A 101,391-nucleotide genomic window follows, 5' to 3' on the forward strand; every position below is an offset into this window, starting at 1 on the left:
TAAGAATTGGGAGCCTTTCGCACTGTGGGGTCCCACAACTGCTCCAGGGGCTTGGTCTGGCACCGGGGAGCCCACAAGGGCTTCAGTGCAGATGGAGTCTAAGGGCCTGAGCTGACACTGAAGTCAGTGGGCTTTGAAGCGAGCCAGAATGCCTGGGCGACATGTGCCAACCCCCCTTCCCCCTCCACCATTGTATCCCTTGATACCGGACACTCCAGGCAGCTGATCTGTCACAGCACCACCTGTGGCATCATATCCTTCCTGCAGGAGCAGTCCCTCTCTTCCTGTTTCTCCCCCCAGGCTCTCAGCACACTGGAGAGACACCCACGGAGCTCAGGGCTCCAGTTTGGTCTCCTTTGTGTTGCTGTTGTGCGTGCCTGTGCTGCAGCTGTTTACAGCACGGCAGGACCTTGGCAGCACCCATCAAAACATTTTCCATCACGGCCCCTCTTCCCCTGATTTTCACCAGGTGTCAGACTGGAAAAATAACTCTCAGCATTGCCCAAGCTCCACCCACATCCCAAGCTCCGCCCACTCACCACACCAAAAGAAGATGGTATCTTTCCATCTGTGTTCCCCTCGCTTTCCTTCCATGCTCAGTATGCAGTGATACCCGCTGACCGTTGCCTGTTTCTTTGTGGTGAGCTTTGACCAACAGTGCAATATTTCACAATGCTGATATTTAAAATACTACCATTAGGTATCATAGAATCATAGAATATCAGGGTTGGAAGGGACCTCAGGAGGTCATCTAGTCCAACCCCCTGCTCAAAGCAGGTCCAATCCCCAACTAAATCATCCCAGCCAGGGCTTTGTCAAGCCTGACCTTAAAAACCTCTAAGGAAGGAGATTCCACCATCTCCCTAGGTAACCCATTCCACTGCTTCACCACCCTCCTAGTGAAAAAGTTTTTCCTAATATCCAACCTAAACCTCCCCCACTGCAACTTGAGACCATTACTCCTTGTTCTGTCATCAGGTACCACTGAGAACAGTCTAGATCCATCCTCTTTGGAACCCCCTTTCAGGTAGTTGAAAGCAACTATCAAATCCCTCCTCATTCTTCTCTTCTGCAGACTAAACAAACCCAGTTCCCTCAGCCTCTCCTCATAAGTCATGTGCTCCAGCCCCCTAATCATTTTTGTTGCCCTCCGCTGGACTCTTTCCAATTTTTCCACATCCTTCTTGTGGTGTGGGGCCCAAAACTGGACACAGTACTCCAGATGAGGCCTCACCAATGTCGAATAGAGGGGAATGATCACGTCCCTTGATCTGCTGGCAATGCCCCTACTTATACAGCCCAAAATACCGTTAGCTTCTTGGCAACAAGGGCACACTGTTGACTCATATCCAGCTTCTCGTCCACTGTAACCCCTAGGTCCTTTTCTTCAGAACTGCTTCCTAGCCATTCGGTCCCTAGTCTGTAACAGTGCATGGGATTCTTCTGTCCTAAGTGCAGGACTCTGCACTTATCCTTGTTGAACCTCATCAGGTTTCTTTTGGCCCAGTCCTCTAATTTGTCTAGGTCCCTCTGTATCCTGTCCCTACCCTCCAGCGTATCTACCACTCCTCCCAGGTACCAGGCTAAGCACCCCGTTGAGATGAATAGGGCAGTTCACACTGCTCAGAGCTCTTGCTTCAGGCTCTCTGCAGACTCAGGCATGTGTCACTACATTAATTGGACTTGCTTCCAATTTTTGAAGGTTTTCTGCAATCATAAAGGCTAGAAGCTTCAGATTTTTAAAACTGAAGTGTAGGTTCTGAAGTACGAGATGCATTGTCTTGCCATGCTGCCATGACCCAGCCCAATGTTTTTTTCACACTCATTAGCCCCTGAAATCTTTGAGTCTGAAATTTCCCACCATGGGTCTTTGACAGAAAGGGCATTTTGTCTGGAAGCTCTGACTCAGCCCCTCCTGTTATTTTTCTGTTCAGTGGATGGACAAAATACACCCTCTGCATGTGAGGAAGTCTATAGCTAGCTGCACACACTGGCAGAGGTCAGAAAGCGGCCCCTTGACCTGGACAGAGAAGCAGGCCTTTGCTTGGTTTGAAGGGAATGAGGTTCTTCTTAGCAAGTGAAAGGGGTGCACTACGCATGTGCAAGGTATATTTGGTCATGTCAGGAGAGCGGTTAGGACCCAGAAGTGCAGAACACCCTCCAGCCTCATTGGCTCAGTGGGAACTGCTGGTACAAAGCACTTCTGAAAATCAGGCCCTTCAAGGCAGAGGCACTCCATATGCATGCACCCTAGCAAAGGCTGGATCCAAGTCCCACTGGAGTCAGACTGACTTCTGCTGACCTCCATGTGAGCCCTTTGATAAGGAGCAGTTAGTGCTGCATCCAGCAGGGTTTCTAAGCTGTCACAAAAGCATGTGACTGGGGCACCACTGCATACTAGCAACTGCCAGATGCCAGGACAGTCCCTGGGGCCATGCCTAGGTTAGAGCTGGCTTTACGCTATCTGGGAGGGAAGGATCAGCTGAGACCCCTGCCACTCTCTTGTCCTGGGCTGGGAGCAGCTTGACTGGACCAGAGAGTCCGGTTCTGTGTTACATGGAGAGCAGGGATCATATGCTAAAGGCTTCTTTAGCCTAGCGCAGCAGTTCTCAAACCATGGGTTGGGACCCCATTTTAATGGGGTCACCAGGGCTGGCTAGCTGGCTGGCTTAGACCTGCTGGGGCCTGGGGCTGAAGCCTGAGTCCTACTGCCTTGGGCAAAGCCGAAGCCCAGTGGTTTCAGCCCTGGGTGGTGGGCCTCAGGTTACAGGCCTCCTGCCTGGGGCTAAAGCCTTTGGCATTTGGCTTTGGCATCCCAGCCTGGGGCGCTGGAGCTTGGACTTTAGCTTTGGCCCCCCACCCAGGGTGGCGGAACTCAGGCGGGCTCAGGCTTCAGTCCTCCCCTCCTGGGGTTGTGTAGTAATTTTTGTTGTCAGAAGGGGGTCGCAGTGCAATGAAGTTTGAGAACCCCTCCTCTAGCAGTTAAAGGCACAACAAGATCCAATGGCTGGAAGCTGGAGCTAGGCAAATTCAGACTAGAAATAAGGTGCACGTTTTTAATGGTGCGGGGGATTAACCCTTGGAACAACTTACGTAGGGATGACCGAACCCCCAAGCCAGGTAAAGAAGGGGGAAACTCGCACACTTGAAGTCTTTAAATCAAGATGGCATGCCTTCCTGAAAGACAGGCTCTAGCTCAACTATAAGCTATGGGCTTGATGCAGAAACCACCAGGTGATTCTCCAGCCTGGGTGATTCAGGAGGTCCAACTAGAGGACCTTAGAGCTGCGTTCTGCCTTCATGCCCAGAACACCATGAATCCAGGTCAAGGCAGATTGCGCTTTTCCCCAGCTCTCTGTTCTGGCTTCAGAAATAATGGCTCTTTAAAATCCATCCTCTTTGGCCCAGGACACCAGATTTCTGTCACTTGAGCCCTCATGATTTTCTCGTGCTGGTCTGACTGCATGCAGAGTGTTTGTGATTTCCAAAGGGGAGGGAATAAGATGGTGGAATTCCTGGATTATTCTGTCTTCATTCCATTCACTAGTAGCCACAGCTGCCTTGGCTTTAGAATACAGTGGCCAAACTGGGTTTCCCTCACCAGCAAGTGGGCTGTCCCAGACATCCCTTGGCACTCGTCTCTTCTCCAAGCCCTAGAGGCTAGGACGAGTCGAAAGGAGATTTGTTCTGCCCTAGAGTTTTTGCATTAGAAAAGAGAAAAGATGCATCCAAATGTGGAGGACAATAGACATGTGACTCTAGGGTGAGCGTTCCCATTGCACAGCCAGCTGCTGGAGAGCATCGCCAAGTGCGGTGATGCTCGGGGTGAGGGGCTGACTGGGACAATGCTGGGCCTTCTTCACGAGACATGACACTTGAGGATACCCCCTCTTCAACTGAGCAAAGTCGGTAGCCTCTCTCGGTCATGACCACCTAGCTCGTCCCCTTTTATTCACAGCTTAATAGCAATGTTTAGGGTAAAGGATCACATCCCAGAGGCCGCATGAGATGCAGCCGAACATATTCCCAGGTCCTGTCAGAGCAGCCAGGCCCCCAGACAGAGACGTGCCTCACAAAGCTGGATTTGGCTCTGGAGGTATTTCAGTCTTGCTGCAGCTACTACTCACCACGGACCTGTGGTCTGTGACTCACAGGAAACGTGTGCCCTTCTGCACTTCACTGTGTGCTGCCTTTCCTGGGAAGTGAGTGGTAAGTGTGTCTGATCTTCCTGGCTAAAGGAAGGTGGAAATGGTGGAGTGCTCACTGGACCCCGGCAGGGCAGCACCACTGCACCTTCAAACCAGGCCGTGGGTTAGCAGCACTGCTCCAAGCTGGGGGGGGTGTCATGGGCAACACCAAACCCCCAAACCTGTAGAGAAGGAGAAAACTCTCCCTCAGCTTTCAACAGAGGAAGGGGAGCTTCACTCCTCCCCCCTACTCCCCTGCCCTTTATTCACTGCTGATGATAATGTCACAGGCCTTGGTGCTCATGGGAGGGTTTCGTCTCCAAACACAGCAAGAACCAACCAAGTACATTCTTGAACTGTGCTTAAAATTACAGTAACTCCTTGTCTTTGCATCTAGCACCAGCACTTACAGATAAAAGGGAATCAGGAAGCAAGGGGCCATGAAATGACTGAGGCCACATGCCAAGGAGCCCTGACACTAGCCAGAGGGAGCCTGGACGCTAGCCAGAGGGAGTGCTGATTAGCAGGTAGCTACCCCAGAGGTTTTGGCTTCATGAAAGTAACTTTTGAGGAATGAAGCAAGGAGCCATCTCCTGGGAAGCAGCGCTGCTGACAGCATTACTGATAGGCCAGGTGCCTGGGAAGGATGGAAGCTCCCTGGGGAACATTAAGGAAATGCAGGAGACGTTGAACATGGAAGAAAAACAGGGGGAACAAAAGCCCAGAGTGGTTAGCAGAGAGGACTTGAAAGGCAAGAGGGAACTCCAGGGAAGCAGAGTAGGAGTGCAGCAGGGGAGATCAATGGAAAGCTAGGGAGGCAGAATGAAATCTTGTCAGCTGAGTGCCCCAGGAAATACACCCACTGTACAAAGGCTTGAGTGGTGGGAGGAATTGCAGGGCTGAAGCAGTGTCACCACAGAGAGAGGAAGATGGCGAGGGAGCAGAGCTGCTCAGCATTTACCCTGCCTCAGTGTTTCACACACTCAGTGCTTGAGCTTGAAAGCTCAAGAGGTCCTGGGCGGGACAGGAGAAGTCTGGGGAAGAGGCAGGTGAAAGACTAGTTACCAAAGACCACAGTCTGGGGCCAGAATGGGATTGCTACCGGAGCACTCTGTGCAGGATTTGGCCAAGATCTACAGAGATTAGCAGGGCCAGGTGAGATGCACCTCAGGATAGCAAGGGAACTGTGCTCTCCTGGAGGTCCCAGACAGCTGGGAATTGGACTCACTAACTGCAATGGGAACAGCATGAGGATGGAAGCCTGCGTGTTGATCTGGGACCCATAGGAATCTGAGGAAGGGGTTCAGAGCTGCCAAGCGCATGACACTAATGCTTCTCACTGCCCGGCCCCCCATGCTCATGCCCAGCTGTGCCACACAAGCCTAGCAGGAGGCAGAACGGTGCAGTTCTTCCCACTATACATGCTAGATTTAACAAAAAACAGGAGTACTTGTGGCATCTTAGAGACTAACAAATTTATTTGAGCATAAGCTTTCATGGGCTATAGCCCACTTCATCAGATGCATAGAATGGAACATATAGTAAGAAGATATATATACATACAGAGAACATGAAAAAGTGGAAGTAGCCATACTAACTGTAATAAGCTAATTAATTAAGCTGAGCTATTATCAGCAGGAGAAAAAAAACTAGATTTCAGGTGACCACTGGTCCGTCCCTCTCTGCTCCCTCTGCTGGGGATGGGGCTACTGAAGTGGGGATGGAGGAGGGTAAGGTACAATCAACAGGGAGCACTGGGATCCCTGCTGTGCCCCAACAGCGTTGGGTGCTGTGCTAGGCTCTTTACCTCCCACCCAGCTCCATGGTTCCCTTCCCCCAACACTCCCCTTTCCAGACCCACATCCCCAGCAGCCCCACCCCAGCTCCTCTCGCTACTCCAGGACCTCAGTATCAAAAAGCGTCACACATGGAGCTGCCCAGCAGGAGGCAGACTGGCCCAGTGCCACACAGGCTGGGTCATGGGAAAGCAGGGACACTGTTTCAATATGGTCCCTGTGAGAACCTGCTGCACTGCAACCACAGGTGGCAACTTTTTTCTGCGCCAGTGGGTGCTTGCGCCCCTGACCCCGCCCCGACTCCACCCCTGCCCCAAAGTCCCCACCCTAACTCTGCCCCTCTGTGCCCCTATTGGACCCCTCCCCAAATCCCCGCCCCAGCCCCGCCTCCTCCCCCAAGCGTGCCGCATTCCCTCTCCTCCCACCTCCCTCCCAGGCTTGCCACGCGAAACAGCTGTTTCACGGTGCAAGCGCTGGGAGGGAGGGGGGGAGAAGCAGGACGCGGCAGTGTGCTCAGGGGAGGAGGGGGAGCGAAGGCAGAGGGGAGCTGGAGCGAGGGGGGTGGGGCGGGGTGGGGAGTTGCCGGTGGGTGTAGAGCACCCACCAATTTTTCCCCGTGGGTGCTCCAGTCCTGGAGCACCCATGGAGTTGGCGCCTATGACTGCAACAGTGACCTACTTACTCCTGGGGGAATGCTGCGCCACTGCACATGCACAGAATTTATGTCCCCTGAAGATTTCTTTGTTCCCTGCCGAAAAATAACTTTCCGACCGGGAAGCAAAGGGAAGCCCCAAGAGCAGTCATGGGGCCCTCTCCAGCAGTATGTTTCTGGTGCCCAGGGCAGCTGGCAGAGAGGTAAATCACTGTGAGGCAGTGAATGGGACTGGGGAAGACCCAGCTGGTGGCTCCTACCCTGTGCTGGGCTCAGCTGTTAGTTCCAGTGGGACTTCCTCTTCCCCTGCACGGCATCCGGGGCCATGTCAGACACCCCCCCAGATTTCTCCCCTGGCTGTAGGAAGCTCTGCAAACTCCACCCCACAGACACACACTTCCTGCACCCATTTCTCCTCATCTGCAGTGGGAGGGATCCCTGTACAGGGAGCTGCTCCCCCATCCGCCCAACCCCAATGCAGCCAGTGGCCTGTGCTCCCCAATGCCATGCTTGAGCCTCCACATTTATTTGACAAATAAAATTTGCAGAATTTTAAAGAATTTTAAAATATTGTGTGCAGAATTTTTAATTGTTTGGTGCAGAATGCCCTCAGCACAGGCGAGTCCTTTACAAAGGGTACAACCCTCGCAGGGAGGAGAGGCATCGCTGCATGGGCACCTCTGGCCAGCCGCTCCCTGGGCATAGTGCAGAGAGGGATTGGAAAGAGAGACAATGTCTGCCTACAGTCCAGTCCCAGAAAGGGGCAGTGTGTAGCTGCTGGGCTTTGGGCAGAGCCAGAACCAGAATCTGATTCTGAGTCAGAGTTGGGTTCCTGCTTGCTCCAAGGGCAGAATCATGGGTCCCAATCCATTTGCTGGCAGAGATTACTTCTCCCTCTGCCCTGGCTCTGGTGCACTCCCTGGCTCTCTGAGCTTGAAGCCAGGGCTCCAGCCCTTTCCCATCCCTGCTCACCCAATTGGGCAGAATATAGCAGCCTGGCAGATGCTACTCTCCCAGCATATAGGTTCAGCAAGGTGGGTAGCCTATGCAAGGGAACATTCCTGCTCCTCTGCAGGCACCCAGCAGGGCTCACGATTGAGGCTGTCGCTGAAAGAGGGGCACAAGTGACTAGGCTGAGATTTAATGCAGCTGACTGCAGACACCATGCTGAACAGGGAGGACAGGGAAAGCGCTGACCACAAAGCGCTGCTGAGGAGCCGCTGGGCAAGAAATGTAAGGCTGTTGAAATACAGGGATGTTCTGTATCTACAGAATCATCACAATCCGAACTAGAATAGACATTACTGCTGGGCATTGACCCCACCCGTTTCCAAAGCAAGACGGGTTCCTGCTGTGAATTAGCTAGCAGTGGGGCTGGGTGAACTATTCATTAGGAATAGTATTTATTATGAATTTAGTCCTGGTTTTGATTAGCAAATCATTTGTGACTTCTGCAAATGTAACTGTTATTTGTAAGGGTTGGCCTGATAGTGTATTTGACACATTTCAGCCTGCAGATTGTTTGCAAACAGTTCACTTTGAAGAGTCAATATTTGATATTCATTATTCGTGCTGTGATTGGTCTCCTAAGCCACAGGACATTGTTTCTGCTTCATGATTGGATGACTGAAAGTTTTTAAACAATAGTGAACGACCAATGACAAATGAAAAGTGCTCATGCTAAAATTTGTGGCCTTTTGGGGATTTGCTCACTGGAATGCTTGCCAATAACGAACGGCATGCATGGCTCTTTGAAAAGGGCTGGGCTCCTGGCTAAAGCGCAGAATTGGGTCTCAAGACATCTGGGTTCAATTGCTGGCTCTGAATCAGACTTCAAGTGTGCCATTGGACAGGTCACATGGTCTCTCTATGCCTCAGGGGCTAACAACACTTCCCAGCCGTGCTGTGAAGATAAATTCATCAATGTTTGTGAGTTTCTCAGATTCTAGGGTGATGGGGGCTTAGAAATAGCTAGATAGAGGGAGAGAAACACATTGACTTGATGCTTCTGATTCCACCAATTCTGTCACCGAATGATTTGTTCAATTTAGTTCTCTACATCCCAAGTGACGAGAATCTACCCAGAGTAGAGTCACATTCAGGCCTACATTTACACGGCTGTAACTCTGTTGGCCCTGATCCTCACTAAAGACATGTGCCACGAAGATGTGAAATGCTCCCAAATCAGAATGCTTTCTGCACCCCGACCCCAGCTCTGCATTCCTTTTGCACACATGAGGTGTTGCGGTGTACACAGTGCCAGACAGTGGAGGATCTGGCTCATTGTGTTTAATGTTATTTCTCCTGATTTGTAGCAATGGAATGGTGCTCAGAACCGGGCCCATAGCATATACAGCACTATGCTATCATATAGGTGCTGCCTCAGTAAGGCCACTGGAGCAAGCATTCAAGTATCAGGGGTTAGCCGTGTTAGTCTGTATCCACAAAAACAACGAGGAGTCCGGTGGCACCTTAAAGACTAACAGATTTATTTGGGCATAAGCTTTCATGGGTAAAAAAAACACTTCTGAAAAGTGCATCTGAAGAAGTGGGTTTTTTTACCCATGAAAGCTTATGCCCAAATAAATCTGTTCGTCTTTAAGGTGCCACTGGACTCCTTGTTGTTTTTGTGGAGCAAGCGCTGAAAACAGACACAGAAAACTGGGAAGTGTCTGTCTGCTGCATTCCCCATTCCCGTGGACAAGCCTAGGATCAGGGCCCTACCCTGCACTACAAGCTGGTGACCCTCCAGCAACTGAAGGGGCTCTCTGTGGACCTGGAGAACCAAGGTCAACACAAAACAGAACAGTCATTCAGGGAGAAGTATATTCCGTTGAGCCACTTCCCTGCAACCCAGGGAGTTGTTTTTCTCTGGGGGAGGGGGAGGGAATGGTATTTGTTGCCCCATTTTCTACCCTTCCTTTTGGGGAGGCCAGAAGGGTTGCTCTGCTGGGCCACTTCTGGGGAATGACTGAGCTCTTGCACAGGAGCCTGCAGCCCACCCCTTGCCCCATCTTCCCCAGGTGCGCTATCTCTCCTGCTCCCAGGGCTATGGGGGTAGTGGAGCATCACCTACTTCTCACATGCTGATCTCACACCCACCAGACTGGGGTGCAGAGTGAGGCACTCTCACAGGGATGCTCACATACCATTGCCTGAGATTCCCCTGCCTTCCCACGTGCTGAGCATAAACCAATCTCATTTTAGGGGCTGCCTCTCCCGGCCCTTGAACCATGTCTCATCATTCCCACTCCTTCACTGCAGGTGTGAAACACCCACTGAAGGGAACTACTGCTTAATTTGTGCCAGGGCTTGCCAGGACTGAACCGTGGCACCTCTGGGCCTGGCAGTTCAGAGCCCTGGCACCTCTGGTCTTGGTGATCAGTTATGAAAATAAAAAAATTGCTTGAGCCCCAGCACCTGTTTCATTACCAATTAAACACTGCAGGGAGCCCTGCTTGGGGAGCGCTGTACCCCCAGCCTGCTCAGGAGGGGAGGATCAGGTCTTCTCTGTATGTATGTGGGTGGGGGACAGAATTTGACACCTATAGAGAACACAGGGGAATGTTGATTTGGGAGCCCTGTGGGCTCGGGGTGGGGCAGGGGGCACACACCGAAGGGAGAAGGAGTTCGAAAAACTGAGGCCTAGATCAGGGGTCCCCCAGGGGGTCGGGCTCGTCTCGCCCGGGTCGCTCGAAGTCCTTGCGCAGGGAGGTGGCAGGCGCGCAGCGGGCCGCGCTCGGGCTCTCCAGTGCCCCAGGGCGGGCGGGGCCGGGCTGGCCGCGCCCCCCTCCGTGCGGTGGGTGCTGGAGCGAGCAGGGGAGGCCCCTCGCCAGCCTCCGCGGCCACATGACCGGGCGGGCCGGGAGCCAGGCGCACGGCTCGGCTACAAATGCAGCCCCCGGCGCGAGCGGGTGCATTCGTCGCCGCCGCCGCTTGGCAGAGCCCGGCTCCTCCCCGCCGAGCGACGCGCCCGGCTGCAGCCCCGGTCCTACCATGAGCGTGCGGCGCTGGCTGCTGGCGCTGCTGCTGCTCTGGCTCGCCCTGAGCGCGGGCTCCGGAGGTGAGTGCGCCGGGCCGGCCGCAGCCCCCGCCCGGCTCGGCTCGGCACTTGTTGCACAGGCCGGACTCGGGAAGCGGCTGGCGCTGGGCTGCGGGAAGCGGCCCCTCTCCTGGGCGCCGGGACACCTGTGGCAAGCAGCGAATCGTACCAGCCCTGGCCGCGCTCAGCGCCCGGCCTCGGGGCCCGGGGCTCTCTGTCCTGCTTCTCCTTGGGGCCGAGGGCTGTGATGGGCACCGATCTGCCCAGCCTCTCCCCCAGGCCCACAGTACCGACTGCTCCTGCCAGCTCTCATATCCAGCTGGATCTGCTCAGTTAACGGGCATGACCGTGTGTCTTCCTAACCAGCAGCAAAGCAGCCCCCTGCTTGGTCTGATAGCAGCTCCCCTGCCAGGGTTCCTGAAGGGCGATGGGGCGCAAGGACGTGCTGTTGCTGGTGTGCAGCCAGAAGGGGACATAGCAGGGCAGGGGGGATGAACGGGGTTGTCTGTGCAGGGATGGGAGTGTGGGATGAGGGCACTGGGCTTCCCCACCAGGCTGCCCTGACCTTGGCACTACCTGCTCCCTAAGTGGCACGCCTGACCTGGGCCCTTGCCTCAGGCCCATGCCCTCTGGCGATCCTGCAGGGCAGGAGGGGACCTGTTGCAAGAACAGACTTGCCATAGGAGTTAACTTTCTGTGCAGGAACCAGAACCAGTGACAGACGCTGACTCCCCCTACAAGGGGAAGGCAGGAGCAGATGAGTGGTTTGGCTTCAACAGCTCTATTTAATTGGTGAATGTGTCTGGTCAGGAAAGTGAGGAGATAATAGCTGTGGCTTGAGGTTGGACTAGCATGGGGCTTGGTGTGCATGCTTCCTGCACAAAGCTGCAGGGATGGCTCTGTCGTGACCACAGCACCCCCCCAGCAGTCTGGCCTTTGGCCCCCAGCCCTTCCCCACAGCTCCCCAGGCATTCCATTCCCTGCAGCAGTGACTGCTAATTATCTGGCAATGTGATGTGGCTACACTGCACTGCTAGGGACTAGCCAGGGCCCACAAACGCAGGTCGTTTGGGACTTAATACATCTCTTTGGAGTCACAGGCTCATGCTTTAAACATAGCAGCACAAAGGCTAAACTTACAAGGCAGCGATAGGGTGTGTGTTTATCGGAGTGTCATGGGAAAGGGAAAGAGCTTCCAGATGACATGGGGTTAAGTATCAGGGGGTAGCCGTATTAGTCTGTATCTACAAAAACAACAAGGAGTCTGGTGGCACCTTAAAGACTAACAGATTTATTTGGGCATAAGCTTTCGTGAGGTTTTTACTCACGGAAGTTTATGCCCAAATAAATCTGTTAGTCTTTAAGGTGCCACCAGACTCCTTGTTGTTTTTATGGGGTTAAGTGGCATTGCAGATAGCTGTGGGGTCTCAGGCTGATCTAGATTAACTCTGCTTAGTGTGCCCTTGAGCCAGCTGAGGCAGAAGGGGAGAGAACACCTGATGCTGAGTGTCAACGGATCCCAGGAGAGCTGCCCACAGTGACTCCCAGCCAAGATCAGCTCAGTACGTCTCCTGTTGGCACAGCTAGAGAGCTGGCTCTCTTGGCCTTGGCTAGTGTAATCTCTGCCTGTAGCCCACAGGTGCCAGTTTGAGCTTTGGTGGCTGTAATGGGCAGGATGCCCATATGGCAATACCAGCTGCCAGACTGGCACCCGCCCAGCTGCATCTGCTGTAGTGGCTGCCACTTACCAGGTGCCACTGGGCTTGTTCAGGTAGGCAGGAAGCTCGTTCCCAGATCCCTGGCATCAGAGTGGAGGTGGGATTTCAGTGTGCAGAGGGCATCTGATGCCCGTTTTTGTATCCTTCCTGTTTACAGTTGCTCCCCGGGCTTTCTGCCATTGTTCTGGTGCTGTCTGAAATTCTCTCCCAGTTCTTACTTCCTTCCCTACTGGAGCAGTGAAGGATGCATCCGGGGAATGCATGGAGCAGAAGCCTGCTGTGCTCCAAACGCTGGCGCTGTCAGGCTGTGGCAGATTTTGTATGCAGCTAATGAGATGCTTAAAAGAAAAATAGATGCTTATAAGCAGTGCTGGTGCTGGTGGAAGGTGTCTGTGTCACAGCCCTGGAGGCTGAAAGCTTCTGTGTGCACAGAACAAGTGGACAGACAGCAGCAGTACCAGCATCTGAGAGCGGCAGGAGGAGGCATGGAAAAAGGTGGGGCAGGTGCAAGGGGTTCTTGTGTGAGGCGCCCACTACGGAGCAGCCTGGGAATTGGTAGGCAGGTGGAGAACTGTGGTCATAGTCTGGCCCAACGCCTCGGAACCCCAACCAGGAGGGGATTTCCAGCCCCACACATGCTGTAGACCAGCGCCCTGTGAGTGGGATGAAAGGGTTATTTCCCCACCATGAGCTCTGCTGTAGGGCTGGGACAGCTGCTGCAGACTGTGCATCCATGAGGGGAAAACACCTCAGCTGCGCCCGAGGTTTCTGTGCCAGTGCAATGGCCCTGCCCTTGCAGGTGCCGCCTCAGGGAGGGGTTCCAGACTGTGCAGCGCATTGGGGGGGCTGCAGGAGCAGCAGGGCTGTGCTGAACAGCACAATGGCCACAGCCACAAGGTCTCTGCTCTTTCCGGCCCTGGGCCTCAAGCTGCAGCCAGGAAAAGCTCCAGGACCCCCTCCATCCATGAAGGCAAAGGAGGGGGGTCGGGCCAGGGAGTCATGCTGTGCCCACAAGTAGTGAGTGTCTGGCTAAGGGGGGTTGGGGTCCCATGGTCCAGTTACTGTGGACTGGCCCTGTGGCTCTGGAGGTGGTGAGCCCCCCCCCCCCGCCAGCCGAGCAGACCTGCTGCCGGGCGGGGGAGAGCCTGCCCAATGATGCTAAGCCAGAGCACCTCAGATGGTCTAGCAGGGCAGGGTCTGGCCCTGGCAGTGGAGATGCAGGCAGTGCCAGCCTGACCCTGGCTGGCATGTGGGGCAGAACACGCAAAGTTAGCCTGGGAGCTAATCAACACCTCACTGATGGAGACTTGTTGACAGGAATTGGCGGCTCTTCCTTCCCCCTCTGTCCAGCACAGACAAAGCGCTCTTCATGGTGATAACAAACCACATCCTGTCAGAACCGCTGGCTGGAGAGCCCAGCAAAACAACGCCACATGGACAGGGCAGAGCACGTCTCAGCTGCGGGAGCCTGTGTGCCATCCGGCAACCAGAGGGGGCTGGAGCCTGGGACCAGGCCAGGGCTTGGGAGGGCCACTTGCCGCCCCGCCCCCATCCTCCTTTTCTCTGCCTCAGGCACAGAACCATGGCACCAGCGGCCTTCTGGAGATGTGGCTGTGGGGAGCCCTGGCCTCCATCTCCCCTTTCTGGCTAAGGTTGCCCAGGCTGCCTTCATATGACTGTAATGGGGAGGGGTCTCCCTGGCACAGGGGAGGGCAGCTTACCCCACCTTCTCCCTGCCTCAGATCAAGCTCCAAGCTGAGCTGTCTAGGGGGTGGGGGTCAGCGTTGTAACGGGATCATCCCAGGGCCCAGCCTAGCCTGCATGGGGCTGCATCACAACCCAGGACCTCTTGCAGACTAGCTGCTGTGTGACTCCCCAGGGGATTAGGGGCAGCCTAGAGCCCTGGTGCCTGGGAGGGGACAGACTGCTTGAATTCAGGGCATTTCTCACTGGATTAATCGGAGTTTCCCAGCGTGGTGGAATGGTACAGAGGAATAATGGGGGTGTGTGTGCCCCCATCCCAGCTCCAACACCAGGTGTCATTAGTATAGATGCAGACTCCACCCCACAGGGTCTGCTGAGACCCTGGGATCAAAGAGTGCAGGGAATTGCAAAGTGTGTGAGGTGGGTCTAGGCAGGGCAGGGAAGCCTGGGGTGGGGAATGGTGGGGTGCAGGGACAGCCCATGCGAGTGGCCTGAAGGGAGGGCAGTATGTGGTGCATGTACATGGAGGCTGCATGTTTGTACTCCACACTATGAGCGAGTGGTTGTGCAGTGGTGCAAGCAGGCACAGCTGCTCTGTGGGGCTGTGTGTGCAGTTAGATATGCGGGGTTCTCAGGCAGGCTGCCCCAAAGCCCCAAGGTGAGAGAGGGAGGGAGACTGGTACTGGTGTCTGCGTGGGGAGGAGTGGCGGCTCATGGTTACTGGTTGGGGGCGGCTGTGTGCAGGGCAGGGGAGTGGAATGCAGAGCCTGTGAGTGTGAGCATGGGCTGAGGCTGCTATCTGATCCAGGGATACCAGGAGCCCTGGCTGCTGGCATGAACTGTCCCCACTTGCCAGAGAATTCCCCATGGCACCATGCCAAGGGCTGTAAGTGACCTGGCCAAGTCACTCCAGGAAGCACTCCACAGCCTAATGGCTCCTGCTGGGGGTAATCCAGGAAACGGGCTGCACACTCTGGGCCCATTTCCATCACCACTCTGTGCACCTTGCCTTGGGCGATGGGCAGGTCTGGCTGGGATGCTGACACCCAGCAGGGATGTGCCACCTGTCGGTGACCCTGGAACCACAGCCTGGGCTGAGAAGGCCCAAGGGGCTAGTCTGGAAGCGAGAGCCAATATCCCAGGAGGCTTCCAGCCAGAGGCAGCAAATCCAGCCACTGAATCCAGAGAGAGAGTGAAGAGTGCAAAGTAACCAATTCCTGGCAATGGCTCTGAGAGCATTGGACTAGTTACTAGCCACTGGTGTTCCCGGGCTTATCCTGTACCCGAACCCAGAGCAGTGACTAGACTGCCCTGGGGGTAGAAGTCTGTTGATGGGATTCCCTAGAGGGGGTTCCCTCCCTCCCAGGATACTCTGCAGAAGACTGGGAGGCTGCTCTCTGCAGCTGGGTGCCCTGGGCTCTGCCCCTGCTTAGAGTGAGCTGACTGGGGGAGTGGGCTGAGATGCAGCACTTGGTTTTCTGCTATAGCCCAATGTGGTGGGGGCTGAATTCCAACCCTGGCTGGAGAGGGACCATGCCTGGGGTAGCCATTGGCTCTTCCCATAGGAATCTCCCCTCCTTTGTGGCACTGGGCAGGATTCAAAGGCCAGGAAGAGAGGAGGAAATGCAGCAGGTCCCTCTCCCTGCGGGTTGGAGAAGCAGCAGGAAATGGTGACCTGCTCTGCTGTGCTTGGGCCAGGTTTGATGTGCAGCCAGTAATGGTGGGGGGAGGAGGGGCTCTGCTGGGGTTAACTGTCCCAAGGAAGGCTGGAGTCCTAGGAGGGAATTTCCAAGAATATCTCCCCAGCCCTGCCGCAAGATACATCCTCAGGAGGAAGGAAATGAATTGGCCTCAGTGAGGGGCTTCAGCTGATCCCAGCCCACCCCTGAGCAAGGGAGCTGAGCTCACTTTCCTTCTCCAGAGGAGAGTCCTTCTGGCAGGCAGCTGGGGAAGCAAGCCCAGCAGGGCGTGACAGAGCCAACTCTGGGAGGGGCCAGCCCTGCCCAGCCCCCATAGAAACAACCCCTGGCTTTGCCCATCTCACCTTGAGTGGGATGGGAGGAAGAGGAGGCCTCTTCACACAGACATGTGGACCGTCTGTGTTGGGATGGCTCCGGGCAGGTCCTTCCATGATAAATGCACCAGGAAAAGGTTCAGAAGAGGGCAACAAAAATTAGGGGTTTGAAACAGCTTCTATCTGAGGAGAGATTAATAAGATTGGGACTGTTCAGCTTGGAAAAGAGATGACTAAGGGGGGATATGATTTGAGGTCTATAAAATCATGACTAGTAAATAAGGAAGTGTTATTTACTCCTTCTCATAACACATGAACTAGGGGCCACCAAATGAAATTAACAGGCAGCAAATTTAAAACAAACAAAAGGAAGTATTTCTTCACACAATGCACAGTCAACCTGTGGAACTCTTTGCCAGAGGATGTTGTGAAGGCCAAGACTATAACAGGGTTCAAAAAGGAACTAGATACATGCATGGAGGCTAGGTCCATCAGTGGCTATTAGCCAGGATGGGCAGGAATGGTGTTCCTACCCTCTGTTTGCCAGAAGCTGGGAGTGGACGACAGGGGATGGATCACTTGGTGATGACCTGTTCTGTTCATTCCCTCTGGGGCACCTGGCATTGGCCACTGTCGGAAGACAGGATACTGGTGTAGATCGACCTTTGGTCTGACCCAGTATGGGTCTTATGTTCAGCAAGACAGAATGTAGGATCTGAAAGCCAAGAGTTGGGGCAGGATTGGCGGGGGCTCTGAATATAGGGTTCAGGAACCACTGAGCTCTGGGAGGCTGGAGCCCTGGAACATGCCAGGCCTGCTGTGTGTGACTTGAGGGGTTTTGTGGGCAGGGGTCTCTGGCACTAACCTGCTTCCTCTGTGTGCAGCACCATTGTCCGAGGTGGACAGAGATGGCAGAGACCTGGAGAAAGGGAACATCCAGAACCTGGTACACCCCAAGGGGATGCGGAATGGAGCAGGACACCGGCAGAATGGCTGGCGAAAGTCCCGGCGTCCAAGACCCCGTCTCTCCCACAAGGGCCCCATGCCTTTCTAGCGCAGGTAATGGGTCTTTCCATGGGACGGTGGGGGAGCCAAGTGGGACCAGCCCAGCACAGTGTGGCAGGGCATGTCTGGGGAGGTGCAGGCATGTGGGGGAAGCACCACAGCTGGGAGAGCAATCACAACAGAGTACAAGTGCTCCAGCTACAGGCCTCATCCTAGCCCTCTGACTCTGAACACCTGTCTTGGGCTGGGGACAGTGCTCAGAGCTGCTGTCCATAGAGCAGATGTGAATAGAATCCATCCCCAGTGGATGCAGTGCTTCAGTCCAGCTACTCATAGCTACCAGGGTTTGCGCTAGAGGGAGTGGGGTCCCCTGAGATTATCCTAGAGGTCATAGCTGCTGGAGTATCTGCAGTTGGGGGCTGGGGGGGGCTCCCCCAGGACCATTCGCTTGGTTATAGAATAGAAAGCCAGATGTGATTTTTCTGCACTCCTCAGAATGGGCTCTGGGGGCAGCCTCTTAAGCAGGAGGAGAGCTTGGGTTTGTGTCCCTATCACAAAGGTGCAGGAGGGAGCTGCGTGGGGCTGGATTGGGTGCTGGGGGGAGGGGTCAGTCTCCCAGTGGGGGCTGTTGCCTCCCCTGACTTGTCTCCTTGCCTCTGTTGACTTGCAGGGTTGCTGTTGGCCCCCTGAAGGCCCATTCCCATTGTCCTCTCTGCTTTATAGACTGGTTTGCTTGTCATGGAGCCCTGAGTGCGGTGCTCCTGCCTGCTGAGGTGGGCAGGCTCCTCCTGTCCACCAGCCTGTCATGCAGCCGCCCCGATGGAGCTGTCAGCACCTCGACCCCCGCCCCCCTCCCCACATACAGAGACACAGATCCGCACACGCCCAGTAGGCATCTCCTCGCCTTGTCTCTGCAGACCCGGCACCCAAACTGGGTGCAGACGCTGGCATCTTTCCCCTTTCCCTGCTGATGGCTGGGGCGGATCCCTGCCTCTTTCCAGCCCTTGGCAGAGGGGACACTGCCCAGGGCTCACTTTGACCTAGCCAGCCCCATAATCCTGAGTGGGCCCCTAATACCGCTCAGGACTGGAAGGGTGCCTGGCTGCCAGCTCCCTCTGTCCTCTTGGCTGTCTCTCTCTCACAAAAACAGCAGGACCGCAGACTCCTGTGCGTGGGGATCTCTGGGCTGAGGGGATTGGGCTGGGTTGCGCTTGCTCCCTTGGTGTTTCCATGGGGCGGGGAGGAAGAGCACTACTGTAATGAGCCTGCCTGGTCTCATTGCTGTCTTGGCTTCTTGTTAGCCTGCCCAGAGGCTGGGCAAGGAGCATGTAGCTCCAGTGCAGCTGTGTGTGTGGGGGGGGGAGGGGAGGAGGGGAGGGAGTGTCATGTTAGGGGTTGGGAGCCGTGTCTGGCATGAGAAGGGAGAAACTATTCTTCTGGGCTCCCTAGGCAATCCCCCATTAGTCCCATCCCCTCCACTCGCTAGAGAGCTGAGCACCTCATCTGCATGCGTATAAGGTGGTGTTTGGCTTGGTGGGTCTATTTATTCTTGTGGTGCTAAACCTGCACAGGGCCCCTTCAATGTCTTTGAACACCCCCCACCTTCCCCCATGGGAGATGAACCGGTCTGGTGCATGGTGCTGCAGAGATGGCCTGGTGCCCTGGCCCTTGCTCTGCAATGACTCTCCCAACTGCCCCTTGGCAGGGGGTGGGGGGGAGGGGGCTGCTGGGCCCAGAGGATCTCGTACAGCTCAACCTCGCCCAATCTCTCGCCACATGACTGTCTCTCCATGCCCATCCTGCAGTCTGTTTTGCTGTGCATGTGGCGAGGACAGCGAGAGCTGGAGGAGGGAGTGAAGGAGCAGCCCTTGGAAGAGGGGCTTTCCCAGGCATGGGTGCTAGGATCTGAGCCTGGGAGGCCTGCTGCTTTGGAGTGCCCCTGGTACTGCAGTGGCGCTATGACACAGGCCCTGGGAGCGCCATCTCCTGGCAGGGTGCAGGGAGGTGGGGGATCTAGCATCTGCACTGGCTAGTCTGGCAGGGAGCTCCCTTCCCTGAAGCTTCTGCACCAGGGGTTTCCCCTTGTGGATCTCTGCTCCAATCACACTGAAGTCAATGGAGGGCCAGCTGTGGGGGGCATACCCCTCCCCAGCACTGAGCCATGGTGCCAGCATGGCTCCATGCGGTGAGGGGTGCCGAGTGGGTAGGCAGAGCTGGCTCTTGTGTAATGTTTCAGGTGTCTGTCAGTGATTCTTGTATAAAATACTAATTTATACCAAATGGGGATGCCTTATTCCAGACAAACCTGTTCCCTGTTGGTCACTGTTTTCTGCGTCTGTAAAGATTGGTCTGTGTAAATGTCTTTCTAATAAAGTTATGATGACAATAAACCCTTCTTTTAGGAGGTCCAGGCACTGTTTGTTCCCTTCTCCCTTGGGATGGGGGTATGTGCGATGCTGGGTGTCACAGCCCCCGGCTTAGCCTGGACACTGCAGAGCGCCCTCAGGGCTTCCCATCTGTAGCTTGCAAAGGGCTTTCCCCAAGTCGGTCAGGACCATCCCCATCGCACAGTGGGAAGCTGTGTGGGACGAGGCCTGGAGGGAATGGAGTAGTAAGGGGCAGTTAGGTTCTGATCAGTGGGCAGTCATGATCAGCTCCAGGGTGGTGGAACGTAACTGGGGCCCTGCCCAGTGCAGGAGACAGTCTGTCCCATCACCTTAGTCCCCTCCCAGGATTTACTATTGCTGAGCTCACTGGCGAGTGCAGGGGCACCAAGGGTCTGGATCCTGAGTGGAGGCAGTTGGTTCAAGCCCTGTTGTCCGTGCTTGCCTGCCTGCCTCAACCATGCTGCAGCCCCCTTTGAAGTCAGGGCAGTTATGTGAATTAACCCTCTGCCTCCCCTTTGTCCTGTGGAGGCTTATGCCTGCCTTGCCAGGAAGCCCTTAGCTGAATTAGGAGGGCTGTGATGCTGGTTTAGATCCCCATGCAGACACTTGAGCCCAGAGAGAGCTCTTTTAACCAGGTCTCTGGGCTAGCTGTGTAGTGGGTCATTGCTCCTTGCTCTGAGCCAGGAGCTTTCCTGTTTCCCCAGTAAGTCATAAAACGTTTTCTCACAAAACTTTACAGCTGCAAGTGCCACTGCAGCCCAACCAGCGGGGCTGCTTTGTTCTTCCCTGAAATGCAGCTGCTGGGGCTGGGCAGTTCTTTTGAACAAGAAGGGCATATCTCACTCAAAGTGGGTGGTGGAGGATTTAAGGAGGCAGAATGGAACTACCGGCACTGGAGGTGGCTGGATCTGCATGACCCAATGCATCATCCCAACCGTGTTCTAACTGCAGGAAGCCACCTTGAGGCTGGTTATGCTTAAGGAGTATGCGGGTGTTTATGACAGCGTATGTATTTCTGGGGGGGGGCTATCCATAGGCTGCCTTATCAGAACTAAAGTGACACTCCAGTGTAAAGAAACTCATGGACTTTAATCATAGAATATCAGGGTTGGAAGGGACCTCAGGAGGTCATCTAGTCCAACCCCCTGCTCAAAGCAGGACCAATTCCCAACTAATCATCCCAGCCAGAGCTTTGTCAAGCCTGACCTTAAAAACCTCTAAGGAAGGAGATTCCACCACCTCCCTAGTAACCCATTCCAGTGCTTCACCACAGTCCTTGTGAAAAAGTTTTTCCTAATATCCAACCTAAACCTCCCCAACTGCAACTTGAGACCATTACTCCTTGTTCTGTCATAGAGCCATCCTCTTTGGAACCCCCTTTCAGGTAGTTGAAAGCAGCTATCAAATCCCCCCTCATTCTTCTCTTCTGCAGACTAAACAATCCCAGTTCCCTCAGCCTCTCCTCATAAGTCATGTGCTCCAGCCCCCTAATCATTAGTCCTCACTCCCCATTCACCTATGCAGGATGTTATTTCCAAGCCCCTACTGCCCTATCCCAGGCAGAAGAGGCAGGATATGTGTGCAGAGGCACATACCGGAGGGTACTCCCAGGGGCTGAATGTCTGAACCTGCCCATTGGCTGGGGTGGTGGTAAAGAGAAAACAGGAGCATCACAGACTGCTGTAGAGAGAGTTACTCTCCTGTTAGGCCAGCAGAGGTGTGGCAAGGGCACAAGGAAAAGGAGTGGGCTCCAAGAGGGACAACAGAGGGATGAGACTGTGGGACCGAGAGCTGGGTGGAGTGACAGATGTAGACCCATAGGACTGGAAGGGACATCTAGTCCAGTCCCCTGCACTCATGGCAGGACTAAAGATTAGACCATCCCTGACAGGTGTTTGTCTAACCTACTTTTAAAAATCTCCAGTGATGGAGATTCCACAACCTCCCTAAGCAATTTATTCTGGAGCTTAAACACCCCAACAGTTGGCAAGTTTTTCCTAATATCCACCCTAAACCTCCTTTGCTGCAATAAACCCATTGCTTCTCGTCCTATCCGCAGGGGTTAAGAAGAACAATTTTTCTCCCTCCTCCTTGTAACAAACTTTTATGTACTTGAAAACTATTATCATGTCCCCTCTCAGTCTTCTCTTTTCCAGACTAAACAAACCCAATTTTTTAAATCTTCTCTCATAGGTCATGTTGTCTAGACCTTTAATCATTTTGGTTGCTCTTCTCTGGACTTTCTCCAATTTGTCCATATCCTTCCTGAAATGTGGCACCCAGAACTGGACACAATACCCTAGTTGAGGCCTGAGTAGAGTGGAAAAATGACTTCTCGTGTCTTGCTCACAACACTCCTGCTAATACATCCCAGAATGATGTTCACTTTTTTTTTTCAACTGTTACACTGTTGACTCATATTTAGCTCTGACCACCCAGATCCCTTTCCGCAGTACTCCTTCCTAGGCATACACTTCCATTTTGTATGTGTGCAACTGAGTGTTCCTTCCTAAGTGGGGTACTTTGCATGTGTCCTTCTTGAATTTCACCCTATTTACTTCAGACCATTTCTCTAGTTTGTCCAGATCATTTTGAATTTTAATCCTATCCTCCAAAGCACTTTCAACCCCTCCCAGCTTGGTATTGTCCACAAACTTTATAAGTGTACTCTCTATGCCATTAGCTAAATCATTGATGAAGATATTGAACAGAACCGGACCCAGAACTGATCCCTGCGGGACCCTACTCATTATGCCCTTCCAGCATGACTGTGAACCACTGATAACTACTCTCTGGGAATGGTTTTCTAACCACCTTATAGAAGCTTCATCTAGGTTACATGCAGGGTGGCTCAGGGAGTGCTAGGGTTGCCACCTCTGAGCAGGACAACCACCTGCCCCTGCCCTACCGCATACCCCCTGGAAACCACCTGCCCCCCCCCCTCCAAGACCCCATCTCCCATCCTGTCTCCTGCTCCCAGGGCTGCCCTGGGAACTGACCTCACCAAACAGAATGCAGCACGAGCCAGATCCACCCAATTCCTGCCCAGGGTGACCCTTGCAGCTGGTATGTACGTGGCAGCCACTGGGTGCTGCTGCTCCTAAGCTCTCCCTGTCCTGCTTGCTGCTCCCAAGCCACCCCCTCCCCGACACTCTGAACCCAAGCACCCTCTGCACAGGCACTGCCACCCACGGTGTAGACAGTAGGGCTGGGGGAGCCATTGAGGGTGACTGACAACAACCAGGGCTGGGCTGGGAGGATTTACAGGTTTCCTGGGACAGCTACCTAAAAAAGGGAAACTCCTGGGAAAATGGGGACAGGTGGCAGCCCCAGCGAGCGCCAGAAACAGGAACCACTCAGGGCAGCAGGGACAGGTGGCAGCTGAGCTCGCTGGCGGGGGCAGTTGGTTCAAGCCCTGCTGTCCTTGCCTGCCTGCCTCAGCCATGCTGCATTCCCCCTTTGAAGTCAGGGCAGTTCAGTGAATCAACCCTCTGCCACCTAGTAGTGGATTTACCATGTCGCCACTTGCACCATGGCACCGGGCCCACACTCTAGGGGGGCCCCACCCAGGCCAATTCTTCTCCGCCCCCCGCTCTCTCCTGCAGGGGGCAGAAGCTTGGTGCTGCTGGCAGTGCCACCCCTCCGTCCCATGCAGGCCCATACCTGCCTTGCCAGAGCTGAATTAGGAGGGCTGTAATGCTGGCTTAGATGTCAATGCAAACACTTGAACCCAGAGTGAGCTCTTTGAACCAGGCAGCTGGTCTAGTCATGCTCCTCCCACTTCTGCCTGTAGCATTTCATTTTAGAGAGACAAGTGGAGAAAGGTAATATATTTTATTGAATAGGGTTACCATATTTCAGCGAGCAAAAAAGAGGACGGGAGGAGCCCCGCCCTAGCCCCGCCCCTGCCCCTCCCACTTCCCGCCCCCCCTGACCTCCCAACCCTCCCCCCGTTCCTTGTCCCCTGACTACCCCCTCCTGGGACCCCTGCCCCTAACTGCCCCCCAGGACTATCTAAGCCTCCCTGCCTCTTGTCCCCTGACTGCCCCAACCTTTATCCACACCCCCACCCCCAGACAGACCCCTGGGACTCCCACGCCCCATCCAACCACTCCCCACCCCCTGACAGCCCCCCCCCAGAACTCCCAACCCATCTAAACCCCTCTGCTCCCTGTCCCCTGACTGCTCCGATCCCTCTCCGCACTCCTGCCCCCTGACAGCCCCCCCCCAGAACTCCCAACCCATCTAAACCCCTCTGCTCCCTGTCCCCTGACTGCTCCGATCCCTCTCCGCACTCCTGCCCCCTGACAGCCCCCCCCAGAACTCCCAACCCATCTAAACCCCTCTGCTCCCTGTCCCCTGACTGCTCCGATCCCTCTCCCCACTCCTGCCCCCTGACAGCTCCCCCCCAGAACTCCCAGCCCCCTACCCCCCCCGCTCCTTGTCCCCTGACTGCCCCCTCCTGGGACCCCTGCTCCTAACTGCCCTCCAGAACCCCACCCCCTACCTAAGACTCCCTGTTCCTAGTCCCCTAACTGCCCCCTCCTAAGACCCCCCCCCAACTGCCCACCAGGACCCTACCCCCTACCTGTACCCTGACTGCCCAAAACTTTCTCCACTCCCCCCCAAAAGCCCCCCCCCGTTTCTTGACTGCCCCCTCCAGAACCTCCCTGCCCCTTCTCCTGCCCCCCTTACCCTGCTGCTCAGAACAGGGTGTTGGGCTCTATGCGAGCCGGACACGTGGCTGAGCTCCCCAGCACAACAAAACCCGGTCCCTGGCCCTGCACAACAAAACCCGGTCCCAGATCCGGACCGGGTTGCAGGGGAGAGCTGCCCTTGTATCAGCACAAAGTGCTCTCGCTCCCGTTTTGCTACGCTGCATGGCAGAAACCGCTCCCAGTTGCAAAAGGGGAGGGCTGCACTTTGTGCTGAGACACTTGCTCAGAATGCAGGGCGGAGCTCCTCTCCAGCTGCTCCGGAGTCCAGCCCGGGACTTTCCTGCAGCCCTCCCAGCCGCTCACTCTGCTGTGCCGGGGGAGGGGGAAATCCCGGACATTGTGAGTGCTTTACAAATTCCCCCCGGACGCTATTTTTAGCACAAAAAGGAGGACATGTCCGGGTAAATCCGGACGAATGGTAACCCTATTATTGAACCAACTTCTGTTGGTGAGAGTGTAAGGACTGAGGCCTTTTTCTTTAGTAAGTAGCAGCAGCCGCCACATATGGACAGCAGCAGCCATGAGCTAAGAAGCAGAAAGTCACACCCTCACATTCCATCTAAATTACATCAAAACAGTGTAACATCGGCCTGGTAAGAAGACTCCCGTCCAACAGTACCCACCACCATCAGATAAAGAAACAGATCTTAAGATCTTTAAAGGAAACTTTGCTTGATAGCGTTCTGTCTGGCAAGAAATCACTTAGCAACCGTTGTGATTGTGAAATCTCTACTTCTATTGTTTTGCCTTTGTGGTCCCCACTTCCCTATTGTTTATCTGTAGGGTCTCTGTCTGATTCTTTCATTGTTTCTGTATGTTGCATAACTCATTTTGCAAGATTTAAATCAACTAAGGTGGTGGGGTCTGACTGGGTAAAGAATTGTTTAGTAGTAGGCTAGGGTGGGTGAAAAATACTATTTTATAGGACTTCAGTTTTAAATGTTTGGTTAAGATATAGCTAAGCAGGACACAAGTTTCACTATATAAACAGGGTCCAAAGGGAAGTTCTTTGGAATCTAACTCCAGGACACAGCCCAAAATCAGAGCTGACAGACCTCAACACCCTGCCAACCATGTGGTGCAGAAGCTGGAGTCCCCAGATGACCTGACTCTGACTGGCCACCAGGAAAAGTTTGTCTGCCTTATTGGGACTGGTGAGCATTGTATGCTTAGCATGTGCATTCTGTTTTGGTAACTGTTAATAAATAGAGGATAAGGATTGTAATGAAGCAGCCTCTAGTGAGACACAACTCAGAGTATCAATTCAGGGCAAATTGCTTACAGCAGGGTAGTTACAGCCCAAAGCTGGAGTTCCTAGGCACGCCGAACCAGCCAAGCAGAGAGGACTTTGGTTTTACCCCAATGGCTAACCAGAAGTCATACAAGCAAGTCTCTCAGATACTCCAGTTCCCTTGTATCACCACCACCACCACCACTCCTTATGGGGATGAATGGTTATGAAAACCAATATCCCAGTAAAAGAAAAAAGGTTCTCCTGACCCCAAAGAACCAAGCCCCAGACCAGGTCAATACACCAGTTAGATCTTACCCACAAATCACGCTGTTGCCAATCCTTTAGAATCTAAAATCTAAAGGTTTAGTCATAAAAAGAAAGAAATATAGATGAGAGTTAAAAAATTGGCTAAATGGAATCAATTACATACAGTAACGGCAAAGTTCTTGGTTCAGGCTTGTAGCAGTGATGGAATAAACTGCAGGCTCAAATTGAGTCTCTGGAGTACATCCACAGCTTGGATGGGTCATTCAGAGCTTCAGTTTCGAGCACGGTTCCTCCAGAAGTTAGAAGCAGAATTGAAGACAAAATGGAGGGGTTTCCAGGGCCTTTTATATCCTCTGCCATGTGGAAGGACCCTTTGTTCTTACTGTGGAAAATCACAGCAGCAAGGTGGAGTTTGGAGTCACATGGGCAAGTCACATGTCCATGCATGACTCAGTTCTTTACAGGTAGAGCAGCCATTGCTCCCATACTACCTTGAACATTCCCAGGAAGACTCCTCATATGTGGATTGGAGTCTCCCAAGGTCCATTGTCAGTTAAGTGTTTCTTGATTGGGCACTTAATCTGAAGAGTCCCTTCTCAATAAACTGGCCAAATGCTTCACTGGTGCTACTGAGGCCTGGTCCCCACTAAGTCCCCACTTCGGACTAAGGTACGCAAATTCAGCTACGTTAATAACGTAGCTGAATTCGAAGTACCTTAGTCCGAACTTACCGCGGGTCCAGACGCGGCAGGCAGGCTCCCCCGTCGATGCCGCGTACTCCTCTCGCCGAGCTGGAGTACCGGCGTCAACGGCGAGCACTTCCGGGATCGATCCCAGAACATCGATTGCCTGCCACCGGACCCTCCAGTAAGTGAAGACGTACCCTTAGAATCAAACACATTGAGATACAAGTACTTAGCCAATATTCATAACTTCAAATACAAAAATGATACATGCATACAGATAGCATAATCATAACCAGCAAATCATAACCTTTTCATAGACATCTTACTTGACCTTCTTTGTACAAGATTTGGTGGCACTATAGGACCTTGATTGCAACAATGATCTACACGGTCACAGTTCGTGTCAATAATGTCACACCCCCAACACAAAACTGATGCAGGAAGGGATGACACAAACATCACTGACTGCATCCCAAGAGCCCCCCCATCCTTGATTCTGTCTTACTACAGCTAGTATTGGGTTAGAAGCCGTATCAGTGTACAACAGGAATGATTTCTCAAAGTCACATTAAATAACATGATTGAATCTTTTTACAAACTCAAAGTAAAACTTGGTTAGAATAATAGTGGATTGGATCTGCTCTTGCAGCACGGCTCCTGTATGCATAGGCACCGACTCCGGGGAAAAATTAGCGGGTGCTCTGCACCCACCAGCAGCCAAGCTCCACCGCCCCCACCTTGCCTCTTTCTCCTCCCCCCGAGCGCACTGTGTCCTCCCCCTCCCTCCCAGCGTTTCCTGCCCACTGCCTAACAGCTGTTTGGTGGCATTTAGGACTTTTCGGGAGGGTGGAGGAGGAGTAGGGATGCGGCGTGCTCAGGGGAGGAGGCAGAGAAGAGGCATGGCAGGGGCAGGGACTTGGAGAAAGGGGGTGGAATGGGGGTAGGAAGGGGGCAAGGCTGGGGTGGAAAAGGCGGGGTGGGTGGAGACTTTGGGGAAGGGGTGGAATGGGGGTGGGGTGAGGGTGCAGGGACGGGAAGAGGCGGTGCAGGGGCAGGGTGAGTGGCAGGGTCGAGCACCCACCGGGCAGAGGGAAAGTCAGCGCCTTGGGGTATGTCTACACTACGGGATTAATCCAAATTTACAGAATTCGAATTTTGGAAACAGATTGTATGAAGTCGAATGTATGCGGCCACACTAAGCACATTAATTCGGCGGTGTGCGTCCATGTACCGGGGCTACTGTCGATTTCCGGAGCGTTGCACTGTGGGTAGTTATCCCATAGCTATCCCATAGTTCCCACAGTCTCCCCCGCCCATTGGAATTCTGGGTTGAGATCCCAGTGCCTGATGGGGCAAAAAACATTGTCGCAGGTGGTTCTGGGTACAGCCTCACTCCTCCCTCCATGAAAGCAACATCAGACAACCGTTTCACGCCTTTTTTTCTGGGTGAACACTGCAGACGCCATACCACAGCAAGCATGGAGCCCGCTCAGCTCAAGACAGCAGTCATGAACATTGTAAACACCTCGCGCATTCTCGTGCAGTTTATGCTGAACCAGGACCAGAAAAACGAGGCGAGGAGGAGGCGGCGACGGCAGCGCAGCGACAAGAGTGATGAGGACATGGACATGGACACAGAATTCTCTCAAACTGCGGGCCCCGGTGCTTTGGAGATCATGTTGTTAATGGGGCAGATTCTATCCGTGGAACGCCGATTCTGGGCCCGGGAAACAAGCACAGACTGGTGGGACCGCATAGTGTTGCAGGTGTGGGACGATTCCCAGTGGCTGCAAAACTTTCGCATGCGTAAGGTTACTTTCATGGAACTTTGTGACTTGCTGTCCCCTGCCCTGAAGCGCCAGAATACCAAGATGAGAGCAGCCCTCACAGTTGAGAAGCGAGTGGTGATAGCCCTGTGGAAGCTTGCAATGCCAGACAGCTACCGGTCAGTCAGGAATCAATTTGGAGTGGGTAAATCTACTGTGGGGGCTGCTGTGATGCAAGTAGCCAAAGCAATCACTGAGCTGCTGCTACAAAAGGTAGTGACTTTGGGAAATGTGGATGGCTTTACTGCAATGGGATTCCCTAACTGTGGTGGGGCGATAGATGGAACCCATATCCCTATCTTGGCACCGGAGCACCAGGGTACCCAGTACATAAACCGCAAGGGGTACTTTTCAGTGGTGCTGGAAGCATTGGTGGATCACAAGGGACGTTTCACCAACATCAACATGGGCTGGCCGAGAAGGGTTCATGATGCTCGCATCTTCAGGCACACCTACTCTGTTTAAACGGCTGCAGCAAGGGACTTACTTCCCGGACCAGAAAATAACCGTTGGGGATGTTGAAATGCCAATAGTTATCCTTGGGGACCCAGCCTACCCCTTAATGCCATGGCTCATGAAGCCATACACAGGCAGCCTGGACAGGAGTCAGGAGCTGTTCAACTACAGGCTGAGCAAGTGCAGAATGTGGTAGAATGTGCATTTGAACATTTAAAAGGTCGCTGGCAATCGTTACTGACTCGGTCAGACCTCAGCCAAACCAATATCCCCATTGTTATTGCTTCTTGCTGTGTGCTCCACAATCTCTGTGAAAGTAAGGGGGAGACCTTTATGGTGGGGTGGGAGGCTGAGGCAAATCGCCTGGCTGCTGATTATGCTCAGCCAGACACCAGGGCAATTAGAAAAGCACACCAGGAAGTGCTGCGCATCAGAGAAGCTTTGGAAACCAGTTTCATGACTGGCCAGGCTACAATGTGAAATTTCTGTTTGTTTCTCCTTGATGAAAACCCGCCCCCTTTATTGACTCATTCTCTGTAAGGAACCCACCTTCCCCCTTCGATCACAGCTTGCTTTCAAGGGAAATAAAGTCACTATTGTTTAAAAATAATTTATTCTTTATTAATTGATTATAAAAAGAGGGAGAGAACCTGGGTGGGGTTTGGGAGGAGGATCGGCGGGAAGGAAAAGGCCACTAAAAAAAGGTTAAAAAAAAGACAGCCTTTTGCTTGGGCTGTCCACTGGGGTGGAATGGGAAGGTGCACGGAGCCCTCCCCCCCCCCCCGCGTTCTTACACGTCTGGGTCAGGAGGCTATGGAACATGGTGAGGGGGAAGGGGGGAGGGGAGTTATACAGGGGCTGTAGCGCCAGTCTGTGATCCTGCTGCCGTTCCTGAAGCTCCACCAGACGCCGGAGCGTGTCTGTTTGCTCACGCAGCAGCCCCAGCGTTGCATCCTGCCTCCTCTGATCTTCCTGCCGCCACCTCTCATCTCCTCTCCTCACGTTGGTCCCTCCTGTCCTCACATTCACTGGCATCTTTCCTGACTTTGAAACTGTGTCCTTCCACTCATTCAGGTGAGCTCTTTCACTGCAGGTGGATTCCATGATTTCCGCGAACATCTTGTCTCGCGTCCTCTTTTTCCGACACCTTATCTGAGATAGCCTTCGGGACGGAGGAGGGAGGCTTGAAAAATTTGCAGCTGCTGGAGGGAGGGAAAAAAAAGGAGAGAAGTTTTTAAAAAGATACGTTTTACAGAACAATGCTTATACTCTTTCACGGTGAACAACACTATTCACATTACATAGCACATGTGATTTCTGTGCAAGGTCTCATTTTGCCTCTTAATATTGAGTGCCTATGGCTTTGCTGCTAGAGATCACAGACACAGGTCCGGGCAACAGAATTCGGCTTGCATGCGGCCACGGTAAGCCATTGTCTTTCGGCTTCTGCGCCCTCCTTTCCCACATACCAAGCAAAGCCCGTTGAGTGCTGCAGTTTTCCTGTTAACCTTCAGCAGCAGAAAACAAACTAACCCCCACCCAATTCTCTGGATGATCGCTTTACCCCTCCCCCCACCACGTGGCTGGTATCAGGGAAGATCCCTGCTAGCCAAACGCGAAAAGCTCAGGGCCAATTCCCTCCCCCCCACCACCTGCGCTTGGCTAACTTCAGGGAAGGATTTCTTTTCAGCCACAGGCAAACAGCCCAGTAGGAACGGCCACCTCTGTCCCCTTAATTAACTTCCCGTATTTCAACCAGGTTACCATGAGCGATATCACTCTCCTGAGGATTACACAGCGAGATAAAGAATGGATGTTGCTTGAATGCCAGCAAACCATACGCTGCCAGGCTTTGTCATGCAATGATACCAAATTACTTGTTACTAGCATGGCATGGTCAAGTGTCCTACCATGGAGGACGGAATAAGGCTGCACTGCCCAGAAACCTTGTGGAAAGGCTTTTGGAGTACCTCCAGGAGAGCTTCATGGAGATGTCCCTGGAGGATTTCTGCACCATCCCCAGACACGTTAACAGACTTTTCCAGTAGCTGTACTGGCCACGAATGTGTCCCAAGTCCTCAGGGCAAAGTAATCATTAAAAAACGCTTGCTTTTAAAACAAGTTTTATATTTTAAAAGGTAAACTTACCTGAGGTCCCTTCCGTGGGGTCATGGTCTTGGATACTGGCTTGGGAGGGTACTTCAGTCAGGCTGAGAAAAAGATCCTGGCTGTTGGGGAGAACAGAGCGGTGTGTGCTCTCCGGAAGCTCGTCCTCCTCCTCCTCCTCCTCTTCCCCGTCCGCAGAATGCTCAGGTGTGGCTTATGAGATTCCCCCTGCCTCGGAATCCACGGTCAGAGGTGGGGTAGTGGTGGCGGCCCCCCCTAGAATTGCATGCAGCTTGGCGTAGAAGCGGCATGTCCGCGGCTCTGACCCGGAGCGACCGTTTGCCTCCTTTGTTTTTTGATAGGCTTATCAGAGCTTCTTGACTTTCACGCAGCACTGATCTGAGTCCCTATTGTGGACTCTCTCCATCATGCCCTTGGAGATTTTTTCAAAAGTTTTGGCATTTCGTCTTTTCAAACGAAGTTCTGCTAGCACTGAATCCTCTCCCCATATAGCGATCAGATCCAGTACCTCCCGTACGGTCCATGCTGGTGCTCTTTTTCGATTATTGGCCTGCATGGTTACCTGTGCTGATGAGCTCTCTATGGTCACCTGTGCTCTCCACGCTGGGCAAACAGGAAATAAAATTCAAATGTTCGCGGGGCTTTTCCTGTCTACCTGGCCAGTGCATCCAAGTTCAGATTGCTGTCCAGAGCGGTCACAATGGTGCACTGTGGGATAGCTCCCGGAGGTCAATACCATCAAATTGCTGCCACACTAACCCTAATTCGAAATGGCAATATCGATTTCGGCGCTACTCCACTCATCGGGGAGGAGTACAGAAATCGATTTTAAGAGCCCTTTATTTCAAAATAAATGGCTTCGTTGTGTGCAGGTTTAATTCGATTTAACGCTGCTAAATTCGAATTAAACTCATAGTGTAAACCAGGCCTATGCCTGTATGTCTCATGTGATCTTGCCAAGAGCTAAAGAACTTAGCTACTTTATCCATACGAGCTCTGGCAAATGTTTGGAACCCAATTAAGTCACTGTAGATATTAATGTTGTTCATAGTATAGGAATCTTGGCATTTTGCCATGAAAACAATATGGTAGTGTGCCTCAGTTTCCCTTTGCATGCAGCACATCAGGTCTGCAATGTCTTTTCTCCTGTGAAAAGTTCCAAAACTTTACAGGCACTAACTGTGCAACATCAGCATTACAAGGCCTTTTAACATAAAGTGTGTTCTTATGTATCACTCCTAACATGTTCAAGGGATTTTCCAAAAGATTAGGCACATTGTACATTTTTACAGCTCTTGGTGATAGCAACACAATAGTTACAAAAATTACCATTAGTAATAACAATAAATTCATTGCAAGTGTCCATTTACAATCATTTTTGTCATGCCACACCTTTGGCTCAATACCATTGGGGTTTTGGCATTTTAGGGTTTCCTTGTGGCTTCCCTTTGCAAAATATTAAGTTCTCTTCTTCTTCCTTGTCCTGTAGGATCAAACCCTGATTTTTTTTTTTGCTTAACATAATCCACTGGCTGATTGGGTGTGCCCTCTTTGTTAACAGCTATTAGAAAGTCTTTCTTCTCCCTGTCAGCCAGGCAATTTGGATCCAAACAGACAGGAGCCGGTTTACCAATTTTCGTATCCTTAACTGTTACCAATTCCAAGGTTGGACTCTGTCTTAAAGAGATACCATCCATTTTTACTAGCAAGTTAGACTCAAAGTTCTGTGGTCCTTCCATTACCAACCTCTGCTTCCACATGGAATTAGATGTTAATTCCACTGAGAGACTACAAGTCATATCCAAAGTGTCTAGAGATGAGTATATCTGCCATCCCCTGCATTCTCGAGAGATTAACTACACAGCTGTTCTGCTCTGCAGACTCAGCTACCCAGTCTTCTCTCTGAACCTGAGACACAGACTGTTCACACACAGAATCTACATGAAGACATTTCTGTTCCAACAGCATTGTTTTCCCAACAAACTGGTTAAGCACAACCACTTGGTTAAAGGGCTGTTTAACTTTCTTAACAATTTTCATTCCATCTTTTCAAGCAATCCACACTGGATCTTTCAAAGGGAAAGTCAGTGGATCCATTTACAACAGAAAATTTCTGGCTGTTAGGAACTGAAATTTTCTTGATCAAATCACTTCCACACCCTTCAGTTGCAGCAAACTGCTTGCAAAGACTACCCTGAAAATTTTTCTCTTCAGGAATCTTTCTAAGCACCAGTTCATCTTTACCTTGCTCCACAGAAGCATTGCTCTGCTGAGCCACTACCAACTCCTGAGTTTCACTTACATTCCGAATCATCTTTGGCTCATCAGGCGGATTCCTACGCAATCCCCTTTCAGGCAAACTGCTAGATTTCATAGTCAAAAGGTCAGAAGCATTCTCCTTCCCTTTGCCACACCCAAGCTCAGGAAGAATCTTTTCCTTCTTGCTACAAGTTTCCAAACTGTCAGTAGGTAACACAATCAAGTCACCTTTATGCTCTCCTTGACCCGGGCTAGGAAATTATCCTGATTGGACAGAGTTGCTACACCTTTATCAGGAACACATTAGCAACAGGCAAAATACAAGCACCAGAATTGTCTGGTCTCTGGGCTTTTGCCATGACACTAACTGGTGCAACCAAGTTATAATGTCATTCTCCCTAGCAGACACAAACTTAGGACCATTCCCTTCCTGGGCTTTATTTGAATCCAGAACTAACTCTGAGACAACTGCACTACCCTCAACCATCACAGGCTGAAAGGCACCTTCTGTCTGCTTCAGACAAAGAACTGGAGACACATTCTCCTTTACCAGACACACAGCTTGGGATCTTCTTTCCCTTATCCCAGCACACAGGGCTGTTCTCAGACAACTGCTTGGAGACTGGGGTAGCTTCTCCCTCCATGGGCAAGTCAATACCCCTAACAGACACATGAACATTCCCTTCACTGTCACAATTCTCCACACAGATAACAGATAAGGTATAGGGACACTCATCTTCCACTATCCTTGCCTTCCCAAACAGCTGCCTAGACAAAGCCATCAGCTCACAAGGCTGCCTAGGCTCATCCAGACTTCCCTTGCCTTCCTCTCCCTTGTCCCAGCACCCAGGGCTGGTTACAGACAAATACTGGGAGAATAGGGCAGCTTCCTTACCAGGCACATTGCCACTCCCAACAGATAAACTGCTGCTCTTCTCACTACACTGAAACAACAAGGAGTCCGGTGACATCTTAGACTAACACTAACTAAGATTTATTTGGACATAAGCTTTCGTGGATAAAACACCTCACTTCTTCAGATGCATGGAGTGAAAATTACAGATGCAGGCATTATATAGTGACACATGAAGAGAAGGGAGTTACCTCACAAATGATTCTACATTTGTGAGATAACTCCCTTCTCTTCATGTGTCACTATATAATGCCTGCATCTGTAATTTTCACTCCATGCATCTGAAGAAGTGGGTTTTTTTACCCACGAAAGCTTATGCCCAAATAAATCTGTTAGTCTTTAAGGTGCCACCAGACTCCTCATTGTTTTTGTGGATACAGACTAACACGGCTACCTCCTGATACTTCACTACACTGTGACTGAGCTACTTCCAGCAAATCACAGTTACTCTTTTCAGGTTCACTTTTACAAGCTGTACTAGCCGACAATCCATCACCCATCAAAAATCTACCCTTTCCTTCCCCAGTCAGGTCTTTAACCTGACCATCCACTTTAATCTGCTCCTGAGAACCATTTTCCTGACCAATGGGCTCTTTCTGTGCTTGATCTAATTCCAGGTTCACTTCTGAGACATTAGACAGACATTCTGAAACTTCCTTCACAAACAGTTATTTGCCACCTTTTCCAGGTTAGAGTCACCCTCTCCCTGGCCATAGCAAAAATGGTTAAATACAGACAACTGCTCAGAGTAATACAACATACCAACATTGTTATTAACTGGACTTTCAAGATGATACAGTTTCTGCTGTTCTTCCATTGCTTTTTTGACTTGGAGCTTAAGTCTGGCAGTTTCTTGTTGTATCTGGCGAACCCTCTCCTCAGCAGCCAGCAGTTCAATATGCCCCCTATGAGCCCTTTCCTCTCTTTCAGCATCTTCCTTCTGTCTTTCAGCAGCTTCTTTTTCCATCTGGGCCAAGACTTGCTTTTCTCTTATTTGAATTTCTGCCATTTTTTGATTATGTTCAAATTGCAGGCTGTCTCTCCGGGCAGTTTCATTACTTCTGCCGATTTTTTCTGGCTCATGATCTTTAACCCAACCAAACTCTTAATCCCAAAATTCAAATTTGGATAGTGTGGGGTTCTGATTCAAAGCTTAATTGATCTGGTTCTGTGAATCCTAGCATGACAATGCCACTGTAATGATGCTGCCTCTGGCGGGACCCAACTGAGAGTATCCATTCAGGACAAATTGCTTACAGCAGGGCAGTTACAGCCCAAAGCTGGAGAGAGGACTTTGGTTTTACCCCACTAGCTAACCAGAAGTCATACAAGCAATTCCGTCAGATACTCCAGTCCCCTTGTATCACCACCAGCACTGCTTCTTATGGGGACGAATGGTTATGAAAACCACTACCCCAATAAAAGAAAAAAGGTTCTCCTGATCCCAAAGGACCAAACCCCAGACCCAGGTCAATATACCAGTTAGATCTTACCCACAAATCACGCTGTTGCCAATCCTTTAGAATCTAAAATCTAAAGGTTTATTCATAAAAAGAAAGAAATATAGATGAGAGTTAAAATTGGTTAAATGGAATCTATTACATACAGTAATGGCAAAGTTCTTGGTTCTAGGGTTACCATTCGTCCGGATTTACCCGGACATGTCCTCCTTTTTGTGCTAAAAATAGCGTCCGGGGGGAATTTGTAAAGCACTCACAATGTCCGGGATTTCCCCCTCCCCCGGCACAGCAGAGTGAGCGGCTGGGAGGGCTGCAGGAAAGTCCCGGGCTGGACTCCGGAGCAGCTGGAGAGGAGCTCCGCCCTGCATTCTGAGCAAGTGTCTCAGCACAAAGTGCAGCCCTCCCCTTTTGCAACTGGGAGCGGTTTCTGCCATGCAACGTAGCAAAACGGGAGCGAGAGCACTTTGTGCTGATACAAGGGCAGCTCTCCCCTGCAACCCGGTCCGGATCTGGGACCGGGTTTTGTTGTGCAGGGCCAGGGACCGGGTTTTGTTATGCTGGGGAGCTCAGCCACGTGTCCGGCTCGCACAGAGCCCAACACCCTGTTCTGAGCAGCAGGGTAAGGGGGGCAGGAGAAGGGGCAGGGAGGTTCTGGAGGGGGCAGTCAAGAAACGGGGGGGGGCTTTTTGGGGGGAGTGGAGAAAGTTTTGGGCAGTCAGGGTACAGGTAGGGGGTAGGGTCCTGGTGGGCAGTTGGGGGGGGTCTTAGGAGGGGGCAGTTAGGGGACAAGGAACAGGGAGTCTTAGGTAGGGGGTGGGGTTCTGGAGGGCAGTTAGGAGCAGGGGTCCCAGGAGGGGGCAGTCAGGGGACAAGGAGCGGGGGGGGTAGGGGGCTGGGAGTTCTGGGGGGGAGCTGTCAGGGGGCAGGAGTGGGGAGAGGGATCGGAGCAGTCAGGGGACAGGGAGCAGAGGGGTTTAGATGGGTTGGGAGTTCTGGGGGGGGGCTGTCAGGGGGCAGGAGTGCGGAGAGGGATCGGAGCAGTCAGGGGACAGGGAGCAGAGGGGTTTAGATGGGTTGGGAGTTCTGGGGGGGGGCTGTCAGGGGGTGGGGAGTGGTTGGATGGGGCGTGGGAGTCCCAGGGGTCTGTCTGGGGGTGGGGGTGTGGATAAAGGTTGGGGCAGTCAGGGGACAAGAGGCAGGGAGGCTTAGATAGTCCTGGGGGGCAGTTAGGGGCAGGGGTCCCAGGAGGGGGTAGTCAGGGGACAAGGAACGGGGGGAGGGTTGGGAGGTCAGGGGGGGCGGGAAGTGGGAGGGGCAGGGGCGGGGCTAGGGCGGGGCTCCTCCCGTCCTCTTTTTTGCTCGCTGAAATATGGTAACCCTATTGGTTCAGGCTTGTAGCAGTGATGGAATAAACTGCAGGCTCAAATCAAGTCTCTGGGGAGTACATCCACAGCTTGGATAGGTCATTCAGTCCTTTGTTCAGAGCTTCAGTTTGCAGCAAGGCTCCTCCCGAGGTTAGAAGCAGGATTGAAGACAAAATGGAGGGGTTTCCAGGACCTGTTATATCCTCTGCCATGTGGAAGGACCCCTTTGTTCTTTCTGTGGAAAATCACAGCAGCAAGGTGGAGTTCGGAGTCACATGGGCAAGTCACATGTCCATGCATGATTCAGTTCTTTACAGGTAGAGCAGCCATTGCTCCCATACTACCTTGAATGTTCCCCAGAAGACTCCTCATATGTGGATTGGAGTCTCCCAAGGTTCATTGTCAGTTAAGTGTTTCTTGATTGGGCACTTAAACCGAAGAGTCCCTTCTCAATAAACTGGCCAAATGCTTCACTGGTGCTACTAGAATCAAACACATTGAGATACAAGTACATAGCCAATATTCATAACTTCAAAAACAAAAATGATACATGCATACAGATAGCATAATCATAACCTGCAAATCATAACTTTTTCATAGACATCTTACTTGACCTCCTTTGTACAAGATTTGGTGGCACTATAGGAGCTTGGTTGCAACAATGATCTATACAGTCACAGTTCATGTCAATAATGTCACAAGGATATTACTGTGTAAGAGTACGCCTTGAGTCCTAGGAATTGAGTAAGGATGGCCCTGAACCCTAGGAACTGGGTAAAGATGGGGGTGCCTAAATTAACTGGGTTATGCCTTGAGCCCACGGAAGGGTAAACATGAGGTGCCCTAGAGTGTGCATGTAACAAGAGAAACTAGCTTTTGAGCTTACACTAAGCTGTTCCTCAGCTCTGGGAAAGGTCCCAGAGTGTAACAAGGTGGAGCAGATTTGTAAGCGTAAGGATCATTTTTCTATGTCAGTTCATTCAAAAGTGTAGTGATTGTTGGTGTGGCATTTAGTTCACAGGATGAGTACACCACATGTTGTGTCAGGCATGTGCAGGGCCCATGGATTTTGAAAGGTGTGTTGTGGGGAGTGTTGATCAGCACATCAGGGGCACTACATCTGCGGGTTTTGCATCCTCCACCTCCCTAGGTAAGCCATTCCGGTGCTTCACCCCCTTCCTAGTGAAATAGTTTTACCTAATATCCAACCTAGACCTCCCCCACTGCAACTTGAGACCATTGCTCCTTGTTCTGTCATATGCCACCACTGAGAACAGTCTAGATCCATCCTCTTTTGAACACCCTTTCAGGTAGTTGAAAGCAGCTATCAAATCCCCCCTCATTCTTCTCTTCTGCAGACTAAACAATCCCAGTTCCCTCAGCCTCTCCTCATAAGTCATGTGCTCCAGCCCTCTAATCATTTTTGTTGCCCTCCACTGGACTCTTTCCAATTTTTCCACATTCTTCTTGTAGTGTGGGGCCCAAAACTGGACACAGTACTCCAGATGAGGCCTCACCAATGCCAAATAGAGGGGAATGATCACGTCCCTCGATCTGCTGGCAATGGGCCTACTTATACAGCCCAAAATGCCGTTAGCCTTCTTGGCAACAAGGGCACAGTGTTGACTCATATCCAGTTTCTTGTCCACCATAACCCGTAGGTCCTTTTCTGCAGAACTGCTGCCTAGCCACTCGGTCCCTAGTCTGTAGCAGTGCATGGGATTCTTCCATCCTAAGTGCAGGACTCTGCACTTCTCCTTGTTGATCCTCATCAGATTTTTTTTGGCCCAATCCTCTAATTTGTCTAGGTCCCTCTGTATCCTATCCCTACCCTCCAGCGCATCTACCACTCCTCCCAGTTTAGTGTCATCTGCAAACTTGCTGAGGATGCAATCCACACCATCCTCCAGATCATTAATGAAGATATTCAACAAAACCGGCCCCAGGACCGACCCTTGGGGCACTCTGCTTGATACTGGCTGCCAACTAGACATGGAGCCATTGATCACTACACCCTTGAGCCCGATGATCTAGCCAGCTTTCTATCCACCCATACTTCTTTAACTTGCCAGCAAGAATACTGTGGGAGACCTTATCAAAAGCTTTGCTAAAGTCAAGGAATAACACATCCACTGCTTTCCCCTCATCCACAGAGCCAGTTATCTCATCATAGAAGACAATGAGATTAGTCAGGCATGACTTGCCCTTGGTGAAGCCATGCTGACTGTTCCTGATCACTTTCCTGGCCTTGATGTGCTTCAAAATTGATTCCTTGAGGATCTGCTCCATGATTTTTACAGGGACTGAGGTGAGGCTGACTGGCCTGAAGTTCCCCAGATCCTCCTCCTTCCTTTTTTTTAAAAGATGGGTGGTAGGTGACAAGAAGTGGTGTGTGGTCAGTGGGGTTTGTTTCTGCATGGGAATTAGTTCTCTGGGGTTTGGTAAAGGCAGTTTTAAGTGTGTTCAGATGTGTACCCTGGACTTTCTCTAAGGAACATATTCTGTGGTATCTGAGTGCCCGGCTGTAGCTAACAGATTTCCTCCTATGTTTGGGGTGGTTACTGGATCTGTGGAGGTAGGTGTGGTGACCCATGTGTTTCTTGTATATAGTTATGTGTAGGGTTCCATTGCTGAAGCTGATCAGGGTGCCTAGGTGTGGGAGTTCTCTAGAGAGAGTCTGATGGATGGTGGTGGTTGAAGTTGTGGTGGAAAGCTCTGAGGGAGTTTAAGTTGTCTGTCCAGAGGATATAAATATCATTGCTGTATCTCAGGCATATCATTAGTTTTGTGGTGCATTTGTCCAGAAATTCTTCCTCAAGGTGGCCCATGAAGAAGTTGCAATATTGGGGAGCCATCCTAGTACCCACGGCTCTGCCCAAGGTTTGGACAAAGTATTTGTTGTTGAATGTAAAATGGTTATGGGTGAGGATGAAATGGATGAGTCTGGCGCTGTGTTTGGGGGTGGTATCTGAGTGTTGTCTTGTAGATAGTTGAGGCAGGCAGCAATGATGTCATTGTGAGGGCTGTTGGTGGATAGGGAGGTGACATGCATGATAGCGAGGATGGTGTTCTGAGGAAGGTTATTAATGTTGCAGAGTTTCTGGAGGAAGTCAGTTGTGTCCTGGAGGAAGCCAGCCCTTTGTGTGGTGAGTGGTCCAAGGATGGTTCTATGAGTCCCCATATCCCTTCAGCAAGGGTTCCATGGCCAGATATGATGGGTCTGCCTGGGGTCCCTTGTCTGTAGAAGGTCCCTGGGGTAGGTTCATGGGGATGAGGTTGTTGAGTTCCTCTTGGAGTGGTTTGGAGAAGGATTCAATGATATCCCTTAAATTCCTGGGTGGACTATGGTGTAGGGTCTCTGAGTTCTTTATAGTAGGCAGTGTCGGAGAGTTGTCAGTTGGCCTCATTTGATGTAGTCTTCATGGTTGAGGACTACGATAAAGACAATCACTATGCTCTCAAATGAACTCAAACAGAAAAATTATAAAAGACAAAAACACCCTATCACCTGTGGGCCAACACTTTTCACAGAACGATCATTCCGTATCTGACCTCTCAGTCTTTCTCCTCAAAGGAAACCTGCACAACACCTGCCAAACATGAGCCTGGAAGTTTAAATTCATAACTCTGATAGACACTACAAATCATGGACTGAATAGAGAGACATTGGATTTATGGCTTATTACAAGAACCTATAACCCACTAACCTCCTCTGTGCTATGACTGCAGAGGTGCTAACTTCACCATGAATGGTCTCTTGCAACATGTGTTAACTCCTTATGCTTAATAATCTGTTCCACCTTGTGTTTAGCTGTGACACTCGTACCTCTCCCAAACCTGAAGAGCGCCATGTAAGCTTGAATGAATGCTTGTCTCCCTCACCAGCAGAAGTTGGTTCAATAAAAAATATCACCTCACACACTTTGTCTCGCTAATATCCTGGGACTGACACAGCTACAACACTGCAAACATTTCATTTTGTCACAAAACAACTTGTATTTGCTGAGTCAGTGACTCTTGGCTACAGTCCGGAAGCTGCTGTTCACTGACATTCCTACCTACCATCCTGTGGGGCTTAAGTGCTCACAAACAGCGTGTGAAGAAAGGACAGGCTCGACGGCCAGGTTCTAAGTCAGGGTCTGTCTACACTTAAAGCATTACAGTAGCACAGTGGGAGTGCTGTGTCTGCGCTGCTGGAGCACTTCAGCATAGACACTCATAGCAACGGTGGGAGTGGGTCTCCCATCGCCGTGGTTAATCCAGCTCCCCAAAAGGTGGAGTTGATGGAAGAATTCTTCTGTTGATTTAGCGCGGTCCACACCGGGGGTTAGGTCAGCATAGCAACATATTCACACCCCAGAGAGCTGTAATTATGCCAATGTCAGTTTGTAGTGTAGACCAGCCCTCAATGAGCTATACACAAAGATGGCTGCTCAAAGCAGAGAGTCTGGGCAGGAGCCTGGGACTAAGGAGGAGACCTGGAGTCCATTCCCTTCTCTACCATAGACTTTCTGTGTGGCCTTGAGCAAGTCCCTTAGCCTCTCTGGGCCTCAGTTCTTGAATCTTGGCCCTGCCCTGACGCCCAGGGGATGTGAGGGTAAATGCATTAGGTTGTGACGCACCCAGATCCCATGGTAAAGGGGGCTGACTAAGTATTGTTGCTCCTTGGCCCAAGAAGTGAGGGGCTTTGCTAGGTTGTTTCCGTCAGGGGGAGAAGCTGACGATGAGTCAGGTATTTCTTTGGCACAATCCCATTTATTCACCAAGCACGTCCTCAAATGTTGCTCTCCCTGAGCACAGAGGAACAAACAGCTGCAGGCAGTTTCCTGGCTCATACTTCCCAACCCTGCCTTTCCAGCCAGTCCTGTGCCCCCAGGAAGCTCTGTCTGTGCTCCCTCTCAGAGCCATGCTCATGGCTATCTCTCTCACACATACACGCCCCGACAAGCAATCCCCTAGCCACCGTATTTGCAACCAGGCTCATGGAAACCCTTAGACCATATGACTTAATTCTGCTCAGGCTTCATCCTGGGGCTGACTGCCTTGGGTGGTAGCATCTATTGTCTCCAGCTATCTCACTTCCTCAGGAGGCTTAACTGCTCCTTCCAGTTATCTTGAAGCAGGGTGGTTAGCCCACTCCTCAGCTTTAACCAGGTCTTTGGGGCTGGGGGCTGAATTTATTTGGACGTCACAGTTAAATAAATAATGTCCTGGTTGCTAACTTTGCTGCCTTCTGTGTGCAGATTATTGTTTTTATGACAAGTTTTTTTAAATCGTGCCTTACATGTGTGTAGTTATGTATGCCTGGTGTTTTAAAATACCGCTGTTGCCTTAGTTACCAGCATCTATGGCTCTCTAGTGAAACTTGCACTGAAGATTCACCAGACAGGCTTGGCTGTCCCTAGCAGGGTTGGTGTTGATTAAAGGGGATTCCACAGTGTGCGACTGAAAAAGTCACCCAGCCATCCTAAAACCTGACTGTACTGATGGGGTTGTCACCACGGATGTCAGTGTGTTCCCAGGCACCTCTGGCCAAGAGGAATGCAGCTTAGCCTGCGATCCTGGCCTAGCAGCCATCTGGCAATGAACATACTGGGGAAAAGTATCAGGGGGTAGCCGTGTTAGTCTGTATCTACAAAAACAACAAGGAGTCTGGTGGCACCTTAAGTGGGTCTCAACCTGACTCGGAGTCGGCCATTTGCCCAGCCCCCTTATCTTTGCCGTCAGAGTCAAACACGTGTGACTGATTCCAAAGCTACCCCTATAAAATGGAGAGGGCATGTGGGTGGGTGTCCGCTGGGAGGCTGGCAGAGAACGCTCAGCCCTGAAGAGGCAGGGAGTGCGGGGAATGAGATTTGCTTTTTTCTAGGCTATAATAAGATTTTTAACACCTCCTCCCACCCCGACTGCCTTTTGTGACATCCTGAAAACTACAGAACTTTCTCCTCAAGGGACACCGCTCTTTTCCTGTTCTGAGCACGGACTTAAGGGTCAGCACACATTCCTGCAGCCGCACCTGACACAGTGGCTCACTTCAGCCCACTCCAGGCCACTGGCTCTTCACTTCATAGAGGCACAAAGTTTGAGCCCACACAGGACCATGAGACCTTAAGCTAGCGCAGCTAGCGCAGCCTCCTATATAGCACAGGCCATTCATTTTCAGCCTTCCAGCTCTAGTGAACCCACTAACGTGTGTTTGACTATTGCTCAGTGTCACAGGCACACTCAGGCAGGTATAGCACCTCTGTGTTGGCCCATCTTCTCAATATTTCACCCAAGGGGCTGTGTGGGTCTCCACCAAAAGCTAACAGTTTGCTGGTACTCAAGGCTATTTGGGGCTGTTTGTCCGGGAAACATTTTTAGAGTTCTGTACCATGTAGAACCATGGCTTCTAAAACTGGTGGGGGGTGAAACTTGTCCCCTGCCGCAGGCTGGGTCTCAAAACTGAGAACAATCAACAGCCCTTGATTCAGCCCAGCCCTGTCTGTACAGCCTGGGGCAGACGCAGACTTGATTTCACAGACAAAGGTCTGGGACTGTAGCAGAGAGGGAAAGAGGGGAACAAACATTATCCATTACAAAGGCAACATTCTGCCAGCAGAGGCGTCTCATGAAAAGTGGATCCCAGCTCTCTGGACCAGACAAGGACTGTACAAGCTGACTATTGGATGACAAATACCTTATTAGACTGGAAAATAACTTAATAACTCTAGGTTAACCATTCTCTTTTACCTGTAACCTTACTTTCAAATCCTTTTATTTGTCTTTAGTTTGAATCTATCTCAAGCTCTGTTAAATAAACTGCCCTTTTGTTACTATTGACATCTACATGCCTTGTGCTAAGTGGGGTGTTGAATTGAGGTGAAACCAGGGTGCATTGCTTCACTGGGGGCAAAGGTGTCCAGAAGACAAGGGACTGGACACTCAAGTGTAACAAAGGGTGTGTGTAAACTGCTAGTCTGAGCGAGACAGAGCAGGGCGAGCAGAGCCCTTGTGCTGCCAGCGGCTGGCAGAGTTGGGAGGCATCAGTTGTGGGCACAGATAAGGCTGGAAGCTGGAGGCAGTGATGTACCCCAGACACCTCCAGGAACCCTGAAAAGTGTCACACCCACCTTTCCAAAAGGCAGCCAGTTTGGATCTGAAGACCTCAAGAAATGGAGAAGTCCATCACGTCTCTTGGAAGCTTGTTCCAATGGTGCCTTATTTCTAACCTGAACTGGTCTGGTTTCAGCTTCCAACCATCGGTTCTTCTTTTGCCTTTCTCCGCTAGATTAATGAGCCCATTAGTACCCAGTATTTTCTCCCTGTGAAGATACTGATGCAGCATAGTCAAGCCACCTCTCTACCCTTGTTTAGATACACTGACTAGATTAAGCTCTTTAAGTCTTTCACTGTCAGGGCAATTTTTCCAACCCTTGAAAAATTTTTGTGACTCATCTCTGCATCCTCTCAAATTTGTCAATATTCTTTTTAAAACTCGCACACGAGATCTGGACACCGTGTTCAGTATCAGTCTCACCAATACCATACAGAAAGGTCACATCTCTTCTCTGCTCCTCCACACTGCTCCTCTGATTATACACCCAAGGATCGTATTAACCCCTTTTCCGACAGCATCGCTCGGGGAACTTACGTTGGCCTGCTTGTCCACTAGGACCCCTGGATCCTTTTCAGAGTCACTGCTGCCCAGGATACAGCCCCCCAGTCTCTAAGAATAGCCTTCATTCCTTGTTACTAGATGTATAACTTTGCTTTTGGCTGTACTCATAGGATCCAAGGCCAGAAAGGATCATTGTGATCATTTAGTCTGACCTCCTGTGTGACACAGGCCAGAGAGCTGCCCCGCAGTAATTCCTAGACCAGAGCTTTTACAAAAAAATCCAATCTTGACTTTAAAATTGTCAGTGATGATGAATCCACCTCAGTCCTGGGTAAGTTGTTCCAGTGGTTAATTACCCTCCTTGTTAAAAATGTATGCTTATTTCCAGCCTGAATTGGTCTAGCTTCAACTTCCAGCCATTGGATTGCATTACACCTTTCTCTGCTAGACTGAAGAGCTCATTACTAAATATTTTGTTCCCCATGTAGGCAGAGGCAGATTAGGAGTTTGTGGGACCCTGGGCCAGAGCAAGTGGAGGCCCTTCCCCACCCCTTCCACCTGCAGTCCCCCCTGCCCTCCCCCAGTGCTCCTGCTGGGGAGCTGGGTCAGGGTGCAGGGGTGCCCATTTTTCCAGGGGCCTGCCCCTTTTGGCCTATCTGCCACTGCATGTAGGTATTATAGACTGATCAAGTCATCCCTTAACTATCTCTTTGTTAAAATAAAGAGACAGAGCTCCTTGAGTCTATCACTATAAGGCAGGTTTTCTAATCCTTTAATTCAGTGGTTCTCAAACTTTTGTACTGGTGACCCCTTTCACACAGCAAGCCTCTGAGTATAAATATATTAAAACATTTTTTTAATTTAACACAATTATAAATTCTGGATGCAAAGTGGGGTTTGGGGTGGAGGCTGACAGCTCACGACCCCCCATGTAATAACCTTGCAACCCCCAGTTCAACAGGGGAGAGGGGGTTCACCCACACACCCAGCATGGCCACACCTGCCCAGAGGCCTGGGTCACACACACCAGCCCACACCCCAATCACTGCCCCTCGGTGCCCCAGGGACACGTTTCCCCCCCATGTAGCCTCCACCCCTGCCCACCCTGGTCCTCGCATACCACCAGGGCCAGCCTGAGAGCAGGCTCTGGCTCCTGTGCCACCCCACCCTGAGCCACTACACCCCTCTAACACACTCCATAGTCGGTGTGCTAATCCCACGTTGGTGGGGCCAGAGGCAGCAGGACCACAGCAGCCTGGCCCAGGCCAGCTCAGTGCCAGGATGGAACACTCAGCACTGCAGATCCACCAGACTCAGCTGCAGCACTTGTCCTGCCCTGGGGAGTGACAGCTGGGCGTGTAGGGGGCTAGCATCCCCGGGAAAGCAGAAAATGGAGCCAGGCAGCAAAGGACGAATGACAAAGAGGTCAGGCCAAAGCCGCCCCAGCAGCTGCACAAAACTCCCCCAGGACAGAGAGTCCATGGTCCCACGTACCTGGGGCCCCTCTCACTGCTACATCCCTTTAGGACAGGCCTGCACAACTCATAAAGCGGCGAGGGCCATATTACTCCAAAGAAAACAACTGAGGGCCGAAACCCCCCAAGCGCCGCCAAACCCCCCCCCCCCAGCGCCACCCAGCCCCTCCGAAACACAACACCCCCCCCAGCACCGCCTGCCCCACGGAAACAACCTCTCCAGCGCCGCCGAACCCCCCGCCCCCCGCGCGCCATCTGCCCCACGTAATTAAACCCTCTTCCCCAGCGCCGCCCCACCGAAACAGCAGTATTGAACCTCGGTAATATGTTATAGCGGGCCCCTAAGGTAGTATAATTAAGGTAAAAGAAAAATTTCTTTTTGCTAGAAGTAGAATAAGATCTTCCCCCCTACTTTGTAATCGATTGCCCTGTTGAATGAATGAGGTGTGAATGAGAAAGGCGTGGAAGGCAGGCACCTCTGGACAGCTGCAATGCTTGGAGAGGGCAGGGCCAGCTCTAGGATTTTTGCTGCCCTAAGCAAAAAAATTTTTGGCCGCCTTCCCTTTCTTTTTCATGCCCCCGGCCCCACCCCAACTCCACCCCTTCCCCAAATCCCCAGCACCGCCTCCTCCCCTGGCGTGCCGCATTTCTCCCCCCAGTTGCTTCCTACGGGCCCCCTGTGACGTCCCGCCCTAGCTCACCTCCACTACGCCTGCTCCCCCGGGCATGCCGCCGCTCCGCTTCTCCCCCGTCCCTCACAGGCGAGGGAGGGCGGAGAAGCGGAGCAGCAGCGCGTTCAGGGGAGCAGGCGGAGCAGAGGTGAGCTAGGGTGGGGGGGCGCAGGAAGTAATGGGGGGGTTAGAGGAATCGCTCCCCACTCCAGCTCACCTCCGCTCCACCACCACCGCCTCCCCCGAGCGCCCGCCGCTCGGCTTCTCCTCCCTCCCAGCCTTGCTGCGTGAAATAGCGGTTTCGCACGTGGCAAACCTAGGAGGGAGGGGGGAGAAGCGGAGCAGCGGCGCATTCAGAGGAGCAGGTGGAGCGGAGGTGAGCTAAGGTGGGGGGGTGCAGGAAGTAACGGGGGGGTAGAGGAACCACTCCCCGCTCCAGCCGCCTCCCTCGAGCGCCCCGCCGCTTGGCTTCTCCTCCCTCCCAGCCTTGCTGCGCGAAACAGCTGTTTCGCATGCAGCAAGCCTGGTAGGGAGGGAGAAGAAGCGGAGCGGTGGCGGCGTGCTCAGGGGAGCAGGCGGAGGCGGAGTGGAGGTGAGCTGGGGCAGCGAGGGCACTTTTTTCCCCATGCCCCGGAGTCGGCACCTATGATGGCCGGCGCCAGAATGCCGCCCCTAGAAATGTGCCGCCCCGAGCACCTGCTTTTTTTGCTGATGCCTGGAGCCAGCCCTGGGAGAGGGGATGGGAGCAAGACCAGATCAGTAGAACAGGTCAGCCACCGAGTCACCACTCGCCTCCTCAGCCCCCTTGCCCCGGCTCGCCTACTCAACCCCCGCCACTGTCCGCCCACTCGCCTCCTCAGCCCTCCACCCTCCACCCTCCTGGCTCGCCTACTCATTCCCTGCCACTGCCCGCTCGCTCACCTACTCAGCCCCCCTCCCTCACCCGCCGCTTGTCTACTCACCCCCCCCTCCGCCCGCGGGCCGCACAGTGAGCCCATCTACTCAACCCCCGCGGGCCGCACAATGAGCCCACGCGGGCCGCATGTTGTGCAGGCCTGCTTTAGGAAGTGGTAGAGGCATCTGGACGCTGAGCACTGGTCCCTCTGGTGGCATCAGCCGGGCACTGCTGGGAGACACTGACTGTTCCCTCCATGGGGATGGGTGAGATCCTTCACCCCCCACTCCAGACCTGCTCCCCTCCCCATCGCTGCACCAGTCACTCTCCCACTCCCTCCCCCCATACTGGCTGTCGCCCAGCACAGCCTGTGCGCCTGGCCCCGGGGGCAGTGACAAGGGTCAGAGGGGCCCAGCCAAGCAGAGGGCAAGGGACTCTGTGCAGACACACCCAGGCAGGGTGGGCCCCAGCAGGGCCCGGGGAGCAGCTCCCCAGCATTTGGGCTGGAGCTGGTGGGGCAGGGTGTCTCTGTAGAGGTGGGGCTTAGCCACTGCCCAGCCTCTCCAGATGCAGCAGGAATGCTGTGGGCACCCAGCTCCCCTCAGCAGGCCCCAGACCTTCCTGGCGGCCATGCAGGGACTAACCTTCCACGAGCAGGAGCACCCAGAAAGCAGGGGTGTGCCTTGCCCTCTGGCTCCCTCCTGGCGGGATGTTGCCTTGCCATGCTCATAGCTGGGAATGAACCCTGACCCTGCAGCTGGGAGTCTGGCTCCATAGCTCAGCTTGGGCATAGCTCAGGCACAGCCCCCTCTCCTCCCCACAGGCAGTACACTCCCAGCCGCAGCAGCCCCAGCCACCACCTTCCCCAGCGTTCCCTCGGCCCCACTGTGCTCTGTTTGCTTGACATGGGCTTTCTCACCCTCTCAGCTGCAGGGGGCTGGTGACTCTGCCAGGATTCATGTGCCAGGCCTGTGTTGGTGGCAGGTCCTGTGACGGGGCGCAGAGGCCACGCGTGAGGTCAGCAGGAAGAGGGTTAACACTGCCCCTGGGAGAAGTGGATAGGCCACATCTGTAGGGTTCAGTGCAGTGACTGGGGGCTGGCCACAGGGGAGTCAGCTGGGCCCAGCCGGGTGCATATCATCTCCCAGGCCCTAGGAGAAGGCTGTGCTAGGAGTCCATGCCCCCATGCACCAATGCGTCCCACAACTGGTGCTTGCTGGCCCTGAGCATGCCCCGGGCAGCCTGCAGGGAGCATGGCGGGTCATGCCAATCATGCAGGTCAGGTTAATCTTCTCTCAGGTGCATGGCATCTCGGGGGCCTCTCAGCAAAGCAGTCCAGTCTGGGCGCTGGCCGAGTCCCTGCCTACCCCTCCCCCATGGCCTGCAGGCATCTCTCCTCTTGCATCCCAACCCCCAGGTGTTTGTCTAGGGGCTGGGGGTGGGCAGCCTGGTGCTGGGGTTAGACTGGAGCTTGCTCTGGCCCTGTGGCAAGGATTTCTGCAGCCCCTTGGGACCCAGCTCAATCTTGGTACTGACAGGCCCAGCACACCACATGCTTCATGGGAGAGCTAGACCAGGGTGGGGAGTGGTGGGGGCTTGGTATGGTGCATGGCAGCAGTCCAGCCCTCACGGGGATCCTCTACCCTATGGCACCCCCCAGACTCCCCCAGGGTCTGCTCCTCTGTCCCATGGCTCCTGCCAGGCCCTCCAGGATCTGCCCCTCTGCCCCACGGTTCCCCCCAGACCCTCCAGGGCCTGCCCCTCAGCTCCCACCAGGCCCTCCCGCCCAGGGCCTGCCCCTCTGCCAGTGAGAGGGATGGAAATAGCAGCTCCAAGTCTGGCCGAGAGTCGGAGGCCAGGCCCAGGGTTTTCCCTTTGCGGGGCCTCCTGGGCTCTGCCTCTCTGCTGAGCAGGATCAGCCTGTAGGATGACCAGACAGCAAATGTGAAAAAACAGGACAGAGGGTGGGGGGTAATAGGAGCCTGTACAAGAAAAAGCCCCAAATATCGGGACTGTCCCTATAAAATCGGGACATCTAGTCACCCTAAGCCTGATCCCCATTCAACCCACCCCTCTCTCTGCACTCCCAGTTGCAGCTGGTCTGCCCCAAGCACCATGCAGCCGAGAGCCAGCCAGCCAGCAAGGGGACATTTGCTGCATTTACCAGTCTAGCTCCCTGTCGCTCTACAACCCGGCCATCCCGGGGTCCTGAAGCAATGTGCACAGTGCACCTGTGTAAGAGGTGCAGACTCACCCCTGCGGCACCTCCTGCTGGTCATGCAGGGAATTAGTTCTCCGCCTCTGGAACGCCCTCTGCAGGCCAGTGATCCACCTGTTCTCTCCTTCCCAGCTCCCGTGTCCCTCCCAGGACCCCGGTGCCCCCTTGCTCTGGGTGCTGCCCCCTGGCAGTACTCACACGCTAGGTCTCCCCTCCCAGGGGAACCTGTAGAACTGATGAATGAAATTGTTTTTAATTGTTCACTTTATTAATGTAACTTCATAAGTAAAGTTTTATGAATGAAACAATATTCATTCATAAAACCAGTTACCCCAATAACTGGCTAATTAACAATTAAGATGCTTGTTAAGAGCCATAGCTGTTCAGTCAGCTGCCTTTGTAAGTTTCACTATCAATCCAATTCCTGCTTAAATCACTGAGGCTTGGTCTACACTAAACCCCCAAATCGAACTAAGGTACGCAACTTCAGCTACGTGAATAACGTAGCTGAAGTCGACATACCTTAGTTCGAACTTACCCCCGTCCAGACCCGGCAGGCAGGCTCCCCCGTCGACTCCGCGTACTCCTCGCGGCGAGCAGGATTACCGGAGTCGACGGGGAGCACTTCTGAGTTCGATTTATCGCGTCCAGACTAGACGCGATAAATCGAACCCAGAAGTTCGATTGCCTGCCGCCGAACCAGCGCGGTAAGTATAGACAAGCCCTGAGACTTGCACTGTTTCAGTATTGTAACTTCTGTTCACCATTTATTACACTTGCCTACAGTGTAACTTCTGTTCACTGTTTGCCATATTGTAATTCAAACCCCATTTTAAAATGCTTACTCCATTTTGTAAGGGCTTGCTGCAACCTTCATTTTTGCAAACCCTGCTGTAATCTTATTAGTTTAGATGTGTGAATGGGGTATGTATGGATGATGGAATCAACCTCCAGCCCCAGCCTGTCCTGATTAAATTGAGTTCAAACACCAAGAGCTGAAGATGCAGACAAGAGCCCTAACAAAGTAAGAAGAATCCACCCTAAAAAGAAAAGGTACAATAAAAGGAAGATCAAAGCCCAGTCCGAGTCTGAAAGTCATGTCTGCAATTGACGGGTGATCAATCACCAAACCTGGAGGCAGCGTGACACAGCAAAACCTATAGACTCTGGATTCAAACTAAAGCCTACAAAAAGGATGGGTGAGATGGAAAACTTTGGAGGAGGGTAACATTCTGCTGCCAACATGGAAGGGCATCAGTGCATGCCTAACAGAGACCCAGTTCGTCCTTGTGCCCGGCTTTCCTGGCCAGTTAGCCACCACAAGCTACAAACCCAAGCAGGACTGGTAACTATGCAGCAGCTGCAGAACATCTGGGGTGTGTGTGTATATAGGTATTAGGTATAATGTGTGTGTGTGTGTGTGTGTATAAGGATTAAGATATTAGTTATTGTCACAAATCAAATTGTTATCATAATAAATATGGCATCTTTATCTTGTCCCCTTTAATAAGATCCTGCTAGTTTTTATTGGTATAACAAACCCCCACCCACTATCCCCACCTTGCCTCAGCACTAGGCCACTACCAGTCACCAACTAGCCCCCACTCCCTGGGGGAGACTGCAGTATAGGCCACTCATCACTGGCAAGGTGGGTTTGGACCTGCTGCCTTAGCCTAGCACTGGGCAGGGCCGGCTTTAGGCCAATTCAACCAATTCCCCTGAATCGGGCACGGCGCCCAAGCCCCGGTACCAGGGTGGCCCGGCTTCCCCAGGGGGCAATTTAAAGGGCCTGGGGCTCCCAGCAGGGGCTTGAGCCCCAGGCCCTTTAAATTCCCACCAGAGCCCCACTGCTGGAGCTCTGGGGGCTATTTAAAAAGTCCGGGGCTCCCGTTGCTTCTACCACCCTGGCCCTTTAAATAGCTGCTGGAGCCCCACCGCTTCCCCAGGGCTCCCTTGGCTATATACAGGGCTGGGGCAGTGGAAGCAGGGGAGCCCAGGGCCCTTTAAATAGCCCCCAAGCCCCGGGCTGCTGCTGCTACCCCGGTGGGGGAGGGAGGAGGGGGCACTCACCCTGCCTGCAGCCAGCCCCTGCTGCACCCCCTACCCTGCCTCCAGCCCCACACCCCCTGCCCTGTCTCCAGCCAGCCCCGCATCCCCTGCCTGCAGCCAGCCCCTGCCACACCCCCTGCCCGCACCAGCCCTGCACCCCCGCCCTGCCGCTGCCTGCAGCCAGCCCTGCACTCCCTGCCCACAGCCAGCCCCTGCCGCACCCCCCTGCAACCCTGCCTGAAGCCAGCCAGCCCCCCACACACCCCTGCCCGCACCAGCCCTGCACCCCCTGCCCTGCCTGTAGCCAGCCCCACACCCTCTGCCCTGTCTCCAGCCAACCCCTGCCGCACCCCCTTGCCTGAAGCCAGCCAGTCCCGCACTCCTCTGTCTCCAGCCCTGCCAACCCATGCCACACACCCCTGCGGCCCTGCCTGAAGCCAGCCAGCCCACCGCACACACCCGTCTCCAGCCAGCCCCGCACCCCTTGCCCTGCCTGCAGCCAGATCCTACCTCCAATCAGCCCTGCCCTGCCTCCAGCCAGCCCCATGTCCAGTGGTGCCCTGCACTTCCCAGGGCAGTAACCCTGCACACCTTTCTCGGAAGCTTCAATGAGGGGGGGCAGGGAGCAGCTGAGACCCACACATGTGCACACCCCCAGGGAGTGGTGGGGACCCACACACGTGAAACGGAGCTCATTTCTAGTTCAGGCCCATCTTTTTAAAAAAAGAACTTTAGGTAGGGTTAACATACATCCGTATTTTCCCGGACATGTCAGGCTTTTTGGTTCTTAAATCGCCGTCCGGGATTATGGAAAATATGGACATATGGTAATCCTATTGGTACAAAAAATACATACTGTGGCACATCCCTTAAATCAGAACTTTTTATAGGGAACCGGTTGCTAAGAAATGAAAGGCTATTTTTTACATGAATTTTTTTTTTAAGTCATCCCTGCTGGGGCCCCACCGAAAATGTTCAAATTGGGCCCCGCACTTCCTAAAGCCGGCCCTGGCACTGGGCTACCCTCTACAACCCCCAGTACCTCTTGGCCTTCCACTAGGCTGCAGCCTGGGGCTAGTCAGGCCAGGCCTCCCTAACTTGCTGCAGCCAGGCCCTTCTCTTTGAGTGCAAAGAGAGACTGCTGAGTTTTTGGCTGCCCTGGCCTTTATAGGGCCAGCTGAGTCTGTTTGGGGCGTGGCCCCAGCTGCAGCCACTTCCCCCAATCAGCTCAGCCTAAAAGCTGCTTTCTCCAGCCACAGTGGACCGTAGTGGGGTTACAACCTGACACTCCCCCGCCCCTGAAATGCAGCTGCCTCTGGAGCGGACCAGGAATTGCAGCCCCTGACAGAGCCCAGAGCAACAGTGCCAGACCCGGCTGGGGACTGATGAGCGAGGATATGTTTGCTCTGTCTGGTCCCTGGCCCTACAGAGAGTCCTGAGAGATTGTGTTCAGAGCCCTGTGCCTCCAGCCCATCAGCAAGGCAGCAGAGCGCCCCCTGGCATCAGGCTGGGGTGTTAGCGCAGTACTGAGAGATAAGGGGTCACCTATTGCAACTCCACACGCACTCTTCCTAGGTCTCACTCAGCCCTTCGCGCTTGCGGGGCTGAGGGGCTAACACGGCAGAGTAGGACTGAGGGGCTGAGCTGCACTGAGTACTGGCTCAGCCTGCGGGAGATGAGTGGGGGACAGCGTGGCCAGCCCGGAGCAGACTGTGCAGACAGGCCAGCTGGGCCCAGGCCTTGCCCTGCAGTGGAGGCTCAGCAGGAGGTGGGAGGCGTTCACTCTGGGGAGGGCTTGCAGCCAGGGTGTGTGCACAGCTCTGCACTGGTGCTAGCATACTTCGCTGTCCTAGTCCCTGGCAGGTGACGGGCCTGGCGGGGCCCTGGGTTTAAAGCTGGCGTGTCTCAGGGTGGGTATGGCAGGGCTTGTATGCTTGGCACCCTGAAGGCTCGGACTGGGAGAGGCTGAAGGGAGCTGCTCTCAGCTTGCTGAGGTTTCTCTAGTCGGGAGCACTTGTGTTACAGTTACCATAAGGTGGCAGCACAGCCTGGTGGTTAGAGCATGGGAGAGGAATGCAGGACCTCTGGCTCCTATTCCTAGCTCAGCTAGCAGCCTCCTCTGAGATCTACTCCTGAGTGAATTCTGTGACCCTGCACAATGCAGAATTTTGCAGAAATTAACGTTGTGTGTGCAGAAATTTCTTTCCCCCACACAAATAGATCGAAGACACTGCTGGGCGGGGGGAGAGCGGGGAGTGGAGCAGAGGGTTCCTCGCACCTGCAGTTCCCTGCATGCCCTGAGGGAAGGAGACAGCGAGCAGGAAATGCCGTGCAAGCTTGGGACCCAGCATCAGGTTGTTTCTCCCTCTGGATCCCTGGGCTCTGAGGGTAGGGGCGAGGGTGTCTGGGCTAAGGGGGCCAAAGCTAGGCTCTGGGGGGTAGGGTGGTGAGTATCTGGGCAAGGGAGAGCGTGGCTGGGCTCTGGGGTATGTGTGTGTGTTTGTGTGTATCTGGGCCAGGAAGCCCCCATGGTTGGGCTCTGGGGGCTAGGGGGGCACATGGCTGGGATGGGGGTCCCCACAGCTGGGCTCTGGAGTGGGAGAGATTGTGCATGTCTGGTCCCCCAGGGTGGGCTCTGAGGGGGGGGAACCACCCTCCCCAGCGATGGTGACCCCACGCGCCCTTCCCCAAACTGAACGTATCCAGCTGTCCTCTCCCCTCCCGCCCCCTCCTCCAAACTAGACTCGTCCCGCCCCCCTACACAGACAACGGTGCTCCCCGCCCCAAACAGGATCCATCCCGCCCCCATCCCCAGGCGATGGCACCCCCCACTCCCTCCCACAAAATTGGACCTGTCCTGCCCTCCTTCCCAAACTTTGGTGCCCACCCACCCACCCCATCCCCCAAACTGGACCCGTCTGGCCCCCCACCCCTGATGGTGGCACCCCCTGCTCCCAAACTGATCCCATCCTGCCCCCTCCCCAGACTACAGCGCCCCCCCCGTGCCCTCCCCCCATCCCAGATGACAGCCCCCCCCCGCCCCTCCCCCAAACTGGACAAGTCCCACCCATCTCCCCAAACGAAGGCACCCACCTGCCCCCCTCCCCAGATGAAGACACCCCCCCGCTCCCTCCCCCAAATTGGACCTGTCCTGCCTCCCTCCCCAGAGTACGGCATCCCCCGTCCCCTCCCCCAAATTGGACATGTTCTGCCCCACTCCCCAGATGACGGCGCCCCCTGGCCCCAAACAGGATACATCCCGCCACTCTCCCCAGATGATAGCACTCCCCTGCCCCCCTCCCCAGCTAACAGCACCCCCTGCCAGCCCCCAAACTGGATCCATCCCGCCCCCCTTCCCAGATGATGCCCCCCACCCCTCTCCCCACAGCCGACCAAGGTGGAGGTGTTCAGAGATTGGCCTGCTCCCCAGACTAATAAACAGGCCCAGTCCTTTACTGAGATGACGGGGCACTACCCGAGGTTTGTGCCCCACTTTAGCTCTGTGTCAGCTCCCATCACTGAGTTATGCAAGAAGGGTAAGCCAGACAAGCTGGTCTGGACCAGGCAGTGCCAGAGAGCTCTCGGGGACTCTCTGCACACTGAAGGAGGATCTGGTCAAGAGCCCGGTGCTGGAAAACCCAGACTTTGACAAGCCCTTTATGGTGTTCACCAATGCCCCAGACACAGGGCTGGGTGTGGTGCCGATGCACGCTGATGCAAAGCGGGAGAAACACCCATCATGTACCTGAGCAGGAAGCTGCTGCCCTGGGAGCAGAGCTATACAGCCATAGAAAAGGAATGCCTGGTCCTGGGGTGGGCTTTTTAAATGCTGCAGCTGGATCACTTTGGGCACCACTTCATTGTGTACACTGACCACTCACCCTGCCATGGCTGCACCAGATTAAAGGGGCAATGCCAAGATCCTGAGGTGGACTCCGTCCCTCCAGGAGTATGCAGGGGTGAAAGTAGAAATAGGGACTTACCAGTATGGGGCTGGGTTGGAGCCGGCTCTGGCCTCCGGAAGGGGCGGGGATGGGGTGGTCAGAGGCAGCTCCCCTGGCCCCGTCGGGGTAGCAGCGGCAGCTAGGGGCTCCAGTAGCAGTTTAAAGGGCCCAGGGCTCGGCCGTCGCTACCGCCCCCGAAGACATTTTTCACTTTGTCGCCTCTGTCACACTGTTGTGGTGCAAATTGGCTGCCAAGTTCCACCCCAGAAGCAGCTGTATTTCAGGCTGGGATGAATGGTCTCTCTGTCTGTACGGATGTATTCTATAAAGCACAACGCATGAAGTGCATCAATGGCAAGTACTGGTATCCTGCTGGCATGATAGCCAGGGCACCATGATACTGTGTTGCATTGTTTGCATTGTTAGTTGTGATGATGCCTCACTGCAGGACACTATTGTGTGTCCTGGGGCACAGTCATTATGTGACACCATCACAATGCACTACATTAACATGCAGCTCTTTAATGGCTCATGCTCATGGGACACAGGACATTTACAACAGTAGAATCATAGGACTGGAAGGGACCTCAGGAGGTCTAGTCCAGTCCCCTGCACTCGTGGCAGGACTAAGTATTATCTAGACCATCCTTGACAGGTGTTTGTCTAACCTTTATTAAAAATCTCCAGTGATGATGATTCCACAACCTTCCTGGGCAATTTATTCCAGTGCTTACCCACCCTGACAGTTAGGAACTTTTTCCTAATATCCAACCTAAACCTCACTTGCTGCAATGTAAGTCCATTGCTTCTTGTCCTAGCCTCTGAGGTTAAGAAGAACAACTTTTCTCTCTCCTCCTTGTAACAACCTTTTATGTACCTGAAAACTGTTCTCATGTCCCCTCTCAGTCTTCTCTTTTCCAGACTAAACAAATCCAATGTTTTCAATCTTCCCTCATAGCTCAAGTTTTCTAGATCTTGAATAATTTTTGTTGCTCTTCTCTGGACTTTCTCCAATTTGTCCACATCCTTCCTGAAATGTGGTGCTCAGAGCTGGACACAATACTCCAGCTGATGCCTAATCAGCCTATTACTGTCCTGAGACCTCCAGGTGAAGCAATCCAACTGTATGGAAGCAGGAAACATGCGTTCAATTCCCAGCTCTGCCAGTGACTCCCTGGGTGACTTTTGAACAAGTCACTTAGTCTGACTGTGCCTCTGTTCTCCATCTGTAGGTACATCTACATTGGAGCTGGAGGCATCATGCCCAGCTGGATGAGACATACTGGTGCTAGCTCAGATCAAACTAGAGTGCTAAAAATAGAAGTGTGACAGCATGAGCACCAGGAGGGGCTAGTCACCTGAGTGCTTATCAAGGGTCTCAGGTGGGATCACACTCAGGATGGCTAGCTCCTTGCACCACTGTGGCTCCATTTCTATTTTTAGCACACTAGCTTGATCAGCACTAGCACAAGTATGTCTACACAAGCCAGAAATTACACCTCCCTTTTCCAGTGTAAATATACCCCAAATCATAGGGATACCTCCTTTCGTCCACCCTCTGTAAACTCTTTGTACTCTATATGTACAGCTTCTAGCACAGCCTGACTTCACGTGAGGCTTCTAGGCCCTACTGGACTTAATAATAATAATAATTAATATGCCACCAAGAAATAAGGGAACCATTGGCTGGAAACCAAGCATGCAGCACTACAATAGGCACCTGTCACTTGGAAGTTAACAGGGTTTCCAAGCTTTCAGTTTTCTCACATCAAGACATCCAAGGAGACCTTGACAGAATAGCACAAAAGCCACAATCTGGTGGGCAGAGCTCCTGGTAGCTCTGAAGCCCAGCTGGTGCCAGCGGAGGAGGTGGACAAGGAAGGAAAAGGGGGGGAGGGGAGGGATGTTTTTTTCTCATGGTTTTTCTCTCTTCAGCGGCATCTTTTCTCCGCAAGCAGCGGCAGCCCGGGGAATGACTCTGCCACAGCCGAGCCACCGCTCTGCTCCGGGGGCGAGGGGTGACAATTACAAACTACTGTCGCCAGGGCACCTTGTCTACCTGGGAGCTCTTCTGATTTTCCAACTGTTTAACCAGCCCATTTATCCCACAAGCATTCCAGGAGGGAGGGGGAGCGGGAAAGCCACTTTACAGGTATTTAGAGAGGGAGAGGAGACAAAAGTATGGGGGGGGGAGGGGGAGTATAACAGACCTTTTGAGCATACAGGTTATACATTACATTACATTACATAGCATAGTCATACAGAGCATACAGATCACTGCTGCTCCTACAACACATCCCAGCACCCTGCCAGGAGCATCTTTTACTCCCCTGGTACCACCAACCATAAACACCATCTTTACTTCTCTGGCTCCCAGCAGTAACTAATGCCTGCTCTTGACTACAGCTCCTTTAGTATGTGCCTGCTAGGCCCTGATTGGCTGCTCCCTGCAGCCTCTCTAGGCCACAGCTCCACTGCTCCTTTTTGGGGAAGGGCTGTGGTAGGATCCTGAAGCCACCAGCAGGGGGCCCTCTGAGCCTGGTATACCCCATCACAGTTGCTTTTGAAACTCTCCCCCAGGTTATTTAATAAAATGTTTGATAACTAATGAATTATATTTGGTTACACAATAAGGTACAGATCCTCAGCTGGTGTAAATGAGCATAACTCCAATGAAGACAGCTGTGCTGATTTACACCAGATGAGGATCTGGCTCTAAAGGCTTGTCCACACACAGAAGTTGCATCAGTTTAACTATATGTAACCCTTCTGCCCATCTAAGTTGGCAGCAACAAGGGCCGGGTTCTGTATCTAGGGGTTCCGTTTCAATAACGCAATGCAAAACTGGCTCGAGCCCCCACCCAGTGACCTGGGACAATTACATACCACCCCCTGGGCACCTCTAGGAGGCAATACTTCCCCTCTCGCAAGCACGGAGTCTGAGTGTAACAGAAAATGTTTAATAACATGAGGTAAACGACATCAGCATTAAATTGGAAAAACAACACAAACAGGCTTCATGAGCAAAAACCCACCCCAGCAAATTGGGCTGTGTCCTTTCTCTTTGGTTCTTGAAACCAGCAACCCAAGAATCACCAAAGTCCCAAAAGTCCAACAACCCCCCAAAGTCTCTGTCCCTGGTCAGTGCAGCCCCAGAGTTCAAGCGGGGGGGGGGGAGGCACGCAGGGTGTTAAGGGGCACCTTACGTGATCCGAGGCCGACTGGCTGCCTCTCCGTGGGGTTCCGCCGCAGCCTTCTGCACGAGCCGCTCCACTCCACTCCACCAGCTGTCCCGTGAGCCGCTCCCACCATCCACGAACTGCTCTGGCAGCTGCTCCGCTCTGCTCACCGACCTGTGAGCCGCTCAGTTCTGCTCCACTTCAGCTGTTCCTTGGGCCGCTCCCACAAGGCTCTGCTCTGCTCGCTGCTTCTCCAGCCGCTCCGCCCTGCTCAGCGATCGCTCAGCTCCGCTCCAACCGTCCGCGTGAGGCTCCACTCGGCTAACTGCTCCGCCAGCCGCTTAGCAATATAGCTTCAGGCTCCCCCACTAGTTAACACAGTCTCAGTGATCTCAGCTCTTAATAACTTTAGCTCTTTTGTGATTTCAGCTCTTAGCAATTTCAGCTCATAGTAGGTGAGCCCCAGTGCTAATACACCATTGGCCCAAAGTGAATTCAGCTCAGCAGCTGTAACTAGACTCCTAATAGAATCAAAGTTAGCTCTGACATTCAACAGTGGAGAGAGGAGATAGTGCAATTGGTGTTTCAAACTCTCAAAGAGGGCCCATACCATCAGATATAAATACCTATCCCCCTCCTCTCTCAATTCACTGGGTTTTGTAACCCATGCCCCTTGTCAAGCAAGTGCTACTTAGGTAATGGTGAAGGACTCACTCAGTCCTTCTGTCATACAACAGTTCCACTAGCCTTGATTCACAGAATCAGGGTAACAAAACTTTATTCTTCCTGCCCCAATAATAGAGAAACTGGGGATCCCACACCAGCCAAAGTAACCACTTTGAGTTGCTGTTGTTTCATGCCAGGCGAGTGGGTGTGCCTATGCAAACCAGATCAGCCCCTGGAGTTCTTTTCCACACTCGCCATAATTCACCACCAGATGTCAGGGTAGAGCTCATCCTGACTCTGCTTACATATAGGTGTGATGTTAAACTGATTTAGTTATACAGATTCAGCTGTGTGTGTGGACACTCTTCCATCAATTTAAATCTGGCATGTATTGGTTTAGGTTGCACATGTAAGACCTGGTCTATGCTGAAAAATTAGGTCAATTTAATTATGTTGGTCAGGGGTGTGAGAAATCCACACTCATGGGGCTGAAACTGTGCTGAAATAACTCTTGATGTAAGCGCAATTATGTCAACAGAAGAATGCTTCCATCAGTGTAGATGCAACTTCCATCAACCTAGCTCCCCATGCTTGGGTGTGGGTGTGTGTTCCTACATCAACAGAAAACCCCTTCTCTTGGTGTAGGCTGTGCCTACACTACAAGATTAGGCTGGCATAGCTATGGCAATGTCAGTGTAGACATACCCTGAATTAGCAGGGAAGGTTGAGTAAGGACCTACATAAAGATTTGGCCCTAGCTGATTTGGCACCGATTTGTTTAAAGACAAGAGGCTGATCGTTCCACCTAGCTCCGTCCCCAGGCAGAAGATCAGCAGCCTCCCAACCATCGAGTGCAATCCAGGAGCAGCGTGGGAGCCCAGACAATAGGTGTGTTATGCACATCTCCCACATCAGCTGTGCCGGAAATCCACTGAATCACTATCTATGGAGCCACTGAAGTCTCCCTACCCTCTTCTGTGGGGTTTTCACCAGAAGGGGGCAATTTGGTGACTGCTGCAGATGGGGGCGGTGCCAGATATACTATAGGCATAGGCGTGCGCACAGGGTGTGCCGGGTGTGCCCGGGCACACCCTAATGCTCGGGCACACCCTAATGCCCATGGGCCGGATCCAGATCTGGCCCCTCAGTGCTTTGAATCCGGCCCGCAGGATTTGCCCCCGTGGTGCCGCAGGCCCCGTGCTGCTTTCAGAAGCAGCCATCAGGGCACAATGTCTCTGGGGCCAGGGGGTTGCTCCAGGCACCGGCTCCCGAAGCTCCCATTGGCCGGGAACGGGGAACCGCGCCCAATGGGAGCTTCAGGGGAGGTACCTGGAGGCATGGCAAGGGCAGCGTGCAGAGCCCTGTGCCGCCCCTCCCCGGGGCTGCGTGGGGATGTGGTGAGCGGTGAGGCATGGGGCACTGGCAGGCAGGGAGCGTGCCGCTGCGGGTAAGCGGCGCAGGGCAGGGCCGGAGCCCGAACCCCTCCTGCACCCCTCCTCCCTGCCCTGAGCCCCCTGCTTGCACCCTGTTGAGCCGGGCTCCCCTTCCCCAGGGCCGGGCTGGCTGCTTTAACAGCCCCATGTGCTCACTGCCAGCCTCCCACCCGGCAGCACCAACACAGCCGCTTAAGGTGGCCTGCGGGGGTGCTGCCACAGCCTCCCCTCCCCAAGGCAGCTGCCCCCCCTCCAGCGCCCAGGGCCCCAAACCCGCCTACGGCTCCCCGCGCTGGCCGGGGGCCCGGGCACCACCCGGGGGGGTCAGGCCACCCCTGAGTCCAGCCCACCTTAAGTGGGACCCAGGAGCCAGCAGGCCCGGAGCAGGGGGTGAGCCCGGCCCACAGGCCCCCCTGCAGCCTGGCTGTGAGCTCAGCTCCCCGGCGCTATACGGGGGCTCCGGCCCGGCACCCTCAGCCTTGAGTCCAGCCCTGGGAGCAGCCCGGCCCCTCTGCGATTCACCCCGGCTGCCTCTGCCCGGCCTGGCCCCAAGCGCCCAGCCCGGCCCCCTCTGCCCGGCCCCCGAGCCTGCCTGCCCGGACGGGGGAGCCCAGATCCCCAGCCCCGGGCCTGCGTGCAAACAGCCTACCCTCCTGCACCCCAACTCCCTGTCCTGAGCCCCCTGCCTGCACCTCTCACCCCAACCCCCTGCCCTGAGCCCCCTGCCCCGCAACTCCCTGCCCTGAGTCCCCTGCCTGCATCTCTCACCCCATCCCCCTGCCCCACAACTCCCTGCCCTGAGCCCCTGCCACACCCTGCACCCCAATCCCCTGCCCTGAGCCCCCTCCTGCACTCCGCACCCCTCCTGCACCCCAACCCCCTTCCCTGAGCCCCCTCATACACCCCACACCCTTCCTCTGACACAATCCCTTGCCCTGAGCCCCTTCCTGCACACTGCACCCCTCCTGAACCTCAGCCCCCTGCCCTGAACCCCCTGCCGCACCCCGCACCCCTCCTAAACCCCAACCCCCTTCCTGAGCCCCCTCATACACCCCACACCCCTCCTCTGCCCCAATCCCTTGCCCTGAGCCCCTTCCTGCACACTGCACCCCTCCTGAACCTCAGCCCCCTGCCCTGAGCCCCCTGCCGCACCCCGCACCCCTCCTAAACCCCAACCCCCTTCCTGAGCCCCCTCATACACCCCACACCCCTCCTCTGCCCCAATCCCTTGCCCTGAGCCCCTTCCTGCACACTGCACCCCTCCTGAACCTCAGCCCCCTGCCCTGAGTCCCCTGCCGCACCCCGCACCCCTCCTAAACCCTAACCCCCTTCCTGAGCCCCTTCATACACGCCACACCCCTCCTCTGTCCCAATCCCTTGCCCTGAGCCCCTTCCTGCACACAGCACCCCCTCCCACACCCCGCACGCCCTCCCACACCCCAACCTTTATGATGTTTGCCTTTAAAAAAAAAAATTCTCTGGGTGCACACCCTAATGAAATGTGCTGCACATGCCTATGACTATAGGGATGGTGAATGCTGTATAGATTCCTAGTATAAGGCAAAATTGTGACTTTGCCACAAGACTTGAGCAAGGGGCAGCACATCTGAGTCTCACTATAGTCCTTGCAGGGAAGCTTGCTCCATAGGGAAGCAATTTGCACCATCCCTGTCACAGGCACAGATTACTTCCCCCTCCACAAAAAGAACAGGAGTACTTGTAGCACCTTAGAGACTAACAAATTTATTAGAGCATAAGCTTTCATGGACTACAGCCCACTTCTTCAGATGCATACAGAGTGGAATAAATATTGAGGAGATATATATACACACATACAGAGAGCATAAACAGGTGGGAGTTGTCTTACCAACTCTGAGAGGCCAATTAAGTATCTCGGGGCTTCCACCTCCACAGAGGCTCAGTGGTGCTGATTGGTGCACTGGGGGAGAGCAGAACCAAGGCTCCGCCCGTGCCCTTGCCCACCTGTGCAGGAGGGAAAGGAGCAGCCCCGAAGAGGCTACCGCATGCAATATGGGTAGCCTGTGCAGGGGGCTGGGGGGCGCTTTACATCCCTTTACTGGCCTGTGCAGGTGCCGAGGGGGAGTCAGAATATGGTTCTTAGATTAATAGCTGGGCAGCCCCCCTAGGCCCTGCAGGGTGGTGGGGGAGATGATGCCCAAACCCAGAAAAGGAGAAGGGTGAAGAAGATGAAGACTGAATGATGGGGATAACGACTGTCCACTAAAAATAAGGATGATGATCCTTTGCTAACATAAAGCACAGTGTCAAAAGAGGCCTGCGCCCACCTAGCAATTTTGGGGCTGCTGTATTGAAAAGGCAGCCAGGAAGACTGTTAGGAAAGCAGCAGCAGCAAAGGGAACGAGGAGGGGACGTGAAACCGGCAGGAGCAGCTGGGTAGCTCACTTTTAGCATCTGCAGCGATCCAGGCTGGGGGAGAAGATTCACTCATGTAAAGGGTGACGATATATCCTGTTTGGGCTGGGACAGTCCCTTTTTTAAGCCCTGTCTCAGCTGGCCTGATGTTTTAGGCAAAAGTGGGCATTTGTCCCGTTTGCTCTCACCAGCTGAGCACCAGCTGGGAAGAGCAAACGGGACAAATGCCCACTTTTGCCAAAAGAGTGCAGTGTGATCCCTAGTGGGCCACAGAGAAACCTGCAGGGGGAGGGGAGGATGTGCAGCAATGCTAGCCCTGCACAGGAGGAAGGGATCAGGAGAGTGGCTGAGCCTGGGCCAGCCGCGCAGGGGTAGGCAGCAGGAGGTCTTGGGCCGGCCCTGTGAGCAGAGGGTAGAGGGGGGCCTCAGGCAGGCCCAGTGTGGGTGGGCGTTGGAGGGGCTCAGGCCAGTCCCACACGCAGTGCAAGCCCCTGGTGCTCTGTGTGTGGATGAGCAGCGTGAAAGGTCCGAGAGCGGCAGACACTGAGAAGGGGGTATTTGTTGTTCCAGGTTCCTGTACAATTGCAGATGTAGCTGTGCACTTCGCAGCAGCAGAGTGGGCCCTTCCGGGTGAGTGGCAGCGGGAGTTCTACCGAGACACAATGATGGAGAACTATGGGAACGTGGTCTCTCTGGGTAAGGACTTGTTTCTCCTCATGTGTTAGAAGCTGCGAGGGCTGGGAGTCCAGGCCTTGCCTCAAGTTTTCTCGTCATCCCTTAGACTTCCTAGAGCTCAGCTTCTGTAGTCCCCAGAATCTGTCATCCCCCCACTCCCAGAGCCACGCCAGCAGGAGACGGGACAGGCCAGCGTCCCTAGTTTCATAACATTTACGGGCAGATGGGATCATTAGATCGTCCGGTCTAACTTCCTGTGTGTCACAGGCCCTGACATGTCACCCCAATACCCCTATTTTGAACCCTGTGACTTCAGTTAAACTAAAGCCCTTGAGATATTGCACTATTGTGAATCACAGACAGAGAACAGGAGCAATCCAGGCATCACCAGCACCCAAGGCCCCTGCAATGGCAGGGAATTGGTTACGGGTGATCCGACCAGGCGACCCTCGCCCCATGCTGCAGCGGAAGGTGAAAAACCTCAATGGTTCCTGCCACTCTGACAAAGGGGAAGATTCCTTCCCAACCCCACATCCAGTATCGGTATGACCCTGGGCTTGTGAGTGAGGGACCAGCTGGGCATCTAGAGAGAGGATTCTCTGGACCACCTCAAACCACCAGCCCACCCCAACCAAGATCCCATCTCTAGCTGTGGCCAGATCTCTGATGCTCCAGAGGAAGATGGAAAAATTCCCTAGATTACAGTTGAGCAGGGGGAGTGGGGGAAAAATCCTTCCTGACCCCTTCAGGTGCCTGGCGGAAGCCAGGCAGCTGGAGGGTGGATTATAATCTCATTAGTGTCCCCAGAGCACAGCACTCTGCTTGGAAGAGGAGCCTTCTGAGTTTCTTGCCTACTGCACTATTCAGAAAGTCTCTAGCTGTGTTTTTGGGTGGGGTGGGGAGCTAGGGAATAAACACTTGCTCTGTGCCAGAGTCATAAAGCCTCTCAGGGTGGGGTGGAGATACCCTGACCCTCGGACAGGGGCCAGTCACACTCACATGGAAAAGTGCCCTGTATCCTGGGACCAGGGTTTCTGAACGTCCTGGGCAGTGGTTGCCATGGAAACCCAAAGAGAATGTTTAGGGTTGCAGTGTAAAGCTGTGAGTCAGAGGGGAAGCGAAAACAACGAGGAGTCCTTGTGGCACCTTACAGACTAACAAATTTATTTGGGCATAAGGGGAAGCGCTCACTCTGGGATGGATGGATGGATGGGGGAATTCTGGTTAATTCCTGCAGGGAATGGCCCTGAACACTTGGGGCCTGTTTAACTCTGAGATCCCCTTTTCTCGGTAGGCCTTATCTCTGGTTTCAGGATCCAGTCTAGCGATGAGGGGTCCCTGCACTCCTGGACTGTGTCTCTTTACAGGGAGTGAATGAGTGTCCCTGCTACAGGGAGTCAGTGTACACACTGCAGCGCTAACACAGCTGATCGCTCGGGGTTAACACTGTCGTGTCTGGTTGCTGTGCAGCCAGGTTAGCTCTCGATTCCATTGTCCAAGCCAGGGCTGGGCAAATCTTTTGGCCTGAGGGCCACATCTGGGTATGGAAATTGTATGGCGGGCCATGAATGCTCACAAAATTGGGGGTTGATGTGCGGGAGGGGGTGAGGGCTCTGACTCGGGGTGTGGGCTCTGGGGTGGGGCCAAAATTAAGTTCAGGGTGTGGGACAGTGCTCCAGGCTGGGGCAGGGGGTTGGGGTGCAGGGGTGGGGGGATGAGGGCTCCAGCTGGGGGTGCGGGCTCTAGGGTGGGGCTGGGTATGAGGGCTTGGGGGTGCAGGAGGGTGCTCGGTGCTGTGACCGATGGGTTTGGAGGGGGATCAGGGCTGGGGCAGCGGGTTGAGGTGCGGGAGTGGGTCAGGGGTCCAGACTCCAGGTGGTGCTTATCTCAAACAGCTCCTGGAAGCAGCTGCATGTCCCCCATTCGGCTCCTACACGGAGGCATGGCCAGCCAATGGGAGCTGCGGGGGGCAGTGCTTGGGGCGGGGCAGCATGCGGAGCCCCCTGGCTGCCCCTATGTGTAGGAGCCGGAGGGGGGACATGCCGCTGCTTCCGGGAGCTGCATGGAGCCATGATATGCACAGAGTGGAGAAAGCCCCAGACCCCATTACCCAGTGGGAGCTTGAGGGCTGGATTAAAATGTCTGAAGGGTCGGATGTGGCCCCCGGGCCATAGTTTACCCATCCCTGGTCCAAGCGTTTCCCAGCTCAAGTCTGCATCCCAGAGGTGATGCGGTGGGGGGGGAGGGCATGGGGAGGTCAAGTGGCCCCCCCAGATTGGCCTGCCTTCTCTCCCTGCACCTCCCCCCATACCTTTGGATACATTGGCTGCTCTCCCTGGCAGCCAGGTGGGGAGCAGGACTCTAGCTCACTCGGCCCCAGTCCCCCCAGCATGGCCCAGCTCACTTGCCAGGGACAGGGGCCGAGCGAGCCAGAAGCATGCTGGGGGGAAGCGGGGAAAGACACTCTGGCTCACTCAACCCTGCTCCTGGTTGCAGATACAGGGGTTGAACGAGCCGGAGCCCCACTCCCTCCTGCTGGCAGCCGAGCCCAGGCTGCCTCCCAGCCAGACTCTCTCAGGCAGAAGCGGCTCTGTCCCGCTCCCTGCCCGGCTACCAGGGAGAATGGGTCAAACTTGCTTGGGGGGGGGAGGCACAGGGAGAAAAAGACAGACCCCCCCCCAGGCCCCTCCCTCCCTGCAGGTAACATGGGGTGGGGAGAACGTGGCGGCCTGGGGCTGGGCGGGGGCGGTGACTCGGCAGGGGAGACACGTTTTGTGGTCACATGTCCTCCCTTTAGCTTGTGCCCCCCCCAGTCGTACCTTATGTGGGAGGGTGGGGGGTAGGGGGAGGGACAGTAGTGGCCGTGCAGGGATTGTATTTAGCCCTCTGAGTTGGAGATAGAGGGTCCACTGGCATTTAACAGAGGCGCTGATGTCTTAACAGGGGACGTCAACTCCCCTCACAGACACTTCGCCCCCCCAAAAGGCTTCTGTGGTATTTCCCCAGCTGTGCGGATCCCACGTCCTTGTGAGCACAGGAAGGGTGGCTGGGGTTAAAACAATGGAACAATGAATGCTGAGACATTTGGCAGGCTGGGACCTTACCTGTTGACTTTCCCATGTGCAGGGATTCCCATTCACAAACCTGAAATCATCTCCTGCCTGGAGCGAGGAGAGGAGCCCTTTGTCGCAGCTGCCCAGGGTCTTGAGGAACCAGAGATCCTAAGAGGCATCTACACAGGTGAGCAATGGGATAAATCACCTCTGAACCCATCAACGAGTGAAATGAAATGTTGGGACCGTGGGAAAGTGGCATGAACGCCCCCAGCTCTGCCTTCTTTTGTGAGCTCTGCAGAGGCAGGTCTCAACTGGAGATGTGCAGTGTTTGCCTTGGCTCTGAGCAGCCCCTTTCTGCCTGGGGGGATTTGTCCCCTGAGTACCAGAGATTTCTGGAGCCGTAAAACATAAACGTAGAGTCCTGAGACCAGAAGGGACCATTACGCCCATCCAGTCTGGTCTCCTCAATCACCCAGGCCAGAGAACTTCCTCTGGAGAATCCTGCATCCTGCCTAGTGGCTAGTGACTGAGCCAGAAAGGATCTTAGGGATCCAAAGAGAGAGAGAGACCCCTGCAGCTACCCCCGACTCTTTCGCCTTCCCTTCACTATTCCCTTTCCTACCTGTCCTCTCCCATCTCCTCCCCATGGCAGATGGATGTTGTGGGGTTTGTGCCCTAAGAGCAGTGGTTATCGGTTCCTATTCCCGAGGTTCCCTGTCTCCCACCAGCGGGGGACGGTTCGTGCCCAGATGGCCTCTTTATCCCAGATGATGACAGGATTTTGTCTCCAACTCTAGAGTCCTCACACACTGGGAATCCCAACTGGAGAGCAAGCGAAGTAGTGGGCACTCTCTGGAGCCGCACAGAGAGAAACCCCCTCCGTGCACTGACTGTGGGGGGGCGTCACAGCTGGTGTTGCATCAGAGACACCCTTCCAGATAGAAGCCAGCAGGGCTGCGTCCTCTGGGCCCACGGGGCCCCATCCCACCAGACACGTGCTGCATCACACGCTATTTGAGGCATGTGGGGTCAGCCGTGAGCTGTGAGCTCGGGGGAAGGGGGCACATTCCTGGGGTGATTGATTGCTTGGGAATCATGTAATGGGAGGCATTGGAGTGGAAACCAGAGAAGGAGGATTCCTGGCTAAACAACTGGCCCGCTGGGTGACCTTGGGAAAGTCACTGCCCTGCTCTCTGCCTCGGTTTCCCTATTGGTAAAATGGGGATAATGTTACTGACCTTGGTAAAACACTTTGAGGTCTAGTGATGAAAACCACTAGATAAGAGCTGGGTCTTATTATTATTTTATTTTATTATTAAGGAGCAGCATCTTGGGCTTATTGATCATTGCTTCGGTGCCAGTGATCATGACTTGCATTTGTCATGTGCAAACAGAATAATGTCCAAACCAGTATAATTATATCTACACTTAAAAGGGCCAGTTTCACAAAGCTGAAAACAGTGATGAGTCAAATGAGCTGGGAGAAAGGATTTAATCAGAAAATTGTGAGTGCTATTTTGGAGTTGTATAAGAACGTTGTACTAGATGTCCAAAAAGCCAAAACTCCCCAAGCAAGAAAGAGAGCTACACAAGTGAAAAAAACAAACAACCTGGCTTATAGGAGACGTGAAAGCAGCTAGAAAAAAAAATACTGTGGCATACTGTGGGGCCATGCGGGTACCCATAGCAGTGCCACTGACTTGAAGGTTTAAGTTGTCCCCAAATCTGAAATAGTTGTGAGTGAGGACAAAGTCACAAAGTTCAGCCACCAGGTGTGCCGTGGCCTCATCAGGTATACTGTTCCTGACAGCTTGTAGTCCATCCTCGTGTGGAATATTGGTGTAAAGAGATTCTACATCCATGGTGGCCAGGACAGTGTTTTCAGGAAGATCACCAATGCATTGTAGTTTTCTCAGGAAGTCAGCGGTGTCTCGAAGATAGCTAGGAGTGCTGGTAGCATAGGGTCTGAGGAGAGAGTCCAAATAGCCAGATAATCCTGCTGTAAGAGTGCCAATGCCTGAGATGATGGGGCGTCCAGGATTTCCAGGTTTATGGATCTTGGGTAGCAGATAGAATACCCCTGGTTGGGGCTCTAAGGGTGTGTCTGTGTAGATTTGTTCCCATGCTGTAGCAGGGAGTTTCTTGAGCAGATGCTTTTGTTTCTTTTGGTACTCCTCAGTGGGATCGGAGGACAGTGGCCTGTAGAATGTGGTGTTGGAGAGTTGCCTGACAACCTCCTGTTCATAATCTGACCTGTTCATGATGACTACAGCACCTCCTTTGTTGGCCCCTTTGATTATAATGTCAGAGTTGTTTCTGAGGCTGTGGATGGCATTGTGTTTTGTACAGCTGAGGTTATGGGGCAAGTGATGCTGTTTGTTCACAATTTCAGCCTGTGCACATCTGCGGAACCACTCTGTGTAGAAGTCCAGTCTGTAATTTCGACTGTCAGGAGTCCACACAGAATTCTTCCTCTTGTAGTGTTGGTAGGAGGGTTTCTGTAGGTCAGTGCTCTGTTCAGTGGTGTGTTGAAAATATTTTTTGAGTTGGAGACGGCAAAAGTAGGCTTCCAGATCACCTCAGAACTGTATCAAGTGAGTGGGGGTGGTGGGGCAGAAAGGGAGTCCCTGAGATAGGACAGACTCTTCTGCCGGGCTAAGTGTGTGGTTGGATAGATTAACAATATTGTTGGGTAAGTTAAGGGTACCACTGTTGTAGCCCCCTGTGGCATGTAGGAGTTTAGATAGTTTACTGTCCTTTTTCCTCTGTAGAGAAGTAGTGTGCATTGTAAATGGCTTGTCTTGTTTTTGTAAAGTCCAGCCACGTGGAAGTTTGTGTGGAAGGTTGGTTTTGTATGAGAGTCTCCAGTTTTGAGAGGTCATTCTTGATCTTCTCCTGTTTGCTGTACAACATGCTGATCAGAGGATTCCTCAGTTTCTTTGAGAGTGTGTGGCACAATCTCTCACCATAGTCAGTGTAGTATGTCGATTGAAATGGATTTTTTACCTTCAGTCCATTTGATATGATGTCCATCTGTTTGCACTTGGAGAGGAAGATGATGTCTCTCTGTATCTGTGCGAGTTTTTTCATGAAGTTGATGGATTTCCACTTCATAGAATCATAGAATATCAGGATTGGAAGGAACCTCAGGATGTCATCTAGTCCAACCCCCTGCTCAAAGCAGGACCAATCCCCAACTAAATCATCCCAGCCCGGGCTTTGTCAAGCCTGACCTTAAAAGCCTCTAAGGGAGGAGATTCCACCACCTCCCTAGGTATCCCATTCTAGTGCTTCACCACCCTCCTAGTAAAAAAGTTTTTCCTAATATCCAACCTAAACCTCCCCCACTGCAACTTGAGACCATTACTCCTTGTTCTGTGATCTGCTACCACTGAGAACAGTCTAGATCCATCCTCTTTGGAACCCCCTTTCAGGTAGTTGAAAGCAGCTATCAAATCCCCCCTCATTCTTCTCTTCTGCAGACTAAACAATCCCAGTTCCCTCAGCCTCTCCTCATAAGTCATGTGCTCCAGTCCCCTAATAATTTTTGTTGCCTTCTGCTGAACTCTTTCCAATTTTTCCACATCCTTCTTGTAGTGTGGGGCCCAAAACTGGACACAGTACTCCAGATGAGGCCTCACCAATGCCAAATAGAGGGGAATGATCACGTTCTTCGATCTGCTGGCAATGCTCCTACTTATACAGCCCCAAATACCATTAGGCTTCTTGGCAACAAGGGCACATTGTTGACTCATATCCAGCTTCTCGTCCACTGTAACCCGTAGGTCCTTTTCTGCAGAACTGCTGCCTAGCCATTTAGTCCCTAGTCTGTAGCAGTGCATGGGATTCTTCTGTCCTAAGTGCAGGACTCTGCACTTGTCCTTGTTGAATCTCATCAGATTTCTTTTGGCCCAATCCTCCACTTCATATGGCTAAATTCAGTGTCTTGCATGGTACCAAGTATCAGAGGGGTAGTTAGTCTGTATCCAAAGAAACAAATTACAGATACAGGGATAAATATATATTGGCACATGAAGAGAAGGGAGTTACCTTACAAGTGGAGAACCAATATTGAAGTCCAATTTAGTCAGGGTGGATGTGGGTGTGGTCCATTTCCAGTAATTGATGAGGAAGTGTCAATACCAAGAGAGGGAAAATTGCTTTGTCTATAGCCAAGCCCTAAGATATAACCACATTTGCTCCTATCCCTCAGATAGAGACAAACACCTATATGATCTCTATCAAGCATTCTTAAAACTACAAGGCACCTTAAAGACTAACAGATTTATTTGGGCATAAGCTTTCGTGAGTAAAAACCTCACTTCTTCGGATGCATAGAGTGAAAGTTACAGATGCAGGCATTATATACTGACACATGGAGAGCAGGGAGTTACTTCACAAGTGAAGAACCAGTGTTGACAGGGCCAATTCAATCAGGGTGGATGTAGTCCACTCCCAATAATAATACCCCCTGATACTTAAAACTACAGTATCCACCTGCGGAAGTGGGGAAACAGATTGACAGAGAGAGACAGGTACCCAGAAGTCACCTACTACAGGACAGGCCCAACAAGGAAAATAACAGAACACTACTGGCCATCACGTACAGCCCCCAGCTAAAACCTCTCCAGTGCATCATCAACGATCTACAACCTATTCTGGAAAATGATCCCTCACTCTCACAGGCCTTGGGAGGCAGGCCAGTCCTCGCTTACAGACAGCCTCCCAGCTGAAGCAAATACTCACCAGCAATTACACACTACACCACAGAAACACTAACCTAGGAACCAATCCCTGTAACAAACCCCGTTGCCTACTCTGTCCCCATATCTACTCTAGCAAAGCCATCATAGGACCCAACCACACCAGCCACACCATCAAAGACTCATTCACCTGCACATCTACTAATGTGATATATGCCATCATGTGCCAGCAATGCCCCTCTGCCATGTACATTGGCCAAACCGGACAGTCTCTTCATAAAAGGATAAATGGACACAAATCAGACATCAGGAATGGTGACATACAAAAGCCAGTAGGAGAACACTTCAATCTCCCTGGACACCCAATAACAGATTTAAAAGTAGCCATTCTTCAACAAAAAAACGTCAAAAACAGACTTCAAAGAGAAACTGCAGAGTTACAATTCATTTGCAAACTTAACACTGTCAATTTGGGCTTGAATAGGGACTGGGAGTGGCTGGCTCACTACAAAAGCAATTTTCCCTCTCTTGGTATTGACACCTCCTCATCAATTATTGGGAATGGACCACATCCACCCTGATTAAATTGGCCTTCAACATTGGTTCTCCACTTGTAAGGTAACTCCCTTCTCTTCATGTGCCCATAGGTGCCGACTCCATAGCTGCTTTGGGGCTGGAGCACCCACGGGGAAAAATTAGTGGGTCCTCTGCACCCACCAGCAGCCAATCTCCCCTCACCTCCCCACCCCACCTCCTCCTCCCACCCTGAGCGCACTGCATCTCCGCTTCTTTGCCTACCTCCCAGCATTTCCCACCCGGACAGTGCTGTTTGGCAGCGTTAGCATGCTCCGGGAGGGTTGGGAGAAGCGGGAATGTGGTGCACTCAGGGAAGGAGGTGGGGAAGAGGCAGGGCCGGGCTGGGGATTTGGGGAAGGAGTTGGCAGGGTGGGGGCAGATTTGGGGCATGGACTTTGGGGAAGGGGTTGGAATGGGGGCGAGAAAGGGGTGGGAAGAGGCAGGGCAGGAGTGGGGCCTCATGGAAGGAGTGGAGTGGGGGTGGGACTGCGGGAGGGGGGTGTCGGGCACCCACGGGAAAAACGGGAAGTCAGCGCCTATACATGTGCCAATATATATTTATCCCTGTATCTGTAATTTTCACTCCATGCATCTGAAGAAGTGGGTTTTTTACCCACGAAAGCTTAACCCCAAATAAATCTGTTAGTTCTTAAGGTGCCACCAGACTCCTCGTTGTTTTTGTGGATACAGACTAACACAGCTACTACTCTGATACCATGCAAGTCTTTTTCAGAGTCGCTGCTTCCCAGGATAGAGCTCCCCATCCAGTAAGTGTGGCCTGCATTCTTTGTTCCTCGATGTATATTTGCACTTGCCCATATTAAAACACACATTGTTTGCTTGCGCCTCGTTTACCAAGTGATCCAGACCGCTCTGTATCAATGACTTGTCCTCTTCGTTATTTACCATTCCTCCAATGTTTGTATCATCTGCAAACTCTCAGTGATGATTTTTTGCCTTCTTCCAAGTCATCGATAAAAATGTTAAACAGCGTGGGACCAAGCTCCAAGCTAAAGGGGAGGACATATGACTGCCCCACATGTCTCCCCTGCCGAGTGACACCCTCCCACCCACCCCCGCCCAGCCCCGGGCTGCCACGTTCTCCCCATCCCATGTTACCTGCAGGGAGGGGCCTGGGGGGTTCTGTCTTTCTCTTCCTGTGCCTCTCCCCTGCCCCAAGCAAGTTTGACCCACTCTCCCTGGCAGCTGGGTAGGAGCGGGACAGAGCCGCTTCTGCCTGAGAGAGCCTGGCTGGGAGGCAGCCTGGGCTTGGCTGCCAGCGGGAGGGGGTGCGGCTCCAGCTCGCTCGGCCCCTGTATCTGCAGCCCGGGTGGAAGGCAGCTCACTGCCGCCCCACTTGCCAGGAACAGGGTTGAGTGAGCCAGAGTCCCCCAACCCCAGCATGTTTCTGGATCGCTCGGCCCCTGTCCCTGGCAACTGGGCCAGGCCATGCTGCGGGGACTGGGGCCAAGTGAGCTAGAGTCCCCTCTTCTCCCCCACATCCAGACGAGCCCAGACAGGGAGTGGCCCCGCTGTCTCCCAGCCAGGCTCTCAAGCAGATGTGCCTCTGCCCTGCTTCCCGCCCGGCTGCCAGGGAGAGCAGCCAATGTAGCCAAAAGTACGGGGGTGGGGGGAGGCACAGGGAAAAAGATAGAGCCCCTCTCTCTTCCTGCCCCAGGCAGGCCAATCTGGGGGTGCACTTGAGCCCCCCATGCCTCCCCTCCACCCCCGCATCACCTCTGGGATGCAGACTTGAGCTGGGAAATGCTTGGACGATGGACTCAAGAGCCAACCTGGCTGCACAGCAACCAGACACGACAGTGTTAACCCCGAGCGATCAGCTGTGTTAGCGCTGCAGTGTGTACACTGACTCCCTGTAGCAGGGACACTCATTCACTCCCTGTAAAGAGACACAGTCCAGGAGTGCAGGGACCCCTCATCGCTAGACTGGATCCTGAAACCAGAGATAAGGCCTACCGAGAAAAGGGGATCTCAGAGTTAAACAGGCCCCAAGTGTTCAGGGCCATTCCCTGCAGGAATTAACCAGAATTCCCCCATCCATCCATCCATCCCAGAGTGAGCGCTTCCCCTTATGCCCAAATAAATTTGTTAGTCTGTAAGGTGCCACAAGGACTCCTCGTTGTTTTCGCTTCCCCTCTGACTCACAGCTTTACACTGCAACCCTAAACATTCTCTTTGGGTTTCCATGGCAACCACTGCCCACCGGGACGTTCAGAAACCCTGGTCCCAGGATACAGGGCACTTTTCCGTGTGAGTGTGACTGGCCCCTGTCCGAGGGTCAGGGTATCTCCACCCCACCCTGAGAGGCTTTATGACTCTGGCACAGAGCAAGTGTTTATTCTCTAGCTCCCCACCCCACCCAAAAACACAGCTAGAGACTTTCTGAATAGTGCAGTAGGCAAGAAACTCAGAAGGCTCCTCTTCCAAGCAGAGTGCTGTGCTCTGGGGACACTAATGATTATAATCCACCCTCCAGCTGCATGGCTTCCGCCAGGCACCTGAAGGGGTCAGGAAGGATTTTTCCCCCACTGCTGCTCAACTGTAATCTAGGGAATTTTTCCATCTTCCTCTGGAGCATCAGAGATCTGGCCACAGCTAGAGATGGGATCTTGGTTGGGGTGGGCTGGTGGTTTGAGGTGGTCCAGAGAATCCTCTCTCTAGATGCCCAGCTGGTCCCTCACTCACAAGCTCAGGGTCATACCGATACTGGATGTGGGGTTGGGAAGGAATCTTCCCCTTTGTCAGAGTGGCAGGAACCATTGAGGTTTTTCACCTTCTGCTGTAGCATGGGGTGAGGTTCGCCTGGTCGGATCACCCGTAACCAATTCCCTGCCATTGCAGGGGCCTTGGGTGCTGGTGATGCCTGGATTGCTCCTGTTCTCTGTCTGTGATTCACAATAGTGTAATATCTCAAGGGCTTTAGTTTAACTGAAGTCACAGGGTTCAAAATAGGGGTATTGGGGTGACATGTCAGGGCCTGTGACACACAGGAAGTCAGACCAGACGATCTAATGATCCCATCTGCCCGTAAATGCTATGAAACTAGGGAAGCTGGCCTGTCCCGTCTCCTGCTGGTGTGGCTCTGGGAGTCGGGGGATGACAGATTCTGGGGACTACAGAAGCTGAGCCCTAGGAAGTCTAAGGGATGACGAGAAAACTTGAGGCAAGGCCTGGACTCCCAGCCCTTGCAGCTTCTAACACACTTGCCCCAAGGGGACCCAGTGCCCCTGTTCCCCCCACCAGGTGCCCCCGGGGGGGAGGGTCCCAGCACCCCGGGGGGGGACCCCACAGCCCAAGGGGCCCAGCACTTCTAGTCCCCCACAGGTTGTCCCCGGGGGGGAGAGGGGACCCAGCGCCTCCGTTCCCCCCCATCAGTAGGGTTACCATACGTCCGGATTTTCCCGGACATGTCCGGCTTTTTGTGCCTCAAATCCCCGTCCGGATTTGATATAAACTGGGACAATATAGATCATTGTTGCAACCAAGGTCCTGTAGTGGCACCCAAATCTTGTATAAAGGGGGTCAAATGGGGTGTCTAAGACAAGGTTATGGTTTACTGGTTATGATCATGCTGTCTATATGTGTGTATCAGTTTTGTAGTTAAAGTTATTAATATTGGCTCTATACTGTCTGTATGGCAAACTTATGCTATGCTTCTGGGTGACATCCCAGACAAGCTGGTGTTAGCTCTGCCTAGCCTGCTTGATGGCTCATTAAGGACCATCAGCTATACAATGGACCCAATGAGAGAAGGCAAATATGCCTTCAGACTCAGCAAAGTATGCAGGAACTGGCCCATGTGACTCCAGACTCCATCTTGCTGTAATTTTCCACAATAAGAACAAAGAGGTGTTCTTACACCTGGAAAAGACTATATAAGGCTGATGCCTCATCTCCATTTTGTCTTCAATCCTGCTTCTTACCTCTGGAGGGACATTGCTACAAACTGAAGCTCTGAACAAAGGACTGAGGACCCATCCCAGCTGGGGATGTATTCCAGAGACTTGATTTGAACCTGCAGTTTATTCTATCGCGGCTGCAAGCCTGAACCAAGAACTTTGCCATTACTGTATGTAATTGATTCCATTTAACCAATTCTAACTCCCATCTCTATCTTTTTCCTTTTATGAATAAACCTTTAGATTTTAGATTCTAAGGGATTGGCAACAGCGTGATTTGTGGGAAAGATCTGAGTTGTATATTGACCTGGGTCTGGGGCTTGGTCCTTTGGGATCAAGAGAACCTTTTTTGTGTATATTGGTTTTCATAACCATTTGTCCCCATAACGAGTGGCACTGGTGGTGATACTGGAAAACTGGAGGGTCTAAGGAAATTGTTTGTGTGACTTGTGGTTAGCCAGTGGGGTGAAACCAAAGTCCTCTTAGTCTGGCTGGTTTGGTTTGCCTTAGAGGTGGAGAAACCCCAGACTTGGGCTGTAACTGCCCTGTTTTAGCAATTTGTCCTGAATTAGCACTCTCAGTTGGGTCCCGCCAGAACCGCTTTGTCACAGGGGGGAAATCCCCAAAAGCCGGACATGTCTGGGAAAATAGGGACGGAGGGCCTGGCGGTGCGGGGCCGGGGGCCGGTGCGGTGCTCAGCTGGAGCCGGGGCTGGGGGGCGCGGGCACTTGGCCGGGGGCCCAGGCACTTGGCCAGGGGCCGGCGCGGTGCTCAGCCAGGGCTGGGGCCGAGGTCGCAGTGCTCGGCCGGAGCTGGGGCCGGGGGCGCGGGCACTTGGCTGGAGCCGGGGCCGGGGGCGCGGGCACTTGGCCGGGGGCCGGCGCCCCAGGGCCCGAGCCGGGCGGGAAATGCTGGGGCCAGAGCCTCTTGGCCTGGGCTGGCCGGCCGCCAGAGGGAGCCGCTCGGCCGGGGGGGTGGACTGGGCCGCGCTGCACCCCCCCACAGCCCCAGCTTACCTGCTGCCTCCCTGTTTCAGGCTTCCCGCAAACATTTGATTCGCGGGAAGCAGGGGAGGGGGAGGAGCAGGGGGCGGAGCGTTCAGGGGAGGGGGCAGAGTTGGGGCGGGGCTGGGGACGGGGAAGGGGCGGAATTGGGGCGGGGCCAGGGCCCCATGAAGTGTCCTCCTTTTTAAAAATTAAAATATGGTAACCCTACCCATCAGGTTCCCGGGGTGGATGACGAGGGGACCCAGCGCCCCCATCCCCCTCCTTTGCCAGCTGCCCCGGTGGGAGGGGAGGGAACCCAGTGCCCCGGTCTCCCCGCTAGGTGCCCCTGTCCCCGTGTGCCACACAGGGGAAGAGGGGACCCAGCGCCTCCATCACCCGGTGTCTCAGGCCGGGAGGAGACCTGAGGGGGTGGTGCTGGTCAGGCCCAGTTGTGGGAGAAGGGGTGCAGGCTTAGCTCAGTTTCAGGGTTGCGGGGTGGGGTGGGACATGCCCAGTTTGGGGGTTGCAATCTGGGTGGCGGTGCAGGATGCATCCAGTTTTCGGGCTGAGGTGGGGGGGTGGGATGGGTCTAGTTTGGGGGCTGGGGTGGGGAGGGGCTGCAGTCATATGGGGATGGGGGCGGGGAGGGGCTGCAGTTATATGGGGACAGGGAAGGGATGGGTCCAGTTTGGGGGAGAGGGTAGGGGGCGCTGTTGTCTCAGAAGGGCAGACCCCTCCCCCCCTTGCCAAAGGAAGGTGGGACACTGAGGCCTCCCTTCCACACAGGGTGCGGGGCTGTGCCACTCAATCCTCCCTCAGAGATGGGGAAAGGAGGGATGGGATTGGGGTAGAGGGGGGACCCCACCTGGCAAGGGCCTCCTCCCCCAGAATGGCCCTTAAGACAGCCAGTCCTAGAGCATCATAGAGAGGCTGGGTCACAGCACCCCCTGCAGGCTGACACCAGCACAGGCTAGTTTCTTCCCATGGCATTGTCCCTCCCTCACCCAGCGCCTCCCCTGCTGCTAACAGCCAGTGTCACTGCACTGGGGCAGGCTGGAGGCAGTATCTGGAGGCTGGCGACCCAGGCAGGCTGTCTCTTGCTGGAGGGCTCGCTCTAGTTGACACAGAGGCTGGCTGGAGGCACGAGTCCCTGATCCAGCTTGCCTGGAGCAGGGAGTCTCCCGGGGCCTTCACAGCTAACCTCTGCACCACGCAGCTGCTGCTCAAAGTCCCACTGGCTGGAGTACGTCACTCAGTGCTCCCTGCCTATCAGTCTTCCACATGGAGGTACAGGGTTCCCCAGCTCTGACACTCCCTGGCCTGAGAGCTGGTGGGGCAGGCCCTGGTCCCTGGTGCCCGCCCTGCTCTGGGGGAAAGGGAGCTGGTGGGGCAGGCCCTGGTCTGTGCTCTGCTCTGGAGGAAAGGGGCAGGACCTTGACCTGACCCCTCTGGAGCTGCCTTAAAGCAGTGGTGTCCCGCTCCTATCTGCATGTCCTGGGGCTCCCCTCAGTCCCCACGGAGTCCAGTGGCCTGGCTGTGGCTGTCTGTGCTGCAGCCAGGTTGCTGTGCTCTCACTTGGCAGCCTGTACAGAGAATGTGAGCCTAGCAGGCATATACAGCCCCCTGCTATCCGGGGGCAGGACACAAGGGGTTTCTGCGGGCTGGGTTGTAGGGTACATGGGGGCAGCCAGGGGGCAGCCTGGTAGAGTGTCCCATAGCACTGAACATCGTGCGACCTTGGTCTCTGTCCACCAGATACACAGCTGGGCTCTGACCCGAGCTGTGCTGTGTTTGCCTGCACTCAGCCGGGGCGCGGGAGGACCAAGGCTGGGATTGTCCAGCAGGAGTGGGACGGAAAAGGTTCCCCAAGCGGGAAGCCCAGAAGGGAGCGCTGGAATCTCTGGCCTTTCCTGGCCTGGCTGTCCGCCCGCAGCCCTGCTCCACTGCCTCTCCAAGGCCGAGCAGATAGGACCAGCTCCTCCTGACAGGGCTCTTCCGAAGCCCTTGGCTTCCGCACTGTGCTTAAAAGCAACTGAGCTCCACTTTTCCCTCTGCTCATGGCTTCCTGTCTGCAGGGGCCAAGGAGCCACATCCCACCATGGGGGGGAGGCAGGCTCAGTGCCAGTGCCCTGAAACGGGGAAAAGCTTCCTATTCAGAGCATAGTGGGGCACTGCCCGGGCAACAGGGCTGGCACCAGACAGCAGCACCCTTACTAGGCATCACTGGCATAGACCTGTCGGCATACTCAGGGCTGTGCAGGGGCATGCAATGCCAGGCAGGTGCTTGGCCTGAGGGCACCCACAGAGACCAACAGGGCCCAGCCAGGGAAGACAGAGGAATTGGCACATGCCGGAGGAGAGGTCTTTCCAGGCCTGGGGGGCACAGAGATGGGGCCTTAGGAGACTGGCGTGGACAGCACATGTGGACCAGGAGGAGGAGTGGACCACACTGCGGGAGGCAGAGCCAGAGGTCTGTGGAAGGGAAGAAGAGCAGCTGGAACCCAGTGCAGATGGATGCCCACAGAGACATGGCCAGAGAAGTGGGCGGGGTTCGGGGTGGCTAGCGATAGGCTCGAGAAACAGGAGGGTCGTACAGAGCAGAGAGAGGATCTGAGGAATCAGCCCAGAGGTGATGGCTGAGCCCAGGAGTTAATGGCGTGGGAAAAGGGCAGAGTGCAGGAGAACAGAGCTCTGTGGGCACTGAAGGAGCCCCTGGGCACTGGTGCCCCTGCCAGGAGAGCACAGTGAGTCACATGCTTAAGCAGAGAGTCACTGTCAGCAGAGACCCAGAGAAGGAGGCTGGCGGCGTGGCCATGAGACAGCCAGGAGGCCAGCAGAGCTGGTGAACCAGCCGGAGTGACGCCAGGAGAGGGCAAGGCAGATGGCAGGGGGCTGGGGAGAGACAGAGGGAAGCCATGCTCAGGTGCAGGGAATGGGATGGATTGCCACAGTGGAACCCCCTGCCAAGGGACAGCATAATGTGGGTGCTGCACCCAGGGGGCAGGTTTAAATGACTCACTGCAGCAGAATGCAGATTAGCGGCAACGGCTCCGTGCTGGGGGGTGGGGGCTGATCGGATGGGATGGGCGCTTGTCTCTGAGGATTGTAGAGCAAAGAGGGATTAACACAGGAAACAGCTCCAGGCTTCCACACCATGTACTCACACACAGTGTGAGCATGCACACACACATACAGGTGCACACCTGTAAGTGCACACACACACACACACCATGAGCACACATACACACACCCCTTTGTGAGCATGTGCACACACACACACACACACATCCCTCTGTGAGCACACATGCCCCACACACATGCATGCCCCCATGAGCATGTGCATGCACACACCCATACCCTGTGAGCATAGGCATACACACACACATACACACACCCTGTGACCACACATACACACACCTCTCTGTGAGCACACGTCCACACACACGACACCTTGTGACTGTGAATGGATGTGAGCACACACATACACACCCTATGAGCGCACACACACCCTGCGAGCGTGGGCACACACACGTGCATGCCCCCGTGAGCATGTGTATGCACCACGCCCTGTGAGCAAACACACACATACACACACCGTGAGTGCACAAGCCCCCACCCCGTGAGCTGACATGCACACACACGCATGGTGTGAGCACATACAAACACACCCTGTGAGCAGAGACAGGCACACACACACCTGGTGAGCACATGTACAGTTCCACCCTGAGGGCACATGCACACATACGCACACACCCCTTGTGAGCATGTGCACATACGCACACACCTCCCCCGTTACACACACACATACATGTGAGCTGGTCCCATGGCCCCAGGGCAGGCATGCAGCCATAGCTGCCCGATGCTGGTGGGCCTCCCCACAGGGCTCATGCCCTGCTGTGCACTAGCCCTGCCTGAATCAGACTGTGAGCAACGTGGCTCCAATTCTCATTCCATTTCCTCCCAGCCTGTGCCAGGGCCAGGGGAAGGGGGGGGGGGGCGGCGAGCAAAGGCCCAGGACGGGCTGGGGCCTGATTCTCCTGCAGTGGCACGTGCCCCAGCTCTGTCATACTGTTGGCAGCTTGCCAGGAGCCCAGGGCAACCCCACTTTAGCTGTGAAATGCCTTTTCAGCCACACAGAGGTGGCAGCCTCAGACCTGGCTCCTCCCTGAGAGGGGAGCGCTGCATGCTGGCTGGGTCAGCAGCAATGAAAGCAAAGTGCCCACTGCACCATCAGAGGGGACAGGCCTAGCTTGGGCTCAGTCAGAGACCCAAAGACGGTGTGGGGGGGTCACACCTTGACTCTGGAACTGTCCTGGAGCATCCCTGGATTAGCACAATACAGGAGAGAGATGTCAGAGGGAGCTGGTCCCAGCGCCCGAGAGACTGGGTCACAGCACCACCTACGGGCTGGAACCAGCGCCCGAGAGACTGGGTCACAGTACCCCCAATGGGCCAGAACCAGTGCCTGAGAGACTGGGTCGCAGCACCCCCTGTGGGCCGGAATCAGCGCTCCAGAGACTGGGTCACACAGCACCACCTACTGCTCCCCACAACTCTGATGCCACAGCCTGCCTGCATCCCAGGATGCCCCATAGATTCAGCCCTTTGCAGCCACCAACACTCCCCTACTCCTTGGTACCAGAACATTCATGCCAGAGCCAGCCCTGCGCTGCCTGTGCTCCAGCCAGACCAAGGCCCTTGTCCTGATTCCCTGCCACAGTGATGTCTGGAGGCGTCCAGATGAGTCCATGGCTGGCCACTGCCTGACTCCCACTGGAGGCTCTACTGGGAAGACTGGTTGTTCCGAGTCCATGAAGTCTTGGTGGGATTCGCTGGTACAGGACCGAGAGGAGGCAGCCCCACAGAGGAACCGGGACCAGGCTGCCAGCTGCCTGCTCCCTTGGTGCGGCCATGCACCGCCCTGCGGCCCCTCTGGTGCGTCCCGCCTGCTCTGGCATTTCCTCTCCTCAACCCAAGGAATGTGGCTGGCGTGCAGAACAATGCCTGGGTTCCGGGATGCTGGCCAGGGCACCCAGCTGCTGCGAGGGGCCAGGAGTGGCCCTGCAGGAGGCCTGCAAGGAGGTGGCAGGAAGCAGCTGGAGATGACTGCCTGAGGCTTCCTGCGGCAGGACACGCTCGGCTTTCTCCACTGCCGCCCCAGCTGCTCTCCCTCCTACGCACGGGGTGCCTGGGGAGCAGAGCGGGGCAAGGCTGACGAGAGTATTCACCTCATGCTTCAGGCTCTGGGGGCCAGCTGGGGCCCAGGCAATGGGCAAGACCCCTGGAGGGTGGGCTGGCCCCGCTCAAGCACCCAAATCTTTAGCGGGGACGTCCTGGCCAGTCAGGCTCCCAGCTCCAACATGCAACTCTGTTCTCTGCAGCAGGGGCTTAGCCAATGCCCATCACTGCAGTGTCTGGGCACTTTCCACCATGACTAATTTTCCAGGCCCATGTGCCCTGGGGCCCAGTGCAGCCCCATAAGCGGCTGGCAGGACATTGCACAGGCAGGGCTGTGCTCGGTGGGGACGGGCACATGGAACCAGAGTTTCCCAAGAGCTCTGCCCTCATTTAGGCAGTAAAACGGGGCCAGATGCCCCAAAGCACCCAGCTCGCTGGGCCCCTGGTGTGCAGCTTCTAGCCCTTACATGATGGCTGACATCTTGGGCTACTCCAGAGGTTGTTGCCCTGGCAGTGGGTCATGGCTGGGGCAGGGGGCTCTGTAACGGGGGTCCCAGCTGAGGCGAGGTGCTATGAGGGGTGGGGGTTCCCAACTGGGGTAGGGGCTATGTGTGGGGAGGGCCCAAGCTGGGGCAGGATGCTGTGGGCAATGGGGGGGTGCCCCGCTTCAGAGGGCTATGGGGTCCCATCTGGGGAGGGGGCTATGGGGTGTGGGGTCCCAGCTGGGGTAGGTGCTAAGTGTGTGTGTGTGCCCTAGCTGGGGCAGGGTGCTGCGGCGATGTGGGGTCGCAGCTAGGGCAGAGGGCTGGGGGGTCCCAGCTGGGGCAGGGGCCTGGGGGATGAGGGGGTCCAGCTGGGGTGCTGCTCTGAGCGCAGTGCTGGGGCTAGAGTGGGTTTGTCCTTGTCATCAAGGCTTGTTCACATAGGCCGTTTGCCTGGGACAAGCTGAGGGTGGATTCAACCCCCTGGCCTCACCTGGCCTCGTGCTGGCTGGTCATAGCTCCCCAGGGCGGTTTTAGTTTTGCTTGCAGCTTGCCAAGGGGTTAAACACGGGCATGAAAGCTGCTCAAGGACCCTGGGGCCAGGGGTCTCACATGAGCTCAGGCCTCAGCCCAGCTGTTGGGGTCCAGGTCTGTTCTAGGCCCCTGACTCCTCAGCCCATTTGCAGGGGACATCTGCCGTCCCCAGACCTGACAATTGAAGCTGGCTGCAGAGATGCTCCTGGGTGGCAGGGCAGGCCCTGGCCCAGACTGACCCCCGCCTCGGAGCCACACAGCAGCTAGGAGCACCTGGCTCTAGGCCAGCGAGTGGCCTTTGTGGGCAGTGCCAGGTGAAGGCTGATGAGCGATGCTGCCCCCTGAAGCTCTGCACAGCTCCCAAAAGCAGCAGCATGTCCCCCCTCCGGCTCCTACGCATAGGGGCAGCCAGGGGGCTTCGCATGCTGTTCCCGCCCCAAGAGATAGTTCTGCAGCTCCCGTTGGCCAGGAACCATGGCCAATGGGAGCTGTGGGGGCAGCGCCTGTGGACAGGGCAGCGTGCAGATCCGCCTGGCCATGCCCCCAACTAGAAGCTGGATGGGGGACATGCCACTGCTTTCTGGAGCTGCTTTCAATAAGTGCCACCCAGAGTCTGCATCCCTGACCCCCTCCCGCCCTCCAAACCCCTCAGTCCCAGCACAGAGCACTCTCCTACATCCCAAACTCCTCATCCCCATCCCCACCCCAGAGTCTACACCCCCAGCCAGAGCCCTCACACCCTCCCGCACCCGAACTCCCTGCCCCAGCCCAAAGCCTCCTCCCATATTCCAAACCCCCCAGCGCTAGCCTGGAGCACCCTCCTGCATCCCAAATCCTTCATCTCCGTCCCCACACCAGAGCCCGCAACCTCAGCCGGAGCCCTCACCCCCCCACACACACTCCAAGCTCCTGCCCCAGCCCCCTCCCGTATCCCGAACCCCTCATTTCTGGCCTCACCCCGGAACCCGCACCCCCATCCCAGAGCCTGTACCCCCTCCCACACCCCAACCCCCTACTTCAACCCATACTCCCTCCCATAATCCAAACCCCTCGGCTCCACCCCCAGGCCAGAGCTCCCTCCTGCACCCCAAACCCCTCATCCCTGGCCCCACCCACAGCCCACACACCCAGCCGGAGCCCTCACCCTCTCTTGCATCCCAACCCACTGCCTCAGCCCGGAGCCTCTGCCCGCACCCTGAACTCCTCATTTCTGGCCCCACCCCAGAGCCAGCACCCCCAGCCAGAGCCCTTACCCCCTCCCACACCCCAACCCCCTGAGCCAGCCCAGTGAAAATGAGCGAGTGAGTGAGGGTGGGGAGAGCGAACTACAGGGTGCGGGGATGGGGTGAGTGGGGCGGGTCTTGAAGAAGAGGCAGGGTAGGGGAAGGGCCTCGGAGGAGGGGCGGGGCAAGAGTGTTCAGTTTTGTGTGAGTAGAAAGTTGGCAACCCTACCACCATGGGGCCTGCAGCTTGGCCTCAGGGTTTGCTAGGAAGGGGGGTAGGGGATTGACTGAGCCCTCAGACCAGCAGGAGCCATTCAGCCAGGATCTTTGCCTCCCACCCCGGCCCAGCCCCTGGGCTCCACGTGCAAAGCAGAGGCTGGGCACGTCTGGCCTGTGCTGCTGGCCCAGCCACTGCCTGCCAGGGCACAGGCTCATGCCATGGCCAGTATCTGCCCAGGCTCTCCCGCTGTGAGGGGGCAGGTGCAGCTCTGCAGCCCAGACTCCCCGTGGAGTTCAGAGCAGCCTGGCTCTTGGAGAGCCACAGAGAGGAGAGACGCACATCCCACTAGCCCAGGCTCCTGTCAGTGCTGGACTTGCCCCAGTGCCAGGGTCTTCCCTACACCAGGGGGCACTCAACGGGGCACTGTGCATGACCCGGCTGAACCCAGCTGCACCAGGGCTCCCAGCTGGGGGAGTGTTCTGGGAAGGGTGGAGGAGGCCTGCCCGGGGCTCTCTGCAACTGCTTCTCTCAAACCTCAGCAGGCTCAGGGCATGCAGCCAAGGGGCAGGGCCGGTTTGCTGGCAGCTCTCCCTGCTTGGCGGAGAGGGCTGGGGGCTGGATCATCTAGTGACAGGGCCTTGACCAGGGCAGAACCCTGCTGTGCTGGGTGCTGTATGCACGGAGAGCAAAGATACGGCACCCTGCCCCAGGGCACTCACAGTCTAAGGCAGCTGGACTGCTCCAAACACCAGTCACACCATCGCAAGAGCAGCCAGCACCAGGGTAGGCTGGTGTGGTGCAAGGGGCAGGCAGTGGGTGTACTGAGGGAGTGACGCTGCCCTGCTGAGCGCATACAGGACCTACCTGTGGGGGTTACATTGGGGCGTGGCGTACAGTAGATCCATCCAGATGATCCAAGTGGGACGCTCTGGCCTGTGCCTCGAGGAGCCGTTGCCAGGCTCCATGCCATCTCCAGCTCAGTGGCAGAGGGGGTGGGGGGAGCCAGAGCACAAATCCTGTGTCTGGGCACTGAGACCCAGTGTGTGGACCTGTGCAATGTCCCAGGGGCTGCAGTGGGGCTTTAGCTCAGACGGATTGGGGAAGGCAGGCAGCTGGGCTGTGAAGCTGCTGCACTGCCCAGCAGCAGGGGCTAAGGGACCAGGCAGACTAGGACTATGCAGCTGCTTTCCACTGAATCGGGGCCTTACCTTTGGCTGGGTGTAGGGGGAAGGGAAAGTAGTGCTCTTGTGCCACCTGCTGGCTGCGCGTGGAATTGCTCTTCTCAAGTCACACCCCCCCGCCCACTCCCAAGTCCTCAGCTTCAATATCTCACCCCCGTGCCCTGAGGTCTCCGCCCTCAACGCTCCCCCACATGCACCTACAGCCCCCCAGCCAGTAAATTAATCTGTAAATTGAGAGATTTGCAATGCGAGGGGAGAAAAGGGGCAGTTGACTAAGTCAGATTTCAGCAGCCTTTGAAGTGCCCTGGCCTGATTCCCATCGCAGCTGGGGAGAGGGCAGAACAAGCCCTGTCTCTCCAGCAATGGCCTAGCCTCCCCTGCTGGCCTGACCTCATAGGGGAGGGTGCTCACGTGATGGGCACCATGCGCAAAGGAGCGGCCTCATGCACGAGCCTCCTGGCCACAGTCCTGCAGTGTGGCACATCAGCCATGGACCGGCAGCTCCTTCAGCAGCAACAGCGACTCAGTTCTCTCTGTAATGTGCCACTCGCACCCATGCTGCTGGGTGTGATACGACATGTGCCTTGCCACTAACCACAGCACAAACCAAGCAAAGACAACGGGAAGCTGAACAGGAGAAGGAAGGTTCCCCAGCGCAGGGCTGGGGGCCCCATTGCTAGGGCTGGTATGAACTCAGCGACTAGCGAAAAACCTCCATGGCACCACTCCCAGCTCCCACACCCATAAAATCCATCAGCTGGGCCCATGGTGCTGGTGGCACTTGAGGAGACACTGTGGAACGTGCTGCCACTTGTGTCTCCAAAGCAGGTGCTCCTTTGAAACATTCTAGCTTACAAAGCTGGGGCCCAGCCATTTCTGGGGTGAGCCCCAACCCCCACCCAGCAGAGCATAGCAGCTCAGCAGCCTTCCCCACAGATCTGGAGGTGCATGGGCTCCATGAAGGCAGTGGGGACTGCACGCGTGTGAGCAACAGCCTGGGAGGCAGCGAGCAGTTGAGTGGAGTGCTGAGGCTGCTGCCACTTTGGGCCATGCCCTGTGGAACTTTGCGGGAGTACCCAGGGCTGTGGGGCACCTTGCTACTACCTGCCCTTTCTGCAAGGGAGCCTTTTCTGTGCCTGCTGGGGATCAGGTCCCTGCCACCACCACCCACGGGCAGCACCCTGCTCCTGATCCACTGGACACTTGCCCAATTCCAAGCTCTTCTGTCGCTAAAGGAACAGCACACCTGTCATAACTATCAAGGGAAGGGCAACAGCCCTCCTGCGTACAATACTATAAAATCCTTCCTGGCCAGAGACTCCAAAATCCTTTTACCTGTAAAGGGTTAAGAAGCTCAGGTAACCTGGCTGACACCTGACCCAAAGGACCAATAAGGGGACAAGATACTTTCAAATCTTGGTGGGAGGAAGGCTTTTGGTTGTGCTCTTTGTTTTGGTGGGAGTTCGCTCTTGGGACTAAGAGGGACCAGACATCAATCCAGGCTCTCCAAATCTTTCTGAACAAGTCTCTCATATTTCAAACTTGTAAGTACAGCCATGCAAGGTGTGTTAGTTTTATCTTTGTTTTCTCAACTTGTAAATGTACCTTTTACTAGGGTGTTTACCTCTATTTGCTGTAACTTTGAACCTAAGCTAGAGGGGGGTCTTCTGGGCTCTTTAAGTTTGATTACCCTGTAAAGTTATTTTCCCTCCTGATTTTACAGAGATGATTTTTACCTTTTTCTTTAATTAAAAGCCTTCTTTTTAAGAACCTGATTGATTTTCCCTGTTTTTTAGATCCAAGGAGGTTGGATCTTGATCCACCAGGAGTTGGTGGGAGAGAGGAGGGGGGATGGTTAATTTCTCCTTGTTTTAAGATCCAAGGCATTTGGATCTGTATTCAGCAGGGAATTGGTGAAGAGTTTCTCAAGGCTACCCAGGGAAGGGAATTAGCACATTGGGAGTGGTGGCAGCAGACCAGATCTAAGCTGGTTGTTAAGCTTAGAAGTTGTCATGCAGGCCCCCCACATCTGTACCCTAAAGTTCAGAGTGGGGAATGACCCTTGACAAAGTGGGATCATTTTAAACCAAAAGCCAGTAAGATTTTTTTCCCTCCTTTCTAGCTGCTTGGAAAGCAGAGCTGAAGGTAGATGCATATTTTATCTATCCTTGCCTGAATGCAGAGGTGTTAAGTTTTTTTAACAAAGGTCTTTATTAAGAGAATGGTTCAAGCAGTGAGCAAACAGCTGGCAAAAGAAATTTACAAGCTGAATTGTTTTTTTTCTTTCTACCTCTTAGGGATAGCTAGTTAGAAAGTCTCTGTTACCTAAGCAGCCCTGAGCTGAGTGCATCCCAGTTTCAGTGAACTGCAGAAGGGTGTGGCCCAGCACAAGAAAACAGGAAAATGACTACCAGTGAAGCAGCTAACAAACTAGAACTGGCCAGATTAGAAGCAGAAGAAAATGAAAAGAAACATCAGAGACTGCTCCAATTAAAAAAACTCGAGAAAGAAGCTGCTGAGAGAGCTATGGAGCAGAGAGAAAAAGAGATGGAGGAGAGAGAAAGCATGAACTGGAATTAGCAAGGGCTAGGCAGAATAATCCAGCCAACCCTAGCAACCCCTCTCCAGGTACCGCTTCCCATCCCAGAAAATTCCCCACCTACAAGGCAGGCGATGATACTGAGGCCTTCTTAGAAAATTTTGAAAGGGCCTGCCTTGGGTACAGCATCACTATAGACCAGTACATGGTAGAGCTGAGGCCGCAGCTCAGTGGACCCTTAGCAGAGGTGGCGGCTGAAATGCCTAAGGAACACATGAACAGTTATGAACTTTTTAAAAACAAGGCCAGAATCAGAATGGGGCTAACACCCAAGCATGCCCGTCAGCGGTTCAGAGCCCTAAGGTGGAAACCAGACGTGTCATTTACCCGACATGCCTACCACATTGGGAAAAATTGGGATGCCTGGATATCAGGAGCAAATGTTAAATCTACAGAAGAGTTGCCCTTCCTAATGCAAATGGAGCAGTTTTTAGAGGGTGTTCCTGAGGAAATAGAAAGGTACATCCTAGATGGGAAGCCCAAAACTGTAACCGAGGCGGGGGAGATTGGAGCCAAATGGATGGAGGTGGCAGAAAAGAAAAAAACTAGTAGCAGTTGGAGCGAATATCAGAAGGGGCAACCCGAAACAAAACCTTACCACTGGGGACAACCCAAGGCTCCACCTACATCCCAAGGGAAACCCCAGACGCCTTCTCACCCCACCACACCAGTCTCCACCAACCAACATCGCCCCGGTGGTACCTTAGCAGGGCGATGTTTTAAATGTAATGAACTCGGACATATACAGGCCCACTGCCCCAAGAACCCCAACCGATTACAGTTCATTACACCACAATCACACCAAAGATCCCCAGGCCCAGATGCCTCTCTCATACCCTCGGAGCGAAGGGAAACCTTGAGAGTGGGCGGAAAGAAGGTTATCGTGTGGAGGGACACTGGGACACAAGTGTCGACTATCCACCAATCCCTTGTGGAACCCAAACTGATCAACCCAGAGGCTCCGGGGACAATTCAACCCTTCATGTCACACTCTGTAACCTTGCCTACAGCCAAGTTACATGTCCAGTACAAGGGCTGGTCAGGAATGTGGACTTTTGCAGTCTATGACAATTATCCCATCCCCATGCTGCTGGGGGAAGACTTGGCCAACCATGTGACGCTAGCCAAGTGGGTGGGAATACTCACCCGCAGCCAGGCTAAGCAAGCTTTCACCCCATCCCTGTTCCTGAGCCGTCCACCAGGGCCCCATCTGTGTTACCAGAGACCCAGACAAAGGTGGTGGAACCGGATCCCCTGCCAATGACTGCAACAGCCGTAGTGGATCCAATCCCAGAGACCCAGCCAAAGCCAGTCCCAGAACTGGAACTGGCAACACAACCAGCGCCAGAACCATTGCCAGCACTGAGTACAGTGTTTGCAAACTCGTCTACAACTCCAACACCGGAGGGCACCAGCGAGCCTGAACTGGCAGAAGCAGCAGATAACCCTACCCAAGAGGCTCAGCCAGAGCCTGAAATACAATATAGTGCACCAGCGGACAGCGGTTCACAGTCAACGGAAACAGCCCCAGCACCTACATCGCTTCCAGAGGGACCAAGCCCAAGTCCACAGTCCAAGGAGGAACTGATGTCTCCAGCATCAAGGGAACAGTTCCAGGCCGAGCAGGAAGCAGATGACAGCCTTCAGAAAGCTTGGGTGGTGGCACGGAGCACCCCACCGCCTCTCAGTTCTTCTAACCGATCCCGGTTTGTTGTAGAACAAGGACTTTTATACAAGGAGACTCTTTCTGGTGGGCACAAGGAAGACTGGCATCCTCAAAGACAGTTGGTAGTTCCCACTAAGTATGGGGTAAAGCTCTTGAGCTTAGCCCATGATCATCCCAATGGCCATTCTGGGGTGAACAGAACCAAAGACTGGTTGGGGAAGTCCTTCCACTGGGAGGGAATGGGCAAGGACGTTGCTAATTATGTCCGGTCTTGTGAGGTGTGCCAATGAGTGGGAAAGCCCCAAGACCAGGTTAAAGCCCCTCTCCAGCCACTACCCATAATTGAGGTCCCATTTCAGCGAGTAGCTGTGGATATTCTGGGTCCTTTCCCAAAGAAGACACCCAGAGGAAAGCAGTACATACTGACTTTCATGGATTTTGCTACCCGATGGCCGGAAGCAGTAGCTCTAAGCAACACCAGGGCTAAAAGTGTGTGCCAGGCATTAGCAGACATTTTTGCCAGGGTAGGTTGGCCCTCCGACATCCTTACAGATTCGGGAACTAATTTCCTGGCAGGGACCATGAAAAACCTGTGGGAAGCTCATGGGGTGAATCACTTGGTTGCCACCCCTTACCACCATCAAACCAATGGCCTGGTGGAGAGGTTTAATGGAACTTTGGGGGCCATGATATGTAAATTCGTAAATGAACACTCCAATGATTGGGACCTAGTGTTGCAGCAGTTGCTTTTTGCCTACAGGGCTGTACCACATCCCAGTTTAGGGTTTTCACCATTTGAACTTGTGTATGGCCACAAGGTTAAGGGGCCATTAGAGTTGGTGAAGCCGCAATGGGAGGGGTTTACGTAGGGTTACCATCCGTCCGGGTTTCCCCGGACATGTCCGGCTTTTTCAGTGTTAAATGGCCGTCCAGGGGGGATTTCTAATCAAGTAGAAATGTCCGGGATTTCCCCCTTCCCCTTATGTGGAGTGCGGCGCAGCTGATTGGACGCCTGGCCTGATTGAAAGCCGCTCGCAGCCACTAGGGCCTCTAGCAGCCAGAGTCCCTCCCGCTCCACTGCTCCCTCCTCCCCCAGAGAGCAGCGTGGCTGTGTTTGATTCCACGTGGAGCCTGCATTTCTCCCTCTGCCGGGTGAGTGGGGGGAGCAGGGCAGGCAGGGTGTGTGTGTGTGTAGAGGCTGCAGGGGCCGGGGGCGCAGAGGCTGCAGGGCGAGTGGGGAGCAGGGGGCACAGAGGCTGCAGGGGCAGGGGGGTGCAGAGGCTGCAGGGCGAGTGGGGAGCAGGGGGCACAGAGGTTGCAGGGCGAGTGGGGAGCAGGGGGCACAGAGGCTGCAGGGACGGTGGGGTGCAGAGGCTGCATGGTGAGGAGGAGCAGGGCAGGCAAGGGCATAGGGGCTGCAGAGCGAGTGGGGAGCAGGGAAGCACTTAGCAACCCCCAACCAAGATCAGAACGGGAGGGAGGAGGGGGAATGCGGGGTGCTCAGAGGAGGGGGCAGAGTTGGGGCAGGGACTTTGGGGAAGGGATTGGAATGGGGGCGGAGAAGGGGTGGGGTTGGGGCGGGGCCGGGGCCGGGGAAGGGGCGGAGTTGGGGCGGGGCCGGGGCCCGTGGAGTGTCCTCTTTTTTAAATGTTTGAATATGGTAACCCTAGTTTACGCCTTCTCCAGGAACTAACATTCTAGACTTTGTAAGCAACCTACAAAGCACCCTCCGACACTCTTTAGCCCTTGCTAAAGAAAACCTAAAGGATGCTCAGGAAGAGCAAAAGGCCTGGTATGATAAACATTCCAGAGAACGGTCCTTCAAAGTAGGAGACCAAGTCATGGTCTTAAAGGCGGTCCAGGCCCATAAAATGGAAGCGTCGTGGGAAGGACCATTCATGGTCCAGGAGTACCTAGGAGCTGTTAACTATCTCATAGCATCCTCCACCTCCAACATAAAGCCTAAGATATACCATGTTAATTCTCTTAAGCCCTTTTATTCCAGAGAATTAAAGGTTTTCCAGTTTACAGCCCAGGAAACAGATGACGCGGAGTGGCCTGAAGGTGTCTACTACGAAGGAAAAAGTGACAGTGGCGTCGAAGAGGTGAACCTCTCCACGACCCTTGGACGTCTGCAGTGGCAGCAGATCAAGGACCTGTGCACTATCTTTGCGCCAATGTTCTCAGCCACCCCAGGATGGACCGAACGCGCATACCACTCCATTGACACAGGTAATGCTCACCCAATTAGAACCCCACCCTACCGGGAGTCACCTCATGCCCAAACTGCTATAAAAAGGGAGATCCAGGACATGCTACAGATGGGTATAATCTGCCCCTCTAAGAGTGCATGGGCATCTCCAGTGGTTCTAGTTCCCAAACCAGATGGGGAAATACGCTTTTGCGTGGACTACCGTAAGCTAAATGCTGTAACTCGTCCTGACAACTATCCAATGCCACGCACAGATGAGCTATTGGAGAAATTGGGACATGCCCAATTCATCTCTACCTTAGACTTAACCAAGGGGTACTGGCAAGTATCACTAGATGAACCCACCAAGGAAAGGGCAGCCTTCATCACCCAGGCAGGGGTGTATGAATTTAATGTGCTCCCTTTCAGGCTGCGAAATGCACCCACCACCTTCCAAAGACTTGTAGATTGTCTCCTAGTGGGATTGGGAGAATCTGCAGTTGCCTACCTCGATGATGTGGCCATTTTTTCTGATTCATGGGCAGAACACCTGGAGCACCTGGAAAAAGTCTTTGAGCGCATCAGGAAGGCAGGACTAACTGTGAAGGCTAAAAAGTGTCAAATAGGCCAAAACAAAGTGACTTACCTGGGGCACCAGGTGGGTCAAGGAAAAGACGGTTACTCACCGTTGTAACTGTTGTTCTTCGAGATGTGTTGCTCATATCCATTCCAATTAGGTGTGCGCGCGCCGCGTGCACGATCGTCGGAGAATTTTCTACCCTAGCAACACCCGGCGGGTCGGCTGTGGAGCCCCCTAGAGTGGCGCCTTCATGGCGCTGGATATATACCCCAGCCGACCCGGCGCCCCCTCAGTTCCTTCTTGCCGGCTACTCCGACAGTGGGGAAGGGGGGTGGGTTTGGAATGGATATGAGCAACACATCTCGAAGAACAACAGTTACAACGGTGAGTAACCGTCTTTTCTTCTTCGAGTGCTTGCTCATATCGATTCCAATTAGGTGACTCCCAAGCCTTACCTAGGTGGTGGGGTCGGAGTGAGACATTGCTGTGTGCAAAACCGCTGATCCGAATGCAGCATCGTCCCTGGACTGCTGTACCAGTGCGTAGTGAGCTGTAAATGTGTGGACTGATGACCAAACTGCAGCTCTACAAATGTCCTGGATCGGAACTTGAGCCAGGAAAGCAGTCGAGGAAGCTTGGGCCCTCGTGGAGTGAGCGGTGAGGTGCGGTGTTGAGACACCTGCCAGGTCATAGCAAGTCCGGATGCAAGACGTGATCCAGGAGGATAGGCGTTGTGAGGAGACCAGTAAGCCTTTCATTCGGTCGGCCACTGCAACAAAGAGTTGCGTCGTCTTTCTAAAGTGCCTTGTGCGGTCAATATAGAAAGCCAGGGCCCTGCGTACGTCCAAAGAATGCAAACGCTGGTCATGGCGAGTAGCATGTGGTTTAGGATGGAAGACTGGGAGAAATATATCCTGATTCATGTGAAATGGAGAGACCACCTTAGGAAGAAAGGCAGGATGTGGACGAAGCTGCACTTTATCCTTATGGAAAACTGTGTAAGGGGGCTCGGATGTAAGCGCCCTGAGTTCAGAAACGCGCCTTGCTGAGGTGATGGCTACGAGGAAGGCTGTCTTCCAGGATAGGTACAGAAGTGAACAGGTGGCCAGTGGCTCGAATGGAGGACCTGTGAGCTTGGAGAGAACCAGGTTGAGATCCCACGTCGGAACGGGCTGACGTTGTTGTGGGTACATCCGGTCTAAGCCCTTAAGGAATCTAACGACCATCGGGTTAGAGAATACCGAGGACGCGAGTTCCCCTGGGTGAAAGGCCGATATAGCGGCCAGGTGAACTCTAATTGAAGATATCGCCAAACCCTGCCGTTTTAGGGAGAGGAGATATTCCAATATGAGAGGAATAGGTGCCTGTAACGGGGACGTGGCTCATTGTTCGCACCAACAGGAGAACCGCTTCCACTTGGCCAAGTACGTGGTCCGTGTTGAAGGCTTCCTACTGCTCAGCAGAATCTGCTGGACAGAGTGCGAGCATTGCTGCTCTGCCTGGCTGAACCATGGAGCAACCACGCCGTGAGGTGGAGTGATTGTAGGTCGGGGTGACGTAGTCGGCCGTGGTCCTGAGAGATGAGATCTGGACACAACGGGAGCGGGAGCGGTGTCTGAACCGAGAGCTCTAACAGTGTGGTGTACCAGTGTTGTCTCGGCCACGCTGGAGCGACTAGAATTACTTGTGCCTGGTCTCTGCGTAATTTGAGCAGCACCTTGTGGACCAGAGGAAATGGAGGGAAGGCGTAAAACAGGTGGTCTTTCCAGGGGAGGAGAAACGCATCCGAGAGAGAGCCCGGAGCTCGCCCTTGTAGGGAGCAAAACACGTGGCACTTCCTGTTGGCTCGAGATGCAAACAGGTCTACCTGGGGAAACCCCCACCTCTGGAAAATGGAATAGATGATGTCCGGACGGATAGACCACTCGTGCGTCTGAAAGGACCTGCTGAGTCGGTCCGCTAAAGTGTTCTGGACTCCAGGGAGGAACGATGCCGTGAGATGGATTGAGTGGGCGATGCAGAAGTCCCATAGGCGAATCGCCTCTTGGCATAGAGTCGACGAACGTGCTCCTCCTTGCCTGTTGATGTAAAACATGGCCGTGGTGTTGTCGATGAGAACTAACACACAGCGGCCACGTAGGAGATTGAGAAATGCTTGGCACGCCAAGCGCACCGCCATCAGTTCCCGAACATTGATGTGCAGGGATAGCTGGGGTGCAGTCCACAGGCCCTGGGTATGGTGTTCGTTGAGATGGGCACCCCAACCCAGAGATGAAGCGTCTGTGACCAGGTGCAGAGAGGGTTGTGGGGCGTGAAACGGCATCCCCTCGCAAACCACACTGTGATCTAGCCACCAGGTGAGGGAGGTCAGGACCGAGTTCGGGACCGTGATCACCATGTTCAGGCTGTCCCGATATGGGCGGTATACCGATGACACCCAGGTCTGGAGTGGGCGAAGCCAAAGTCTGGCATGCCTGGTTACGTACGTGCAAGAAGCCATGTGACCCAGCAGGGTAAGGCACGACCTCACCGTGGTAGTTGGGAAGGCCGTGAGCCCTTGAATGAGGCTCGTGATGGTATGAAAGCGATTGTCTGGTAGGATAGCTTGTGCACGTCCGGAGTCTAGGACTGCGCCGATAAATTCTATTCTCTGGGTAGGCTCTAGAGTGGATTTCTCCTCGTTGAGTAGGATGCCCAACTCGTTGAATGTGTGCACTATTATGTGGACGTGAGCTCGAACTTGCTCTCTCGTGCGACCGCGTACCAGCCAGTCGTCTAGATACGAGAACACCTGTATCCCTTGCCGACGAAGGTATGCCGCCACGACGGCCATACATTTTGTGAACACCCTTGGGGCCGAGGATAGGCCGAAGGGAAGGACTGCAAATTGGTAATGCACCTTGTTTACCACAAAGCGTAGGAAGCGCCTGTGAGGCGGGTAGATTGCTATAGGGAAGTATGCGTCCTTCATGTCGAGGGCGGCGAACCAGTCTCCAGGATCCAGGGAAGGGATAATGGTCCCCAATGAGACCATGCGGAACTTCAACTTTACTACGAATTCGTTGAGTCCGCGTAAGTCTAAGATGGGTCGCAGACCCCCTTTGGACTTGGGGATCAGGAAGTAGCGGGAATAAAATCCCCTGCCCCTTAACTCTAATGGAACCTCCTCGATGGCCCCCATAGATAGGAGCGTAGAAACCTCCTGTATAAGAAGTTGCTCGTGAGAAGGGTCCCTGAAGAGGGACGGGGTGGGAGGGGGGGGATGAAGAAAACTGGAGAGCGTATCCCCTCTCCACCGTGCGAAGGACCCAACGGTCCGAGGTTATAAGGGACCAAGCACGGTGGAAATGGGAGAGGCGATCCCGAAAGGAGGGGGTTGGATCCTGGGGGGTGACTGGGGCGCCGTCCTCGACCGCACCTTCAAAAGTTCTGCCTGGGGCCTGAAGGTGGTCTAGGTGGCCCCTGGTTCTGACCGGGTTGAGGGCCGGTCAACCTTCTCCTACCACCTCGCCCCCGCCTTCTGGCAGAGTCCTGTCTCTGACGAGGTGGGGGGGGGTAGAATCGCTGAGGCTGGGGCCTAAATGGCCTGCGCTGGGGACCCGCAACATGCATCCCCAGGGAGCGCATGATTGTTCTCGAGTCCTTGAGGCTCTGCAGACGAGAGTCCGTCTTATCTGAAAACAATCCATGTCCCTCAAAGGGTAAATCCTGCAGGGTTTGCTGCAGTTCCGGAGGCAAACCCGAAACCTGGAGCCAGGAGATTCTCCGCATAGCGATACCTGAAGCCAGGGTTCTCGCAGCCGAGTCTGCTATGTCCAAGGAGGCCTGTAAGGAGGTCCGTGCCACCTTCTTACCCTCCTCCACTAAGGCCCCAAACTCCTCCCTGGAGTCTTGGGGTACCAATTCCTTGAACTTCCCCATAGAGTTCCAGGAATTAAAGTTATAGCGGCTCAGGAGCGCCTGCTGGTTAGCCGCTCTAAGTTGTAACCCCCCGGCTGAATAAACCTTACGCCCAAACAAATTGAGGTGCTTAGCTTCCTTCGATTTGGGCGCTGCGGCCTGTTGACCGTGGCGCTCCCTTGCATTCACTGATGACACCACCAGTGAACACAGCTGGGGATGAGTATACAAGTACTCATAGTCCTTTGAGGGGACAAAGTATTTTCTTTCCACGCCTCTGGCAGTGGGTGGAATAGAGGCAGGAGTTTGCCATATCGTATTGGCGTTAGCCTGGATCATACGGATCAGGGGCAACGCCACTCTGGATGGGGCATCCGCAGAGAGGATGTTTACAATGGGGTCCTGCACCTCCACTATCTCCTCTGCTTGTAGGTCCATATTACGCGCCACCCTACATAATAGGTCCTGGTGTGCCCGGAGATCTATCGGGGGTGGACCTGTGCTCGACGTGCCTGCCACTGCCTCATCTGGGGAAGATGAGGAAGATGCCTCAGGTGGTAAGGGATCCAAGGGCGGGTCCTGGTCCAATGAGCCCTGGAGCGGAGCATCACCTGCCCCTGGGTCCAGGACGTCAGGTGGTGCGGGCACGGAAGCCTCCATGCCCCCTGGAGGAGGGAGAGAGATGGTGGACTCTGGGGCCCTTCTCTCGGAGTGCACCAAGCGAGAGGCTGATGGTGGTGGAGCCCCTTGTGCCTGGTGGTACGCCCACGGGGTCCAGAACAACCAGTGCGAAGGACCTTGAGTGGGATCCTCCGCTATCTCCTGCCAGTGGCCCATGTCCGGTTCATCGGCCTGCCCCTGAGGGGGGTATGCCGATCTCGATGCCCCATCTGAGGAGCGAGACACCGATCTCGAAGGCCATGGTGGTGCCGACCACGCCGAGATGAGCTCTGGGAGGTACGGTGCCGTACGGTGCCGGTCTGGAGACTATCTGTCTCTATGCGGTGCCGGTGAGCGGTGCCGAGATCAGGATCGGTGCCGATAACCGCGTCGGTGCCGAGAGTCCGACCTGGACCTGGATGGCGATCTCGAGTAGGCCCGGTGCCGGGAGCGGCCCCTCGACGTCGAGTGTCGCTCGTATCGGTGCCGGGAACTACATCTCGATGTCTAACGGTACCGACGATCATAACGGTGCCGGGACGTAGAACGGTGCCGCGACGATGATCTTAGCCGCGAGTACGACCGGTGCCGAGGTGATATTCGGCGCCAGGACTGCGAGCGGCGTCGGGACCTGCTTCGGGACCTGGATCGGTGCCGAGGTTCCAGTCCTTGAGATGGTGGGCGCATCAAGGCGGGTTTCCCCCTGGATTGCACCGGACGAGGGGCCAACGGTGCCGGTGGTTGTGGCGGTGCCGGCTCCGTGAGAGCAATCAAGTCTCTCGCCGTTGCAAAGGTCTCCGGGGTCGACGGGAGGCACGGTCCCACCACTGATCGCGGTGGTGATCCCGTCTGCACCGGACTCAACAGCCTCGGAGCCGGAGTCGATGGTGCTGGAGGCACCTGCTTTTGGTGCTCCGCCGGTGGACGCGGCTCTACCCCCGGCACCGGGGGGGCCGGCGTCTTCAGGACGGAAGTCTCCTGCGCCTTACGGGATTTCTTATGTCCCGGTGATAACGATCGGCGCCGAGGCACTTGCGGCGGGTGCAGTGCCGAAGGGGTCCGGTGCCGCAGAGGCTTGTCCGACGCCACTCGCGGTGCCGGGGCAGTCGGTGCCGCCGGGGCACTGTGCACCGAGGCGCTTGGCGCTGGGGCTTGACGCGCCGATGGAGCGTCCGGGCTAAGTGCCGCCTCCATGAGAAGTTGTCGAAGCCGAAAGTCCCGCTCCTTTTTGGTTCTCGGTCTGAAGGCCTTACAGATCTTACACTTATCTGTTTGATGGGACTCTCCCAAGCACTTCAGACACGAGTCGTGCGGGTCACTTGTGGGCATAGGCTTAGCGCAGGACGCGCACTGCTTAAAGCCGGGAGCCTTGGGCATGAGCCCGGCTACGTGCCGGGGGAAAAAGGGGGAAAGAACAACCCCCTTAATTCCCTTTAACTATATAACAACTATTAATAGAGTAAACTGAACAACTATCTAACTATATAACAACTACAACTATAACTACAACTATCTACAAAACGGAATAGCTAGGGAGAGTGGAGAACAGCTATGCCGCGCTCCACAGTTCCAACGACCGTCAGGGGCGGTAAGAAGGAACTGAGGGGGCGCCGGGTCGGCTGGGGTATATATCCAGCGCCATGAAGGCGCCACTCTAGGGGGCTCCACAGCCGACCCGCCGGGTGTTGCTAGGGTAGAAAATTCTCCGACGATCGTGCACGCGGCGCGCGCACACCTAATTGGAATCGATATGAGCAAGCACTCGAAGAAGAACTATAAATTCCCTACAGGCCAAAGTGGATGCTATCCAAAAGTGGCCGGTTCCAAAGTCAAAGAAACAGGTCCAATCCTTCTTAGGCTTGGCCGGATATTATAGGCGATTTGTAGCACACTACAGCCAAATTGCCGCCCCACTGACAGACCTAACCAGAAAGAAACAGCCAAATGCAAGTTCAGTGGACTGATGAGTGTCAAAAGGCCTTTAACCAGCTTAAGGCGACACTCATGTCTGACCCTGTGCTAAGGGCCCCAGACTTTGACAAACCGTTCCTAGTAACCACACATGCGTCGAGCAGGGTGTGGGAGCAGTTTTAATGCAGGAAGGACTGGATCAAGAATTCCACCCTGTCGTGTTTCTCAGCAAGAAACTGTCTGAGAGGGAAAGCCACTGGTCAATCAGCGAAAAGGAATGCTACGCCATTGTGTATGTGCTGGAAAAGCTATGCCCATACGTTTGCGGACGGCGTTTCCAACTACAAACCGATCATGCTGCGCTAACGTGGCTTCGTACCACCAAGGGGAATAACAAAAAACTTCTTTGGTGGAGTTTAGCTCTCCAAGATTTTGATTTTAAAATACAACACATTTCAGGAGCTTCTAACAAAGTGACTGATGCACTCTCCCGGGAAAGTTTCCCAGAATCAACTGGTTAAAAATTGTTCTTGGAATGTGGGACATATTGTTAGTTTTTATATAATCAGTAGTATGTCTAAAGGTGCATGTGTCTTATTAACTCTGTTTTTTCCAAGAGCTCCAGGAAGAAATCACAGCCAGTGTGGAACCGGCTGTCCAACACTATCTGTGATTTGGGGGACCTGTCATAACTATAAAGGGAAGGGCAACAGCCCTCCTGCGTACAATACTATAAAATCCCTCCTGGCCAGAGACTCCAAAATCCTTTTACCTGTAAAGGGTTAAGAAGCTCAGGTAACGAGGCTGACACCTGACCCAAAGGACCAATAAGGGGACAAGATACTTTCAAATCTTGGTGGGGGGAAGGCTTTTGGTTGTGCTCTTTGTTTTGGTGGTTGTTCGCTCTTGGGACTAAGAGGGACCAGACATCAATCCAGGCTCTCCAAATCTTTCTGAACAAGTCTCTCATATTTCAAACTGGTAAGTAAACAGCCAGGCAAGGCGTGTCAGTTTTATCTTTGTTTTCTCAACTTGTAAATGTACCTTTTACTGGGGTGTTTACCTCTGTTTGCTGTAACTTTGAACCTAAGGCTAGAGGGGGGTCCTCTGGGCTCTTTAAGTTTGATTACCCTGTAAAGTTATTTTCCCTCCTGATTTTACAGAGATGATTTTTACCTTTTTCTTTAATTAAAAGCCTTCTTTTTAAGAACCTGACTGATTTTCCCTGTTTTTTAAATCCAAGGAGGTTGGATCTTGATCCACCAGGAGTTGGTGGGAGAGAGGAGGGGGGATGGTTAATTTCTCCTTGTTTTAAGATCCAAGGGGTTTGGATCTGTATTCAGCAGGGAATTGGTGAAGAGTCTCTCAAGGCTACCCAGGGAAGGGAATTAGCACATTGAGAGTGGTGGCAGCGGACCAGATCTAAGCTGGTAGTTAAGCTTAGAAGTTTTCATGCAGGCCCCCACATCTGTACCCTAAAGTTCAGAGTGGGGACGAAGCCTTGACAACACCCCAGCTCAGCAGTGACACACCATGGAACTTACACTTATTTGCTTTCTCAATAAACAGACCTAAGTGTATTTAACAAAGCCCAGCGATTCAAATGCCAGCCAGCAGAAACCAAGGGTTACATATAAACTAAAGTCACAACATGCCTACTAGAGCCTAAACTTAACTAACCTGTTCCCCTCCTGGCCAATGAATTCATTTCACCCCAAGTTCTTCTTGCAGTGGTTCATTGGCTGTGAGACTTTTTTGGTGAAGCAAACCCTGTGCCATAACAAGGACGAGGCGAGTGAGGCACTTGCCTT

General features: G+C 54.0%; 2 protein-coding genes across 4 annotated transcripts; both read left to right on the forward strand.

The window, feature by feature from the left end:
- Positions 1-10,460: 10,460 nt before the first annotated feature.
- APLN (apelin) lies at positions 10,461-72,347 on the forward strand. 2 transcript variants are annotated; one of them, XR_008446269.1, is made up of 4 exons: positions 10,461-10,698; positions 16,998-17,172; positions 63,910-64,035; positions 67,141-72,347. XR_008446269.1 is itself a non-coding variant. In XM_054040317.1 (3 exons), the coding sequence occupies exons 1-2, from the start codon at positions 10,485-10,487 to the stop codon at positions 17,165-17,167; spliced, it is 384 nt and encodes a 127-aa protein (XP_053896292.1). In that variant the 5' UTR covers positions 10,461-10,484; the 3' UTR covers positions 17,168-17,172; positions 17,789-19,513. The 2 variants fall into 2 exon arrangements, 1 of the variants encoding a protein (XP_053896292.1); XM_054040317.1 differs by lacking the exons at positions 63,910-64,035; positions 67,141-72,347 and adding an exon at positions 17,789-19,513.
- Positions 25,049-29,293, forward strand: LOC128843456 (uncharacterized). Of its 2 annotated transcripts, none has more exons than XM_054040315.1 (2): positions 25,049-25,377; positions 27,782-29,293. In XM_054040315.1, the coding sequence occupies exon 2, from the start codon at positions 27,814-27,816 to the stop codon at positions 28,699-28,701; it is 888 nt and encodes a 295-aa protein (XP_053896290.1). In that variant the 5' UTR covers positions 25,049-25,377; positions 27,782-27,813; the 3' UTR covers positions 28,702-29,293. The 2 variants fall into 2 exon arrangements, with proteins under 2 accessions (XP_053896290.1, XP_053896291.1); XM_054040316.1 differs by having other exon boundaries at positions 27,870-29,293.
- Positions 72,348-101,391: the final 29,044 nt, after the last annotated feature.

This window comes from Malaclemys terrapin, chromosome 9 (assembly GCF_027887155.1).
Source record: "Malaclemys terrapin pileata isolate rMalTer1 chromosome 9, rMalTer1.hap1, whole genome shotgun sequence".
Classification (NCBI taxonomy): Eukaryota; Metazoa; Chordata; order Testudines; family Emydidae; genus Malaclemys; species Malaclemys terrapin.

What these genes read in the sequence shown, in the direction of transcription:
- APLN (XM_054040317.1), top strand. Translation starts at nt 10,485, where the DNA reads ATGACCGGGCGGGCCGGGAGCCAGGCGCACGGCTCGGCTACAAATGCA. An exon ending in CCTGAGCGCGGGCTCCGGAG is followed by an intron (nt 10,699 to 16,997) that starts GTGAGTGCGCCG and finishes CTCTGTGTGCAG; the next exon opens with CACCATTGTCCGAGGTGGAC.
- LOC128843456 (XM_054040315.1), top strand. Translation starts at nt 27,814, where the DNA reads ATGAAAGCAACATCAGACAACCGTTTCACGCCTTTTTTTCTGGGTGAA.